Source organism: Schistocerca gregaria, chromosome 1 (assembly GCF_023897955.1).
Source record: "Schistocerca gregaria isolate iqSchGreg1 chromosome 1, iqSchGreg1.2, whole genome shotgun sequence".
Taxonomy (NCBI): Eukaryota; Metazoa; Arthropoda; class Insecta; order Orthoptera; family Acrididae; genus Schistocerca; species Schistocerca gregaria.
Genome location: NC_064920.1, coordinates 67692509 through 67836687, shown reverse-complemented (window position 1 = coordinate 67836687; position 144179 = coordinate 67692509). Strand labels below are relative to the sequence as shown.

General features: G+C 39.9%; 1 protein-coding gene across 5 annotated transcripts; it reads right to left on the bottom strand.

Annotated features, from left to right (window-relative positions):
- Nucleotides 1-83908: 83908 nt before the first annotated feature.
- LOC126330470 (serine-arginine protein 55-like) lies at nt 83909-120664 on the bottom strand. 5 transcript variants are annotated; one of them, XM_049996392.1, is made up of 11 exons: nt 120482-120664; nt 119672-119795; nt 108251-108321; nt 101465-101551; nt 99618-99644; nt 98044-98113; nt 95924-95997; nt 90936-91124; nt 84952-85068; nt 84648-84773; nt 83909-84542 (listed from the first exon to the last, which is right to left on the bottom strand). In XM_049996392.1, the coding sequence occupies exons 2-11, from the start codon at nt 119792-119794 to the stop codon at nt 84446-84448; spliced, it is 981 nt and encodes a 326-aa protein (XP_049852349.1). In that variant the 5' UTR covers nt 119795; nt 120482-120664; the 3' UTR covers nt 83909-84445. The 5 variants fall into 5 exon arrangements, with proteins under 5 accessions (XP_049852349.1, XP_049852337.1, XP_049852320.1 ...); XM_049996380.1 differs by lacking the exon at nt 119672-119795 and adding an exon at nt 119504-119630 and having other exon boundaries at nt 120482-120645; XM_049996363.1 differs by having other exon boundaries at nt 119504-119795; nt 120482-120637.
- Between the last annotated feature and the right edge of the window lie 23515 nt (nt 120665-144179).

The window sequence follows — 144179 nt, the reverse complement described above, 5'->3', positions numbered from 1 at the left end:
GTAGCTTCTGCTTTGCCTATACCAAGACCACCCAGCTTTCTCCATTGGACAGCTGGTCTATTTCTGCTGTCGGTTAATGTATCAGCGTACCTTGAAAAGTAACTGTCTTATTTGCCATGTCGATTTACAAGAAGCTTTGGCCATAAATGTGTACGAAGTTGTGAATTTGGTAAATTTACTCCACATCCGTAGTATCGATATACCCATATTAGTTAAAGAGGATTTTGTAATAATATAATCTGATGAACAATTTTGTGGAACTGAGATGATATGAATGCAAGAATGTCAGAAGGGATTTTTTTAAAAGGTAGTCTAGATTATTTTATATATCCGTAATTGTCTAGTTTCTTATTGTTAGAACATTGTGTATGATTAAAGTTTACTATAGTAATTTTATAGTGGAGCACGTGGATTTGTCTTATAATTGAAACAAGTGTCAAGGAAAGTAATTGCACACAAAAAAGTTATTAAGAAATTTTTTCCTAACATGTCTAGTTGTGAGAATTTTATGAAAGGGTATATTGTTGTTACGATTCAATGAAGCATAGTTATATTTGGAGTCTTTGGTCTCATCTTTCAGCCGTTAAGTTTAGTTCCTCATCTTTCATTCTTTACCTTTATGAATGTGTTTTTATAGTTGCATTGCACGTCGCGATTTGTGTGCTGCAGAAGTGTTTTTGCGAAAATTGATCAGTTACCGTCTTTCATTGCACATCACAAGTAAGCAAACGAAATTTTGCTTTGGATAGTTAGATCAATATTCCTGATTGTGACAGGTTGCGCAACAGACAAGCGTTCCGTGCGCACAGGTAGACCAACAAACTTAATTATTATGAAAATTCATGTCCACTGTAAACCATAGTGATTGTCGGAATGTGTCTTTAAATATATCATATCATTTCAGAGGTTTCAAACCTGTTAAACATTTCAGAAAAGTGGTATCTTGTGAGTTTTCAAGCAATTTTATCAAAAAGTCAGATGCATTAAATTTTATTTTCATCTGCTGTGTATTCGGAATAACAGTTCTGGAAAAGTGACTGTCTGATAGAAAAAAATAATGATTAGCAATATCCACGACCAACATTGTAATGTGTATCATTCTGTTATACAGTCAAATAGCATACGAAAATTTCATTGAAAACGGATTGTTTACTCGCAGAGAAATTGTTTCATGGACCGACTAGACAGGATTTAGCATCGTGTGGCGTGTGGTGCACGTCATTCCGCTCAAAAATTAATTTTAACACAGTTCTATTGCCCTGCACAGAAAATTTACGTATTTTGATATCAAAATACGTTTTATACACTTATCAGATAACAACCAGATACATATAAACGCGAGTTTAGCAATTTTACACATTACGTTTAACCAGAGTTTAGCATTTCTCACAACTTCACTGACTCTTTTTGCTTTCGCTTGTGGGAAAAACGATTATCAGGAGTAGGCCTCAGTTTGTATGTTCAATGACGAGTGTCTCTGAAATTCATGAGCTGTTTTATTTCATGTCAGACAAGGTACAGGTTTTTATGACCTTTAGGGGAGCTTGTTTGTCATACACTCGAATAAATTTCTTACTAACACCATGGTTTTGATTTTATTTTGGATATAAATATTTTCTGAATTGTATAAAGTCAAGAGTGAGATTTCCTACATGCTGTGATTGTTTATTCTTCGCAGTTTGTAACATTCCTGGGTTCCTCCTTCAGATACAAGGGAAGTTTTTAGCCCAAAGCAGTAAGAAATAGAATTATTTATGCTCCTACATACACAACGTTATAATACTTTTAGACCTACGAAGATGTGTTTGCATGAGAATTATGTTCTTTTTTTAACCCAACATTCTGGACTATACTCTTACTATAAGAATATAAATTAAAACTGAAATAAAAAAACTCGTTTAGGTTCCACAGCTGCACTGGTTTCCTTGGAAACATGGCGTATGTTAGACGCAGTTTCCGACTGTTTATTCCTTTATTGATGTCAACATGAGTTTACAACGCAGTAAAAGCTATCCATTTCATTATTTGTATACGTTTCGGTTCAAAATATGAAACAACGCATAGCTCGAAAAGAAGAGGTGCGCGGACTTTCATTGCAGATGGGGCAAAATATTTAACTTAGTAAATTTGAGGACGTTGTTATTTTCTCCTGTTGGCTAGTACCTGGTCAGTTTTATAAACAAAACCAAGCTAACAGTATAATAATAGTAAAACCTGTTTTTACGTTTCTTGATATTACCTTTTCCCACCATCCACGTTAATTTCATTTAGTCTTGTCTTAAGTGCTTTTCAAACACTGCCACTAACTTTAACATCAACTTTCAAATTGATTCACGTCGCAATTACGTCGTGTTCCCACTCACACGGAAGCTGCAGGTTAACCGATAACATATAATGAGGTGACAAAAGTCATAGGTTAGCGATACGTAGATATACAGATGGCGATAGTATTCAATATTCCGAGACCCATAGTGTCAAGAGCGTGCAGAGAATACTGAATTTCAGGCGTTACCTCTCACCACGGGTAACAAAGTGGCTGACGGCCTTCACTTAACAACAGAGAGCAGCGGCGTTTGTGAAGAGTTGTCAGTGCCAACAGAAACTGTAGGACGTTCGACGAACGTGTCCGTTACGACAGAGCGCCGAAATTTGGCGTCACTGGGCTATGGCAGCAGACCACCGAGGCGAGTACCTTTGATAACACCACGATATCGTCTGCGGTGCCTCTCCTGCCCTCGTGACCATGTCTCTTGGGTCCTAGACAACTGGGAATCCGTCGCCTGATCGCTTGAGTCCCGACTGCAATTGGTAAGAGCTGCCGTGGACCAAAGTTGTCAGAAGGCACTGTGCAAGCTGACTTTGGCTCCACGATCATGTGGGCTGCGTTAACACGGGATGGACTGGATCCTCCGGTCCAACTGCACCGATCATTCAGTACTTGGAGAACATTTGCAGGCATTCGTGGATTGAATGTTCCTAAACAACGACAGAATTTTTATGGACGACACTGCGCCATGTCACCGGGCACAACTCTTCACGACTGGTTTGGAGAATATTCTGAACAAGCCGAGCGAATGATTAGGCCACCCAGAGGGGCCGACATGAGTCCCATCGAACCTTTATGGGACATAACAGAGAGGTCAGTTCGTGCACAAAATCCTGGACCGGCAAGGCTTTCGCAATTATGGACGGCTATAGGGACAGCATGGCTCAATAGTTCTGCATTTGCTGCACTGTTTCGGGCAAAAGAAGGTCTAACAAGTTATTAGGAGGTATCCCGGTGATTTTGTCAGATGAGTGTAAGGCTGTAAGACTTGTTTTACAATCTTAAAAGTTTTGTGTTCTACGAGAAATATACGTGGCGGTTTTAGGGACACTTTGGAGTCGTTTCCAGAATGTTACGCCACCTGGCTGCAATAAATCATCAAAAGCAGAATTTGACTTTTTTTCTCTTAAAGGCAACTCATGTAACGCAAAAAACAATACGCAACAAACAATTTATTTGGTCTTAATACAGTTGGTTTGTATTAATTTTGCAAGATTCTCATTGACCAGTTCTTATATGCCAGTTACCTCCCTACACTTAATACTGCGGCTCCCGTCAGACCACCAACGTGGAGCAACGCTAGGCGCGGGGCTCACTTGGATGGGTAATTTGCCCAGGTAGACCACAACCCGTTCGTTGTTTTGTCTTTGCTTTACGGTGGAGGGGAGAAAGGATGATGGCGTAAAATTACTGACACCAGACGCTGTGCCAGTGTGCTGTATCAAATTCCATGTCCCCCTGCAGCGTCTCATAAAGTCATACGGCATGATTGGCCGGGTGAGCCCGAAGGGCAGGCTCAGCCGTCTAATTAGAAGGATTTTTGAGGCCTTTGCGAACACGGGCACATTGCCCCTATGAACCGCGATATTTGTGTGTGTGTGTGTGTGTGTGTGTGTGTGTGTGTGTGTGTGTGTGTGTGCGTGCATAGCGTGGTGAAGACCAGGCTGACACATGATATACTCCTCTCGAATAGCACCATGGGGGCCACGTGGTTAACGTCCACATCTGATGGACGAATCACTCCCAACAGTATACCATTCTCTCCTTCCGTAAGACACTGTGAAGAGGTTTGCAGTTTAACAGTGTCGTGTCCAGGAGCGTTGTGCTACCGCTCCACCGCCCCAGTCAACAGTGACTGGGCGGTTATCCATCCACGTGCTGGCCACAGCCAGAGTTGCTTAACTTTGGTGACCTTTTGCGAACCTGTGAATTCAACGAGCAAATCCCGCTGGCTGCTGTCTTTTGATGTGAGGGCATATGAGGCAAGTTTCGAGATGCCTCATACCTGTGTAGATTATTATACTGTTATAAACAATGATAGCAACAGTACTAATAGAAGCAAAAACATGATTTTAAGCTAGAATTGTATACGTTTAGTTAAATTTGGAATGACAGCACAGGCTAAGAATTAAAAGTAATACCACTCCTAACTTCGAACAAGGTGATAGCCGCCACTAAGACACTGTACTCACATTCCGTAGGACAGCAGTTCTGACCCGCGCCTGGCCATTCGACATTTTTTACTGTTTCCCTAAAACGTATTAAGGAAAACACCAGCAGTGTTCCTCTGATAAGGAGACGGCCGCGTTCCTTTTCAGCCCTTCACCAACCTGAACTTGTGTTCGTTTTCTAATGACCGCCCCACCGACGGGATGTGAAAACCCAGACTTTCTTCCTACATCTTCTTGAAGTTCTGCTACAAATCATCCAATTGCAGTTCCATGGTAAGCAAATTCGTCCTTATTTCAACTGATGCGACTACAAAAATAAAATGTAATACCAATGTAAGTACACGTTTAGCGAATGTAGTGGAACATTTGAACTGTTACGGTTCTGAATCACATACGTCTTTAAGTGTATTTGTAAAGCCTGTTTTAAACGATCGACTTTACGGTTTCGAATGACATCTCGAGGTAAGTGAGTCTACCGCAGCTTTCCAGGCGTTTTACTCCTGTACGGAGTCTCGTATGTTTCGAGTGGTCCTTTCTGTTTACATCTCAACGCCAAAACTGTGAGTGTTGTGAGAGCAGTATGTTGTGCAGTTTGACTTCTGAACAGTGGAAGTGAGGTTAAGAGGTGCTGTCCTGTATAGGGAAAAATCTAAATATTGTAACAAAATATAGCAACAAGCAATTACAATAGAGTTTATAAATGACCAAAATAGAATTAATAGTGGAATAACATCTCAAATGCGATCTTACAGTCCCTGTGTTATTCCGAATAGCGATGCAGTGTTCCTTCGTAGATGCATTCATGTCCGAAGGAACAAGGACTGCAGCGACTATAGCCATCGGCTGCTTAATGGATGACGACAATGAAAATTTGTACCGGATCGGGCTCGAACCCGGATTTCCGGCTCATCGCGAATGGTCGACTTACCATTTGGATATCCGAGGACGACTTCCTGCCAGACGCAATGCATGCATGTCCGAACGAACTTTGCGTCGTAATTCGGAATAACACAGGCACTGCAGTATCGTATTCACCCGTCGACTCCGGGCGAGCGACGTCTAAGCGAAGTGTCTCCCATGTACTGGAGTACACACAATGGATGCACAACAACAGGTCGTAGACGTATGGTTGACGAGATGTGGAAGTTTGGATGTGTCCGTGAGTCGCACTCGGATAGCTAAAGGTTAATGCGACAGCTAGCGATAAGCGGGAAATTAGTGTTCGAGATCGGTTCGGAATAAATTTTCAGTGTCATCATTACATTATGAAGCTATTGGTTGTCAATATTCACAACCGCGAATACATGTCATGCAGTTCCTCTCATATGTCGTTCGGTAATTTCGTTACACTGCTGAGAACTGTAAAATAGGGAAAGCATAATCCAAACATTTCAGAACACATACATTAACTCGTAATTCTTTGGAAAATTGTTTTATCTTGTGTGTACAGTTTTCTTGCTAAACGCCAAATAACATCTAACATTTTTTTCCCGTCAAATAATTCTGAGTTTTTCACTGTCAAAATAATTTTTGTTCAGCCACTTTTATCTATTTACGCTCTTATTTACGCACAGTCTAGGCTTTTTCACTATAGCACGTAGATATCTTTTTGTTCTCAAATGTTTCATGTTTCTTCAACAGGAAGAAATAGGAAAAAAGTACCAGGACGTTGTGTAACTTTACAATACGTCACGAAAACAAAGCTAAAAACATAATAAATACTAATAAGACACGAAACAACAAAAAATGTGCACCTGGAATGAACTCTGCCAAAATAGGTTAACTTCCGATGTTGCCAGACGCCGCCAGATTCCTCTGTATGTGCATATGCGCAGTGTGCGGCATACACGTTCATTTAAAACACACTCAGCCCGAACTATAGATCAGTGATACCATAGAAACACTCAAGACGTCGTTTTTTTGCTGATTTAAATGCAGGCATGAAAGGCGCACGCACTTTGAGCAGCCGATTTTGACCAGAAAGTCGCTCGTGTAAAACAGTCTTAAGGTTGCGAAAACTCTGATATCATACGCTGTGAATCCTATCACCATCATCATCATAAATATTATTACCACATATGTAACCGTAGGACAACAAAAATGGTTCAAATGGCTCTGAGCACTATGGGACTTAACTTCTGTGGTCATCAGTCCCCTAGAACTTAGAGCTACTTAAACCTAAGTAACCTAAAGACATCACACACATCCATGCCCGAGGCAGGATTCGAACCTGCGACCGTAGCGGTCACGCAGTTCCAGACTAAAGCGCCTAGAACCGCACGGCCACACCGGCCGGCGTAGGACAACAGATGTAATTCGTTTTTCGATGGTGCATTAAATGGAATACTGACGAACTCCGACATCCACGCCTTGTCTTCTAATTAGTACAATCAAGCTAAAAAGTTGCTGCATAAATAATGTTGGACATAAATTGAAAGTTACAACTCTTGATCACAATCATAAAAGGGAGTACTTCCGAACGTGCTGTATTATACAGGTGAATAGCCAAGCGCTGTATCATACAGGACCCATACAACAAAACGTTGTCAAGTAGTTATCATTGAGAAGGCTGCGTCATTAGAGAATGTGTGTAAGACTCATTCGTGCAGAAAATCTATGCTGTCTTGCTAAAATTCCTGTCATTCGAAGAGAAGTAAATTCTGGAATTCACCCTCAGTTTAGTTAACGACCTGCCAGGGTAGCAGAGAGGGCCAACACGCTGCTTTCTGGACTCGGGTAGGCGAGCCAGCCCCGGATCGAATCTGCTCGGAGGACTAACGACGAGGGCCGGTGTGCCTGCCAGCCAGGATGTATTTTTAGGCTGTTTTCCACATCCTGCCAGGTGAATACTGGGCTGGTCCCCACGTTTCCGCCTCAGTTACACAGCTCGAAGACATGTCAACACATTTGCACTATTGCATGGAATACATTATATGCAGACAGTTGGGGTACACTAATTCCTTCCTGGGGGGTACGGGGTGGCGACAGAAAGGGCATCCGGACACCCCTCCAAATTAACATGCCACATCCGATTAACCAGCAGACCCCGCAAGTCTGGATTAATGCTTAGGAAAGAGAGACTCTCAGTTTAGTTAACAGCAAACAAGTTCACGACCGAAACCGAGAATGAGTTTCTTTAAGGCAATCGAGGCATTCACAGCTATGACGCAGCAGAAGAGATCAAAGACATGGCTTTCTATAACAAAGTATCTCGGTTTACTGGTGACAGACGGAATGGACAAAAATTAGGAAACTCCAAAAACACAACACATTACCTAACACAAAACGGTGTAGGCAAATCGTTGGCATTCGGAACAGCTTCCAGTCTTCTCGAAATGGATAAGTACGGCCCTGTGTGCTCCTCTGGTGGACCTTATAACAGTCTTCTTGCAGAATACTTCAAGTTCAGGTATATATGATGGAGGTGAATGGCGTTGACGCAAACTTCTCTCCAAACACTCGATGATACTGTGATCTGGTTACTGTGGTGGTCAGCAGAGATGCGACGTTCTATCCTCGTGCTCACAAATCCACTCTTCGACAATGAGAGCTGTGTTAAGAGGAGCCGTGTCATCTCGTAACACAGTGTCACCATTGGAGAATAAACATTGTACCATGAAATAGACCTGATCAGCCCAAATGGTCATATAATTCTTGGCACTAATGGGGCCTCACACAGTAACAGCCCCTCCCCCCCCCCCCCCCCCAAACAGTATGATATGGCTGGCTAAATCATCACAGAACCCCCACAATGCTTCAGCCTTGTTACTTAAACGACTTGGGAAGTTGGAAGCAGCGCGAAACAAAAAGTATCCGACCAAATGGCTTTCTTCCATTGTTCCAAAGCCAAGTTTTTATGCTTTCAGCAACACTTTTCTTTGTTGTGGATACTTTCATTACTCGTGATTCTTTTTGGTATTGCAGTTCGCCTGTAATTCCATGCTTAAGGAGCTCCCTTTGGGTCTTTTTGGTGCCCACTGTGTTCATGAGTGCGACATTCTGTCCTGCAGTGACTTCTGCAGTTCTCATCTTCTATTCTTCGTCACAATTCTCTCCTATGATCATTTGTCAACATCACTCAACACACACTTCCGCCTCCATTATACTTCAGTGAATGATGGTTTTCCGCTTTTCCCTGTAAGTGGTATAAATCGTCGAGATGGTGCCTCTTGGAACACCAAACACTTCATCCACCTTAATTACAGAAGCACTCACCATACAAGCACCAACAGTTTTCGCGTATTTTAATTCACTTAACTCTGATAAAGTGCACTCGCAACTGCACAGTACACAGTTCTGACCACTTGCGAAGTATTAAGGACATTACACATGTGCCATTTGTCTCCAACCTAACAGCAAAATCTACAGGTTTAGCTTGTTATTAGCCGGCCGGTGTGGCCGTGCGGTTCTAGGCGCGTCAGTCTGGAACCGCGTGACCGCTACGATCGCAGGTTCGAATCCTGCCTCGGGCATGGGTGTGTGTGATGTCCTTAGGTTAGTTAGGTTTAAGTAGTTCTAAGTTCTAGGGGACTGATGAGCACAGATGTTGAGTACCATAGTGCTCAGAGCCATTTGAACCATTTAGCTTGTTAGTGAGTGAATTTGGGGGGGGGGGGGGACTAAACATTGAGGTCGTTGGTCTCATCGGATTAGGGAAGGGATGGAAAAGGAAGTCGGCCATGCCCTTTCAAAGGACCCATCCCAGCATTTGCCTGAAGCAATTTAGGGAAATCACAGAAAACCTAAATCAGTATGGCTGACATGGGTTTTAACCGTCGTCCTCCCGCCGATTGCGCACCAGTGCGCTGACCACTGTGCCACCTCGCTCGGTACAAGTTTGGCTGGCATCTGTTCAAGCATACATTCCTCATGGTGTTTCCATATTTTTGCCCAAATACTACACCACAAGATGACCTCGTGGCCATACAGAAGGAGAATGGACTACCTGCAAGTCACTGAGTTGTGTCCATTCTTGTGTGACAAGGACCAACAATTAAGAGATGGTTTGTCACGCCCCACCCTCAGATGAAATTATTTGCGAAAGACAATTAGAATCAGTGGCGCGTCGATAAGAGCATTATTTGGAAGCCGCTCTGACCCTTTCTCTCACCTGGCATCTAGAGTGAGTGTGGCTGCACTGGAACACCTGGGGCACAGTTGTGATGGGTGCTGATGACTGTGGCAGAAGTCGAACCCGCTACGCCAGCATGTGGCCGGGGAGCGTCCCCCAGCCTCGCCACCTCCAGCTGGCGGCCACCACAGGGCGCCGTCATCGCCGTCGGACGCAACTAGCGCTGTCTGCAGCTGTGCTCCAGACACCAGATTCTTCAGCGTGGATCCGCCATCGCCGTTTGACCAGCTGTACAGGCTCACGGTATGTCTGTGAATGTTTGAATGTGTTCATGTCATTTTCCTGTTGCCTGTCATGTCACCTAGTGCCGACTTTTACTCCATATCGTCAATTAAACTAGCATCTGATGTATTTGAAATGTTTTTCCTTGTGCACCTCTGATGTTCACCATTAGCGAAACTAGACACTGATCTAGAAATATCAACCATATTCCTGCTTAAACCGCACAACAGCCTTGCAAAGAATCTCTTCCGTTCTCAAGGAAAGGCGGTGGTTATCTTGAAAGACAATGGAAATAAATTTCAAAACATAATATTGATTCTCGCGTTCTTATTTTGTGAGAGTTAAAAATAATCCAGATCTACTGAAGAAATTTTACGTACATGAAGTGGGTGGAGGTACTCTGGATGGAACTAACGAAAATGGAATGATATCAGTCAAGCATCTCTCAAGTGATGTCATGAAAATTTGCGCCAGATTGGGAGCTGAACCCCACATCTTGTGCTTTCTGTGGTCTTAATAATGAAGAATTACCAGGAGATGGGACATCATATAGAGAAAACCAAGGAGAGATTCCTGTATTTTTTTTCGCGTATCAATGCAAAGAGCAAACATCGAAATACACAATGGGCACGAAGCCAAGTCTATGAAGGCATATTTTGGTGAACTCAAGGAAGTGCAAAAAGTGAGGAGGGAATCTGGGTTCGTATATCAGTTTGCCACTAATTTTTAAATAATCACTAAATATTCATTACATTCACTTTCATCATTTTCTGCACATATTTCTCTGTTAGTCTTTCATGTCATTGCATTTAATTCTATCAGTTTCAATCAACTCCGTTCATTTCGTGTCAGTGACATTAAATCAGCTGGTATAAATCTATTGTAAGCTACTCTATCAAAAGAAGTCTCGGAAGGGCCAGACTAACCGACCGACCGCCGTGTCATCCTTGGCCGATATGAGTCACTGGAAGCATATTTTGAGGGTCATATGGTCAGCACACCACCCTCCCAGTTGTCGTCAATTTTCTTGACCCACGCCAGAACTTTTGAATGAAGTAGCTCCTCAGCTGGTCTCACAAGGGCTAAATAAATCTCATTTGCCAACATCGCCCAATAGACGCGAATGGTCCCCCATCCAAGTGCTAGCCAAGGCAGACAGCGCTACACTTCCATGATCTGACGGTGACTGCTGTTACCACTGTAACAACGCTGTTGATGGTGTGATGAGCTATGGTCCTTCATCATTCCCATTCCTCTGGTTGTCCTATTCCAGAAATGGGGAACATCTGCGTCTGTGTGATACAAAAAAGATGTGACAATGAATGGTAATATCCGGCCACTGATTAGGCGACTGCTCTTGGAAATAAGGAAATCGGGTTTCGAATCCTGGCCTGTCATTAATATTCGAGTGTCATGTGATAATCAAGACTGAATATGCTGAAACCTACGATTCATGTCTGGAACAACGCTACAGCTGCCGTTCAGAATGACTAAGAAACAACTGCCCTCTTGCAGTGTTGAACAGCGTGCAGAGATTTGTGCAGAATCTGCTCATATACTTTTGTTGTGTTATCACTATAACGCAGCCCATATCTGCATTCAATGTAGTGTTAACACACTTTCCGAAATATAAACACCTCCCCTCACACCTTCTAGGAGCGTCTGCACACTGCATTGTCTGCGGTTCATAAGATTTGCTGTGGGAGGTTAGGTATAACTTTGTGGAATACCCTGGAGTGGCTCTTTGTGACATAGTGTGGTTGAAAGTGCAGGGAATAGCTTGCCCACTCCTCATTTCGCTGACCTACAAAGAAGGAAACTGCATAACCATAATCTGGAGGTCTGCCTTCCCTCGCACATGTACTTTCCACCCTACATCCAACCTGGCACATCCACAGGACACAATGCATCCCTTAATACTACTGCACTTAAATGCGGCACATACATTTAATACTTGTCCTTAAACTATTTCATTTAACAATAAATAACAGTTTAATACCTTAAAAATATATTTGTAACAATATGTGCTTTTTCCATGTCCTGCAATGTTAAAACTGCTAGTCCTGGAGAAAAAATGAATGGATTATTTTTTTAAGGAAATACAATGCACTTTAATTTTGTACTGGGAAACGTTTTCGTTAGAACCCGCGTTTTTTCAATATAAACTCCAAAAAGTGACCTTTAAAGGCCTCTCAACTCCTGCACCTTGCGGTGCCCCGTTGTATCTTCTCTAAAACTCCTTGGGCTATCAGTGTAAACGTACTTGAATGCCGGATACAGACTCAGCTTCCCCACAGCTCCGGCGTCTGCTGCTTGCATCAAACTCTTCTCCGAAGATTCTACATTTCGAAGAAGGCGAAAATTCATCTACTATTCCAAAATCCTATTATCTAGTCCAAGAAAAGACTCTCTCAAAATTCAGTTGCTGTTAACATATTATATATTCAAAATTCAATACACCATTACACTGCCACATTAAACAGTAAGCCCACGCTTTCTTAGGGCATTCGCACACGACTGAATTCCACCAAATTAAATAACGTTTTCCCTCGACGATACAGTACTAATGCTCGAGACCAAGCCACTGTTAATGATAATCCATTTTTTCTTCCGTTGTCTCTCCACAACACGCAACAATCACCAATGCTTTTCGTGCACGGAATTCGTCCACGGAATTCTGGGCCGGAAGTTTTTCTTTTCTCTTTGCTGCAACCGAGCGCGTCACTTGTCGGCCCGGTTTTGCTCTTCTTTCTCGGTTAGCCTGCACAAATAACGTTCTGCGGCAGTGTGAATCTCTTTATGCTACAACCCACTACAAAATAACGTGTGTTCGAAGCGGCTGGAACACAAGTGACTCCAGACTTTCGTAAAATTCTGGGGGGCATTACAACCTACACACTCACACACCATCTGTCAAAATTCCTAGTACGTTCTTTATAACACTCCCCTCTCACACTGTACAAAAATTTGCAGTTACATGAATTTTATGCACCCTGTCAATTTTTTTGATCTTGTCGACTGGGCTACATATGAATAACGTACCAACCTTCAAAGCCAAGTGCAGAATATAATTCCAAACTCTCAGGAAGTTTGAGCCCGTACTTTCATTTTCGAGAGACCTTATATGCCTACAAAGTAGAGTGTGACGGTTTCGAGACGAGTGCTGAGAGCCCCTGTACTACTGTGCTCCTCAGCTGCGCGTCTGCTCGGCCTGCGACCTGGACCTGCTGGAGGGCTGGAGGCGCGGCCGCCTGCACGCCCAGTACGAGCTGCCGGGCCTGCAGGCGCTGTCCATGGGCTGCCTGGAGCAGCCGCCACCACACGGCTCACCGGAGACGCCGGCCCCGCCACCGCCCCCTGTTTCGCCGCCAGCGCCGGCCTGGACGCAGGTCTCGCCACCTGCGTCTCCTCCTGTAGCCCCCTCCGCAACTGGGGACCATCACACCAGCCTCTGCCTCCGCGCCAGCCTGCTGTCCATCTGGCGCCTCACCTGCACCCAGCTGGTCCCCCTTCGACTGCTCGACCGCCGCGGGCGTTGCCTGGGGTGAGCGTCTCTGTGTCCCATACCTGCTTGCCACCAGACCTGCTAGAGTAACAGGCGTCACAGGCCCCTAGCATCACACATTTTCTGTACAAAACGACTGATACCGTACTTCAGCCAGACATAACTGGGCCATACGTAGACTCCCACCAGCAGCACATACAGTACTGGCCATTAAAATTGCTACACCACGAATATGACGTGCTACAGACGCGAAATTTAACCGACGGGAAGAAGATACTGTGATATGCAAATGATTAGCTTCTCAGAGCATTCACACAAGACTGGCGCCGGTGGCGACACCTACAACGTGCTCACATGAGGAAAGTTTCCAACCTATTTCTCGTACACGAACAGCAGTTGATCGGCGTTACCTAGTGAAACGTTGTTGAGATGCCTCGTCTCAGAAGGAGAAATGCGTACCATCACGTTTCCGACTTTGATAAAGGTCGTATTGTAGCCTATCGCGATTGCGGTTTATCGTATCGCGACATTGCTGCTCGCGTTGGTCGAGATCCAATGACTGTTAGCAGAATATGGACTCGGTGGGTTCACGAGGGTAATAGGGAACGCCGTGCTGGATCGCAACGGCCTCATATCACTAGCAGTCGAGATGACAGGCGTATCTTATCGGCATGGCTGTAACGGATCGTGCAGCCACGTCTCGATCCCTGAGTCAACACATGGAGACCTTTTCCAAGACAACATCCATCTGCACCAACAGTTCGACGACGTTTGCAGCAGCATGGACTATCAGCTCTGAGACCGTGGCTGCGGTTACCCTTGACGCTGCATCACAGACAGGATCGCCTGCGATAGTGTACTCAACGGCGAACCTGGGTGCACGAATGGCAAAACGTCATTTTTTCGGATGAATCCAGGATCTGTTTACAGCATCATGATGGTCGCATCCGTGTTTGGCGACATCGCGGTGAACGCACATTGGAAGCGTGTGTTCGTCGTCGCCATACTGGCGTATCGCCCCGCATGATGGTATGGGGTGCCATTGGTTACACGTCTCTGTCACCTCTTGTTCGCATTGACGGCACTATGAACAGTGGACGTTACATTTCAGATGTGTTACGACCCGTGGCTCTACCCTTCATTCGATCCCTGCGAAACCCTACATTTCAGTAGGATAATGCACGACCGCATGTTGCAGGTCCTGTACGGGCCTTTCTGGATACAGAAAATGTTCGACTGCTGCCCTGGCCAGCACATTCTCTAGATCTCTCACCAATTGAAAACGTCTGGTCAGTGGTGGCCGAGCAACTGGCTCGTCACAATACGCCAGTCACTACTCTTGATGCACTGTGGTATCGTGTTGAAGACGCATGGGCAGCTGTACCTGTACACGCCATCCAAGCTCTGTTTGTCTCAATGCCCAGGCGTATCAAGGCCGTTATTACGGCCAGAGGTGGTTGTTCTGGGTACTGATTTCTCAGGATCTATGCACCCAAATTGCGTGAAACTGTAATCACAAGTCAGCTCTAGTATAATATATTTGTCCAATGAATAGACGTTTATCATTTGCATTTCTTCTTGGTGTAGCAATTTTAATTGACAGTGGTGTAGTAATAGGTATCTCACATTGAGAATCAGCTGAAGGAGTTGAAAATAAATAAGATTGCAAGTCTGGATGGAGTCCAAGTTTGATTTCGCAGAGAGTACTCTGCGGCATTAGCCACTTACTTAACTCGAATTTATGGTGAATCTCTTGCCCAGCGCAAACTCAGAAGTGACCGGAAAGAAGAGCAGGTGACTCCTCTGTATAACATGGGTAAAGGAACAGACCCCGCAAAATTGAAGATCAGTGTCCTTATCATTAGTTTCTGCTTGAACATATTCTCGGGTGGAATAAACTAAATTTCCTTGTGATGGAAAATCTCCATCTCACATATCAGCACAGTTTAAAAAGCATCACTCATGTGAGATACAGCTTGCCCTTTTCTCACATGATATCCTACAAACGATGGATGGAGGGCAACATGCAGATACAATATTCCTAGATTTCTGGAAGGCATTCAACACGGTGACACACTGCAGATCGTTATCGAAGGTTTGAGCATGTGGAATAGGTTCCAACATATGTGAGTGGCTCCAAAACTGCTTGTGAAATAGAACCCGGTGGGTTGTGCTCAATGGCGAGTGTTTTAAATACAAGAAATAGATACACTGTCATTTCCCTAAGCTCACTGTCATTAAAGAAAACGCAAATTTTGAAGATTTCATTGTGGCTTTGAAAGGATTACAAGAATAGTTTTTTGGTGACACTCCCTGTTTTACACCTGAGATCATTTGCCATTTCAGTTGTTTTTGGCCCTCTTCATGTGCAGATGGAACTCGTAGACCTTCAATGTAATTCGCAATTAAAAGACAAATTCTTTTAGTTAAAACTGTCCAGAAGGCCTACATTGTATTGTTTTCGAAGCATATCCATATCTCCATAATGAGGTTGCAAATGTGATAAAACATTTCGATCAATGTATGTGTATGTTCGAAAGCCTTTTTTGCGTTGTGAAAGTAAATATTCCACGATTAAGGGGCAACCTGAATGCATGAATTCGTGAATTACTCAATATGTCTTCATGCCGAAGGTTTTACCAGGTGAAAATTATATCTTCGGCACCCCAAACATAATTAAATAATATTGACAATGTTTTATTTGCGATCTACGTTGTTGAAAAACATGGAATATGAGAAAAGGTAGTATGGAGAACGGCTGCATTGCCATCCAAATGCGGTACGTTCAGAGTTTCCCCCTCTCGCACCTCCTCAAACTCGGACAGCGTGGTGTGGTGGTGGTGGTGGTAGTGGCGGTGGAAGTGTAAAGTCAGATGAAGGAGCTGTGCTTGGGTTCTAAATTCCTGGCCGTCCCTGGCTTACAAGTAGGCCACACAGGAATCAGTCATTTGTAACTCTTTACATTTTTCGGAGCTCAAATAACAGTTCCCCAAAGGTGTTTGAAACAGTTCTCGAAAATGGACTTTGAAGTTTTCGAACTGCCTTTAACATCCCAAAGCTAGGCCTGCTTCTCGATGGGCTGTGTGATTGTGTGGTAGAGAATGCTCGCCTGCAATGAGAGTGTTCTGCGTTTGATTCCTGGCAGTGGCATATTTTTCAACGAAAGTGCATGTTCCATCAGCATTTCCGTGAAGAACAAACGTTTGTAATATATCGGTAGTTGAGAACTTAATTTTTCAATGAAAACTGCAATTTCGTGTATGATATGTAATTATATATAAGAATATGCGCATTTATTATAAAAATTACAATTATATATGCGTTAATTAGCAAATATTTAATGGTTCTTATGTTTAAATGACACAGTTATTCGAACTAAATGGAAAAAAGAATAAAATTTATGGCCAAAACAAGACTTGAACGAGTGACCTGGCGATTGCCAGTCTCGAACGCGAATCTTATTTTTAATATTTGTGTACTTTCCGCTTCACAACAATAATGCTCGTGGAACACGCAGATTTGTTTAAAAATTTCCGACAGCCTGCAGCAGAAAACACGACATTACGTGGCATGTGAGCTTTCCACCATAGAACCTCACTACTCGTCGAAAAAGGGATCTTACTTCGACGTATTTAAGACACTTAAGACAGTAGTTTCAAGTCGATTTTCTAGATAATTTTTGAAAGTTGCATTCAACAACTTTGGCTGATTGATATTGGTTCTGGACATCACTTACGATAAACACAGGGTGTCTGGTCAAACATGCCACAATATAAAATATAATAACTTTTGAGATGTAATTGAGATATTTGTCGGCGGTTTCCTTCTACAATTATGGTAAGTCAAAACGTTTTCTGTGCTTGCTTGCGGCAGTTGATACTGCCTGCACATGCATGTAGCTACTTTGTTCATGTAAACGCGCTTCAGTAGCGTGTCGACTGCACAGGAGAAACTGTTCTGTGTACTTTTCCCCGTGTACACTGGTGCAACCTCGTTTTCAGCGCGAGTACGGGCTGCGATGTTCTTACCTGCATTACAATCAGGAAGTTGAACAAGAGGCTTCAGGGAACTGAGCACTTGTTTTCAATGTCGGGCATCACCCAAAGCACAGAGTTCCAAAGGCTACTGCTTCCACATGTGCTTCCAGCAGAGCCCTCCTAAGTGAGTCCAACATGCAACAGTTACTGTTATCCCATTCCTCAGTACATGGTCAATAAAAGGTTACGCCTATGGGCGTACAAACCGCAGTTTCGTCATAAAATCAAGCGAGGACAGGCCATGACAGAAGGCATTCGTGGAGACAATTCTGGCAAAAATGGATGAAAGTGGGGCATTTTTATATTTCGGGTGTTCCTCAGACGAGGCTACATACCACAGTTCCGGCTCAATAAACACAGACAGTTGCCTCATATGGGTAATGAAGTCCCTCACGAGGCGACAGATTGCCAATGCCAACCTCTGAAAGAGCATGTGTGGTGTCGATTGTTGAAGGACGGGGGTGTACGTCCGTTCTTCTTCACGGACCCTACAGTTAACGCAACAATGTACGCAGAGATGTTGGCGCTCTATGCTATGCTACAACTTCCTTGTGTAAATGGTCTTTCAACAAGATGGCGCACCAACCCACTGTGAGGGATTTGCTGGAACATTAGTTCCCAGAACGTTGCAATGGGAGAGGCAGTCCATTCATTACCTGGCTTCCTAGTAGCCCAGACAGTACGCCACTTCAATCGTTTCTGTGGAGATTTATCGAGGATCAAGTGTAGCAGTCACCAATTCGTGATGTACCAGACCTGCGCCATCGCGTTCATGCAGCTTTTATAAATATTAACCTGCAGTGCTGCAAAGCACTTGGAGAGAAGTGAAATACATACAGAGGGGTCCAAAAAATGTATCCACTGTTTAAAAGTACATAACTTGCAAACTAATTGACGGAGTTGTGTCATTTTTGGTGAAAGTGTAGCTTAAAGTCCAACTTAAAGATACTACTGTAGGTGTCGAAATGGTCACCATTAACATCCAAACACAAACAATGCCGCCGAACTGCAGCACGAACTACTGATTGCAACGTGTTCAGTTGGATATTTGCACATGAATGTACGATGGAATCTCGAATGTGCGTGGCTTTTGTCGATAAACGACGTCCTTTAGTGTTCCCCACAGGTAAAAGTCCAGAGGAGTTAGGTCTGGAGAACGTGGTGGATACTCCACAGCACCTCTACGGGCTATCCATCTTCCTGGTAGATTTTCGTCGATATAGCCCTAACACGATTTTGGTAGTGGGCTGGAGCACCATCTTGTTGAAAGTAACTCTTCCGTCTCCATACAAGTCTGGGATGGCAGGTAAAATGGATGTCTCACGCTTTTGAAGGTACAGCTCAGCGATAACTGTGCCGTCCAAGAAGAATGGCCCAATCAAGCCCCGGTAAGAGAATCCCACATTACACATTTATCTCTGGCAAATTCACGACTTTGTCTACATGGACGTTCGGATTTTCGGCGGCCCAGTAGATGCAATTCTGGGGATTTACTGTACCATTGAGTTTGAACTGTGCTTCATCAGACCGCACAATCATCTCTGCAAACTCTTCATCGTTGCGTACCATGTTAGTAAACCACTCGCATTACTCCATTCTACGATCTGGGTCGTCCTCGTTCATTGCGTGTAGCAATCGTGGCATGTAGCACTTCCACTTCGCTGTCTTCACAATTCGCCGAACACTTGAGCGACTCACTCCAATTTCACGGGCACACTGTCTCACAGACTTCTGTGGTGAGGGAGTGAATTGTTATAACACACGACGGGAGTTAGCTGGACTTGTACACAAACAACGATCTGCACGACCTGTAACAGTAACACCTTTAACATAGCCTTCGGCTTCAAATTTGTCTCGAATGCGACGAATCGTTAAACGTGTCGGTGGCTCTGTTTGATACTCATTTCGCCATTGTCGTTGAACCTCATTAATGTTTTCGTACTTAAAATCTCACTTCAAAACTGACTTCCTTTCGCCGAATGTAAGCCTTGCGCCAGCCATGTTTACTCGAGCAACTAGGTGCAACTAAGAACAAAACACTGACTATCTGGCGACAGTCATCTGACAAAACAAAACAACGCAATACAACGCTTGTGTGGCGATTTCTGGAACTACAAACTATTACATTACCAAAGACGAGAGAACTCTGTGAATTAGTTTGCCAGTTATGGACTTTTAAACAGTGGATACATTTTTTTGGACTTCTCTGTGTTAGATGTCTATTGCACAAATAATGGTGGGAATGTCGAGGTGTACTTGGTGCATAAAATAATATTTGCAAGTGCCATAGTTGTAGAAGCTGTGATGTAACAAAAGAAAAGTGACGTTGTCATTCAATGGAAATTTTGGAATTTGGTATTTCGCTTACTGTTTTATCATTCACAATTGGCGTAATAATCATGGATTGACCACTGTCATAAAATATTGCATTATGAAATGTGAATAGTTTTTACTTGCAGTTTCGCGTGGCTTGAGACAGTCACAGCTAGCGTGCTATTAAGAAATTGCATTATCGTCTTTCTAATTACTTCATGATCGTAGGTACGATCATACCCGGTTGTGAAGTTATTGTTATGACAAAACAATTTCCTAAGGGACCAGAAAGTTCTTACGGGCGCAAAAACAACTGTAACATCACACAAAAGGGAAATTTAATATTAAAACTGATGCAAGAAGACGATAAAACAGTTTTGTTTTTATCAATGTAACACGCACATTGGATTGATGATCTTGGTGTCTGTAGTCTTAGCAAAATGCATAATTAAAATTAAAATAATACTGAGGATGTGATAGGAATGAGCACTGCTAAATGATTCAGTATTCCCAGAACAAATATTTATTATAACTAAAACATATATCGTACCTTAAGCTTAGTACTACAATGACGGTAGATTTTTATGTCCGTATCATGTCCATTAAGCGCTCTTTTATATAGCCATTGTCCTCTTGAGTCGCTCGTGCGTCGACAGGATAAGTTACAAAACAGTTCTTCTTTTTTACACTTCACTCAAACTTAGACGGAACACGTTTTTATTTATTTAGTAAAAAATTAGATCAGACTGCCACAAATCTGCGTCCGTCTTACTTAAGAAAAACAGTACAAGTCTCTTAGCGCTCAAGGCTTCATTTGTTCTCCAGCGAACAAAATAGTGAAGGATAGCATATCTATCCGTATTTTTCTGTTTATATTGCCGCCCAAAGACGACGAATTACATTATTTAGGAAATTCCACCGTCGCTATGCGACGCCTTATTATGCATTAATCATTCTTTATAAACATGTATTTGCCTTCTGTCTGGAAGTATTAACTATTTGCTGTTTTAATGAAGTCAAAAATAGCGAATATCACAAAGCATAATGTCAATAAACTTCTCAATTACTTCCCAAGTTATTTACGTTCTATGTGATCCTATGTTTAACTTGGTTACCCAGTATAAAAAACTACAAAGGTCTGCTTACCGCATGGTCTCCTTGTTAGATACTCGAAGGTTTGACTGCTGTTGGATATGAGTCGTGTAAGTCAAATGTGGTTCTGGCACACAGTTTTGATGTCTCAAGCGGAACAGCGTTTTGAAAAATGTGAGGGCGCCCACCACGCAAAAATGTGTGCTGGCGTTCGTCCCGCAGGCACGCGAACGTGAACCTGAACGCCGTGCTGCGCGGCCCAGAGTTCGAGGCTTTCTCGAGGCGCAGCGAGGGGGGCGACGGCTTCGAGGCGGAGGCGGTGGTGGCCCTCTGTGGCGGCGAGGTCACCGCCGACGACGGCCGGCGGCCCACCCTCACCTTCTGCGTGTCGCTGCGGCGCATCACGCACGGCGAATGGAGCCGCCGCGGCCGCGACGCCGTACTGCTCAGGTCGGGGTCGACTCTGGCCGGCATCAACAGCGAGGTCGTGGGTCGCCTTATCAGGGGTAAAAGACGTCGAGACAGCTTTTACAATGCTGCCGTCACGCAAAACACACTGGAATCGTCTAGCTGTGAGAGCCCCTTGTTTTGCATTTCCAAGAGAATGACAACAACTTCAAAGAAAAAGAGTCACGCGAAAACACCATCAAAAACCATAATGAAAGAACCAGAATCGTCCACCGTACGCAATAAAAGAACTGCTTTGAAGTTGCAAGAAAAAGCCTTAAGAAACGATGTGACCTCAAATGCTGACCCATTGGCTAAAGAGTCTGACATATATAAAAGACTCAGGTTATGTCTGAAGCAGCCACAACAGAATAGACAAGAAGTTTTAAGGACAGAGGTTGCTTCAAAACACCACGCAAATTTAGCAGAATCTGATAATATATACGATATTCTTAGGCTATCCGTAAGGAGCAAGAAAAGAAAAAAGGAAGAAAAAGTCGCGGATGCTGTAATAAGGACACCAGAAAGTAACGTGCATAACCGTTGCAGCCGATCTAACAAGCACGAGTCTAGTAACGCTTGTGCCCACACACAGAAATGTCCCACGGTTAAACGTCGGCGACTGCCTTTGAACGCTGTGGTAGAGTCCACCAAGCGCTACACTTGCGCTAAGGATGGATTAGTCTCACCAAAAGTAAATTCATCTTCTAAGGTTAATCGAGAAAAAATGTCCACCTCGAGAGAAATTAATGGTATTCCGGTAACTAATGAGCCAAAACCAACTAATCAGGATATGCGACGGAATTCGATAGTCATGTGGTTGAAAGAGACACAATGTATGGAAATCCCATCTAGAAATGTGACAAGTTCACTGAAATGTGATGGGGCTACGTCTCAGTCATCATCCACGAATAACACGGAACAAGTCCCGTCAAAATCACGTGCCTTCAAAAATGGCAGTCGGCCAACTCAGAAGCAGAATGATTTTACGAGGAGAAACGACACTGTCAGTTCATCTACAGACTCTGAAAGACAGTTACATTTTGAGCGACGATGGAAAACTTATAGAGGGGTGGGGGGATGGGCAAAATTCTGACCTCCATACCACCATCCTGCAACAGCAGGAATGATTTGTTGTCTTATCAGTGTAACATTGCAATATTTCTGTGGAAAACAATAACATCATTTCTTTTTTATAAACTTTGCGTTTCGTCAATCCCACACATCCAGTACTGTATGTTCTTACTAACTCGTAGTTGTTATTTGTAATAATTTAGATAAAAATAACATTAAATTCAAATTAATTACGCATTACAGGGTGCGTTCCGAAAGTAATGCAATTATTTTTTTTAAAGTAATTTATTGAACAGATTTGAACAAACACTTAAAATTCTTCAAAGTACTGTCCTTGGGCCTCTACACATTTTTTCCAGCGACTCTGCCATGACCGGTACGCGCCCTGGAAGGCGTCTTCTGGGACCTCTCGCAAGGTCTTCGTCACGGCGGATTGGATCTCGTCTATGGACGAAAAACGGGTTCCTTTCAGGGCTGACTTAATCCTAGGAAACAAAAAGAAGTCAGCTGGGGGGGGGGGGGGGTTGGGGCAGCGTTGGCACCTGGTGTTTGGCCAGGAACTCGTGGACTCGTAGCGCGTTGTGGCAAGGCGCGTTGTCGTGATGGAGTTGCCAGGTAGCGGAGATGTCCTTTCTCGTCCTGACGACCCTTTTGCAGAGTCTTTCCAGCACATCCACGTAGTAGGCAGCGTTAACTGTCTGTCCTTGAGGACATGTGGCCCGCTCCCACTCCGACTACTAGGAGCGGCGCGGGAAATTCAATTGCATTACTTTCGGGACGTACCCTGTACATCATTAAAATTACTATGATAAAATATAGTCGAATTAGAAGCGTACTGTTCGACACCCCTTAACAAATAATACTTTTAACTTCTAATTCTTGGTCCATCATCGAAACGGTTGTTGCTTTTTGGGTTTTTAATTGACAGTCACCAATTTTTCTACTAGCTTCATCATTCTCAAGAAGAAACAGCAACAATGCAAGTTCCCTCGACAAGTCTGTAATGAGGGTTTCACAAATCGACTATCATTTTTGTTCCGTCTGAAGTGTGTGCTATGCTGGCGTGTTTTACCTGCGCCCAAGAAACTTATGTATCCTTCTACAGTTCCCGCCAGCAACTAGTACATGTGTAGCTACAGTCACAGCTATAACCTGAAATTAACTGTGTAGTACATTGCACAGACTTCTTTTAATGGCACTATCCGATAATTTCTCTTTCTGGTGATTTTAAGCCTTTTCGCGAACTGTTACTGCTATAATTGTATTTTCAACATCTCTACACGTCAGTACATATTGTCACGTCGTAAACACATTCAAATCCAAATCCGAAAGCAAGGTCGTCAATGAAATGCAACACTTAGCACTGAAAGCATTTCTACACTACTGGCCATTAAAATTTCTACACCACGAAGATGACGTGCTACAGACGCGAAACTTAATCGACAGGAAGAAGATGCTGTGATATACAAATGATTCGCTTTTCAGAGGATTCACACAAGATTGGCGCCGGTGACGACACCTACAACGTGCTGACACGAGGAAAGTTTCCAGCCGATTTCTCATACACAAACAGCAGTTGAGCGGCGTTGCCTGATGAAACGTTGTTGTGATGCCTCGTGTAACCACGTCTGGATCCCTGAGTCAACATATGGGGACGTTTGCAAGACAACATCCATCTGCACGAACAGTTCGATGACGTTTGCAGCAGCATGAACTATCAGCTCGGAGGCCAGGGCTGCGGTTACCCTTGACGCTGCATCACAGACAGGAGCTCCTGCGATAGTGTACTCAACGGCGAACCTGGGTGCACGAATGGCAAAACGTCATTTTTTCGGATGAATCCAGGATCTGTTTACAGCATCATGATGGTCGCATCCGTGTTTGGCGACATAGCGGTGAACGCACATTGGAAGCGTGTATTCTTCGTCCCTATACTGGCGTATCACCCGGGGTGATGGTATAGGGTGCCATTGGTTACACGTCTCGGTCACCTCTTGTTCGCATTGACGGCACTTTGACCAGTGGACGCTAAATTTCAGATGTGTTACGTGTTACGATCCGTGGCTCTACCCTTCATTCGATCTTTGCGAAACCCTACATTTCAGTAGGATCATGCACGACCGCATGTTGCAGGTCCTGTACGGACCTTTCTGGATGCAGAAAATGTTCGACTGCTGCCCTGGCCAGCACATTCTCCAGATCTCTCACCAATTGAAAACGTCTGGTCAATCGTGGCCGAGCAGCTGACTCGTCACAATACGTCAGTCACTACTCTTAATGAACTGTGGTATCGTGTTGAAACTGCATGGGCAGCTGTACCTGTACACGCCATCCAAGTTCTGCTTGACTCAATGCCCAGAAGTGGTTGTTCTGGGTACTGATTTCTCAGGATCTATGCACCCAAATTGCGTGAAAATGTAATCGCATGTCAGTTCTAGTATAATATATTTCTCCAATTATAAAACCTGTATATCATATGTATTTCTCCTTGGTGTAGTAATTTTAATGGCCAGTAGTGTATTACAGACACCAACATCAGCCAGAACAGTACTGAACTGAGCTTCTGGATGGGCAGTGCAGCTCTTTATACAAACAAAGAACATTCCAGAATGCGGTATGCATATCACTATCGAATAAACGTGAATAAACAAACATCATGAACGGAAAATATTTCAAGTACTTTTAGTAATGACAAATACAAAATAAGTAATTGCCGACGATCGGGTTTGAACTAACATCCCATAATATGCCAGTCACCAACTCTAACAATTATCTGACGCTGCATGTTCCACATAATTTCTTATTCCGTCTTAACCTGTCATTTATCAGACGATAGGTCGAGTAAGTTTTGTAGTATTATCGTTACGAAATGATTTGAATTGAGATAGAGCGATAAAACTGACAGCGATAGCTGATATTCATAACAGTGTGTTAAGGGTAACAAAGTTACTTTATTTCTCAAGTTTGTCGAACGAATACCAATAATGGAGTTACACTGCCGTATGTGTGCCTACTGCACCCTCGAATAAACATTTTCACACCGAAACCTCAACTCGACCTAATTTCCTGTCGTAACTGATTAATACTGGTACCGATATTTAGATGTATAATGGGCAACGAACCGATATTTACCTGTGTAATGGGCAACGACACTCATGTCGACGCGCCCACATTTCACACGACTGAAACAAGCAATCAACCCCTTGCTACTGTTGACTCACAGGCAGTTCGAGAACGACGACGATAAATCCCAAAAATATGGCAGGCAGAGATAATCTTTTACTACCAGCTACAGCATACACAGACCATAGACATCATAGACCGCACATGACGCCATTTTACTGAAACCAACATCTAAGTCTCGTGACTCGGGGCACGATGCCGAGTATGCTATTATGCATTTATACAGCATAGTTTATGACGTATTTTTTACAATCATATGCTGTGCTGTTGTGCTTTTTATTAGATGCAGAAGCAAAGACCTTCACATATGCTCAAATAAGTGTTTTTTGTACCCTACAGATTAGGTAAAGTGACGAAAAGCTCAGTTGTGTAGATGAATTACTTTAAAATACTTGCAGAGGTATTTCCATAAGTTGAAAGTTAGGACGGATGTAGGTCCTTGGATGTAAACCTTGGTGAATGACTAAGCTTTCGAGACGACATATCATTAATATCTAGCTTAGTGCACCAGTATTATCAACATTTTGTAATGTATTACGCTTCCTTTCTTCATATTGTTTCGGTGTCTTTAATGGATTAAGCAAAAGTCAGAAACTATGTGCCCTTATTTTGTGTAAATGCCTGATATTAAGCACGGAAATGAACTTCCTTTCTTACAAAACGTACAAAAACATTTTACACGTATTCTTGTGGAATCGTTTGAAAACTAAAGCTGCGTGCGAAATTGTTATTTTGTCTTCTACATCTGTGGAAGCGGTAAACTATGATAGTTCGCAGTGCAAAAAAAATTAATAAATAAATAAAAAATCAAGTATTTACTAAGAACAGTGAACCCGTGACTCGTTAAAAAGAGCTGGCAATACTTTTCAACTTGACCGCATGTAGAAACGAATAAACGGTAACCACTGCTTTACTATCACAAATTTCAGATGAAATAGGTTAACTGTGTAAGAGTTGTACTACAGCCCGTTGAATTGTCAAAATCAATGCTTGATTTCTGCTATGAATAAGAGAAACTGTAACTGTCAGCTCCACTTCACACAGCACGTAATGACAGGAACTCCAGCTGCAAATAAATTTCACGTATCCCGTACGGAGGACAGGATAATAGGCATCAATGGAACAGAGATGTAACTGAAAGAATTTGAAAACAAATAAGTCGCCAAGTCTGGGCCTTGACCACTTTAATAGTTGTCCAGTGACTTCACGAAAGTCTTCTCGTAGTTAGCGATCTGTTTTTGTACGGTTTTTCGATACAAGGCTTCGAAGGTAGCGATCCTCAACGGCAGTTCTTTGTCTTCTACGACCCGAACCCCGCTGTGTAGCAACAGTGCCTCTTATTGCATCGTTTTCATAACTTTGATGATGCATTTTGAAGTGCATTAAGTTCACCTGCTACGTATCTCGGTGAATGATGCTCCTGCGGAAGAGTTATTCCACGAGTCGTTACCTCCACTGTTATTTCTCTATTCAGCGGTTACCCACTCTGCCATTTCCATCCATGCCTGTACGGTGTCGTATACTATGTTTACGGACTCGGACGTGGTGCACACTCACTTCGTTTGGAGCGCTACGTACTTCAGCTCCATCTGCTGGCATGATAAGTCTGCGAGGCTAACACTCGTGTAAATGTGAGGATAATGGAAGTGACAGTGCGCATTGTTTACTCGTCTGCACGAGACCTGAAACTAGTAACAAATTTCAGTTTTTGGTGGTGTATACAGGGTAGTCCATTTATAATGACCGGGCCACATATCTCACGAAATGAGCATCAAACGAAAAAACTACAAAGAACGAAACTCGTCTAGCTTGAAGAGGGAAACCAGATGGCGCTATGGTTGGCCCGCTAGGTGGCGCTGCCATAGGTCAAACAGATATCAACTGCGCTTTTTTTTAAAATAGGAACCCCCATTTTTATTACATAGTCGTGTATTACGTAAAGAAATATGAATGTTTTAGTTGGGCCACTTTTTTCGCTTTGTGATAGATGGCGCAATAATTGTCACAAACGTATAAGTACGTGGTATCACATAACATTCCGCCACTGCGGACGGTATTTGCTTCGCGATACATTACCCGTGTTGAAATGGACCGTTTAACAATTGCGGAAAAGGTCGATATCGTGTTGATGTATGGCTATTGTGATCTAAATACCCAACGAGCGTGTGCTATGTATGCAGCTCGTTATCCTGGACGACATCATCCAAGTGTCTGGACTGTTCGCCGGATAGTTACGTTATTTAAGGAAACATGAAGTGTTCAGCCACATGTGAAACGTCAACCACGACCTGCAACCAATGATCCCAACCGATTTACCTATTTATTTTAAGTGATTTCAATTTGAATCAAGTTTTCATTGTTTACAACAATAAACAATGCAGAAGGTCAGTGATAGGGGAGAGAGGAGATGGACAAGGAGGAGGGGGTAGAGTAAATGTACTTAGAGAGAGAGAGAAGGAAGAGATGGACCGATAGAGGAGGGAGGAGGAGGAGGTGTAGAGAGATAATGGGAGGAGGAAGTAGACAGAGAGAGGTCAAGGAAGTGATGAACAGTGAGGAAGGGGAAAGCTGGGGAGGGGGAGGGGGGCAGGAGAAGGAGATGAGGACATTCATCCAGTTCCATATATATTTAACAGTTGTGAAGGATTGCTGGGTTCACTGGTAACCTAAAAAAGCTAGGCACTTTGAGAAGCAGATTCCGTCAAATTCCTGGATTATGCATAGCAAAGAATTTTTCATTGTCTTCTAATGTAAGTTAATTGGCAAACAAGCTATAAACAGTCTTGGAGTCACAATGACAAAATAGTCCTGTGCAAGTGACATGGGTAGTTGTTTACTGCAGCTGTTTTGAATCTATTGTAAGATATGGATCAAACTTTTGGGGGAATGTGAGTACAGTAAATAGGATATTATTACTTCAGAAAACTATTAGTAGAAAAATGTATAACAAAAAACCTGGAGATTCATGCTGACCTTTATTCAGGATTCTAAAACTTATTATTGTTTCATATATTTACATTAATAGACTGTCCATACCAATCTAGAATTATTTATAGAAAGCCATTTTCAACATATGTATGACACACAAAACAAAAATAGTTTCATCTTACCCAGGTTCCCCAAGACAGGACTATTAAAATTTATAATAAATTAACAGTTATAAACTTCCACATTATGGGGACAGATTCACTGAAGATAAAATTACACACCATCATGGTGCGAAAATGTTATTCCTTACACTTGGAATTTGTAAATGATAATGAAGGATTCTTAAGATAAAAAGTAGACTTGTCATGATCTTTGTAAGTAAAGATTTTTATTTCCTTTTAAACATTGTATGTATCTCAGTTACATTATATATATATATATATATATATATATATATATATATATATATAAAGAAACTTCCACATGGGAAAAATATATTAAAAACAAAGATTCCAAGACTTACCAAGCGGGAAAGCTCCGGTAGATAGGCACAATAAATAAAACACACAAACACACACGCAGAATTTCGAGCGTTCGCAATCGGCGGCTGCTTCGTCAGGAAAGAGGGAAGGAAAAGGAAAGATGAAAGGATGTGGGTTTTAAGGGAGAGGGTAAGGAGTCATTCCAATCCCGGGAGCAGAAAGACTTCCCTTAGGGGGAAAAAAGGACAGGTGTACACTCGCACACACACACACACACACACACACACACACACACACACACACACACACACACATATCCATCTTTCCTTTCCCTTCCCTCTTTCCTGTGGAATCACTGTGTGTGTGTTTGTGTGTTTTATTTATTGTGCCTATCTACCGGCTCTTTCCCTATATATATTGACAAATCTCCTGTACTTTAAATCAATGATTTACGCATGTACATAATGATGCAATGAAACTTTGATTTTGATTACATCCTCTACTATACTGACTTCACAAACCTTTAGATATCTGACCTGCCCAAAACTGAACCTACTTCAACAGTATCTTAGAACTGAACCTTGTTAACTCTCTAGACAAGTTAATAGCAGTGTAGAAGAGACATATTAGTGCATAGCACATGCGGCAGTACTACAGTGAACACTGCCACAAATTCATAGTAATAAACATTTCAACTTTGGTATAATCTTTACTTTGAACCTCGCCCACCCTCCTGAATTCCCCATACACCAAGTGCCAACAGTGAGTGTCAGTTTTATGAATAATTGTTGGCAAATTATGCCAGGCATTGGGCATTATAATTTGGGCTGGGTTAGTATAAGGGAAATCTAAATGGAATGTATATAAATGTAAAAGTGTAAGATGTATTGTTAAGTAATTTTCTGAAGTACTGTCAGACTGCAATCTGGTGGATGTGGTTTTCCACAGATGGGAGACATGTTGAGCTACTGCCTTTCAACTTGCTGTCTGTAACGCACAGGCAAACGAACAGAAAACTGTCACCACGTTTTACTGCAAGAGGCTGTAGAGAGGACACGGTGAAGTCTCTGCCCTATTAGCAAGGCTTGTTACCACATTTCCTAACCAGATTGCTGCTGGCAGGTCTGGAACACTGCTGACACAGCATAGTATGGGGGCCAGACTGTAGCAGTGGCAATCTGGATTATACAACATCTGAACCTGGAACTGCACCATTTACGGAGCTTGCCTGATCAGAAATAATGTCCTGTCTCGACTGGGCAGAATCAATCAGCCATAAATACCACTCAGCTCAGCTATGCAATATCTGACACCTTCCACGACCAGCTCTGAGAGGTATTCCACAACAGTCATCTACTTGATACTAGTCGTATAGCCTACTGCAAATAAGAACTGTCTCCACTAGCTGCAGGGCTACATGCTGCACCCTGTCCTGATGCTACCAGGAGCTGAACTGATGCCTTTCAGCTGGGAGCCAAATGCTGGATGACTTAAAATGATTTCAGGGCAATTACATGAGGGTTCATGGTTTGCACTTGCAGTTGAATTGCTGTTGAGTTGCCACCTGCCCTGTGTGCGTGCACTCTGCTATCACAGAATTTTGTCTGTTGACCATCAACACTATCCTGTGCTAAAATTCTTAGTTTGTTTATGCACTCAGGTGATTCCTGTACTGCCTCCCTCCTCCCCCCCCCCCAACCCCCTCAGGCTATTAGCTGGTCATGCATCTGCATCTAACAGCATAACTGGTTTACTAGTGAATTAACTTTCAATGTGTACCTGTTTCCTGCCTGTGTTGATGCAAACCTAATCTCACAATTTGGTGGCATTGTTTCATCACCCCTGCCACCTGATTGTCTTGGTGACTCCATGAGCAAGCCACCTCCTGAGGCCACATGTATGTCTAGACACATACCATCACCCAGGCCAGTCCGTGCCACTGGGCACCAACAGCAGCAAGATGATATATCAACTGCTGTACTGAATAAATTGGCTATTGTTTTCTGACTGCTTCTAAGACTTTACAATGGCCATCAACCTGGCTCTACATACCTGCTGTCCTGGCAAACATCCTGCATCATCGTGATCTGCAATGAGCTAAATAAACAGTCATACCACCGTGACCCCATTGCAGCAGCTTTTTTCAGACAGTACTTCATTATAGATAAGTGCATCATATGCAGAAAGTCTGAGTTTAGTTTAATATTATTTCTAAGATCAATAATATACAAAATGAACATCAAGGGAGTCAGCACACTTCACTGGGGCATGCTGAAGTTACTTCTACATACGTCAATGACCCTTCATCCAAGATAACATGCTGTTCCTTCCTACCAAGAAATCCTCAATCCAGTCCCAATTTTTGCAGGATACACCTTAGGACCACACTTTAAGTAATAAGCATGAGTGTGGTGCTTAGTCAAATGCTTTTTGGAAGTCAATCAATGCTACATCCAATTGGCAGCTTTGATCCATGATTGATTCAATTAAAGTAGGATTCCAGAATGTCATGTGAGAAAAATACAAGTTGGTTTCACAGGCTTGATTTTTTAAATATATCCTGGTTGGCATGAAGGAGGTCATTTTATTTGAGCTCAGAATATCTTTTGTAATTCTACAAAACATGGATGTCAGTGAGATTGGGTGGTAGTTTTGTGGATATCTTCTGCTACTTTTCTTGTAGATGGGTGTGACGTGTTTTTTTTTTTTTTTTTTTTCAGTCACTGGGCAGAGATTTTTGTTGAAGGGATCTATGGTATATTATGGCTACCAAATGAAAGGGCTGGCAGGTTGACAGACACACAAACATACATGCAAAATTCAAGCTTTTGCAACCAATGGTTGCTTCATCAGAAAAGAGGGAAGGAGAGGGAAAGATGAAAGGATGTGGGTTTTAAGGGAGAGGGTGACGAGTCATTCCAATCCTGGGAGTGGAAAGACTTACCTTAGGGGGAAAAAGAGACAGGTAATCACTCGCACACAAACAAATATCCATCTGCACATATACAGTCACAGGCAGACATATTTAAATGCAAAGAGGTTGGGCAGAGATGTCAGTTGAGGTGGAAGTACAGAGGCAAAGATGTTGTTGAATGACAAGTGAGGTACGAGGGGCAGCAACTTGAAATTAGCGGAGGTTGAGGCCTGGTGGGTAACGGGAAGTAATATATTGTAAGTTGTGTCTCTGTGCATCATGTTTGAATAAAGTATATTTAGCTATAACTGCCTCATGTATGTAAGTGGGACTCATGCTGTTATTCACTTTGGAACAACATCCACAGTGGTGGCCCTGAAATGATTTGAACACACACCTGTCTCCATTTATTCAACGTGTTGCAGTTCCTGCACAATGACATGGACTGCTGCATCCCAGGACTCTTCAACCTGGTGCCTCCTCTCCAATCTGATAATCATCTGTTCAAGATAAACTACAAGAATACTAAATTTATTTAATGGTATCCAAGACTTCATTTAAGACTGTGAGCTTACATAATCAACATCACGTAACTCCACCTAAAAATAAATGTGTATAAATGTGCTACCATCTGGAAGAAGATATTAATGGACAACCAACTAGGAAGGAGGTTACAATGAATTTGTGGTCTCCCTTGGTAGAATTCAATTAAAGTAGGATTCTCAGTGTAATGCCTCCTTTATAAAAAAAAATTGAGTTCATGACTGGCCTCCTTAGCAGGTACAGGTTTAAGTAGTCAACAGACCATGCAGAAACTGTTCTAAGTATTTGTAGTTTTGTTAGAAAAGCTACAAGTTCTTTTTAATATTTTTAAAAAAATATTTCAGCAGGGAAACTATCAACCACATGTGTTGATGATTAGGCTATGCTTCTCAGAAGAATGTATAAATATCCATTGGATGTGTTGATGCTACAAGACCTAACAAATGAAGACTTGGCAGAACTTAACAAGGAAAATTATCCTGTTGGTATATTCAGTGGCCTTGTCAAAGACTTTGACTGTATCCCTATTGCATAAATGGAGTCTTAACTCCACTACCGAAATCAAAGGGTCACTATGACATGAAAGAAACTGACCTCAGCATACATGTTGGATACCACAATGATCAGTACTTGATCTGCTACATTTCTAACCTATATAAATGATATTCCACTGACTTTAAAGTATGGTTCAAACACTGCTGTGAACTGTTTGTAAGCGTGTTCAGTTATCATGAGGAGTTGTGTATGAGGAGGTATAGTTTAAACCATTGATTGTTGTTTCATCACCACACATGTCAAACACTTTAAATTTCAATCTCATGTTATGCTATTTCAAACAAGCCAAGGTAACCTGCCAGCATCAAAAATAGACATTTTCAGGCACTAAATGAATCAGTGAATGTAAAATTCCTTGTGTTATAACTGGATAATAAGTTGAAATACAGTCAACATGTAAGTAAACTAGTCAAGAAGTTCAAATGAGCATGCTTTTCCATTAGAAATAGCTCTTATTGTGTTGGCAAAGAGAAGAGTGTTGGCTTATTTTGCCATTTCAGTTACAACTGTTGTGTTTTGGAATTATCTTCTGGAGTTACATACCTAAAATAAATAATCTATTCATCACTAGTGAACAGTAAGAATATTGTGCACATAAATAACTACATATCTTGCAGAGACTTCTTTAAGAAGTTTAAATTTACTTCTTAATGGTCTTTGTTGTAGGTAATAAAAATCCATGTCAGGAGAATGAACTGTGATTTGTACAGTCACAATGCAAGACAAAAAAATGATTTCCATACAAACTTTGCCTTCTTGTTTAGTATTTTCAGTGGATTTATGTACTGTGGTATGAAAGTATCCAACAAGCTCAATATAAACAAACCAAGACTACAGGAGTCACTACCAAGTAACACCAATGTCAGTAACATGCCTCATTAGTAACTTCTACAAATTTTACAACCATCTAAATACAAAGACTCAAATTTTCTGCTAGCTAAACAACATGCTGAAGTGTTCATTGTAGAGCTGCACAACAGGGAGTAGCCTAATGTAAATAGGTTTCTGTATTTACTGTTTCAGGTAAACATTTTCTTAGAAAAATATCAGTGTGTCAAGTAAAGTAAGTGGATGATGTCCCTGTGTGAATAACAGGGAGAGTTCCACTAATGTACATGAGGCAGTTATAGCTAAATATGCTTTATTGAAACATGATATACAAAGACATAGTTTACACCAAACAAACCTAAGAACTAATGCAGTCCAGCCATGGGTATTGCACTTATAGTGCATCAGTGACATGTGTCACAATGAGTGTCCCCACAGAGGAGCTCCCACCCGCCACCCCCTCCGGTAGTGTGGAGCACTGAAAGGAAGATGAGATGATAGATGGCAACTGAAGAAGTGGTGGATACTGATGTGTATGATCAATTCAGTTGTGGCGGGCAGTTTAGTGAGACATGACTGAACCATTTCTCAAGCCAAGGTAACCTGCCAGCATCAAAATAGACATTTTCAGCACTAAATGAAGCACTGAATGTAAAATTCCTTGTGTTCTAATTGGATAATTGGACAACCCATGGCTGTCACTTTTGCAAGACATGACTAGACCATTTCTCAAAGTTATGGTGGATGTGGTATGAGTGCTGAATAGATTGCAGCTGATGTGGGAAACATTCATTGTGTCCACATGGGATGAGTGCTACAACCGAAGAGATGGGGGCAGGGTCAGAGGCAAGGATGTCGGCATGTGGAGGCCACGCATGCCAGATAGACTTTGATATGATCAAAAGAACAGCATATGTTGAGGAGGACTTGTGGTCAGCATGCGCCAGTAAGTAATTTGCCAGAGCAAACTTTGATGGTGTGGTCTGTGTAGAGGACATCCATGGAGGAATGAGAGCCTGGGGGAGGCAGAAATGTGTGGTACCAAAAATATTTCAGATTGTGGCAGAAGTCGAAGTAGACAGAGATGCAATCACAGAGTCTGGTGTTAATGTGGTGGACTCATTTGGTAAGAGATGTTGAAGTTATCAGTGATGATTGAAGCAAACTGCATGATTTAAAGTGGTTGAAAAGGTGTCATGTTGCATTCAGTTTCTCCAACATGTTCTGCGTGTAGTGTTGTAAAGCACCATCCACCCGTGGCAGGTGTGTGAAACATAGCTAGAAGAGGCGGTGTTGTCAAGCGTAGATTGTCAAAGTGAGGCAAGTGGATTTGTCATTTTCACATTGTGGGAGCAATGTATTCTTTGTACAAAAGATATCCAATGATGCACAGCAGTTATTGTAGCATAGATGAACCACCTAGAGCTCGTTAGCTGAGGAGGCACATTGTATAAGTGTGTAAACACATGTACAGTTGTCTTCTTGTAGTTTATCTTGAACAGATGATTATCAGATTGGAGAGGAGGCACCAGGGCCAAGAGTCCTGGGATGCAGCAGTCCATGTCATTGTGCAGGACTGCAACACTTTGAATAAACAGAGAGAGGTGTGTGTTCAAATCATTTCAGGGTCACCACTGTGGATGTTGTACCAAAGTGAATCACATCATGAGTCCCACTAACATACATGAGGCAGTTATAGCTAAATATACTTTATTCAAACATGGTGCACAGAGTCACAGCTTACACCAAACATGAGTTGGAACTCACAGCAGTCTTTGGTCTAGTGGCGTATAACGTAATTTAGAGTAAATCATCAATGTGTATTGCAGTGGATGTCCCCATACTAATTTACAAACAGAAGATAAACAGCAGCTATTTAATACACATGAGGAAGCAGCTTTCTTTCTACGTTACTGGGCTAAATTTAGATGGTATGATCACAAACAGTATTAAGATATGTATTGATGAGTTTCTTGTTGATACAGTGTATAGATTAAGTTATCCTTTGACTCTTGACGCGATATTGGAGGTCCTCCTCCTTGATGCGATTTATGGAACTCATGCCTGGGATATGGTTCATCAGCAGTTCATGCCTCACAGTCTTCCAGCAATGACCACTGATGATTTGTGGCCACTCAAACAAATCATGCAAAGGGCAACTCACCAGAAATGCACTCACACCACTTCTAAGTCATTTTATGACATTTAAGGGCTCTGATTCAAGTACATGAGGGTACTGTACTGAATTCAGAGATCATGTACATTTCCATAATCCTAATGTTATTTCTATATTTCTTGTGTTGCAATTTACACAAATAGTGTATATGTCACATTCAATACAAACAATGGATAAGCACATACTGGCATGCAGAAGAAGAAATGCCCAGTTTCTAGACACAAAAGATAGAAAAACATTACACATATCACTGGATAGAACGAAGTCCAAAGTATTATGTTTGCACAGACACTATACCATACACTCAACATGAACACCATGTGTTGTTCAAGAAACATCAAACTAGTAGTAAATTTCATTCCACAGAAGAATCAACAGGTCCCTCTTTATTGAATCAACAGCTTCAATAATTTGATTTCTCAGTTCTTGAAGAGTAGCTGCCATAAGTCTTACAAAGACTCTATCTTTTATGAATCCCCAAAGAAAAGAATCGCAAGGTGTGAGGTCTGATGACCTGGGAGGCCAAAAGCAATGTCCATCTCTTCCAGTCCAACATTTTGTGGGATAGTGTTGTTAAGATAAGGGCACACCTGAAGGTGAAAGTGTGGTGGGGTTCCACTATGCATAAAAATGAAATCGTCGGAATCTTCATGGATTTGAAGAAACAATCAGCTTTGCAACATGTCCAGCTATGACATTCCTGTCACAATTGCCTCCACAAAAAAGTTAAGTCCGTAAACCTTGTGAACAGAAATGGCACAAAACACTTTCAGTTTCAGTTAGACTCTTTCATGTTTGATGATGACATCAGTATTTAGTGACCCCAATTCTCACATTATGACAGTTTACTTTACCCATTAGACATAACATTGATTCCTCCAAAAAGAGGAGTTATTCGGAAAAAGTGCACTGTGCCATATCTTGGAAAACTGAAATGCAAAATTTGTGCCTTATGTTATGGTTTATGGGATGCAATTGCTGTAGTAATTGCAGCTTGTAAAGCTACATATGCAGGTGTCATTTCACAACAAGTCACACTATTGTTAGAGTATGTTGAAGTTACTGGCCTGCTCATCTTGTGGACTTACAAGGGCTTAATGTGAACCCATCTCAGAACTTTCAACATTTACATCAGACGTGCATGGCCAACCAGTCCCCTTATTCCAAGAATTTTGTGTGCCAGTCATAAATCTGCTTGTATAGAGGCAGGTTCTTGCTGAACTGATGGCAGAATGCATGTAGGACTTGAAAAATAGATTGACTTTGCACAAATTCCAACACAGAAAGCAATTTTTGTTGTGGTGTAGTTATCATGTTGCTACAAACAAACAGCATCATGGCTGTGTCAAAACTTTGAACCTTCCTCTATCCAGTGACAATTGCAGTATGTTTCTATCTTTTATTGTTTGATAATAAACAGCTGAAATCTGTTCTTTCTTTTTCAATCACTTGGTATTTTATATAAAATGATTCATTGTCTTTCCCCAAATCATTCTGTAACTTCTAAATAGGATACACTATTCCCATATCATTGGAAAAAAATTATTTGTATTGCCATCATTAATATGGCATATCATTTGTTATTCCCATGGAAGCAATTAGATTTAAAAAATGTCTCGTGTATAGCATCTTCAAGCCAGAAAGGTACCTAACACAAACAACGATACAGTATGGCTGTTTCTCTTGGTAAAAACTTAAGATGTGTTCTTACAATGTTATTGAGAAACTGATAGCCCATTATGAAGTAACATAACCTCAAGTCCATGCTCTGAATATATCACTATTATTGATTGTTAGTTAACACTTGCAGAGATTTGATCTGATGTTAAAAGTCATAAAGTTATGGGCTGCTCTGTCCAGCATACTGGTTTGTACACCTGTATCTTCATCTATACCTACATCTACACTCTGCAAACAAGTGTGAATAGCTTGGCAGAGGTTGCATCACATTGTATCAGTTATTAAGGTTTCTTCCCATTCTATTCATATATGGAACACAGAAAGAACGATTGTCGGAGTGCCTCTGTCATGCTGTAGTTATTCTAGTCTTGTCTCACGATCCCTATGTGAGCGATGCATAGAGGATTACAGTATATTCCTGGCACCATCATTTAAAGTCAGTTCTCAAAACTCTGATAGCAGACTTTTTCAGGATAGTTTATGTTTATTTTCAAGAGTCTTCCAGTTCAGTTTCTTCAGCATCACTGTAATACTCTTCCATGGGTTACACATACCTAGAACCATTTCTGCTGCCTTTCTCTGTTTATTTTCAATATCCCCTGTTAGTCCTATTTGGTACTGGTCCCACAGACTTCAGTAATATTCTTCAGTGGGTCACATGAGTGATTTGTAAGAAATATCCTTTGTATAGTGATTGCACTTCCCCCATAGTCTACCACCTACTTTACGCACAACTGAGCATATGTGATCATTCCATTTCATATCCCTAGAAAGTATTACATCCAGGTATTTGTATGAGCTGGCTGATTCTACCTGTGATTTGGTGATGATATAGTCTTAGGATACAACTTTTTTGTTTTGTTTTGTGAAGTGCATAATTTTACATTTCTCAATATTTAGAGCGAGTTGCCAATCTCTGTTGCAATCTTATCAAGATCTGACTCGATATTTACACAGCTTCTCTCAGATGGTACTTCACTATAGATAACTGCATCATCCACAAAAAACCCTGATTTTACTATTAACATTGTCTGCAAGGTCATTAATATACAACATGAACAGCAAGGGACCCAAGACACTTCCCTGGAGTTTGCCTGAAATTATCTGTACATCTGACAATGACTCTCCACCCAAGATAACATGCTGTGTTCTCCCTACCAAAAAGTCCTCAATCCAGTCACAAATTTCACTTGATTCCCCATATGACCAAACTTTTGATAATAAGTGTAGTTGTGGTACTGAGTCAAATGATTTTTGGAAATCAATAAATGCTGTGCATCACTCATACAGACAATTTCAGAACATGTATTTTATGCCATACTCACACTAATACCTAGTCACATAAGTCTCAAAATTGAAAAGGAAGTTAGGCATATGGATTACAAACAAAGGATTCTATAAGGTCCATGAATTTCAAAGCATTGTAACAGAGGACCTACTCATATGATTCAAACTATTTAAAATAATAAAGCATTTATTGTACAATCTGTTGTGTGGAACAAGTCAATGTGTAATGTGCAATAAATCTATTTTCACAATGTTGCTGGTAGAAGACATAAATGAAAAGTAGTCACCCAAACAGTAAGTTTCTGGGAACAAGTCCACACATAGATTTCCACTGTCATATCCAGACGTGCCCCCAATCCTTCCAAGAAAGCAGTTGCAGTGGAGCAGCCCCTTAATTGTCCAATATCACACCAGACTAAAATAACTTGGCCATGTCCTTCACCAGGGTTTTGACTGCTTATCATCTTCCCCAAGAATGACAAACATCTTACCCACAATACTTCCCATCCCTCCCAAAGTAGTATTGTGCCACTTCCTCAATCTACCTCATGCCTCTTCTGTACCACAACTACCTATGCCAGCCAAGATAGTCACTAACTGCAGTCGGGTCTTAGGGCACAGAGATGACAGTGACCATTGGTATGTATGACTTGTGCATGTAGGCTTCTTTCAATGTGCCATTTTGCTGGTCAATGCTTCGTATGTCTGGTGAGCAGCAGTTTCTCCTATTTCATATCGTTTTATTCTATCCTACATTTTCCATTGTAAGGCTGTACCATTACATAAGTAACAACAACACACACACCTTTTTAGCTATATGACTAGTCCTGTTTTAATAAGTTAACTGTATAAGCAAAGACGACTATGGGTTGCTATTGACTGCAGTTAAGTCAGTTACCTGTAGTGTAACTGCTACAATTGAGACATGAATACAGACAAACCACAACCTGAATGTGAATATATGGTGAAAGACCAGACTACCTGAGCTTCTTGCTGGAAATGAAGAGTGAGGATAAAAACGCAAGGTAAATCCAGTGATTACTGAAGTCAGAGGGGCCTTTTTTTACATTAAGAGATAGGTTACAAACAGGTAGTCTTGGAGGACACTGGAATGGAACAGTATCACACAATATTCTAAGTTTTCAGAGAAGAAAAGTCAGTTTTATTTAGAGGTAAATAGTTTGCTGTAGTGTACCCATCTGAGCACTGCCACAGTGAAGAGAAGATAAAAGTATGTGGTTATGAGCCACAATCATTTTCATGTAGAGTCAATGTGGAAAAAATTGGGTTATTACTTATATAAATAAAAGTTGAACACAAAATTGAAACATATTGAAGCAAACACTTTTGTGTTTAGATCAGAAACTTGATGCACATTCTTTTGTGCTTTTACTGAAGAGTATTTCTCTTAGAATTGTAAGTCTACACATACCCACTATGACACACCTAGTTATTTGTGAGAAATCTAGAGTAATTGTTGAGACATATTTCAGACAAAACAGTTTGTAAGTTCTGAAGATTGGAAATTATGTTTGCTAAACCATTTTGCATCAATTTTCTTGTCTGTAAACTCTTTTTACATTTACTAGGGATTTACACACCAAAACTGTTAAAATAGTGAGATTTCCATTTATATATACACATACATACTGTATGCAAGAAGATTGCATTTTGACCTTCCATTTGTCTGAAGAACAATGGACATCTCTAAAGAGGGCACTCACAATAACTTCAGAATTTGAAAGAAAGCATTCCAGTCAACATTGTCAAAAGCTTTCTCTAAGTCTACAAGTGCTAGAAACGTAGGTCTGCCTTTCCTTAATCTACTTTCTATGATAAGTCATAGGGTCAGTATTGTCTCACGTGTTCCAACATTTCTACAGAATCCAAACTGATCTTCCCCAAAGGGTACGGCCCCCTTATACTGTCTGAGTAGGCCCCATGGTTCACTACCCCAGTATACGTTCCTATGTATACTATAATTAAATATTTTCTGATAAAGTTACAAATCTACTGTACACTTCAGTTATACTTCTTAATACTTCATCTAATCCCTAGAGTCCTCCTCTACTTATCAACTTCTATACTTTTAGTAGATACCATGTCTGTATACACTATTCAATAGATAATATGCTTACTTAGTATATTCGAGTTCCACAACCCTATAATTCGTCACTTTATCAGAGTATTTATTATACTGACTTTTCTTAGATGACTACCATGACCAATTCCACTCTTGCTCATATTTTTTTCCTTCACCTCCACCTCCTTCTTTTGTATACTCAATGTAGAATCATCCTAGTTTTCAGATACTTATGTATATGTATTATAGTTTTATAAATATACATATGTATTGGTGATGACTGAAATCATCATAGTTTAGACAATGTAGAACTGTCATAATTTTCACATGTTTCCTCATGTACACACATCTTTTCCCCTACAACACCTGGCAGTTCTCTCATCATGGCAGGTCTCTAATCTGTAATTTTAATGTTTGTGTTTAAATGTCTTCTTGTACATATGCAGACATGTGTTCATGTAGTCTGATTCTTTGGCCTTCTTTTCAAAAGATAAGATGTAGGTTATTTGAAACCAGGAAGGACTTCTGCAATAGAAGTAGATGAATGTGAAAAGAGGGAAAAAATACATAGGTCCTCAAATGAGAAGTAAGAAATGAAATAAATAGAAATGGTTGCTCTAAGATTGAAGAAGAGAAAGAGGATAGCCCAAAAGACAGGAAACCTTTGCCTTCCCCCTTCCCCAGGATCCCTACCTCATAGGTATGTGAATGAGATGCTGGAGAAGGTTTGGTGTTAAATTGTCTCGTACAGAATGGACATTCCCACCTTCACCCTTGAGGTCCCAAACAGCAATCTTAGCAACCCTACGGAAACTGCTAATGGTGAAGAATCAGTCACACTTGTTTGTGAGGGCTGTTTGAAAGGTGTGGTGTGTGTTTCGTGTTAGTCATGATTTATGCGTTCTCATAAACCATGCTTTTATCCACAACACCCACCCCTTTCAAAACTGATACAAATGCTCCCATCTACATCACATCTCATAAAAGGTATAAAATATTCTATACAAAATATAAAATCTATATACTATGGTATAGTAGTTATTTAGCTCTTCATATTATATTTCATACACACATAAAATATTTATTCCGTTTTATGCCAATATCATTTTTCCTTTTTTATTCTGTGATTCTCTTGGATTGTTTTTTTTATTTTAATGTCATATCCAGTTTTCTAGGTAATAATATTATAGGGTAGTTTACGATTTTAGAGATAGATGACAGAATAGTTTAAGATTTTCAAGGAATTCCATGCAGGGAAACTATTTTTGGAAGAAACGCCGAAAACAACTTGGGATCCAACGGCCATCACTTTGCCCATTAACTCAGAATGTTAACATCCCTAGGGGTCAGATAACTCTGCCTGGATCCCATGCATCTGATTTAACTTCACTTGAGCAAGTACAGACCAGTACTTCTCGTTAAATTTTGTTTGAAAGTCTCCCCAGCACAAAACAATCACCACTTCACTAGGTCACACAACATTAGGTGATGACACATTTTTTTCTACTTTGTTTTGGCTAAGCTTGAATTCTTTCCACATGCCATATAACCTTGCAAGTCTGGAAGAAGCAATTGTCAAAATGTTTCTGGAGGTTATACTCTCAGTAACTTTTTGATCTATCTTTTCCTCTACCCATTCCTCCAAACTACTTACATTTATGATGTCTGAGTTCGCTAGTTTCTCTTTGAAATTTCTTTCAACATTATCTACTCACGTATTAAAGCCTGTAATTTGTGACTAAATGACAGGCATTAATTCACTATGCTTATCAACACTCTCTTTCAAAGTATGCCATCCCTGCTTTACAGCATTAAACTTAGCATTACATACATCCTCCAATGGTCCTAAATTTTCATTAATCTCTAATTCTACACTATTAAATTTCTCCTCAATATTCAATTCTAATCTTTTTATCAGATCCTGAAAATTATCCTTCTGTTTTTGATTGAAGTCAGTAAACATTTTATTTACATGAATGTTTAAAGAATCAGTCAATTCCTTCTTTAAATTTATCTTCAAATTTTCTACTTTACCATCAAAGGTGCCAAATTCAGTCTTTAAAACATCCATGCCATTGCATAGATTACTAAATTTGTTGCTCTGTGTGTCAACTTTTGCATTTAACAAACCTAGATTTCTTGTTTGACTATTCAAGATTTCACTCTGGTTATTTAGAACTTCACTCTGAGCATTTAAACTAGAATGTACCAAACATATTTCTTTACTTAGAGTTGCATTTAATTCCTTATTTAAAGTAGCATTTTGAGTTTTGATTAGATTTACTAATTCAACCCAGTCTGGTCCTTCTTTACTAATTTTCATAGTCATGCCTGGTTCTGAAGTTTCCCCACCACCCTGTTCCTGATCCATAATTTTACAAGCTTTAGACCTTATGAGCATCTAAAAATTAACTTTAAGTATAATAGGTACACTAATAAAGTTCATTCAACAGTTTATACAATATTGTATTGAAACAATAAAGTTCTGTTTTACACTCACCCGGTGTAGAATTTGGACAGTGTTGATGGGTGGATGTGTAATCAGCATCGGTGAATAGGAACTGGTGCCAGCAGTGTCAGATGTTGGCTTCTGCATCTGTGTACCCATGATGTGTGAGAGCTGTATACTCCCCAAGCCAGATCATCTTAGTTGTATCGTTCTAGGTGTATCTCTTGTTAGTCTAATACGTCAAGATCTCCCCTCCGGTTTTTCACATTGTGACCTTTCTCACATCTGCTCCCTTATTTGCATTTACAAATTATTTCCATCGGATATTTGGGCAGAATCCCATTCCGTGAAATGGTTCTCTTGTCTTGTTATACCTGGTTGCTTTGGCAAACACTTGATAGCTTTTTCTCTCAGTTTTGTCTCGAAATTCGTGTTTTCTTCGATCCTTCCTCACTGTTTGCCACATTCTAATGTTTTTGATGACTAGGAAAGTGTGAAGTCGTTTGTGCAAACTTCACAATTCTATTATATGAGTTGACTTACTTGGTGTATACAGCCAATCTTCTTTTCTAGATAGCTGCCTATGTCAGTCTCTAAAAAACTTCTTCTCTGAAGAATAATGCTCGTGAAAGGAACATTTAAGACACACTCTCTCTCTCTCTCTCTCTCTCTCTCTCTCTCTCTCTCTCTCTCTCTCTCTACTCATGAAATAAGTAGGTACTCGAAGAAGTCAGTATATTTCAACTTCCGTAAAGAACAAAATTATCATTTCACAGATAAATATTCAACTTCTTGTAAGTCACCCATGTTGTCTCACATTAGACACAATTAAGATATATTTACAACATAGTTGGTGTAACAACCACAGAAATTGTGAACATGTTTTGCCTCTAGCAAGTTAAAGTTAAAAGTTTTTTTCAGAATTCTGAATCTCAAATGTTCTTTTGTCACTAACAATAGTCACAATTGCAAACAGCACAGAATAACATAGAAGTTCCTCGGTTCTTCTGTGTGCTTTCCTTACGGCTTCCGTGTCTCACCTGATAAGTACTTGTCGGTGCCATTCAACTGCGATGTCAACCTTTTGCTCATGACTGATTTCACACCTGCATACACAGACAGGTGACATGCAGCAGATAGGGTTCCTTTCTCACACTCACATCTAAAATATTGCATGTTCGAGACAGTGGAATGCCGAGTGGTTCTAGAATTTGCATGGGTATTCTCAAAACACTACAATATGCATTTCTTCTTCAAATCTCAATTGGTCTGAGTTGAAAACAAATTCCTTACTCAACAATGGGAAAAGTTTGTTTACCTCAACTATAAATTTTCGGCCAATTCCACAGTTTGTTGTGCATCATCAAGTCGACACTTTGATTGAAATTTCATTATCTTACATCTTCCAATTCTGTTTCAATGTTTGAAGTTATGCAACTATCCACTGCTTCCCTTAAAATCAATGAAATCTGCATCAGATGCAGTTTTATGCACAAAATGTAGTAGGTCACTATCATGCACTTCCTGTAAATTGTGTTGAGCATCCTTGAAATGCACAAACAGCATTTTTTTTGTTAAAGTGCATCTTGTCCTCCATTGAATTTCCATAGTTTTTCTTATGCTGGGGACTTATTCAAAATCTGTTCATAATCGTTTTTTACTATTCTGCAGATGATCTTCCATGTATGTAATTTTGTTTAATACCTGCTCCATGGACAACAATTATTCTTCACTATGTTTCACTGGAGACAGGATTTGTGGCACCCAACAATGATGATGAACTAAATGGATCAACACCTGTTTCAGTATCACTTTCACTTGTTAAGCAAGAATTGTCATCATTGTACTCCTCACATACATCATCCACACAGTTGAGTGTATATGATGGCACACATTCCGCAGACACATCTAGCAGAAACATAAATATTTCATCTGCCACTCCTTCCTCACTCTGCAAAATTGCTTGGGTTCCTTTCTGATGAAATGTCAACTTCACCAACTGCTGTTGTAGATCAACCACAATGTTTGCTTTGTGTATTGTTGCCACTGCTCAGCTTTTTATCACAAGCACTAGCACTGCAGTACTGTTGTGAGTTACTTGTTGACAAAGCAGTTCAACTATGCTCTATAGTCTCATGCTGTGCACACCATTGGACACCTCCAGTCCTGCCCCTGGTTACCATTAACAGCAAATATTGTGGTAGCATGGTAGACACCGTGTGGGGCACTGAATGTCATAAACATCACTGGACTTTTGTGACCTCGCACTCAAGGAGCTCCTTGTCAGCCAAAGTGAGAAAGAATTACTGGATATACTGAATGGAAATCTTAGACTAATGAATAAAGAATATAAGTTGAGAGTAAGCAGAAGAAAGGTTGAAGTAAGATACAACAGAAGAAGTGAAATTAGTGACAAACATAGTATCAAAGTTAGTAGAAAAAGTGAAGGATTTCTGGTACCCTGGGACAAAATAATGTATGACAGATAAAGCAAGGACATAAAAATCAGGCTAACACAGGTAAAGGGGCATTATTGGCCAAAAGAAGTTCATTTGCATCAAAAATTGGCATTAATTTAAAGAAATAATTTCTGAGGATGTGCTCCTTGAGCACTGTACTGGATGGAAGTGAATTGTGGACCTTGATAAAACCAGAAAACTAAACAGTCAAATTGTTTGAAAGAAAGGACATTGCAATTAGGTGGACTGGTAAGATAAAAGATGAAACTGGAAAAATTTTAAGTAAGGTCTGAGAGAGGCATGTGATAGATGACATTGACACTTTGACAAAGTCCTCATCCCAGAACAGTAACATCAAGTGACCCAGTAGAGGTAAATGGAGAAAATTACTCTGATAACATAGATCTACCAAACCTAGAAGAAATAAGAACTGCCATTAAGAAACTGAAAAACAACAAGGCTGCAGGAACAGACTGTACCACAGCACAGCTGCTTGAGCAAGGAGATAGCAAATCGAAACAGATCATCCTAAAGATTGCTATTTTAGGTTGGGAAGAGCAGAAAATGCTACAGCACTGTAAGAAATTAATAATATGCCACATATACAAGAAGGAAGTTAAGTTAGACTGTGATAGTTATAGGGGGATCACAATACTTAGCTTGTGGTATAAAGTATGCTCCAACGTACTTTTTGACCCTCTCCTCCTAATAATTCAAAGAGAGATGGGGGCAAATCAATGTGTATTTTTCCCAGGAAAGTCTACTGTAGATCAGGTCTATACTCTCAAGGTGAAATCTAAAGAAGACAATCAAATTTGGGACTGGCCCAGATCACGTCTTTATAGACTTAAATGCAGCACATGATACTATAAATAGAGAACAGTTATATCATGTCCTGGCTGAGTTGGGAATCCCTAGAAAACTGATTATGCTAGTGATAATGATAATGAGTGAGACATATTGTTCACGACCCAATACAGCACTGACTTGTAATGTACCATGATATCAATAGGACATCTCCTGAGAATTGGCAGTAAACCCTCAAAACATCTAGTGCAAAAGGCACTGGTGAGCCTAAGAAGTACCCTCCAGTAGATTCATTGCAATATTTTTTTGCAGCTTCACAGCTGAAGATGACACATCCAGACACTGGAAGCAAAGCCTACAATGGTATTAATGATAGCTTTGCGATATGATTGCACCACATGCAACAATAATTTATAGTGTCACCACTGGCAGTCTAATGCATAATTTTCTGAGTAGCAGAAAGTTCCTTCTCTCATCTAGAAGAATACCTATATACCTACAAAAAGTGCTGCATTTTATAGGGATTCCACCCAACTGCAGTGAAGAATTTCTGGGAAGAGAAAGTCTTCCTTTTAGAAGTTTGAATGTAATTTTATGAACAGTTATAGTCACTTCATTGCCCTTGCAGCAATGCTGCATCTGAGCAAGTACATCATTTTTTCCCTCTAGTCTCTCCCTGGAGTCTGCAGACACAGCGACTAGGAGATCATCTGTATATGCAATACCATCTTCAACAGTATCTGCCCACTTCCAACAGATGTTATAGGGTTTCAGTACTCAGATCTCAGAACAGTGGACCACTCATACAGCGTTGACGACAGCCCTTGGCAATCTTTCTGATTAACTTGCTCTGCCCTGCAAGCCACTGGAAATTATGTTCACTACCATAATCACAAAATTCTTGTACAGACATTTCGTGGCACTGAGATCTCGGAGGCAGGCAAACATCACAGACCATGAAGGTTATTGATTGTGCCTGCAGTGCCAATCATGAGCATGATTACATACTTCATTGTTGAATTTTCTACAGTCTGAAGAGCTCTATTAACAGCATAACCTTTAGGCTTCCCTTTCATGAATCCATACTGACACTGGTTCAGACACAACCTGTCATAAAGTAGATGCTCCTGAACTTTGGCCAAGAGTTTTAATAAGCAAATGGGACTATGACCTTTCAGTGATGCCAGGTCTTTATCCTTTCCCTATTTTAATAACTACTACCCTAGACATCTTCCAACTTGTTGGGATACTAAGTATTCACAATGCCACACTTAGAAATGCTGTCAAATATGGCACTAACAGTGGACCTACAGTCTGCACAACATCAGGGTAGATGCCATCCAGACCAGGTGCCTTTCCAGTTTTAAGCTTGGAATTTGTGATAGCAGCTTCCATTTGAGCAAAAGGTAACACCAACATCTGACTGTCATATTCATTACCTAGTTATTTTCAAAGTTCTCTGAGTATTTCAGTACTGTTCTTTTTTATTTATGTCATCAGGAATTAGGACAGTTACCAGATATTCTGCCGACTCCTTCCAACCAGTCATTATTGAGCCATCCTCTTTACATGTTGTGAACATCACAGTACGTCCCTTTACCTTTTGAGTCAGTAGCTTATATGGTCTTCCCCACATGTCAAATTGCAGTTGCCTTTGTAGAAACTTCTCTGTGTCTTCTTTTAGTCTCCTGAAGCAATGTTTTGTACCACATTTTAATTACCCAGTGTTCACTGAGTCACACTATGCACTCAGTGCTTTGAAGCACACCCTACAGTGTCAATGATACTGCACAATATTTTGTGATATGTAATACTGTTGAATGGTGTAGGGGTGAGATTGGGAGACTGCACAGTAATACTGAGAACATCAGAAGCTTTTGAAGTAGATTGCACCAGCCAGAAATATTGTGCTGCATGTGGGCAATATGGAAAATATATTTGACTCTCTCTTGCTTGTTACACGGACCAAGGAGGTTAGGTTACATCTCTTCCTGTTATGTGGAAAATGAGGATGGTAAATGGATACAATTGGAGTAAAAAGTATTCAAACAGTTCCTGACTTCATCTGTTCAAATTGACATACTTGGTGATTCAGAAGCTACAGTGCCTATTCTGAACTTAATGTAACTACATAGCACAGATTGAGTCAGTAAAACAAAATCCATACACCTTCACCTAGTTGTTGTTGTTGTTGTTGTTGTTGTGGTCTTCAGTCCTGAGACTGGTTTGATGCAGCTCTCCATGCTACTCTATCCTGTGCAAGCTTCTTCATCTCCGAATACGTACTGCAGCCTACATCCTTCAGAACCTGTTTAGTGTATTCATCTCTTGGTCTCCCTCTACCATTTTTACCCTCCACACTGACCTCCAATACCAAATTGGTGATCCCTTGATGCCTCAGAACATGTCCTACCAACTGATCCCATCTTCTTGTCAAGTTGTGCCACAAACTCCTCTTCTCTCCAATCCTATTCAATACTTCCTCAGTAGTTATGTGATCTACCCATCTAATCTTCAGCATTCTTCTGTAGCACCACATTTCAAAGGCTTCTATTCTCTTCTTGTCCAAACTATTTATCGTCCATGTTTCACTTCCATACATGGCTACACTCCATACAAATACTTCCAGAAACTACTTCCTGATACTTAAATCTATACACGATGTTAACAAATTTATCTTCTTTCCTTGCCATTGCCAGTCTGCATTTTATATCCTCTCTACTTCAACCACCGTGTTATTTTGCTTCCCAAATAGCAAAACTCCTTTACTACTTTAAGTGCCTCACTTCCTAATCTAATTCCCTCAGCATCGCCCGACTTAATTCGACTACATTCCATTATCCTAGTTTTGCTTTTGTTGATGTTCATCTTATATCCTCCTTTCAAGACACCGTCCATTCCGTTCAACTGCTCTTCCAAGTCCTTTGCTGTCTCTGACAGAATTACAATGTCATCGGCGAACTTTAAAGTTTTTATTTCTTCTCCATGGATTTTAATACCTACTCTGAATTTTTCTTTTGTTTCCTTTACTGCTTGCTCAATATATAGATTGAATAACATCGGGGAGAGGCTACAACCCTATCTCACTTCTTCCCCAACCACTGCTTCCCTTTCATGTCCCTCGACTCTTATAACTGCCATCTGGTTTCTGTACAAATTGTAAATTGCCTTTCGCTCCCTGTATTTTACCCCTGCCGCCTTCAGAATTTGAAAGAGATTATTCCCGTCAACAGTGTCAAAAGCTTTCTCCAAGTCTACAAATGCTAGAAACGTAGGTTTGCCTTTTCTTAATCTAGCTTCTAAGATAAGTCATAGGGTCAGTATAGCCTCATGTGTTCCAACATTTGTATGGAATCCAAACTGATCTTCCCCGAGGTTGTCTTCTACCAGTTTTTTCATTCGTGTGTACAGAATTTGGGTTAGTATTTTGCAGCCGTGACTTATTGTTCGGTAATTTTCACATCTGTCAATGCCTGCTTTCTTTGGGATCGGAATTATTATATTCTTCTTGAAGTCTGAGGGTATTTCGCCTGTCTCAGACACCTTGCTCACCACATGGTAGAGTTTTGTCAGGACTGGCTCTCCCAAGGCTGTCAGTACTTCTAATGGAATGTTGTCTACTCTGGGGGCCTTTTTTGGCTTAGGTCTTTCAGTGCTCTATCAAATTCTTGACGCAGTATCATATCTCCCATTTCCTCTTCGTCTACATCCTCTTCCATTTCCATAATATTGTCCTCAAGAACATAGCCCTTGTATAGTCCCTCTATATACTCCTTCCACCTTTCTGCTTTCCCTTCTTTGCTTAGAACTGGGTTTCCATCTGAGCCTTTGATATTCATACATGTGGTTCTCTTTTCTCCAAAGGTCTCACCTACTTACAATATGCTAAAATTATTGCCATGTAATGTAGATAGTTATATTCAGGTATCCTGATTCCGTACAGCAAAATGTTTCCTATGGGCATTAAGTAGGAGTGAAAATACTCTATGCATTGAAACAGATATTCAAATTCTAAAAGATTGTAAGTTTGATGCACCTTTCCACATGATGAAATATGCTGGCAACAAACATAGTTTGTGTTTTACAATATCTATACTGTACGTGACACAAATAATACACAGGATTTGTTTTGCCAGTACAAAAAAAAAGTAAATATTTAACACTTCTCAGTGTCATCAACATGATGCAAATGATTTTTTTGGGGTACCCTGATTTTTGAGCAGTGAAAAACTGACTAAGGACATAAACAAGGATACGAGGATTAAAGTTACATCCTGAGTATTGTAAAAAACATATCCATTTTGTGGATGATGTACTTACAGAGCATACAGTGCACAAATAAAAAAACGTACATCGTCATCTTCTTATGATGCCAAAATTATTCCCAAGTAATGTAGAAAATTATATTTGTATATCATGATTTTTGGCCATGAACGTTGTCTACAGATGTGAAAATGATTGAAAATACATACTGCACAGTGTAAAAAGTATTCAAACACTAAGCAATTCTAAGATTGAAGCATCTCTCTAGAAGTAGTATGTTGGCAACAGATGGATCTGATGCGGCAATATCTGTTCCATGAATCAAGTAAATACACAGCCTACATATAAGGGGCAATCAAAAAGTTTCCATTTGAGGACATTTCTGCAGTGTATATGCAATTCAGTGTGACTCTGATGAAGATATTGAGCACCAATTTGTAGGCAGGGGATTAGTGTCGCATTTGTGTCTCTCTAACATGTGGGCGGCAAATATGGAAATGTTAACTAATGCAACATAATTACCAGATGTGTCCAAACAGGACCAACATGCTATTACTCTTTTTTTTTGGTTGCCAAAGGACAAATACCAGTAGACATCCATTGAAGAATGTGTATGAGGCAACACATCTGTTGGAAACCATTGTTGTAGAATGGTGTGCCAAGTCCTGTGCTGGTTGTAATTCATCAAAAAGCATCGATTGAACTAGGAGGCCAGCCTCATCCATTACAGCCAGATGACAGACACTTGAGCACCCATCCCCTAACCTTTTATCTTTCTCCATCCAATTACCAAGCCTTTGGACCCTTAAAGTAGGTTTTGAAGGACCAACGATTACTGTCAGATAAGGATCTGCAGCAGGCAGTTACGGACTTCTTCATGCAGCAGGACACGGTATTTTACCAAACTGGTGCATCGGTAGGATGATTTCCTCAGTGCTCACAATGACTTTGCCGGAGTGGCATATCAATCCTGGACTGTATGGCCTTTGAATCGAAACTCTGTTGCCCCCCTTATAGCATCAGTTCATAAAAATATATGACGATGTGACCAAATTATTATGATGTGAAGCAAGGATTTAAAAACATTGGTTTCTGTCTTTGAAGTTTGTCTTGGAACAAATAATTTTATTTACATAATCATAAGGTATTCCGGCACATCAGAAGTATGTCCCAGCAAGCACTTCACATTTCTTGTGAATTGTTTGTGAATGACTTATTGTGTTAGCATGCTCCAGGGGCACAGGCAAATTGGAGAGATTGAACGTGCAAACTGTACAGTGTGTAGCTCACAAACTACAGAAAAAAAAATTCAGAACAAGGCCAGGAGGCCAGTGCAGGTTATTCAGCAGGCAAGAAGCCTTTCCTTACCGAAGGGTCCAGGTTCAGATTGTCAGCTTAGGCCACAGTAACACTCCGCACAGCTTATGGAAGGAACATCAGTAGCAGTGAAAGGGTTAAACAGTAACTCTGTGGATACATTGATTGTTTAAGTTCGCATGTCAACATCAGATGCAAATGAAGAGGAAATGGATAAAGTATCTGAGCAGGCTAAGAAATTCTATGAACAAAATGAGAGAGGACAGTTTAGAACTGTACTGATGGGAGGCTGGATGAGTATAGTTGGAAAGGGAAGAAGAAACAATGCACCTGGAGACTACAGATTGGGAAACTGATAGCCTTCTGCCAACGTTTTGATCTCTGCTTTTCAAATACTTGGTTTAATGCTATCAACAATGATTATTGCATGAAAAGCTCCAGGTGATATTGCTCGATATCAAATACACTTTCTCATAATCAAACAGCGATTCAAAACCAGTACAGTAAAACCACAATAATCGGGCACTCAATACTCTGGCAGACCCAAGAGTCCAGAATGCATCAGAAGCAGAAATGGAAAGTGATGTAATGATGATGAGTTGACAACTGATTACTCTGAGTGATAAATTCTGCATCCACTAATGAAATGAGTACACTTTTAAACAAAAGAAGTTGACAAATGAATCAACTCTGACAGAAATTTAGCTATCAAAGAAGAGCTCACTAAAAATGCGAAATATACAGGGTGTTTGAAAATTGATAGTCAATATTCAGGGATATGACAGGAATGATCATTCAAAACAAAAAAGTCGAGTAAACCTGGGCTCTAAAACACATACCTTAAGAGCTATGAGATATTTTTGATCTCCAATATTGTGAAATAATTCTCTTCTGCTGCAAGTATTTTGCTTTTCCATATTTTGGGAAGTGGCAGTATGGATCAAAACAAGAAAAAATGTCCATTAAACATGTGCTCTAAAATACATACCTTAAAAGACAAGTTATGATCACTTGCTCATTAGAAGAGTTGTGTTTCAAAGTACCGAAGATGAACAGGTGCTCATAGCTGTTAAGGTATGCATTTTAGAGGACACGTTTACTGGTCATTTTTTGTTGTTTTTGTCCATACTACCACTTCCCAAAATATGGAAAGCAAAGAGCTTGCAGTAGAAGAGAATTGATTCACAGTATCAAAGATCAGGTACTGTTCATAGCTCTTAAGATATGCATTTTAGACCCCAGGTTTACTTGACTTTTTTTGTTTAGAATGATCATTCCTGTTATATCCCTGAATATTGACAATTGCTTCTGATACACCCTGTATATTACCAAGGTACCAGGAACAGAGTGACACAGAAGATAGGCTCATAACTCATCTCTTGAGCTGAGGCTTCAGAAGCCTTAAACAAACTCCCTGAGAATAGCTAACAGTACAACACTTCTGGAGGTTTAAATCTGCACATCATACAAAACAATATTTGTCAAAACAGACACGCTAGCATGTCTTTACAGTTCCAGAGGCCTCAGAAGAAAATTTCAGCTAAACCATTGGTGGCAGACGATAGCCCAACATATTCCACACTCTTGACAATATCAGATATTTGTGCTACTCCTAAAAGCTGCAAACTGCAGCAAATGTTTGATATCAGTTTTTATTAATTAGCTTGTTCTTGATCTTTTCAAATCAATGTTGCATATTTTATTTCATAACTGGCATATAAAATATTATTTACTTTGAACTTTTCCAAAACTTTGAGTGTTGAACTGATTTAACAGAACAGTACAGTATTTGACTAACAGTTCTATTTTGTTTTTACAGAAAGTAATGCTTTCATTACAGCATCAATTATCTGAATGTCAGTCAATCAAATGACCACTTAACTGAATTGTTACTTACTTGCACAAGCCTTCCACCCTGCACCAATGCTGAGTTGTTAACAATAATAACTGTTTACTCTGTGTTACAATCAAGAGTACCAAATTTGCCATATGCAGTAAACTTGCAATACAAATACCTAAAAAGAAATGTCTTGTCCTTTCTATGATAGATAAAATGAGATTAATAAAAGGTTAGAGTAGGGTGACTCCACAACCAAGTCATCTTCTGGGTACAAGATTTGTAAGTCAACAACTATGGATATTTTAAAAATGAAATAAAATAAAGGACGAGCACCACAAATTTAATACCTGAAATCGATTTGGCTGGTGGATTTGCAACTCATAAAACTATGAAGCTTGTCACAAATGCTGTTTACAAGTGGTTTACATAAGAATACACAAAATATATAAAAAAACATATATCTGGTTCTATTCTGTGTGAAAATGCATTTCATTTTAGTGAAAATCTTGAAGGGCCTTTGAATTTTAAAGCAAAAATGGGCTGGTTAAAATGCTTTAAACCAAGACACGATATCAGTGAGCTTAAAATAGGGGGAGAAAAATTGTCTTCTGATTCTTTCATAATCTCAGGATGTATGCCCCCTCAAAAATGGTAACAATGCTGAAGAAACTGGGCTAAACTGGAAAGATCTGCCACCAAAAACTCTGACTTCACATCGTGAATTAGCAGCACCTGGTCCTAAAACAAGCAAGGCTCATATTACTTCCTTAGCCTGTGCTTATGCTAGGGATAGTCACTGCATGCCAACACTCAGCACAGGTAAAAATATGAAACCACATTGTTTCCAACATGTTGATATGGCTGTGATGCCTGTTGATTGCACCTCACAAAAGAGCGCCTGCATGGATAGCATGATTTTCATGGAATGGTTTATGGAAGTTTTTGTATCCTCTGTAAAAGCTCATCAGTTAAAGAACGGCAAAAAGGAGAAAAACATTACTGCTTCATTGTGAAAAGGAGAAAACATTGCTGCTTCTTGACAATGGAACATGTCATCACCATGTGATATATTAAACAAAGAGGCTGAGTTCATGATAGTGACCTAAGATAGCTTTCTTATTACAGCCCATGGATCAAGGCATTATTGAAACTTTGAAACAGGTATTTCACAAAAGAATTGTTATGTAAGTTAATTCTTAGAAAGAGAATAGAAGGGAGAACAAGGACTAATAAGAAAACATAAATATATTGATTTCAAACATGTGTCTTGTATGACTAGAGCAGCTTTGGATAGTGTAAAGGAATTTGTAAAAGGGTGGGAATAAAATTTTAGGTGTGGAAGAAAGTTCTCAAAGCTTTATTTAAAAATATGAACAGAATGCTATGTCTGAAATGCTCAATTGCTAAAAGAACACAGTTTCCATGAATGTGATGCGAACATTCAAGAATGGATGAGTATTGAGGACACATCTTGGGCATCAAATCATGCACAATAGTGGCAATGTAAATCTGATAATGTGGATGAGGCCAGATCTCATCCACTAATGGCCTCTTCTGGAGCATTTATATGCTTAGATACCAACTTGCGACGGTTTGAAGCTCAAGATGAAAGTGACCAGTATCAGATACTTGAGGTATACACAAACAAAACCTTATAATGTTATAATGAAAGAACTCAACATTCTTCATTGTTGGCTAAGTACACAGTTCAGTAGAGGCATTCTCCAAGATATGATTCTCACCATTTCATGAACAGTGCTGAGTCGCATGGCACATGTGCGCCTGTCACAGGGCACACTTATCTTGACATATTGGTGAATTATGCAGTCCACATATGCCTCCCGACATTATTTTCCAGCAGGATGATGCTCCCTCCCCCCTCCCAGTATCATGAAAATAGATATGTTACATTTCTCAACATTTCTTGAGCATTGAATCTGAACGAGGGGAGGGGGGAGGGGGGGGAGGAGTCATTTCCTGGCCCACTCAACGTCCTGATGTGACTCTGCTGCATTTCAGTGGATAGGGGTTCATCAGGAACACAGTTTACAGAACAAGGTTTTGAGATCTGGTAGATTTGAGACAATGGATCTATGCTGCAGTAGACACCATAACACTTGTCATGCTTATGAACATGTGGTGAGGTGCAGAGAACCATGCTGATATCTGTCAAGCTACAAACAGCGCTCACACTGAAATCCTGTGAACAATGTTGGACAGATAAAATTATAAACCTTCACAAGTAATGATCAAACAATAGAAACTCAAGGTAGGAATATCAGCACTGTAGGAAAAGACAGATTGCTACTTACCAAAAAAAAGAAGAAATGTCAAGTTGCCGAGAGGCACAATTAAAAGACACTTACATTAAGCTTTTGGCCATAGCTTCGTCAGTAACAGAGCGAAGCTGTGACCAAAATCTTTGTGTAAGTGTCTTTTAATTGTGCTTGTCTGCAACTTGACATCTCTTCTTTACAGTAAGTAGCAATATGTTTTCTCCTACATTGTTAACAGGTTATTAAATATATACGAATATTTTTGTATAACACTCGCCCAGATACCTTGTACCTGTCCTGAGAAAAGTGCATGACTTTGCCACTCATAAGCAGGTAGGCTTGCTTAGACAGTCCAAAATAATGATTTTTTAAGTGTAACAATATAACAAAAAGAATAGTTGCCACTCACCTTATAGCAGAGATACTGAGTCGCAGAAAGGCACAACAAAAAGATTGTCAGAAGTTAGCTTTCAGCCAACAAGGCCTTTTTCAAAACTACAAAGGCAAATCACACACACACACAACCACTGGCTCTGGCAGCTGGAACCGAACTCATGTGGGTGTGAGTGTATTTTGTCTATTTTTAACAAAGACTTTGTTGTCCAAAAGCTAACTTTCCGACATTCTTTATGTTGTGCCTTTCTGCAACTGATCATCTCCACTATATTGTGAGTAGCAACTATCCTTCTCATTATATAGTTACATTCCATCACAGATTTTTCAATGTTGGATTTTTTAAGTGTTAATTCTATACATCTGTACTGTACATGCAAAATCCATATGAAGGATACAAGAGAAAAACAAACTGAGTCCACTTTGTAAAATTTTGTAATAATTTAATTTAAAGATTAAAAACACAGTACATTAAATGCATTAGACATGCAGAAACCTTTTTTTTCTGGAGCAATTCTCAAGATGTTAGTCTAACAGAACCTGCTTTTGAAATTAATGTCATGTGTTATGGTGTCCTATTTATTAGTGATAAAAGATCAAGGGACTTGTTTAGAGACAAAAAAAATTATTGTCCGCTTACTTTATACAATTATTACATTGTATATCACTGTTTGGCTTAGAATAATATAAACAACATTTGTGTGATATTAGTTAACAATATTTACAACAGGACCGATGAAATTAATGTTATGTCCACACTAAATTCTCACTGTTCACTACAGGTAATTTTGTAGAACAGAACTGTGGACGTTCAGAACAGAATTTCTCCAGGGATTGCAAGTCATCGTATTTTGTCTTGAAAAGTGGAATTAAACTTGAATACAAAGGTTTTTGGTGCTTTTCATTCTGTATATGTCACTTTTTATCAACAATAACTTAGAATTCCTGGAGCCATTGTAAATGGCGTGACTGTTGTTCTCAAAATAGTTCTGTCAACTGCTATTTCTCATATCTGTCTCATCTTCATTGGAATTTCCTTCTAAATTCTTGACTGAGAAATGAAGACTATGATTTGAAATTGTCTTGGGAACACTCGGTGACAAGGAAGGGGCATGATTTCACTCAGCATCTTTTGATGTGGTAACTCCAGCTACTAATAGTTTCAATATGGACTTTTTGATTTATTAAACCCATATCTTTGTCATAATCCATGTAACAGTGTCCCCTAATGGGAAAGATTACTTTGATTCAAATCTGTTGTATATATGAACCATGGAATAGATGTGATGAATAATGATATAATTTTTATTCTGGCTGGGTCAAGAATCACAAAAGCCACATATATGTCAGACTAAAGAGTTCAGATGATATAAACAGATATCACTGATGGAGTAACTTTTTGGCTATAGTCTCATTGTAGGTATAAAAGTACACATTTGTGGAAGCGAGAACATGTACATTAAACATGTAATAAGATAGCTGCTGCTTTTAGTATACATCATTAATGCTAATATTAGGCACTGAAACATTTTTTTTTTATAAAATATATGCATATGAAGAGTTTGACAAAGCACTGACAGACCTGAATCGAAAAAGGCCCCCGGAGTACACAACATTCCATTAGAACTACTGACAGCGTTGGGAGAGCCAGTCCTCACAAAACTCTACCATCTGGTGAGCAAGATAGATGAGACAGGCGAAATACCCTCAGACTTCAAGAAGAATATAATAATTCCAATCTCAAAGAAAGCAGGTGTTGACAGATGCAAAAATTACTGAACTATCAGTTTAATAAGTCACAGCTGCAAAATACTAACGTGAATTCTTTACAGACGAATGGAAAAACTAGTAGGAACCAACCTCGGGGAAGATCAGTTTGGATTCCATAGAAATGTTGGAACACGTGAAGCAATATTGACCCTACGACTTATCTTAGAAGCTAGATTAAGGAAAGGCAAACCTACATTTCTAGCATTTATAGACTTAGAGAAGGCTTTTCATAATGTTGACTGGAATACTCTCTTTCAAATTCTGAAGGTGGCAGGGGTAAAATACAGGGAGCGAAACGCAATTTACAATTTGTACAGAAACCAGATGGCAGTTATAAGAGTCGAGGAACATGAAAGGGAAGCAGTGGTTGGGAAGGGAGTGAGATAGGGTTGTAGCCTCTCTCCGATGTTATTCAATCCGTATATTGAGCAAGCAGTGAAGGAAAGAAAAGAAAAATTTGGAGTAGGTATTAAAATCCATGGAGAAGAAATAAAAACTTTGAGGTTCGTCGATGACATTGTAATTCTGTCAGAGACAGCAAAGGACTTGGAAGAGCAGTTGAAAGGAATGGACAGTGTCTTGAAAGGAGGATATAAGATGAACATCAACAAAAGCAAAACTAGGATAATGGAATGTAGTCGAATTAAGTCGAGCGACGCTGAGGGAATTAGATTAGGAAACGAGACACTTAAAGTAGTAAAGGAGTTTTGCTATTTGGGGAGCAAAATAACTGATGATGGTCGAAGTAGAGAGGATATAAAATGTAGACTGGTAATGGCAAGGAAAGCATTTCTGAAGAAGAGAAATTTGTTAACATTGAGTATAGATTTAAGTGTCAGGATGTTGTTTCTGAAAGTATTTGTATGGAGTGTAGCCATTTATGGAAGTGAAACATGGACGATAAATAGTTTGGACAAGAAGAGAATAGAAGCTTTTGAAATGTGGTACTACAGAAGAATGCTGGGTAGATCACATAACTAATGAGGAGGTATTGAATAGGATTGGGGAGAAGAAAAGTTTGTGGCACAACTTGACTAGAAGAAAGGATCGGTTGGTAGGACATGTTCTGAGGCATCAAGGGATCACCAATTTAGTATGGGAGGGCATCGTGGAGGGTAAAAATCATAGAAGGAGATCGAGAGATGAATACACTAAGCAGATTCAGAAGGATGTAAGTTGCAGTAGTTACTGGGAGATGAAGAAGATTGCACAGGATAGAGTAGCGTGGAGAGCTGCATCAAACTAGTTTCAGGACTGAAGACCACAACAACAACAACAACAACAACAACATATGCATATTGCCCCATGTTCATGACTTTCCTTAGCTTTAAAATCTGGCTCCACATTTTTGTTGATAGAAAACTTCAGCCTCTTTCTTATGCAATAAATTAAGTGTTACTAGACACTTAATTTCTTGATCTACATCTTCTGCACTCCTGCTATCATTAAGTTTCCTTGCAAGAAGAGATTCCTTTTTTGCTTTGAATTCATCACATTCAGAGAAAGTATCTGACCTGGGATAAACAAATTCAGTATTAAATTTTGTCTGAAATATGTCAATAGAATTCACAAGAAATGGGGAACTCCATAAATGTCTCTGTGTATATTTTATGCATATTTGAATGTTTAATTCTTCAGGCAGATAATGTTCCACTACATTTTCAAAAGTCTCAGCTGTCTTTTTCATGGATCTAGTAGAATGACTGCTTCATCAGTCAACAGGGGCACAACCACTAGCAGAAGGAGATTTATTGACTGTTCACATATTCCGGTTTTTTATAGCATGCCCACTCATAAGAGATTTGTAATAAACTGGAATTTCAACAACTTTTCCATCCTTCTGCACAAACACCTTGCAGGAGTCAGTGTTATATCTGACACTTCAATCTTCTTTTGGTGTTCATCATTATCCTCATTTCAAAGGCCAGACTGAAATTAGTGTACATTAATGTGAACTCTGCATATTGGTATTAACAGATTAACAGATTAATACATAACATTCATGTTTAAAAATTTTTGTGAAACACTGTTTCCTGCATTTGCAATCTTCAACAGGAACACAGCTCATCACTCTTATATGTTTACTTGCGTCATGAAGTCTACTACGTTTAGGTTAACATTTCCATCACTTCGTTCCATGTTGAAATGTAAACTGCCTCTCTACACATGGGTAAAAGAGACTTCATTAACAATGCAGTTTGCTACCAGTAAAAATAGGCATGTACAAATTTTAAAAACTCAAGCTGACTAACATTTAAAGCAAACACTTCTGAAGCAGTACAAAATTATTCACATTTAATATGTATATGGACTCTGTTTTTTTCCATTTTACAGAGTACTGTTTCCCCTTGACATTTTTTCTGTGCCACTTTCTTATGGACTATGTGTAATTTTTTTCCATATAAGATGATGTAGGAATAGTACTACATACACAGAATCAATTGGTAACAGATTTTTAATTTCATCAAAAGTGGCATTCCACTGTTGTTCTCCCATACCCTTAATTTGTATTACACACTTTTTGTTTATTAGGCTGTACCAAATACATCCTACTGAACTGGCCTCCGTAATAATAAAGAGACTCATTTTATTACAGATATATGTAGTTTTTGATGGCAAATAAACATACACAGTTCCATTGGCCGAATAAATCAGTTTTCCAAACACCCGGGTCTCCCAATTAGTTTGGATAAGTGATGCTCTACTTTACTTTTAATTTTTTTATGCTCTAATCTCTCCTGTTGTATTTAGTAAATAACAATTACTTGTATTTGTACATTAAAGCAACTGGTTTTGCTTACATACCTTTTTTAAACATAGTTTTTAAAAATGACCTTGATAATCAGGAACCAACAGATCCTCAAGCATGCTGTAATATCGAGATCCTAATGTATTAAAGTGGTAGAAACCTTTCCAGTGACAGACACCAATACAGATCATAATTTACTCGTAGCAGATATTAGCAGGAGATTAAAAGTGTATTCAGACAACAGATAAAGTAAAAGAATGATGGGAAATTGAAGAATGTAAGAGCACAGTCACTGTGTCGAAAATAATTTGGAACATGCAAGGCATAGTGCAGAAGTCACCATTAGAGATTCAATGCCAGAATGAGAAAACAATGTGATGAATTAAAAGAACTGGGAAAGAAAGGGAAGTCAGAAGACATGTACAGAATAGTGTAATCTTTAACACAAAGAGAAGTGAGGAAAATAAACCGATAAGGAATGTGAAATAAACATGACAAGGAGACAAGAAAGTTTGAACAGATTATGTCAAAGAGTTATGCAGTGCACAGGCAGGTAACACAAAACTGGTTTTAGAAGGCGAAGGGGAATGAAGAAGACAAAGGTCCTAAGACAATGAAATGGGAACTGGAGAAATCAATTCAGCATATCTAGGAAAAGAAAGCATTTGGCTGTGTCAGAATACCATCTGGGGCATTAAAACTCTTAGGTCCAAATTGAATAGCCAAATAGAGGTAGTAAACAGAGTTTATGTCACAGGAATCTGGCCCCAAGGTATTATTAAGACTATTCTAATACCTTTTTACTTAAAGTGCAATGCAAAAGAGTGGGATGACTATAGAACATATAATTTTGTCAGTAATGGTACAAAGGCTGCAACAAGTGTCACACTAAGGAGAACTGAAACAGCTGCGAAAAATACTGGGGAAGATTAGTTCGATTTCAGAAAAGGTAGCAAAGTGAGATACTATACGTTGTCTGAGGATGATTGGAGAAAGAGTGATAGAAATGAACCAGGAGGTGTATATTTGTTTTATTGACAGGGAGAAAGTGTTTGATAGAATTGACTGAAGTATACTTCTACGAATTTTAAAATGTTGGTATAGATTGTAAAAAAGAAAGGTTAAGAGATGTCCAAAACGCAACAACTGACACAGAAGAAAGACACGAGCATGGGAAGAGGTATAAGGCAAAGATGCTCATTGTCACCAAAGTTATTTAACTTTGTGGAGAAGAACAGATAGACACAGTCATAGAGGATGCAGAAGGCATTATAATTGGAGGAGAAAGGATGAAGGCTATAGAATACACAGACAATCAAGCAGATCTCATAAAATCAGAAGAAAAGTTACATCAGATGTAGAAGACTACTGCAGGAATGGATGACGAGTATAGAATGAAGATAAATACAGAAAAGGCGAAAGTCATGAGGGTAAGTAAGAAGGAACCACCAGTTATATTCCTAGATAGAAAGAAATCAGAACAAGTAAAATCCTTTTTGTACCTCAAAAGGTTAACAACACGGAATGGAAGTTGTGCAGAAAAATTAAGGACAAGGATATCTATGGGAAAGAGGTAAAGCAAGATGACAATGCAGTAACTAACAGCTAGAAGAATAATTCCACTGGAGTTGAGGAAAAGATTTGCTAACTATTGTGTCCGTGTTATATAGAAGTGACCATGAACATTAAAAGAAAAAAATAAAGATATTTCAAAAGTTTTGAAGTGTGGGTGTGGAGAAGAATGATCAAGGTGAATTGACAGACTTACGAATGAAGCAGTAATGAAGAAAATAGAGGAAGAAAGAAGATTATTGGATGTGATAAGAAACAAAAAATCTTGGCTGGCACCTATGCTGTGCAGTAATTGTCTGCAACAAAGAATTATAGAGGAAAACATGGAATAAATGAGAGGGAGAATAAGATAGGAAACTTAAGTGATGCAACTAATACATGTGATGTGTCACTAACACAGTGATTCTTAAATCACATTAGAGTATATCTTAAATGAGAGGTGAGTGCTAGTGAACTGCATTTGCTTTGCATTTATTTGTGTTCAGCTCATCGTTGATCTTTTAGTGAACCATCAGAGAAAGTTCACATCCTCTCCATTTCTGTGCTAACAATAGAGGAAGTTTTTGTCTGCTATCTTGTGTACTTTTGCTGTTGTTGACACGAGCTGCATGGAGTGGTCTGAAGATAATGCAATACTGCTGACAGAAGAATATACATACCATAAGTGCTTCTGGGATGCAATAGATCCACAGCATAAATGCTAAAGGAAAAGAAATATGATTGGTAGAAAATTGCGAAGTTCTCAATGGTCCTACTGTGGGTGTGAGAAAGATGATCAATTCATTAGATGCTTCCATCAGGTATGAACAGTGTGAATAAGTGCAAGCATTGCATTTCCTGTTATTAAAAAGGAAATGACAATAACTTTCTTGAAAGTATGTGGAAATATGTATCTATTACAGTTATAATTAAAATACATTAAAAAAGATGCTGTGACTTACCAAATTAGAAAGTGCTCGTAGATAAACACAATAAAAAACACACACACAAACTTCAACCCAAGGTTGCTTCATCAGGAAAGAGGGAAGGAGAGGGAAAGACGAAAGGATGTGGGTTTTAAGGGGGAGGGTAAGAAGTCATTCCAATCCCAGGAGCGGAAAGACTTGCCCAAATAGCTGACCTTATAAAGTAGCCTACGTGATGGTTTATACATACATTTCACATTTCACTAGCCATGTTTTATGCCATCTTCCTTATATGTACTTCAGTAAAATCCTTGCAGTGTGTTGCATGTCACTGCAGACATCAGAAACTATAAAAAAGTTACTGAAATGAGACAATCACTAGCATAAATGTCTCCAGCTACTAACAACCAGATTGTAAACGTCAGGCTTTCTTCAGGTTATGTAAATTGGTGGTAATTTAGTGTTCTATTTTTAAATTTTCTCCTCAGCTGCAATGATAAGCTAGCAAAAATCATCAGCCAAGTATGTGTAAGGTTTTGGATGTGTAAAGGGAATTACCTCCACACATTTTATGTTCATGTACAAATTTAGATGCCCAAATTCTTCCCTTTGTATGCCATTGTTTTCATCATAAAAAAGACAGTAGTTATCCTGTGCAAATTGTCTGTGATCCTCGTTCACTTGTGTCTGCTTCCATTTGCTCCACTGTGGACCGTGCTTGAAGCAAGATGTTAGGGAAAAATAGGAATAATCATACTTTGTTACTAAATGTTTTTTTGGTCATTTCCAATAATGTAATAGACTCAGAAGTACTGTACTAAAGTTGCAGTAATTCACTTAGTACTACACTTTGGAATCCAAATTTTTTTTTTAAAGAAACTGCAATTATTGCCTACATATATGAGGACATGCTGAAATGCAATGCCTACATGTTTATTCTGTTCTCAAAATCGGTTGAGGCATTACATGCCAAGCATATTACTTGCTGAACTTTCCCACTTCACTGACACAAGCTGCAATGCTCTGCCACTAGAGGCCTCCAAAATCTAGCACATAACAAGTTGATGTTCAACATAAATATGTCAGCACGTGGGAAACTCGAATTTGAATAGATTGTCGACACACAAAGCAACCTCTCCTTTAGCATAACAAGACCGATCATGCATCAGTGCTGTGAGATCTGCAACATTTGACACTTCAGGTTGACTGTCATGAATCATCTTCCATACAGTCTCAACTTGGCACCACTCGATTTTTCATCTGTCTCCAAAACTCAAAGAACACCTGCGATGGCTTCACTTTGATGGTGATATATGAGATAGTCGCTCTATCAATAAAGTTAAACATTTTAATGTGACAGTATCAACAAACTGGTCTCTCATTGGGAGAAATGTGTTCCTCACCAAGGTGACCATGTTCAGAAATAAATACGTAGATATGAAGAATAAAGATGTAGATTGTTAATAAAGTTTGTTTTATTTAAAAAGCTTTACGAGTTTTCACAAAACTCAGAGCCATTACTTTTCAGCATGCCTTTGTAGAACAGCAACAGCAATGTATCTCATGAGAAAACACACAGCAGACATTCACATTTTTTGAATGTGAAAATCGGTGGAAATTTGAACCGGTGGAAAAAGACACTAAGTTTCAGCAACTTTAGTTCCTCACATAACTATTAGTCTCAGAAAAAATTAACATGTCATGTAGGATTTCACAGCCGGCGTCTTCAGTAATTAAAACTTCTGGGCTAAGAGGCTGTGGTCCAGTAGTAGAAATACTTCTCCCTGACGTTTGAATCGGGTGAGCCTTCTACACGCTCTATATAAACAGGACCTCCACGGCCTAGCAGCCAGTTGTAGACTCACCTCAGATGATGTTGCCAGCAGCTGGCAACAAAATGTCAGAGAGAAGTATTTCTACTATTGGACCACAGCCTCTTAGCAGGGAAGTTTTAATTACTGAAAATCAACATGGTAATTTTTTCCAGTAGTACTTTAGTTACAAATAAAGTACTGATTGCATAAATCCGAGAAGTGAAAATAGTATGTGGTATAGCGCAAGCACACATGCACACACAGTGAACGTAAAATTCTGAAATGAAATTTGTCAGAAATGATCCATGACAATTTTAAAAGACTAGTAATGAACACAGCTGCATAACTACAGATAATTACTAAAGTTGTCAATAGCTAATAAAGGCATGCAATAAGGATCCACAAAATCTGTTGTAAATGGTGAGCACCTCAGCGCAACGGCAGTATCGGCAGCTGTGGGACAGGTCCAAGTAAGTAGGGCTCTGTCAAAATTGCTCCTCCTTTCCTAGGTGTCTTGAAACCATTTTGCTTGTCCACCATATTTTTCGATGAAAACATCTGCTGCAGATAACATGAAAATGTGCTAGCTGTACTCACAAACAAGAGAGAAAATGCTCAGGCTAAGCACTTGCTTGAATTGCTAAGGTGCACATAGAGCTTGGAACAAGGATTGCAAAGTTACTTAGGACAAAAATCAAAGAACAGAGAGTAACATGTTCTACAATCTAAGATTATTAAGACTGAATCAGAAGTACAAGATATTAACCTGTAGGTGCGCAGTTAAAAGTACACCTGGCTTTGCCTATCTCAAACCAACAAATATGGAAACAAAAACTGAAGCTATCAAAATAACATTGGCCTCATTCTTCAGCCAGAAGGATAAGAGCTCTAAGTAACAAAACCTCAAATAAATCAGGTTCAGAAACGTCACACAATGTGACAGTTTTGTCCAATTGTTACAATGGAAAATCCTTTTAAATGTGCTTATAGCCAAGCTGGTTGCATACTTGGAAGAAGCCTGGAGATACTGACAGGTTTAAGATAGATTATATAATGGTACAACAGAGATTTAGGAAACAGGTTTTAAATTGTAAGACATTTCCAGGGGCTGATGTGGACTCTTGACTACAATCTATTGGTTATGAACTGTAGATTAAAACTGAAGAAACTACAAAAAGGTGGTAATTTAAGGAGATGGGACCTGAATAAACTGACTAAAGCAGAGGTTGTACAGAGTTTCAGGGAGACCATAAGGAAACAATTGACAAGGAGGGGGGAAAGAAATACAGTAGAAGAAGAATGGGTAGCTTTGAGGGATGAAGTAGTGAAGGTAGCAGAGGATCAAGTAGGTAAAAAGACGAGGGCTAGTAGAAATCCTTGGATAACAGTAGAAATATTGAATTTAATTGACGAAAGGATAAAATATAAAAATGCAGTAAATGAAGCAGGCAAAAACGAATACAAACGTCTCAAAAATGAGATTGACAGGAAGTGCAAAATTGCTAAGCAGTGATGGCTAGAGGAGAAATGTAAGGATGTAGAGGCCTATATCACTAGGGGTAAGATAGATTCTGCCTACAGGAAAATTCAAGAGACCTTTGGAGAAAAGAGAACCACTTGTATGAATATCAAGAGCTCAGATAGAAAACCAGTTCTAAGCAAAGAAGAGAAAGCAGAAAGATGGAAGGAGTATATAGAGGGTCTATAAAAGGGCGATGTACTTGAGGACAATATTATGGAAATGGAAGAGGATGAATTGGGAGATACGATACTGCGTGAAAACTTTGTCAGAGCACTGAAAGACCTGAGTCGAAACAAGGCCCCGGGAGTACACAACATTCCATTAGAACTACTGACAGCGTTGGGAGAGCCAGTCCTCACAAAACTCTACCATCTGGTGAGCAAGATGTATGAAACAGGCGAAATACCCTCAGACTTCAAGAAGAATATAATAGTTCCAATCCCAAAGAAAGCAGGTTCTGACAGATGTGAAAATTACCGAACTATCAGTTTAATAAGTCACGGCTGCAAAATACTAATGCGAATTCTTTACAAACAAATGGAAAAACTAGTAGAAGCCAAGCTCGGGGAAGATCAGTTTGGATTCCGTGGAAATGTTGCAATACGTGAGACAATACTGGCCCTACAACTTATCTTAGAAGCTAGATTAAGGAAAGGCAAACATACATTTCTGCATTTATAGACTTAGAGAAAGCTTTTGACAATGTTAACTGGAATAATCTCTTTCAAATTCTGAAGGTGGCAGGGGTAAAATACAGGGAGCGAAAAGCTATTTACAATTTGTACAGAAACCAGAGGGCAGTTATAAGAGTCGAGAGACATGAAAGGGAAGCAATGGTTGGAAAGGGAGTGAGACAGGGTTGTAGCCTCTCCCCGATGTTATTCAATCTCTATATTGAGCAAGCAGTGAAGGAAACAAAAGAAAACTTGGAGTAGGTATTAAAATCCATGGAGAAGAAATAAAAACTATGAGGTTCGCCGACGACATTGTAATTCTGTCAGAGACAGCAAAGGACTTGGAAGAGCAGTTGAAAGGAATGGACAGTGTCTTGAAAGGACGATATAAGATGAACATCAACAAAAGGCAAAACTAGGATAATGGAATGTAGTCGAATTAAGTCGAGCGACGCTGAGGGAATTAGATTAGGAAACGAGACACTTAAAGTAGTAAAGGAGTTTTGCTATTTGGGGAGCAAAATAACTGATGATGGTCGAAGTAGAGAGGATATAAAATGTAGACTGGTAATGGCAAGGAAAGCATTTCTGAAGAAGAGAAATTTGTTAACATTGAGTATAGATTTAAGTGTCAGGATGTTGTTTCTGAAAGTATTTGTATGGAGTGTAGCCATGTATGGAAGTGAAACGTGGACAATAAATAGTTTGGACAAGAAGAGAATAGAAGCTTTTGAAATGTGGTGCTACAGAAGAATACTGAAGATTAAATGGGTAGATCACATAACTAATGAGGAAGTATTGAATAGGATTGGGGAGAAGAAAAGTTTGTGGCACAACTTGACTAGAAGAAGGGATCGGTTGGTAGGACATGTTCTGAGGCATCAAGGGATCACCAATTTAGTATTGGAGGGCAGCGTGGATGGTAAAAATCGTAGAGGAAGACCAAGAGATGAATACACTAAGAAGGATGTAGCAGGAGGAGGAGGAGATTAGTGTTTAACGTCCCGTCGACAACAAGGTCATTAGAGACGGAGTGCAAGCTCGGGTGAGGGAAGGATGGGGAAGGAAATCGGCCGTGCCCTTTCAAAGGAACCATCCCAGCATTTGCCTGAAGCGAAAGGATGTAGGTTGCAGTATGTACTGGGAGATGAAGAAGCTTGCACAGGATAGAGTAGCATGGAGGGCTGCATCAAACCAGTCTCAGGACTGAAGACCACAACAACAACAACAGCCAACCTGAATCTTTGAGATATATAACATTCCTCAACATAAAATTAAAAGAGCTCAACCCGAGATTGGAAAAGGAAATCAGTCACGTCCTTTCCCATGGAACCATCCCAGTATTTATTTGCTTTATGTGATTTTGTAGAAGGTGCCCCCGACCCCTAACACAAGTAACTTTTTTATGTAAATTTTACGAAGTGTCTGCCTCCTTTCAGTTGATTCAACATTCCGGTTCACATCAGAATAAGCTGAATCATCATCAGCAAAGCTACGTTGCCAATATCATTGCCAGATCAAGTGACTGATGAGACTGTGGGCTCTCAGAGCCATGACCAAAAAGTATCTCTCTCTCTCCTGTTCCGGGCCACCATCTAACACAGATGCTAAATGGTTTAGTTCCTTCATCTTTGAATTTTCCCTTCTCCTTCAACCTGGTCTGAGGTTACTGAAGCTACCTTTTCACACACTCCAGGCAAAGCTTACCATGTAATCCCCCCCCCCCCCCCCCCCCCTCCAAAGAGTGAATAAACTGTTACAGTTCTTTTTCTAAATCTTAGCACTGTGTATTGATTACAAGCTCTCATTTGCTTTCCAATCCTGATTACTCCTCCAAGGGAGAGTACAAACTGGGTCGGAATTGGAATGCCGAATTAGCATTTTCAGCTTTGAGCTGCTGCATACAAATTTCTAAGCCATGAGCAGATGCGTGGAACCATCGTTCAGATTCAGCTGGCTGCAAATGCGACAGATGAGCACTGAGTGTATGCTGTTCAGACGATCTGCCTCAGTGTACCCAGGGCTGCAGCCGCCACAGCTCCAGCTGTGCAAGGCCAACCAATTTCGCCCATTGCCTCTGCTGCCTTCACACCAGACCATGTCAAGCGTCCGATGACACTGGGTGATACCATCATGTTGCTGCCTGATGCTTTTAATGGATCAAGAAATATAAGATGCAAGCTTTGCTTTTAGGAAGAAGATGTTGCTGGGATCCAATGCTGCCCGACACGTTGCTGAGAGCTGGCACCGAACATTTGTTTTTGTTTTGACGTGTGTATATTAAAGCACAGCCCACCACCAGGTCACAGCAAGTTTTCAGCAATTCCAGGTGGAGGATGAAGTTCTACAAAGGCATATTAATGAAGCATTAGTAAATGCGGCCCCACAAAGCAGCACTGTGCCCACAGTCAGCCTTGTTTCCCCATTACCAGGTTTCCCAAAGCTGGTCCCAGACCAGCCTGACGTTCCAATTGGTTCGCTGACTCCCACCTTCGTGGGTAAACCAGGTGAAAATGTTCACTCTTTTCATACAAAATATGAAGGATGTAGGGAAACTGTCCACATGGAGTGAGAAAGTGTTGGTAGGAGTCACCAACCTCAACTTGCAAGGAGAGGCACATGCTTATGTACATTCTGTGGAAGGGCTCAGAAATGTCAAAGCATTTGGTGGGCCTTCAAAAGGGCTAGTGCACAGATATGAAGATAAGCACAGTGTTAGATGTTAAAATGACCAACTTTCCACCCTACACTAATATTTCACAGAGGACTTAATGCACTTTGCTGACAGAATAAGAGCTGTGTCATGTTGTACACATGTGCTAGGGAAAAGTAACTTAATAAATGAGGTACTACTCAGTGAAGCTGAAACTCCCTTTGTTGATGTATTTACTCGTGGGAATGACCCACAGGCAGTTGCTGAGGTAAAGTGTGCTTTGCCAAACACACTAGAGGGGCCATTCGACTCACATTTCTACGCAAGGAGTCTCAATAATTTGTCTAATCTTCCACCAGAGTAAATCCTGATAGATGCGCATTCATAACTGAAGTGTAGGTATGTGCCTACTGCAGAAAGATCAGATACACAAGACCAAATTGTCGGTCTCTACAGCAATGCTCAGCCAACTAAACAGATTACAGAGGCCTACAAATAAATGCTAATACAAGAAATGCATATAAGAGTGGTTCCATCACTGCCCCTGACTCCCTTTCCAAAAAGTGAATCCAGTAAGAGAGGTAAGACTCACCAAGATGGCAAACAAAACTTTGGAAGGTAAAATCAATAGTAAACAGTCTACCTTCATCACTGATAACAGGCTCGCAAGTAAGTGTTTTGTTCATTAAATCTACTCTCAGTTATGAATGAAAACCAGCGCACTGCACACTGAGTGGATTGGGGAAAAAAAATAATTTACCAAACAGATTCGAAATATGTGAAACGGGAAATAGAAGGAGTACCAGTTCATATTCAAAGTGATTTGGAAGCATGACCATGATCTTGATGCCATTTTAAACAACAACTTCCTGCGCCATATTCAAGGCACAGTTAACTTCCAAACACAAGATGTCCAAACTGGGAGAAATGTTCATCATTTTGGCAGTGTTCCCTCTATAAACACGCAGTGAGTCCAGAAAGAATGACCAGGTTCCAACAACCCACTAAACCATGAACCACAGAGAAAATATAGTGCAGGATCCAATAAAAAGAAATTAAGTTTTAGATGGAAAACAGACATATGCAAAGTTCAGTTAATCCCTGATGAATATGACATACATGGTTGCATTTTTGCGAGTGAGTGCAGATAATCTTGGAAGCATAAAAGTTAAATTCCTCCAGGGTACCATACCAGCCAAGATACATACTGGTAACAGCATACCAAGAACCCGAACAGATTACATAACCTCTACTTCAATTATGTCACCTTCACCTACGTTTTGCTAATTTACGTTGTTTAAAGCTGATGAAGTGTTTTAACAGTTCTAGATTTTCCAACAGTCTTTCCAAGTAGAATGATAGAACACAAAAAATGACTGAGTAATGTGCTAACTCATGTTAGTGATGCTAATCTAAATTTGAAATTGGAAATGTGCAGTTTCACACAGTCACAATTGCACTATCTAAGCCATATAATTGCAGCAGATGGTGTGCGTCCAGATCCGCAGTTAATGGGCCTACTGAATGACTTTCCAAGGCCAGGGAACATTACAAGAATTGCAATCATTTCTCAGAGTAACAAATTACTACTGTCATTTCATGGGAAACTACGCATTCACCACAAAACTGCTCACAAAATAACTAAAGAAAGGAACTCCATTTGTTAGAATAGTAGATTGTGAGAGTGCTATGTCAAAATTGAAAAAAGGTCTTACATCACCTGTCTTGGCTTATTTGGTGTGATGCAGCTGTTGGCTACACTTTGAGCAAAATAAAACAAAATAAAATAAAATAAAAAGTTAAAATAAATAAATAAAATAAAAAGAAAAAAAAGAAAAAGGAAAAAAAGCAATCCGTCTTCAGGCTGGCCTACCGGGACCATCCGACCACCACGTCATCCTCAGTGGAGGATGTGGATAGGAGGGGTGTGGGGTCAGCACACCGCTCTCCTGGTCATTGTGATGGTATTCTTGACCGAAGCCGCTATTATTTGGTCGAGTAGCTCCTCAATTGGCATCAAAAGGCTGAGTGCACCCCAAAAAATGGCAACAGCGCATGGCGGCCTGGATGGTCACTCATCTAAGTGCCGACCACGCCCGACAAAGCTTAAATTCAGTGAGCTCACGGGAACCAGTGTATCCACTGCAGCAAGGCCGTTGCCATACCACATCAGCTACATCAAGCTGAACAAAAGTGCAACATGACTAAAAATGAACTTCTGGCACCTACTACTTTCAGTATTATCTATATGGACAACAGTTCACAGTAATTACAGCTAATGTGACTTTACAATGACTTTTGAGTTCAAAAGATTCCAGCAGCAGACTTGTTACATGGACTTTAAAACTTATTGAATATGACTACATAGCCAAACACAAGCCTGGCAAGTTAAAACAAAAATGCAGATTGCTTGAGTAGAAAAATTAAAGATTCTGCAAGTGGAACAAGTGATAATTGAAGAATTAAAAAGGCCATAAGAATCCAATGCTGAGCGTAAGAAACTGGCTACCTCCCAGATTTTGTTACAAGAGAGATCTTTTATATAAGAAAAATCCTGTTTGAGACCAGATAGTAGTGCCAAAGGCTATCTATAAATATTTAATGCAACAATGTCACAATAGTCAATCATTTATTACTACCATATGGAAATCTAGAGACTCATATAACAGGAGCAAACTTTATGTCCAATCTTACCGTTTGGGTGTGTCAACTCCAAAGATAGGGCAAACTATGCCATTTCACCCAAAGAGTAATGGCAGGGTTGAACGCGTTCATGAAATAATTGTAAAAATACTGTATTATTACATGAACACCTCACACTCAGATTAGAATAGGCTATTTTCACTTGTAATTTCATCATACACCAAGCTACATGAAACAGTATACTCTTTTCAGCCTTGTTTCACTCTTTTAGTTTTTCCTCTGTTTTCTCATCTCCCTCTACTACTGAATGGTTTTGTCATATGTTTGCACAATTTTGTTATGTTGAGAGACTCACTACATACACATTTTTCGCTGTTGTCAGGTATGGCAAAGATATGTTCAGAATTCTTGCAATTTGTAAACTTGTTTTACAAAAACACACACCACAAACCATCAACATGAAGATGGCTGCCATGTCGTTTTGAAAGAAACTGCAGAAATGAAATCCCACTCTCCATCGATCCAAAGCACTTATCGTTCAACTGCCACTGAATTAGAAGTGCTCCACATGCCTCACCTCTGAATAGACATTGGTGACACAATTTACGACCCTTTGTGGACTCTGTTCTCTCTTGGAACATACTGAAGACAGTTTCTCATACATAACAAATTCAACTGGCCTCAGAATTAATTGGCGAAATTAACACAACCATTGTTCTACAGCATAAGAATCAGCTAGCTGTATGTCGTTCCATGTCCCGTTCAGGTTTCACCTTTGTGTTTCAACCATAATTTCATTCCAGAGGCTTATCAAACACTACATAACAGGGGACTTCTATTCAAAGCTTTCCATTGCTATACCATGGGACCTGAATTTTAATTCTCTGCACAGTTGAGACACATTTTGAATGCCACTAACCATTCCTGTAATTCTCCTGGGAATTCAATTTCTCTCTCAGTGTAAATTCACCCTTGTCAATTCCTCTGGATACTAGCAATGCTAAAGTGTTTATGTTCTTGGATTAGTTGATGAAATAGGAGCACCAATAAATTTCACAAGGTCAAGCTGCTGCCCATACTATATGTTACATGTTACTTAATACGCATAACTGTTCCAGCAGTGACTCCCACCCTCCTTGCTTTTCTAATACTCAGCATAACTACATAATGATTTTTCACATGCAATTTATGTAATGTAACACATACAGCCATTCTAGCTGACCACATCTTGGCTAAGTTGCACTGCAAAAGTTATGACAACTTTTTTTCCTTCTGTCACGAACTGCAATTTTGTAATCTCACTCAATGTTGTTTTCAACAATATTATTGAAAAGATAGATTGCTATTCACCATATAGCTGAGTCACTATATAGCTGAAATCTTGAGTCCCAGATATGCACAACAAAAGACTATCAAACAAGCAAGTTTCTGGCCGGAATGCTCCTATCCTAATTCTGACTGAGCCACAGCAGACAAAGAGTAGTCGAGGTATATGGAGTAGTACTTCAACTTCTCCCGGCGTATTTCTGGCTTGAACAGTCCACGGGTGTACTGCCGGTCCATAGTGTCCAACGGGCACAATATTTTGGCAATCAGGTATGTCGCCATTGTCAGGTGTGCTGACGAACTGAGCTCCTGAGGGTTGGTGGCTGTTTTAAATCCCCTCCCCCTGCGAGGCGTTCTCTCCGCGGTCCATCCCCGCGGCCGCGCATTGACAGTCACTGAGAGGCCGGCGTCGGCGTCTGTGGTGGCGTCAGTGTACTTGCCTTGTCCACCCTGGTCACTTGTTCGTTTTCTTTGCTGAGCCTCTATTTAATTAAGACTCGGTGCTCATTCCCATGCCTTGCTGAGGTTATAGCCGCAATCTCTGTTGATGACTCCGTCCCTGGTACGAATTTCGATAGCCTCTCTAACGACGCTGTCCCAGTATTTAGATGTCTGTGCAAAGACCCTGGTATGTTGGTAGTCAATTTCATGATTTTCAAACAGTACTCTGCGATTGCCGACTTGTTGGGGTACATAAATTGGGTGTGCCTCTGATGTTCTCGGCAACGAGATTCAATGGTGCGCACTGTCTGTCCTATGTAATTCTTCCCACACTTGCAGGGAACATGGTATATGCCAGCCTTCTGCAAACCGAGATCGTCTTTGACACTTCCCAGTAATGCTTGTTTTTTATTGAGCAGGCAAAAGACAGTTGCTACTCGGTGTTTCCTCAACATTTGTCCTATTTTCCCCGATAGAGCGCCAGTATACGGTATATAGGCGGTGGCTATCTCTTCCTCCGTGACTTCGTCCATCTCCACATGCTGTACTGTAGAGGTGGGCGGATAGCGCATCTGATCTGTCATTCCGGGTACCCGTTTTTCTGAAATACAGTTTTGACGTGTTACAGCTCATGGGACAGACTCTCTCAGTCTGAGATATTCGAATTGATCAGTTTAGTTCTTGTTAGAGTACCGCAGGATTCCCAGCGCACCTCTTCAGCTGCTTCAGGTTGTAGTCGCGCAGCAACCTGTTTAACTGCACTGATGATGTCCGCTACCGGCGTGAACCTAGGTGTGGGCACAAAATTAAGTCCCTTCTCCAGAACAGAGACTGCATCACAAGTCAGCTCAATGTCCGTGAGATTGATGACCGTCTTGCGTGGGGCCTCCAGCGATGGTTTGTCAGAGACGAGAAAATTCAGATATCTCACGTCCCGAGGCCTTCTTATGTGCAGCATTGACGGTCACCAGGTAATATCATCAATCCAGTGCCAGGTCCCGGAATTAAAATGATTGGCTAGTTGTAGATTTAGTTTAAGTAGTTCCTGGGAGTTGTACTCAAGGCTGCGGCAGGTAAAGTGCACCCTCTCACGAACCAAGGCGAGGCTAGCACACTTCTTAATTCTCTTAGCTGCTGTAGAGTCGATGTGATGCATGACCTTAGCAAAGTTTGGCACTACCTGATTGGCACGACATCTCTTCAGAAAGGCAAGAGCACTCAGCAAACGGCTCCTTCGGTGGCGCAGCATGTCGAAATTTTTCATGCTGCGATAAATCTCCTCCCCTTAGAGGTATATGATGTGATTCTTCAACTTCTCCTGAAAATCACAAAATGGACTACCGACATACCAGGGGTCTTGGCACAGACATCTAAACACTGGGACAGCATTGTCAGATAGGCTATCGAAATTCTTACCAGGAATGGACTCATCAACAGAGATTGCAGCTATAACCTCAGCAAGGCATGGGACGCAGACGACAGCCTCTCAGCGGCCGCCGACACGCGGCCGCGTGCGCAGACAGCGGAGAGAACGCCTCGTGGGGGAAGGGGATATAGGACGGCCGCCTGTCCTCAGCTCAGTTCGTCGGAGCACCTGACAATGGCGGCATGTCTGATCGCCGAAATATTGTGCCCGTTGGACAGTATGGACCGGCAGTATACCAGTGGACTGTTCAACAGGTACACGGTGATTAGCAACCTATTCTTTTCATTGGACTGTCAAATAATCCCAGATTTTCAATTATGACTTCTCTATATTTCTCTTATGAATTGCTTGATTTTGTGACTATCCAACAGTAGTCCTTGATCATCACATTTGTTTGTTCAGCTGATATTGTTTTGTCATGGGATATTTTTACAATCTGTCTATTCAGTTTAACTGGACATAACTTCCTTGCTTTTGTGATCATAAAAATTTGGATTGAAGGAATCACCTTTCAGGTGTTTGTTGTAAATGATTTATTATTTGTTTATAAGATGCATCAATATAATGAAAAGCTTCATTTTATAGTTTGATTAGTCACACCCATGTAATTTCATTTTCATTGACACTCAGAAAAATGTAATCAAATATTTGACATAGTGCCTTCTGCACATTACTGTATTTTCAGTATGACTTTTATCGGGTCATTCTAAAACAGACTGACCACCAGTATGATGAGGCCCTTCAGTGTTAACACAGCTGCTATTGTGAACTCTATCATGGCTGTTACCTCCTCTAATAACATTACAAAGCAATCATTCAAATGCTTTATTAATAAACCAAAAAGAATAACAACAAAAGACTTGTAAAATATACTTACTTTACATTATATTCTAATCCTTGCCATACAAGTGTTTTGGTTGCCTGTACTACTCAAAGCTCTTTCTGGAAGCAACAGCTACCTGGGTCAATCCAAATGATATGGTCCAATAAAAATTACGTTATCTGCTTGACCATTTTTAAATACTTTAATCTTTTTATATGTGATTAACCAGTAATTGAGAAGTTAAAATCAGTTTTTAAAAAATTTTTACCTTTCTCCTCTACTGAATGGCGGCCATTTTCGTTTGTAGGTGCGCAACGATGTTTCAGTTTGGAGACGTTAGCAAAAATATGACTATATCTGCACTGGGTCACGACTGCAATTGTCACGACTGTATTTAGAAAAGTGTCCTCTATGACATTGGCTATTACACAAAATACCCTAAATTCAAGAATATGCAGTCAAAATGATCTCCAAAATTTGGTATCCAAATTTTCAAAAATCCACTGTTTAGGCCCAAAAATAAACAAGGAGTGATTTATTTGAGTATTTTTTTCCTATAGTTAGATATAATACTCTACTAGCCACATATAGAGCAAGAACACTTTCCTTAATTTTTTATGAATTGTTAGAATTTGAAAATTTTCATTTTTTGTAAAGTTCGGGGTTAGTTATCTGAGTTGGGACTGAACATAAAAATATGATTTTTCCACAGTTTGTGGAGTGTCCCCCTGAGGATCCAGCCAAAATACACCACTTAGGGTGGTCGCAAAAGTTTGACCTTCCAATTTTACATTCAGGGTGAGAATTTTTGAAAGCTACTTAAGGTTCATTTAAATTTGATAGCAGTAGTCGTTTTTGCTTTGTTACTTTAACTCCATTTATAACAACTCTTTTCCTATCTTTGCAACCTGCGCACATTCTACTGTTTTCGTCATCTTCAAAAAAACTGCTGGATCTTTCTTATTGTTTCTTCACTTATACCAACACCTTTCTTCTTTCCTAAAACTGGAAGAATGCCTTGCTCTTTCACTAATTTTCGCATTAGTTTAACCAAATGATGAGAAATGTTGAATTCATGAACTGTTTTTTCACTTGATCATGAGTCAGGGAGCAAACTTAAAATAACTTTTTCCTCTTTAGATGTCACTGAACATTTAATTTTTAATTTCTCTATTAAGCTCAAAGATTCGGTGTCAGATGATGCTGGTGGTAGGTTTTCATCTTCTTAAAAAATAATGTTGATATCTGTATTATTAAAGCATGATACCAAGTCTTCTCTAATTTTGTCTGAAATTCGTTGTACCTTATTTTCAATGGCTGCTTTTCTTTTTCTGCTACTTAATTTTATTATTTTCAAAGCAGGCGAAACGTCTAACTTAGAACAAGCAAAATCCAATACGCTAACAGCTTCCTTATTAAGAACATAACTGTCATTAACAAGGTTACATGCTTTTGGTTGAGGATTCACAACAAATCTTTTTCAGTAACAATTTGGGCACAGGGAATTTCCAGGAATCACATTACGTTTTACATGGGAAGCTGTATCATTCTTACATAACAAGGACAAATATTCCAGTTTTATGTCCCTCAAACTTTTAGTAATAGGCTTTTCATGAACTTTAAGCGGATCACAGCACTTTCTTCCAAAAACGTGGGTGTACTTCAGAATATACTACTTCTCATGATACTCACACACTGATGTTACAGGAGAACTTACTCAAAATTTAAACAAAGTCTGTCCAACTTCAAAGTCATAGACTTCTCCAAGTTTTTTGAAACTGAACTGTAAACTGTTTTGCGACATTTCACTTGCTATCTGTTCAGAGCACTGTTCATCCATATTATTGCATTCCAGTTAATCTCTCAAAATTAATTACAAATTACACACAGAATAACATACATAATACATTCTACACTCTCGAAGTATCCACTAACAGAGGTTTCAGAACAGACTGACTACAAAAATGCCACATGCAGCAGTAATGTACTTCTAAAATACCACACCCAGCAATATTGTACTTCTTTACTGACAATAAACCTAAACATTAATGGGCATTTTATTACCATAGAACAAAAGCAAAAGCTATTGTTTAATATTGCATAATTAAAAATAAACTAAATGAATATTGGGTGATAGTGTTAACTAAATTGAGTGATAGTGTTAACTAAATATGTCATGAATTGTATTACACTGAAACAATTAACCATTTAAATAGGCAACAGCCATAAGATCACTTGTATAGTAATGTGAATTATTTCCTCATTTCCAAAAATTCATGTCTTTGTTCAGTCAGATATCAATGTTGAAATTTTTACATCACATTGCTATAATGTAGGTGTACAAACTGTGGAAAAATCATTTTTATTTCAGTCCCACCTGAGTTAACTAACCCCAAACTTTACAAAAATGAAAAATTTCAAAAATTCGTAAAAAATTAAGGAAACATCTGGAAGTGTTCTTGCTCCATATGAGGTTAGTGTTGTACAATATCTAACTATACAAAAAAAAAAAAAAGACTCCCACAATCACTCCTTGTTTTTTGGGCTTAAAAGTGGTTTTTTGAAAATTTGGATAGCAAACTTTGCACGTCATTTTAACCGCTTATTTTTGAGTTTAGGGTATTTTGTGTAATATGCAATGTTGTCAAGGACACTTCTCTAAAAACAATCATGTCCATTGCAATGTTGTTACTTAACCCAGAGCAGAGATATTCAAATTTTCGCTATCTGTTTTGAACTTCTCAAACATAGGACAATCACATACACAAAAATTAAAATATTTAAAAATGGCCAAGCAACCGTCACTGGACCACTTCATCTGGATTGACCCACCTTCGTAATGCAATCATCATCAGTCCTATGTCAACAACAGTTGTTACCACAGTGTGATGCAATAATTATGTACATAGGTATTACAGACACTGGCTACAAGTAGGCATTGATTCAACTCAATGGGGAAAAGTGAAAATTTGTGGAGGACCGGGATTTGAACTCTGTTCTCCTGCTCACTAGGCCAATGTACTGACCACAGAGAAAGAGGTCATCCCAAAATGCACAACTGCCTACCGTGGCAGGCCTCTTGTTGGATCCAAATTCTCAACTTATCGACACACTCCACATACTCACAATCCAAGAATTGAGTCATTAAATGAAATTAAAATATTGCATTGTTAAATGGAAATCAAAGTGTCTCCTATATTTACAGCCCCACTGACATTATAAAGTTCATCGATGGGGAACGTTTTCAAGGAGAGGTGTCCCCAGGCCTGGAACACAAGTAACATCATTCAAAATTTACAAAGAGTCCACCTACACTCCTGGAAATGGAAAAAAGAACACATTGACACCGGTGTGTCAGACCCACCATACTTGCTCCGGACACTGCGAGAGGGCTGTACAAGCAATGATCACACGCACGGCACAGGGGACACACCAGGGACCGCGGTGTTGGCCGTCGAATGGCGCTAGCTGCGCAGCATTTGTGCACCGCCGCCGTCAGTGTCAGCCAGTTTGCCGTGGCATACGGAGCTCCATCGCAGTCTTTAACACTGGTAACATGCCGCGACAGCGTGGACGTGAACCGTATGTGCAGTTGATGCACTTTGAGCGAGGGCGTATAGTGGGCATGCGGGAGGCCGGGTGGACGTACCGCCGAATTGTTCAACACGTGGGGCGTGAGGTCTCCACAGTACATCGATGTTGTCGCCAGTGGTCGGCGGAAGGTGCACGTGCCCGTCGACCTGGGACCGGACCGCAGCGACGCACGGATGCACGCCAAGACCGTAGGATCCTACGCAGTGCCGTAGGGGACCGCACCGCTACTTCCCAGCAAATTAGGGGCACTGTTGCTCCTGGGGTATCGGCGAGGACCATTCGCAACCGTCTCCATGAAGCTGGGCTACGGTCCCGCACACCGTTAGGCCGTCTTCCGCTCACGCCCCAAAATCGTGCAGCCCGCCTCCAGTGGTGTCGCGACAGGCGTGAATGGAGGGACGAATGGAGACGTGTCGTCTTCAGCGATGAGAGTCGCTTCTGCCTTGGTGCCAATGATGGTCGTATGCGTGTTTGGCGCCGTGCAGGTGAGCGCCACAATCAGGACTGCATACGACCGAGGCACACAGGGCCAACACCCGGCATCATGCTGTGGGGAACGATCTCCTACACTGGCCGTAAACCTCTGGTGATCGTCGAGGGGACACTGAATAGTGCACGGTACATCCAAATCGTCATCGAACCCATCGTTCTACCATTCCTAGACCGGCAAGGGAACTTGCTGTTCCAACAGGACAATGCACGTCCGCATGTATCCTGTCCCACCCAACGTGCTCTAGAAGGTGTAAGTCAACTACCCTGGCCAGCAAGATCTCCGGATCTGTCCCCCATTGAGCTTGTTTGGGACTGGATGAAGCGTCATCTCACGCGGTCTGCACGTCCAGCACGAACGCTTGTCCAACTGAGGCGCCAGGTGGAACTGGCATGGCAAGCCGTTCCACAGGACTACATCCAGCATCTCTACGATCGTCTCCCATGGGAGAATAGCAGCCTGCATTGCTGCGAAATGTGGATATACACTGTACTAGTGTCGACATTGTGCATGCTCTGTTGCCTGTGTCTATGTGCCTGTGGTTCTGTCAGTGTGATCATGTGATGTATCTGACCCCAGGAATGTGTCAATAAAGTTTCCCCTTCCTGGGACAATGAATTCACGGTGTTCTTATTTCAATTTCCAGGAGTGTATTTTGTCTGATACCTTTCAGCTGGTAAAACTACTACTGACCAGTTCATACAGAAACAGGCCAAAGTGTCAATAGCAAAGCTGGCTTGTCTGTCAAATCATGCCACCAAATCACATGACGGGTGAGCCACAGCAGAAAAATTCTCTTCTGTTCTGAGTTGCCCTCTACTACAGACACATGGCTAATTCCTTCAAATCTTCTCTTCTTATTTGAGAAGGGACTGGGGCTACTGGAGTTATCTTCTCCCATCCTGGCAATTCTTGACATGTAATTCCCAAGAGCAAACAAACAGATATTGTATTTTTCTAAACCTGAGTACCGTGTAGTAATTACAAGCCCACACCACTTTCCAATCTTGAGTACACCTCTGTGGTGGTGTACAATTTAAAGACCCTACACAACATGTAATTTCTATAGAAATTTTTGAACGTGTAACTTCTATAAAAATTTTCGAACGACCATCCCTCAAGAGTCTAGCATTCCGACACCATCCTACTGTGCTCGCACACATGCTGTATAGAATGACCATTCGCTCCCACACCTGTCCCCTACTTCAAGTTCTAGTCAACAATGCTTTCAATAATCTCACAACACTCCACTAATTTACCTCATTCATTTAATGTACACAGGACCCCTCCTGGGGTATGGTTGTCAAAATCAGCAAATAGTGAGAAAAATTAAGCTTTCTAAATGCACAGACAAGCATATACTGTGATGTGGCCGTGTTTGATCTCTTAATACGCTCTCCAGCTTTTGCAGATACCTTTCTATGACAAGCGAAAAGATTTCCACTCCTGTCACCACTGTGGGCCACACACATCACATGCATCAAGCAATGCCTATGAGGACACAGCTAAAATTGATGCTAAGGAAAGCCGACTCCACACTGTACAGATGGTTGGCTGTTTCAACAGTGTCCAGGAATGAATGGACCATTTAACAAAATTTAGTGTCTCAGCCTTATGAGTTGAAGTCACAATCTTTACAAAATTTCATATTAGAAGTAAAGTATATACCACTATGTAACTGAACTACCACAATTTTGAGTGGATGACATTTCCTTATTCAAATTAAGCTGACTGGTTTCAGAATACAGCAGTGCTCTTCATTTTGGACATTTGCCAAAATATACCTCTTTCTCCAGGTCACTATATGTGATACAACAAGCTGGTGATACCCTTCCAGAAGTTTTCAGGCAATCTTTGAAGTAACAATCCCATATCAGTACTAACATGAGACTTCACTATCAGGGCAGGCTACTCAGATTCCATATTATCACCACCTCTGGCACTTGGTACATTTCAGAGAAAGAGAAATTAACCCATTTCTTCCCAGTGCTGCATATAGGCACAGGGAGTTTTTGAAATGCTAGACTAATTGTGAATATAAGAGACAGCATTTTGAAACATGCATGAATGACTTGTGAGATCAGTTCATTTTGACAGAGTTCTGTGAAGTGTACGCAACACTGGGAAGAAATGGGCTAAGGTGGAAGTACCTTAATTTAATTAAATTTGCAAAGAATTTGATTTAGTACTGAATACCATCACTGTCACAAAAATCCATGCTGCAGTATCTTACAGGAAAATATTTCAACTTTCACACACTAAACAACCTAATGTTGGACAGGACACTCCACTGATGCAAAGAGAGGGAATTGCCACCCCCTTTCATGAAATAATGAAAACACTATATTGTCCCAAGGGTTATTCTGTTGCCCTCAGATTATCACAAATATAGTTGGTTGACTGGTTAATTTTAACCTTAACTGTTTTCTCAAATCTCAACAGCAAACACTCTTTCAGTGTAGTTTCAGGATTTGTCAGTCAACAGCCTTAACCTACTGGCTGCAACCTCAACAATTTCATCAACACACACACACACACACACACACACACACACACACACACACACACACACACACACACACACACACACACACACACAGTACTATCAGTTAGCCACAATGAAAACCTCTCTTGGCAGAACATTTTCAAATTTAGACCACTGACGGGACACACAAGAGTTCAATCAACTTCATATATTTTTAGGGAAATGGAAATTAAACAAATGTTTCCTTGAAAGTACAATATACTTTATTGATAGTATGACAATTACAAGTTTAGTTCAATGGTGACATGCAGTAGGAGCAGAAAACAAAACTGAACGGAGGAATCACTTTTCACGATCTCTTCCTTGTCTCATGTCAACATTCATTTTGTACTAACATTTAATCATATTTATTCTCGCAATAGTGGCATTCTTTAACCAGAATGCCCTTAGTCAGTATATGCACTGTAAGCTGCATCCTTATACCTTCTGCGAGCAGTCAAAACCATGTTCCACAGTGAAAATAATCTTAATTGGGTGAGTCATACTAAATGACAACAGGCTGAAAAAGCTGAAATAGTTCTCACATAGCTGTCACTTCCATGTACACTTAAGCTACACAAATTACATGTAAAATGTACCTATTTTACCTACAATAAACTTACACGAACTTAAAAAATGTTTTGATGAGAATGACAACATTCTTAGGCTAAACCTTAAATGAAGTGTGATAGTAACATTACAAACATGTTTTCATGGTGTAATATTACAAATATGTTTTCATGGTGTCTTTTCATCTTTTTTGGGTGACTTCGACATACTCCTCGATTTTGATTTATCATCACGGTTGCTTGCAGATCGAGATCGGGACCTATCCCTGTAACAACAAATCCTCAACAATTATGTGGTCTGAAGGAATAGCAAAATATATGAATATAGTGAATACAAATTATACTGGAAAAATGTATCCTTAAATCCTTACTTGGGTTCAGACTGTGCCTTTGATTCTGATCGTGAACGAGACTTCGATCTGTTCTTTGATTCAGATGGTGATCGAGAACGAGAGTGAGATCTGGACTTTGATTTCGATTTGGAGCGGCCTGGAGACCTGGAATCACCAAAATACAATAACTAGCTGGACTCACTGAAAATCATCAACAATGCGGAACTCCACACAGCCTCATAATTTTGGTGTAATATGGAGAAGACAAAGTGCCCTAAACCCAACATTAAGCCCCAAGATAAACATCTAATTAGCTATTAAACACAGAAGAATTCTAACTCACTTTGACTTTGATCGTGATCGTGACTTGGAGCGAGATGGAGTCTTTGAACGGCCACGTGATTTGGATTTAGATCGGCTGCTTCTGCGGCTTCTCGAACGTGTACTTCGGCTGCGAGACCTGTAAAGAGAATAAATCAGCTGCTTAAAAATGGTGCAAGTATGTTAGCCCAGAGCCCAAATCGTAGCTCCAAGTCTTTGAGGTAAGGAACCTGAGGAGATTGCAACTGGGCTACAACAGGAAATCACTTCATGCCTAATATTAGTTTTAACTGACGAAATTTAGTGAGATGTTTTTTCATTTCATAAAGCCAAAAATTATGTTGCTAATTTTCAATTAATAGATAACTAGAAAATGGCAAATATCTATCATTTCTCACATGTTTCCTTCATATGTGGCCACATAATTACCCAAAACTACAGGGTGTCCCACTCAGACCTCCCTGATTTCTGACCCAGGGAAAAAATATCACAGTAGAGACAATGAAAAACATTGTAAAGCATCTCAAAGAAATTATTTTATCATCAAATGTGAATCTTCTGAAGTACGAAGAATATTGAGTCTATATTCAATTTCTTGCCAAGTTCTTTGTAACATTTCCTCTGTTTCTGTTGCAATCGCATTACTGATACGGTGTCTCAACATAGGAATATCGTTTCACTTTGGTCTCACTCTCACAGTCCTTCACAAATCTCCCCCCCCCCCCCCCCCCCACATAAAGAAATCAAGCGGCGTAATGTTGGGTGAACGTGATAGCCAGGCAATGGGTCCTCCATGCCCGATCCAATGACTGGGAGATTTCCTATACATGAACTTGTGAACAGCCCTTAACCAATGCAGTGGAGTTCCATCTTGTTGAAAAATGATGTTGGGTTGTATCTGAGGGTACACAAACTGCTCCAAATTTTTAGATACACTGACCCAACCTATTAACCCTTTCCAATAGATGAGTGCCTCATCTGAAAATAAACATCTTTCCAGGAAGCTGGCATCTATATCAATACACTGCAGCATATCCACAGCAAAATGTCAGCGCGGTTTGTCATTCGGCGTCAGATGTTGCAGAAAGCGCACTTTGGAAGCATACATATGAGGACTATGGTGAAATACATGATGCAATGTTGATCGAGGTGTATCAAGTTGGCTAGCTAGACGCTTGATCAACTGACTTACGTGGGATTCTGAGAAACGTGTTCTCCACTGTCTCTTCTGAAACTCCGTAATGTGCCCCGCCAGAATCTTTCAGAACACTTCTTGTTCCCAGAAACTTCCTATACCATTCCTTAATTGTTTTCACATCAGGTGTATCACATTCATACACACGATTTCTTTGCACAGTGAATGGCTATTTTGTTTCTGCAAAACCACACCACTGCTTGCGTGTGCTGCTGTAGAGTCCATTTTCACTTCATGCTGCCATGCTGCACTCTGGTGACAATACTTGGCGCTTCTGGTGCAGGAATATAAATTCTTTGAGATGCTTTACAATTACAATGTGGTGCATTTTTCACGTCTTATCTACTGAGGTTTTTCCCACCTGGGTCCTTGAAATCAGGGTGGTATGAGTGGGGCCTGTCTATTAAGACCTGTATGAAAGTACCCAAAAACTAAATGTAGGATGTAATTTTTAACGACCACTGCACGGATATTTACCATCCAAATGTCAGTTGTGAAACTAAGTATAGATAATTAAACAAGGTTTTTAATGCACTAGAAACTGCAAATATCTTGCATAAAAACTAAAAAAGATGTCCAACTGCATTTATCATAACCGCTTTTCAAAAATACAATGAAGTATCTACAACCTTAAGTCCTGAAAAAAATGGAAACAAATGTATTTTTTCATAAAATTTCATCATTGTGGCAGTTTAACATTTTTCATGCACATCATCTGGACTCAAAATTACAATGTAAGGAGATGTCATTGTGTTTTAACTATCTTTTGCTTTAGTTATGAATTTGGCCTTTAAACCACTTTTTGGGGAGGGGGTGGGATGCCTTTAATTGTTTGTACACTGACCATCTATTTGGAAAGATTCCACATGATTTTGAAGCTGCAGCAGCTAATAGAAACTGATCTGTTAGTACCTGGCACTGCACACAGGTGAAGTTTAACTTCATTATCACAATATTTGAAGAGAGTACTTTATAACATTCTTGATATAATTTATAAGTTTTTATTTGTCTCAGCAAGTAGTTACAAACAGACTTTATCATTACACTTTATAAAAACACATTAAACTGATCAAAGAAATTCTCATTGCTATGAAAAGGTTTGTGTGTGATTTTAAGGAACAGACATATTCCTACAATATTGAGAAAACTTTGCACTCTAGTTCCAGAAAATTATATTTATTTTCTTAGTTCCAGAAAATTATATTAATTTTCTTTATTTACTTCTAATGCATGATAAATTCTTGCAGTGTTTTTCTTATGGGTGCACATGACAAGTAGAAAGTTATTACTTTCTTTTATTTTCAGGTTATCTGTTTGTCCTGATTTCTAGTATTTGTTGTGAGCAGCAAACTTTAGTCCTTTCGTAATTTTTCCCAACCATGTACCAGGGTGTCCACCGTAGAAAATACACTGAACCCGTGGCGAAAGAAAATTTTTTTCCACATTAAGTGACAATATACTCTCCCTTGGAGCTGTAAAACTTATCAAACCTTTGAATGGTGAAGGTTTCACACACTGAAATACCTTGGCTGCACTTTAGGAAACAAAAACCAGAAAAAAATAACACATTTGGAAAGATCTTACACACGTGGTAACATTTACACTGTATGTTTTCATATTACGTAAGTACAGGACAGCAGATATTCAGAGCTTAAAACACATCCTGTAGTCAGCCAATACCAACACTGAGTAGCATGCGCACACAAATACGAAAATTTAAATGGTTTAAATTAATATACATACCGTCTAGCTACAAGAAAACCTAAGCTTTCACCTATATTATTGGGCATCATTTTTGGCCACTTCTTTCAAAGGGTGTGGTTTGGCAGGATTCCAAGAGCACAGCTTAAATTAAAGCATCTGAATATTTCTGACAAGCAGAATCATAAATTTAACTGCACTGAACATATGTAGGGTTACCTGGCTGAATTTGTGTTCCATCGAACACTTCGACTTTTCATTAGAAAAGCCTATTGCATGTGAATTTGCTTGAGGACTTTGTTCGCACTTTAAAGATATACTTTTTGCCATTGTTACTGCAGAATTTGCAATCTATGAAAAAACAACCACATGTGGAAAACTACATTTGAAGATTGATCTTTTTTAGTGTGTTACTCTAAGGTATATCTAACACAAATATACCGGTAAAATTTTAAATAAGGGCATAAATGGTTGGTCTTGTGGGCTCAAAAATTTTCCAAGTAGTTGGTCCTCAGTGTTATGATTTGAATCAGAGTAACACCTTGTGATTTAAGAAATTGATCCCACATTCTCACATGTAACAGAATTCATCTTGCATAAAAGGGAGTTAATTCTGAGCAATGCTTTTCAAACCACCATTCACAATAATTTCCCATGACCTGTTAGAAATGTAAAAGTTGTGACATCACACAGAAATGAGGCCCAAAATCTCATTAGCCCCTCATCAAAAGCAGTCAGCTATTACAAAGTACTGCACAGTCTACAACATTTTACTGTCAGCAGACATTTGTGTGCACTGTGCTTTTTCATTGTAAATGGTGCATTTTCTTTGCAAATCTAGTTTTTTTTCCTGCAGTATTACTCTGCAGTACTGAGCTAAAGTAAAATTCTTTGTTAGAGTACAGGTACCTACTAGTGAAAATTACACAAATGTGACAAAACTAAAACAATGATGAATTCCCAGGTTTTTTTTACAGATTTCTCCTGGATGAAAATATTTCCAGGTTTTTTCCGAATTTCCCAGGAGTCCCAGACATAAACACTCTGGTATATAAGGGACACACTACCCTCGGCCTAATATGGCAGAAGACCAAGCGGGATTAAAAAAAGCCAGACATCTACATCTGTCCTCTGCAAACCACCGTGCAGTGCATGACAGGGAATATGTCCCATTGTACCAGTTTTTACAGTTTCATCCTGTTCCATGCACATAGAAAGAGCAGGAAGCACGATTGAATGCCTCTGTGCATGAAGTAATTATTCTAATGTTATCCTCACAATCCCTATTTGAGTGATACATAAGAAATTTTAGAACATTCCTGGAGTGACCATTTGAAGCTGGTTCTTGAAACTTTGTTAATAGACTTTCTCAAGATAGTTTACAACTATCTACAAGAGTCTTCCAGTAAGTTCCTTCAGTATCTCTGAGAATCTCACATAGATTAAACAAACCTGTGACCATTTGTGCTGCCCTTCTCTGTATACGCTCAATATCCCCAGTTAGTCCTATCTGGTACGGATCCTACACACTTCAGCAATATTCTAAAACTGGCCACATAAGTGATTTATTAGCAATCTCCTTTGTATTGCATCTATCCAGTATTCTACCAATAAATAAGTCTACTACCTGCTGTACCAACAACTGAACCTCTGATCATTCCATTTATGTGAAATTCAAATCTTCAATGTTTTGTTTATAAATGATTAGACACACAAATTGAAAAGTTTGTCACTATAAATGTGGGGACAAATGCCTTAGTTCTTTGAAATAACTTACAAAACTGGAACTTTTTGACTGATACTTTCTTTTGCAATAACAAACAGCTTTTTTCCAAATTGGCCTTTGTTTTCTTCGTTTCGCTGTATTTAAACTTTCAACAAATGAGGGTTCTGTTGAATATAGTAGCATCTTGCCACCAGTGAAATGAATGTGTGCGGATGTTTTAATACATTTGTTGATGTTCTTTGTTTTCCTGTACAATTCAATGATAAAACCTGCGGATTATTAACTTCTATCTTTCACAGGCTTTCATAGACATCCAACCCATGCTCAGCAACATTGCAGGTAGAATTGACAAGGCATTTAGCATAGAAGTAGAACCAGAAATAACATACTTCAAATGTAGGGGGAAGAATTTCGGCGCAGTCCAAAAATTTGACCTTTACTTTCCAATAACTATAGTGCTGAGTGTGGATGCTATACAGTGGCAGCAAGCTGCAAGCATAAACTTATCGGTATTTTCACCACACAAGCTTAGAGAAGTAGTGCGAAGAAACAAGCCCCGAATCCCACTCACAGGGCGGCAGCCTCCACCCGTATTCTGTGAAAACAAAACTGACACATTGACACAGGGATTGCAGGTCTCTTCTGGTATTGTGAGGATCATAATCTAAATCCATGATGGACTAGGAGTAGTCGCTTCACATATTTCAAAATAAGTAAACAAGCAATGTGCAACGAAAAGCAGAGTGGCTGCTGTGCAATTGCTTTTTGAGGTTGGCAGAGTATTGTCTGTTCGAGGTGATTCAGGCCCAATTGTAATATAAAGGAAACAGAGTAAAGAGGAAAATTTAACATTGTTTATACAGGCTTTTAGTCAGGACAGGGGAGGGGAGGAAAAAACCACCCCGTACGTAACAGAGGGAAAACATTATATGGAGGAATGTTAAAGAGGTTCCACTGTATTATGATAAGTAGGTCAGGTAATACATACGCCACATGGTAGAGGGCTTACTGTATTAACATTCATCACACACAATGCTAATATTGTATTGTTACTCAAGATAGAATTATGACACTGAATTTGATAATAGTTAAGCAAGATATTCTTTAAATTTTAACTACATGTCAATATTTACTGACTTTTTAGAGCAACAGTTACAATTTATTTCACATGACAAAAATGAAAGTTATTAATGGGATCAACTTCACGAAACAAAACCTCCAAATGAAAACACTTTTTTCATAACAGATTAAAATATAAATCCCTTTATTCATCTGAACCCAGTTCTCAACGAAACTGGGTGTGCACAATCCAAACTTGCAGAATACACACGCCTGCACGCACGCAGATGTCGAACAAGCTGAATAGTAAAGCATGCATAATTACCTTGATCGTGATCTGCTACGGCGGCGGGATCTGGAGTATGAGCGAGATCGGGATCTCGAACTGGATGAACGGGAACGTCGCCGACGACGTGTTGCTTCAATCAGCCGAATTCTTCGGCCATTTAACTCTGTATCATCCAGCTTTTCAATAGCATTCTTCATATCGGACCGTGTGGCAAATTCTACCACACTGCAAAGAATTAAGAAATTAGTACATAAACTTTCAGTCAGCTTCTCTACAGACATATTTCATTAATTTTGTTACCTAAATACAGATCAAATTTGATTTAATAGAACATGTTAACTGTATGCATAATACAACTGTCATAATTGATGTGTGCTTCTATACTGAAGTGCTTAGCTTTTGTGCAAGCATTTGTCTTCTTTCACTGAAAATTCACGGGCTGTGCCACTGACATATAAAACTATTCCTCCACATTTTGTCTCCCAGTCAGAGACAAAATTTTGGGGAATAGTTTGGTACATTGACCTAAACTTTACAATTTGCGTTCTTGTCAATTTTCAAAGGAAACAATGTGACATACAGAAGGTATGTTACCTTTTATAAACAGAAACTAACCATACCCTTTAACACAAAACACAATGGAAAAAATCCTACAATTGTAACCACGACCTTTTACATCTAACACTGAATCTACAATACTTTCATTGTTGAGTAAGGAAAACTAATGTATTTTGCAATGTGTGTATGAATTCTGTAGGCAACAATATTGATATACATAATCACACAAACCAAAGTATACAAAATATTTACTACTGGGCAATTCTAGCACTGTTTTGGACCCACAGTGAGACCATGAAATCTTTAAGCAGACTTCAGCAACATGATTTTCAGTCATATATATACAATTACGTTTGTAATTGTCACTGTTGCATTTCGAAATCTTTTCTGTTATCTTACTTTCTCTTTCTGTTTTTGCAAGTAGTTTCACTTCGTATTCACCTTCTCCTTTTTACCATAATCTACCATACAATTTTATTCCGCATATATATATATATACATATATATATATATATATATATACATATATATATATATATATATATATATATATATATATATATACTCAATAATACGTAACCCACTTCCAAACCATAACCAAAAAATTTTTTCCCGCTTTCAACACTACCGCTGCTATAAAATCCACCGTTTCCAGTTCACAAACAGTTCCTTTCACCTATTAAACAACCATTTCAGCTAGTTCTAACAACTTTCGCATTATTTCCATTTTCATTTTTCCCACATCACTGATCATTTTTAGCCGCCTCCCACAGGTTTTAACGTCATTATTTCTTTGCCAGACAATTGTTAGCCTCATTTTCATAATCTGCCACCACAAAACCACTCCTTTTAATACATTTACACACTGTCTTTTTCGAAATTTTCGCAAATTTCTCCACCCTTTAACGTGTTTTGGCGGCAACACAACCACCCAACCTTTGTGCACATTGTTTACCAACCCAAGTTCACCCCAGGATAAACAAAGCTCAGCTTTAACCAACACTTTTTCGACTTTTTTCACACCAGATCTACAGTTGCTTTCTAGTTCATCTTTATCTCTCCCCATATATTTTCATTTCAGCCTCATGTTACACTTTCCACCTAATACCATGTCACCCTCACAACATCCCCCACAACGACCCCATTAAGTTTATTTACATTCCCTCCACAAACATGCCTTCAACCCCTAGCCAGATTACGCTCCCATATTTTATTTACTCAGGCTTGTCTGACATTTGACATTACCCCCAGAGGCATCACACTTAAAAGTTCCCATCTCTGACTGTAACCCTTCTTTCCATCAGTCCCTATACCTGTTCCAAACAGAACAATCCATAGCCCTCACCCGCCTAATCTTCCACCTACACATCAACTCAGCCAATGAACACACCCGTCAACTCCTATCCTTAATAAAAGTCCCCAATCTTTCCTCCCCCATATCCAAACAGGCTGTTCAGAGCTCCTCCAACAGGCCAACCGCAAATTAGAACAGCATGCCACCCTCCACCTCAAAAAACTATCCAATCTCCTGGTTTCCCACCTCTGGAAAGGCAACTCACCCTCCACAACCTTTCCAGCAAACCTCAACCTTCTCTCATTGCACATAGACCCAGTATCTCCCATTTACTTAATCTCCCACTCCACCTCCACTACGCCCAAAACATCAAAATTCTAATCAACGCAATCTGCAACCACAACACCCTAATTCAGTAGTTAACCTTTCCTCCAAACCTCTCGCCCAATCCGAAACCTCTGTCCTATCCAAAGGCCTCACCTTCAGCCCTACTCTCAGGTTCAACCATACAGCCCTTGTCAAAGATTTACTATCCTACACTCATACACCCTGCTGGAAATATCACTGCCACAAAGAGAAATAATCCTAATCCTACTCCTAATTATCCAACTACTCAAGACACTATCCTTCTGCCTGGAACAGTTCCGTCCTCTGTCACAGTGAGACCCACCTCTTCCTCAAAATCACCCTCTCCAAACCTTCCAGGAATCTCTCACTTCCAGCCTTGCCTCTCAATCCTTCTTAAAAACCTTAATCCTACTCCCAACATCACAACTGCTGAAGCCCAGGCTATCCGTGATCTGAAGGCTGACCGATCCATCGTCATTCTTCCGGCGAACAAGGGTTCCACGACCATGGTACTTTATCGTCGGGAGTGTGTAGCTGAGGGACTGTGTCAGCTTTCAGACAACGCTACATACAAAGTTTGCCAAGGTAATCCCATTCCTGATGAACAGGCGGAGCTTCAAGGAATCCTCAGAACCTTAGGCCCCCTACAAAACCTTTCACTCGACTATCAACCTCCTGACCCCAGCGACGCCTCCACACCCCTACCTTCTACCTACTTCCTAAAATTCACAAACCCAATCATCACGGCCGCCCAATTGTAGCTGGTTACCAAGCCCCCACAGAACGTATCTCTGCCTAAGTAGATCAACACCTTCAACCTATTACATGCAGTCTCCCATCCTTCATCAAAGACACCAACAACTTTCTCGAACGTCTGGAGTCCTTACCCAATCTGTTACCCCGGAAACCATCCTTGTAACCACTGATGCCACTTCCTTATACACAAATATTCCACACGTCCAGGGCCTCGCTGCGATGGAGCACTTCCTTTCACGCCTATCACCTGCCACCCTACCTAAAACCTCTTTCCTAATTACCTTAGCCAGCTTCATCCTGACTTCTTCACTTTCAAAGGACAGACATACCAACAAATGGAACAGCCATGGGTACCAGGATGGGCCCCCCTCGTACGCCAACCTATTTATGGGTCACTTAGAGGAAACCTTCTTGGTTACCCAGGCCTGCCAACCCAAAGTTTGGTACAGATTTATTGATGACATCTTCATGATCTGGACTCACAGTCAAGAACTCCAGAATTTCCTCTCCAACCTCAACTCCTTTGGCTCCATCAGATTCACCTGGTCCTACTCCAAATCCCATGCCACTTTCCTTGATGTTGACCTCCATCTGTCCAATGGCCAGCTTCACACATCCGTCCACATCAAACCCACCAACAGCAACAGTACCTCCATTATGACAGCTGCCACCCATTCCATATCAAGCGGTCCCTTCCCTACAGCCTAGGTCTTTGTGGCAAACAAATCTGCTCTGCTCCAGTCCTGAATCCATGGACCATTACACCAACAACCTGAAAACAGCTTTCGCATCCTGCAACTATCCTCCTGAGCTCGAACAGAAACAAATTACCAGAGCCACTTCCTCATCCCCTCAAACCCAGAACCTCCCACAGAAGAACCCCAAAAGTGCCCCACTTGTGACAGGATACTTTCCAAGACTGGATCAGACTGAATGTGGCTCTCCAGCAGGGATATGACTTCCTCAAATCCTGCCCTGAAATGAGATCCATCCTTCATGAAATCCTCCCCACTCCACCAAGAGTGACTTTCCAACGTCCACCTAACCTTCGTAACCTCATGGTTCATCCCTATGATATCCCCAAGCTCCTACCCTTTTAACCGCCCCCAGTGTAAAGCCTGTCCTGTCCCGTACACTCTCGCCCCACTACCTACTCCACTCCTGTAACCCAGAAGGTTTACACAATCAAAGGCAAAGCCACATGTGAAAGCACCCACGTGATTTACCAACTGACATGCCTACACTGTGAAGCTTTCTATGTGGGAATGACCAGCAAACTGTCCATTTGCATGAATGGACACAGGCAGACAGTGTTTGTTGGTAATGAGGATCACCCTGTGGCTAAACATGCCTTGGTGCACGGCCAGCACATCTTGGCACAGTGTTACACTGTCCTGGTTATCTGGATACTTCCCACTAACACCAACCTGTCAGAACTCAAGATATGGGAACTTTACCTTTAGTATATCCTCTCTTCCCGTTACCCACCAGGCCTCAACCTCTGTTAAATTAAAGTTGCCAACACTCATACCTCACTTGTCATTCAACAACATCTTTGCCTCTGTACTTCCGCCTCAACTGAAATCTCTGCCCAAACTCTTTGCCTTTACAAGTGTGAGTGTGTGTGTGTGTGTGTGTGTGTGTGTGTGTGTGTGTGTGTGTGTGTGTGTGTGTGTGTGTGTGTCAACATGCCAACACTTTCGTTTGGAAAGTTACATCACCTTTGTTTATATATATCGAAACCGACAAGATGCTTGGTGAAGGGAAGTTAGGAAGTACCCAATTATTTGAGTTCCTAACTGAGTACTTGAAACAAAATAGTATCCATAACATGGAATAAACAAAAGGGGGAAGTGAAGAGAAAGGAGCTCCAACTTCCCTCTTTCTTGTCCTATCATAAATGGTATCAAATTTAAATAACCATTTCCCTCTGGTTTTAATATTTAGTTACAAGTCATCTGAGAAGTTATTTGTAATATTTGACATCAATATAAATCTCCATGTGGTCAAGTTTTGAAACAAATATTTATGTGCACTAAGAACTGAAGTGAATCTGAAATTAACTCACCCTTCATTCCTGCGTTGTTTATGAGCATCAGCATATGTAACTTCACCAGCTTGGCGCATGAAATCCTTCAAATCCTACGACAGATACACAGCATTAAAAATAAAATAATTTATGTTTGTATGTATTGTCATACATTCACTAAACAATTAAACTCATTAATTAAGTGAACTGTTCAACAACACAAATACACATCTAGCAAAAAATTTATACATAACCACAATAGCTGTGCTTGAAATTAGTTACCAGCCCTATGCCTACACTTAATCCTTGTAATATTTTTTATCATTAGAAATACTCAAACACAATCTTATCTTCAGGAGTCATCTTGCCACCAATACAATTAAATGACATGAAATTTCTGTCCAAGCATCTTCATCACATAGTAAAATCAGTTTTCAAGGCATCTCTTCGGATCCACTGTACTTTTAACTCTTGGAAGTACCAAACTGATGTCCTCAAGCAGCCAACATTTAACAGGATAAACCATGAGACAGTCAATACATCGATGTTCATATTTGTTATTTCTCATATTCATATGTTATAAATCGCACTGAAGATCTATCAACTCTTCATTATGTTTCTGCATCATGCCCACTTCGCGCACAGTTGGTAGTTTGCTCAAATCTAATTCCAAGACTTCGACTAGAATGCTTCCAGCATTGTATATCATACTTTTTGCTGACAACACCAAAACTCCCAGGTGGATAGATCCTGACAATTACACGATTTAATTTCCAGGTCTTTTGCAGCCTTCTGGAGGGCTGTGTGTGTGAGGTCTTCATGCTTCCGTCTTGTCTAGCAACTCTTGAAAACTGTGTGCTAATTTCAACTTGTTCATGTGAAATGTATTAATTTCTTGATGATCTATATGAACAATACAAGCTGCAGGTCATGTTCTATACAGCTGTTAGTTATCTTCTATAGACTGCAGTCTACAACTTGGTGATACTTTTATATTTCAGTCACAGTGAAGACTTGCGGAAAACTTCATTTCATTTTTATACAAAGTAACATTTGCGAGTAAGTCATCTTTATTGTTAAACAGTACTTTAACTAAAAACAACAAAACTACTTTATTAATTACAATGTAAGCTAATTTCAAGCACATAACACCTTTCCCTCATAGTACCTGCAGCTTCAACAAAAAAAGCAGGAACTGTCCTTAGCTTAACTTTTAACACATTCTCGTCTTCTATAAATATTTTACTTTTTCATAGAGAGCATCAGCTGTAGGAAGCTGTAAATGCATGTACCAGAGTACAATATTTTGTCAGTCCATTTACCTTAAGCCCTTGTGAGCTCTTTAGGATTTGCCATGTGGGTGACCCATCATCTGATCAAGGCACCTCACGCATTACGGACCACGGAGTCAGAGAGGGAAGAGATGCCCATTTGCCAGAACGGAGCGGGCGGGAGGTTGGCAGTAATCATTTGAATCTCAATGTCCAGCCTTGGCCCCCAAGCGAAATGTTCAAGCGACGCCTTGCCTGCCCTAGATCTCATCGGTTGGCCATCATAAAGCACAAGGGTGCTCAAACACCCTCAACTATCAGTCACATCAGTCAATAGGACCTATGGCTCGAGCACGGACAGTCCCTCCATGGCGAAGAGGGCATGACTCTTTGGAAAAAACAGCGATCATTTTTAGACATTTTAAAACATTGAAATTACAATTAATAAAGTAATCCCCTACAAGAATTTAACTAATAACCAGAGCAAGTTCACATTTCTGCTTTTCAAGTATCAAGCATTAAAAAGACTTCTAATATTTTCAACATATGATCAACTCTCTATAAACATTTACATAGTGAAAAATTTCTACAAGTTTATCTTCTACAGCAATAAAAACTAGCACAGGCAAAAGTTGTAATTCAGGAACAATGACAACTTTAAAGTTAGCAATTTCAACATGCATTTCTTTCTCTTTTTCAACTTGCTCTGTCATTAGATACCAAAATATTAACAACAAAATGGACAAACATTAGGCGTGAACAGTCACATTTTTAAAAAAGATTACATGAAATTCCAATGAAAACATACATCTGAGTAGTGTTTCCAAATGAAATTATCCTAAATATCACAATCTTAAACCATGAAACGGCAAATTAACTCAGTCTCACCTGCCAGCTGACACGACTGGAGAGATTTTCTACTATTACTCGATATTCCGTTCTTGTTGGTGGTCCATACCTAAAACATCAAAACAGCACAATAGCACTTACCCAGAAACTATGGTTGAGTACTATTTCCAGAAATGGGAAAGGCAAAAGTCATCTGCAGCTGAGGGCTTTTAGTCGTAATAACCATGTTGTTCATGGACAAAATGCTATTCTGACTGAACAGCAGTTAATCTTGCTTTATAATTGCTCCAAGATATATGTAGAAAAGCTATACAGACAAAATGCAATGTTAATGTCCCAACAAATAGTATTTCTGCCAACCACACATGATTCCACCATTTTAATGTAATTTGGCTTTTCAGTGTTAACAATAGTTCTAATTTGGAGATTTTTTACAGTAAAATTTATGAACTTTCTATACAACAGCACCGACTGATTTAGTACTACACATGTACATCACACACAAATTTCTCTTACTGTACCTGTGCAATTTACTCTCAATCTAATCATTATAATAAGGAGCGAAGTAGGAGAGAAAAACAATTTCTTGACTTATCTGCCTCTTAAAACAAAATACTTTCTTCAGGGGCATAAATTTATGAACTACCACTCTTTCATAGATGTAATTATTTTACATTACACAGGAGACATTGAAAAATTATGCTAACCCACACACCCTATGGTTATGTGTGTGCAGCAATCCATAACTCAAGCAAGTCTTGAGGTTTTTATGTTTTATTGCTAAACTTCCTACACAAATTACAAGAGTTCAGACTAGATCTACCGCAAAGCAATTTGAAAAACCACTACAAATTCTTATGTTCTATAAAAGAATTTGTATGTGCATGCTGTTGAGAATGCACACAAGTTCCAAATTTATAACAATCCGAGATTGAATGTAATGTATGCACATATTCACAGCACAAATTATTTAATTCAAACTAAAGAAAATTTAATTTATCTTTCCAGTTAGTTACGTGATGGTACCAGTACATCAGTTTGTGCACACCACCCAATGCAATGTTTGCGCCAATATTATATAATTCAAGTCTCTTTCAGCAAGAGTTTTGAATATTGTGAACATTCCTACTGGGCAGTACAAAATATCTGGTAATGCAGACGTTAAAGTCAAGAACCCTTTCTCCCTGCTAAAACTTTGCGCTAGTTAATATCCAGAACTACTCCTATACTAGTGTCAAAACGAGAGAGAGAGAGAGAGAGAGAGAGAGAGAGAGAGAGAGAGAGAGAGAGAGAGAGAGATATTTTCATACAAACTGGAAATCCTCTTACTCATAATGGAACAATTTCAATGAATGTGGGTGCACATTTAAAAACATCCCACTTGGAATTTAATTTTAAGAATTTATAATCAAGAGCAGCCCAGTGATGTGAATTCTGAGTCTGCATCACAGAAAGAACATCCATTACGAAGTAATATGACCTACATTATGACTATCACCTGAAACACCTCTCTACACCCACTAACAGAAAACCTACACCAGTACCCAATGGCAGTTACACAAAGATGCCCATTTGTTAGCACTATATCTACAATAAACTGCATCAAAACATACCTGTCATACATTCGGACATCCATATCCCTGAAACAAATGAAGTTGTCAGGTTCGTCATTTCACAAACAAAAAATTTTATGCATCTTTTAAGTTTACTGCACTTTTTATTTATATAACAATGTGCACTTCCATTCAGAAACAAAATGAATGATCACATCACTCATTCACCAAATGACATTTTAGTAGATAGTAAAAAATGGCAGTGAAACGTGTGTGAAAGACTCCAAAATGCCTTCTACCAATTATACATAGCAATCAAGTTGCAGACATATGGCTTATTTGCTCTGAATGACTTCACCATGTATCTGAAAGACAAGGTGACAAGGTGCACTGGAAAGCAGTTACACATTGAAAGATGCTGAAGTACCTATGAGCAATGTATACTATATGTTTTTATTAACACACTTAAATGCAATTTTTGCTATTTGATCAAAAGATACACTAAAATACTATGGCCATTTGAATGCAAGTATTTATTTTACAATACTGAGCTATAAGGCTCACACAGCAAGCAAAGTTAGCAAATTACATTACATACACACCTGAGTCAAGGTTTTTCCTTTTTATTATGTAGTTACACTCCCAACAATTCCCAGCCCCACGAGAGCAAACATCTAATATTGGACCATAAACACAGGGACAAATTACCTTCCCTATATTTCTTTATGTATAAACAACAGAAATGCATATGAAGTGTTCTAAATTTATAACACACTTAAAAGTCACAGCTTGTGTACAAGTTGCCTCCAGCACAAAATATGAGCTGTGTGTAAAATGTGCATACATACATTCACACAGGCTTTATAATACACTGAAATGCATGCACATACAAATTTACAGAGGCAAAGGAGGAAAGCGACTTTCTGTACTAATTTGTGTGATTTGTAGTTCAAGAATTAGAATTTATTCTAAATTTTATTTTCAAAATGGCTTTTGCTTCCTGTTTATCAAATTTTAAAAGTTAAGAAATGTTATTGTACCTGCTGTTCACTTTATATCGTCAAATCATGACATTTGAAAGACCCCATATAAACAACAAACAATGTGGACATTTTAATTTTAAAAATAATAATCTCATCATTTTCACAGAGTGACACTGTAACATGCTTGTAAGGTTACATACTAGACTAACAATTACAAGACAAAACAACACAACATACCTGACATTCCACAGCATTGGGTATCAATCATGGAATGAATATAAACATTTACATAACTTACTAAAATGCCAAGAAACACACATGGAATTATTTTTTCACAAACACCGCGCACATCATTTCCATAGATTTCATAAATGAAATGCCACATTCATTGCAAAATTTATTTAACTGTCGCAAAACTCATTTTGTCTACAATCCACTACACAAGACATTTTTCTGCCAGATTGGAAACTCATTCCATAAACTTCACTGCCACTTTTTCCTTCAGAAACTAGAAACATATAAAATACTTTAATATCAATGATGTGTGTGAATTATGATAGAAAAATCTGTTTTACACAAACATTGAATTAAAATTGCGTCATTGGACCAGTTATTCTGGCACAGACACAATATAAGCACTGCACATGACACACCAATGCCGTGACAATCTATGCACTGTCCCATTTACTGTCCCCTGCATAAAAAAAACAATATTATACATAAATTCTCAAACTGCCTAGAATAATCCATTGAAGAATATAATCTTCTTTCAATACTACAAATGTGTCATCCAGTTTCTCACCTCCAAAAGCAAACTAATTTCTTTGCAACCTGTTATGCCTAGTGTACTCCAAATGATGAATATTTAGAAAGTTACACATGTTATATACATTATGTAACAAAATTTCAAATAAAACTACTCACCTATCCATCCACGATGATCTTCTAGGCCCAACTCCCATATAGCTGCGTTCTCGTCGTGCAATACCCCTTGCATGTTCAACAATAACCCTGATAAAAGGAAACAAAGTCATAAGTAGAAGCAAGATCCAGAAGTGCTAACACACAAAAGTGCACAGTTTGGAGGAAGACAAATCAAGCAATTTTCCAAGTATCTTACATACAATTTGAATAAATAGAGATTCAAGTAATGTGTGAACTGTGAAATGCAAGGAAGCAAGCCTGGCTACCACAAACAGCCACTGGGTGAGGACTGAGGGAGGGGGAGGATTCAAGCCCCACCTTCCCTGCCTCCCACAGTGCAGACACCCTAATCTGTGCTTCACGAATCAGCAAAAGCACTAGTCCTTCAATACACAGGTAGTAATCATTTAAAATATTTGCAATAAAACTGAAAATTCACGTATTGACTAGAAGTATGAAAACCACAATGGCCTAAACAGAAACTTCTCTGGTAGTTAATTCACAATTTCTTACAATCATGGTTGGAAAACTTTCTTCCTAACATGATCTTGTTAATATCATTTTCTCAGCATTTCATGCATACAATGGTAGTTTATTTTTCTGATATGAATGATTTGCATCACATATTGCAGATGAATTTCAAGCTAGCTATTATGATGCAAACAATAGTTGCAAGTATTCTCTTCATGGCGACATTCTGTGTAAGGTACCAGACTGACAAGTGACAGTACATCACAGTCAACATCATTCTGATCCCTTTGGCATTATTTGGCTTTATGACAGTCTAGTGTTTTACAGTTATTAGTATTCAAAGTTATTAAGATCCAATTCTGGCTTCCCTTTAAAAAAAATATGCTGGGCATAATGCATGAGCACACCCAATTTAAAAGAGCACACCAACCACTTTGGAGCATTTTAAATTGACCCAAATGATCTTGTGACCTCCACTGCAGACATAATTCCTTGCAACGTAGTATAGGGTAGCCTGAGATGAGGAAATGACAATGGCAGAAAAGAGCCATCAGGTGTCAGATGAGTGACACGATTTGTCAATGACAATAAGTTTCAAACCCAACAAGAACTGCTGGCCCATTTCAAGTGGTTTCCAATATAGCACTGCAAAAGGAACTACGTACAATGAACATCTGGAGCCAGGTATCTCTAAAACACCACTGTTTACAGCAGCACACAACTGACCATTTTTAATAGTGCAAAAACAAACTGGATTGTAGCTGACTGGAAGCTTGTTGTGTGATCAGAGTTTTGATTTTGCCTCTTTTGAAATGATCCAAGTGTAGAATGCCCAATAAAGTGTTTCAATCTCATTTTGTGGAGGGTGTAGTTAGACTAGAGTTGGCATTGTGGCATTTTGGAAATGTTTTTGTACCTTGTGTTTGGAATTATTCAGGTGACCACAAACATGAACCAACATCTTTAATTCAAAAGCTTAGGTCACCTAGTGCTGCCCTACTCCTACTATTCATGATAAGTATACTGGCTTTGAACTTTTTGTCTGGCACCACCTGACTATTTTTCCTGGTCCACTACTCTATTACAAACAAACTGCCTCATCCACCCTGGTCGCTTGTTCGATTTCGTTTTCACCTTCTCATAAAGAAATAGTGAAAATAATCAAACATTAAAAAATAACCGAGCACCTGGCGAAGATGGAATTATTGCAGAATTATGACAAAAACATAACACCAAAGTGCCGCATAATAATACCAGACACTTGGAAAACAGAAAAACCCAAAAGAATGGAAGATCTCAATACAGCCACTCCCCAAGAATGAATACAAAATATGCCCGAACAATTACAGTGTGCTATCACTTCTTCCAGTAACTCCTCTCTAATGTTTCATGCTCAACAGAGAGCCAACCTACAGACTGGCCAGTACCAGGGACAATTCAGGAGAGAAGATCCTGTATTGAACAGATCTGGAACCAAAAACCATGCTACCCATCAGACAATGCCAGAACACTACCGTCACATTTATGGAAGACAAAAAAGGTTATTTTAATAGTCTAGAAGAATTAGGAGTTGACAGAAAGAACAACACGATCACCCATGGAACTTTCAACTGAAATCATCTCAAGAATGACATTAATGGGATAAATCTCAAACTCATTCAAAATTCACACTGGAGTGACAAGGGGACGGTTTATCAGCACTGAAGTTCAACACTGTACCCGAAAAATAATCAGTGAATGAGAAAATTATGTCAAACGTATCTAGATTGAAAAAGAAAAAGTCACTGAAATGCATATGAAATCTCTAAAACTGGGTTCCAAATATCCTATGAAAATAACTCAGTATATGGAAACCAAATCAACTGGAAAACATCACTGAAAACAGTACGGAAAATCTCAAAAGGCCACACATTTTCAGTACTTAGGAGAAGCCATTCAACTCTCAGGAATGAAAATCTCCAACACAAAAAGAATATTCAAACTGCAAAAGCTGCATGAACTGACATGGAATTACAATCCTGTAATGCAAAACTGCAGCACTACAACACTATTGTTTTACCTGTTGCGCAGCAGAAACCACAGTTTTTTGATGGACAACAAATTCTCATAAGAATGCAAAATTTTCAGAAAAATCTATGGCACTGTTGTCCATGATGGAACATGGGCCATACAACCCACAAAGCAGCAATACCAACACACAAACAACATCGCCGGTAAATTTAAGAAAAGATGCCTATAGTATGTAGCTATGTAGGAATGATGAGAACTCTCCAACACAATTTTTAACATCATTAATGCAAGCAAATTAAACTGGCTAAAAGAAACAACAACAACTGCAACAGAAAATTTCTAAGAGAACAGTTAAAAAAACATGTTTAACATATCTCAATGAAAGAAACAATACGGGAAAAAAGGACAGATGAAAGGAAGATAAAACACACAGCATTTTGAGGTGAAAAGGAAGGAAAGAAAAGTGAAATGGTGACTGGGTTTCCACTCTCCTACAGGGGAATAATCAAGATTATTATAATTATTGTGATCAATTATTAGTATTCCCTGACAAACGTCTGCTGCTTGAGGATGAAAGCAGCATGTGTATGTAGTCTTCAGATCTTCATCGCAGCAATTTATCAACTTCTAAAAAAAGATGGATACCTCTGGGACACACCATTGTAGATTATCAAACAGCTCCCTGTCAAACACCTTTAAAACAGTTTTTGTGCACCAAGGTGTATGTGGACGAACGCTAGCATCAATCAGCACAACACCTGCACCAAGCATCCCACACCTCTTGCTATAAACAGCCCATCACAATTTATTCAGTGTTTCACAGTAATCATCAGTGTTTGTAGTTTCATCTCTTGCCAGGTCTATGAGCAAAATGTCATTTCCGGCCCACAACATTGATACAAGTCATTTTCTGCAGTGACAGTGTTTGAAATTTGTCTTTACCAGAGATCCGCTGTGATGCCAATGCACTGACTGCTGCTTGGTTATTTAATAAAGTGAGCAACTCGTATCACCCATGACAATCCTGTTGGATGTTTTGCAGAAATGTCTATGTGGCTTTTAAGCAGTCCATTTCGTGTTCCAGTGAGGTACCCATTACTGTCATAGTGATACTGTTGCAGAAATGTCAATGTTGCTTCTAAGCAATTCATTGTCATGGTTTTCAGCACCCACATGGCACACACTTTCTTGAACAGCACATGCTTCGTGAATTATTTTATCGAAGGACCATGAAATCTACAGGAAATGGCTGCCGAGATCCGCGACTGTGGACTAATCCGAAATGCATTGCTGCACGCTTTCCACGAGGTCCCAATTGATGAGAGACAGTGTATGAGCACTTTTATGAGCTTTGAAAAATTGCCTACACCAGCATCACACCATCTGCTCAGTACACTACACTTGACAGGAGAAATTTCAATTGACACTATGCTTCGAGCATTAAGAAATATCACATTGAATCCAGCAGCCTGCAGCAGCAAGAATAATCATTTTCAACCCCTGCTGCAACTCTACTGACAACAGTACAGACTTGTCGAACCATTTTACAACTGTTACATAATAGCTCTGTTGCACATGTGTATATTTCCAAGTGAATCAATGTACTTTATAAAGACAAAAAGGAAGAGAAGAAAAATAAACAACAGCTTCTGTATTCATACATTTGAGGATCCATTTCTCTTTGTAGTAATATAAGAAATTTTTGTTACAAGAGATGAGTGTAAACTTATACTATGGTACTTTTGAAATTATCTGAATCCATTGTGCACTACCTTTTGTAACTGAATAGTTCCCATATTGTGAATAAATCATTCATGTATGAAACTGTATTGGTCGAACTTAATAATTTTGAAACATGTTAAAAGCAAAGTCAAAATGAACACAACACAGTTTACTGCAAACGCAAAGAAATTTATTTTATGTAGAAATTTATGACAAAGGCCCAATTTCTGGGAGGGACTAGGAAGTACTATTGTATTTCTGAACACGGTGCAAAAATAAATAAAAATGAAGATGGAAAAGAAAAATTGAGAGTTTGGACTAATATTAATTTCACTGGCAACAAGCGGACAAAGCTCTCAACGATAAGGGTAGCAAAGACTTATGCTGAACAAAATCAATGGGAAAAAAAGCTGGGAGATTTTCCATGTAAGTCACTTAAATGACTTCAAATTAAGTGACTACAGTAAAATGCCATATTAATGTACCCACTTTTACCAAATTCCCATTTTAAATGAATATTGTCACTGGTCATAATGAAACCACCACAGGATCCACATTACTGAAATTCAGTTTTGACAAACCCTTTTAGAAAATGTGTGCTTTTAAGGAATAAATATTAAAACTGAAACCCAGTTATGACCGAAGTCATAACACTTTCAAATGAGCTAAATGAAACTTAATTCACAATCAGTTCTTTTTTGCTGAAAGGTACCTCATAGTTACTGATCAGTAAGTTGAACAAGCATATTTATGTGCATGGGTCACAATTTGATATCACAAAAAAATTTGCCTTCAGGTCTTAGCACACAAACTGATCATATTGTTTTTATTCACTGTGAAAGTTCATGAAGTTGTTACAATCATATACAGAAAGCCTAAACTTCAACATAAGCTCAAAATTATTTGCTACATTGAAGACAATCTTAACGTTAAGCGCTTTGACATGGCAAATACGACTGTGTACCATCACCTGCACACAATACGGTGTGTTTGCGCGCATTTTTAACATGGAACAATTAAATATTTTAAAAAATACACATCAGATCATAAAGTTTCCAGATGATGACTTAATATTTGCTAACTTTGTTAAAACTGACGGTCTAACCCTCTCACAGGGGTCAACCATTTATTTTTAAATCTGAATTGACTTCTTTATTGCAGATTCTGATTCCACACCTAAAAATACCTCGCATTTAACATTTTTCTTCCATTCAGGGTAGATGGGACTGTGATAACAATTCAATTTTTCCAGTTAAGAACAGACTTATTTGCTTCTATATCACCATTTTCAATAAACCTTTTTGTTCTAATCATTCTTGTTAAAAATTTATTTTTCTAAATTTAATTGCACAATAATAAAACTTTTTACATTACATATTTAAAAATATGGTTCCCTTTGGCGTCGATTTCAGTGGGTCCCCACACCATCCAAATGCTCTATTTTGGTGACTCCCTTAAACCTCACCATCATGGTGACAAATTTCGGAGTGTTCTGTCCAACCAACGTAACTCTCACATTTGTTACTGCAGCATGAAACACAAATGGAAAAAAATGCTTTAAATAAACCCAGGCACTTTTTGGAAAAGAATCTGAATATGCAATCAGAAATGGGTTCCCATTTGAAAATGGGGAGTTAGGACATTAACAAGTTTAGCACAGACAGATGTCCCTTTGAAAGTAACTTTTCATATGAAACTTTTTTTCGTACAATGTGTTTTCAAGATATTTAACTCTCCCCTACTCTTTCAGCCTTCACATCAGGCCACAGAAAATTTCAGTTTTCATGTCAATCATGCATGGCCACTTTTTTCCTGCCTTGGAATAAAAAAAAATCAATACCCCAAAGCCTATGAAGATTCCAGCTTTCAATAAAATCCACAAAAGCATCTTTTTCCCATGGAGGTAATGGCACTAACAGGTTGAGGTTCAGGTGAATGATGACTTCAAGAGTGGCAACTACAATTACCGGACCAAACTCAGCAGTTTTATTACTACCAAGACTAGGCTAATGCAGGTGGACAGCTGCCTGAAATGTACAATTAGCTCATGTACTCGCCCAGTTTATTCCTCAGTTATGAAATAACATGGAAACTGTGCAGCTAAACTGAATGTGTAGCTTTCTTAAGGACTTAGAAAATTATCCACTTACTAACAGAGGGGAAAAAAAAGAAAAGTAGCTGCTGTAAACTCTCTTACCAAAATTTATGTGGAGAAAAAATTACTTTTCCACATATCGAATATGAGCCCAGAAATTTTTCAATGTTTATGGAACGGTCATATTCTATTACTGGGGGAGGGGAGTGGGAATGTCACAGAAGCAAATCATCACAGTTCATATCTAGTTCACCAGCATTTCTTCACTTCAAAATTTGTGTGCACCATGCATCCAAAACAGTCCAGCAAACCTATCATTTATTTCTGTTTACATTCTGCAAGTATTAAGTATGGATAGTACAGTTATTCAATGAACTTTGCCGAACCAAAATATGTTCCGTAACAGTATTAAGCCATTCATTTCATGGATGGTGTATTAAGTAAAAATAAAAATGGATGAGTCCTAGGTAATTTTTGGGAATATTTACCTCTCTCCAAGTAGCTCTTTTCCATTGAGTTCATACACAGCATCATCTGCATCTCTATAATCATCAAATTCCTAGAAACAAACAAACAAGACTTATGAGTTGTTACATTCATTAAAAGGGCTTTATCAACAATAGATATGCAACAAATTCTTTTAATGCTGTACTGCGTGACATTTTGCATATTATATCCTGGAGGTTCAGCATCTACCTCTCATTCTCACATGAATGGAAGTAGATCACTAAGACAGACTCAAAACAACAAGCACTTTTCTTTCTTAAAATCAGTGAACACAAGCAGTAACAACGACTTGATTGGGATATGCTATTCAGCAACCAATTTCTTTTATCAATCTTCCGAAGATTAAAATTGTAGTGATTTCATACACAGTATTTCACAAGAGCAAGTCTATAAAGTAAATACTAAAAGCCACACTTCATTCTAGAAATTACACAAAAATGCAGAATATAAATGCAACAAATAATGTGTCAGCATTTGGAAAATGTTAACTAATTGCAAGACCTGTCATTGCAAGCCCTGTCTTACTTCTGGAATTGCACATAATTTGGTCAGAGAGAAAAATGTTACGTACTATCAAAATTACACTAATCACCAGCAACATCACACTGATTAGCTAGAACATAATCACCACCAACATGATCCATCCAGGTGGTAACGTCACCTAGTGAGACACATGCATGGTGCACATAGTATCACTGAGCGTACTGTCTGTTGAATAAGAAAGGCGGACGAACTGAATCTCACCGCAGACTGCAGAACATTTCGGAAACTGCAAGACCCGTATGGTGTTCAAGAAGTGCTGTGGTATCTTGAACACAAGGTGAAATTAGTCCAGATGGAGGGTTGGGCAGCCACCCTTCATTACATGCCTGATGTCATAGGCTGGGCAGGCTAGTAAAACATGACAGGTGGCGAATTTTGGTGGAACTAACCTCAGACTTTGATGCTTGGCAGAGTGCAAGTGTATGAACACAGTGCACTGAACATCCTAATGAAGGGCCTTTACAGCCAATGACCTATACATACCACATCTGCAACTATGACAAATGGGCATGATCATCAGTACTGGATGTTTGGCACACATGGTCTAGGGCATGAATCAGTTGTCTTAAGGGAAACAGCTCCTTGACACCTGTGCTGCAGGATGGAGACAAGTTGGTAGCTCGAGCAACACACCATGACAATCATGGAGTATCTCACACTGGTTGCAAACCACATACACCCCTTCATGACTATTATGTTTCCTAATGGCAGTACCATTTTTCAAGAAGATAATGCACTATGTCACGGTCAGGAGTGGTTTGATAAACACAGTGTTGACTTCCAATTAATGTGCTAGCCCTCCCAATTTGCTAGATTGGAACCCAATCAAACATATCTGGGATGCAATTGAATGTGGCGTCAGAGCTCATGGAATTATATGGTTTGTGTGTGCCAACTCCCTCCAGCGACCTACCATGGCCTCACTGCTTCCATGCCTCAACGACCACTGCTGTTATCTGTGCAAAAGGTGGATATACCAGCTACTATGCAGGTGGTCAATGTTCTGACTGATCAGTCTACAAGTAGCTACACCTTTATCATGCAACAGGGTTAAGCAGTCCATCAGCATATCCTACTCTACTTGATTTACAAGTTCACAGAATGCAATTTTCTTTTAAAAAATTAATGTTAAATCTGCATTTTTTTAGCTTTCAGTGGGCTTACATTGGTCACAGACCATGCTATGCTGTTTTAGTTTCATGTCATGTTGGACCACAAAATTTCTAGTGCGCATGCACGCACTTTCCAAGGGACTTTAAAAATTTGTCGAAAATGCATGAAAGATAATTTTTAAGCAGTAAATATTACTGACACGGTGCTTAAACCAAAAACATCTGGGCAACACAGCAAAGTGAGTACTCAAATGCGCTAAGTAATGCTAGAGGAGGCCAAGCACATGCACAGTAGGGTTTGCCACCATGGCAAGTAGAACTTGGCAGGGGCAGGAGATGAAGCACAAATTGTTTGGACTTAAGAAGAAACTTAACCATGCAACTACGTGACAGTGAACAATGTGCCAGCATCATTTTGTGTTAAGTACGTCAGCTTTTTTCTCCACAAACATTTTTTATTCATTAAAGCATGCACTTAGAAAAATTATAAATTGGGTGCAAATTAACATTGTGAACATAGGAAATTTGATGAGAGCAAGGAAAAATGTTTTAAACAGAGGGAAAACTAACTCTGGTAATGAAAATGTGAGGTTGTACTGTGGATCTGTGGGCATGACAGCCTCGGGAATTTCAACACGGATGCAAAACAGGGTCCAAGCATCTTGCTAAACTACAGTACTCTCTGCTAGCAGGTAAGTGAATGGACATACTACTAGCGTGTAGCAAGTTGAAAATTTGGATTGGACATGAAGCATGCCCTGATGGCCAAGGCAGTTCAGACAACTACTCATGTTAAGTGAGAGATCCAGGTTTGAGTACTCGCATGGCACAAATTTCCAACTGTCGCCACTGAATTCTTTTGACACCCGATTGCTGCTGATTTTGTCTTTCCTTCAAACTATATGTGAACACTACTTTTCACTTCTGAAGTAAACACTACCACAATGGACAGTTTTAGCAACAATAGACTTTCAGCATTCTTCTATAATCATTTCAGTTTATTTCATCAGTGAAGTGAAATGTTTCTCTTTGCAGTCTGCAAGAGAAATAACTTTCTCAGTAGAAGAATTTAAACTGTGGATGCATATGTGAAAATAGGTTTGATTAAGGGAACCCGAGAAATTTTCCCTGTAGAAGACTACCAGCAAAGAGAACAACACAGCCTGTACAAAAATTTGAACACCCATGGATCTGCGCAAAATGTGAAACAAGGAATTCCTTCAGTTTGCATCCCAGAACTTATTGCAGACATTGGCCAAACAAATTCAGAGCCCACAGAAGTCTAAAGAGCACAAAGGAGTCTCCATATAAGCTGGCTCAAAAGCAGCATCTAAGTAGGAGTAGTTGCAAGCAAATATTTAAAAGTTTTTTTTAATATCATGTCAGGGTAGTGCCGGCAATTACGGGATGACGACAGAAACATGTAGATTACTGCACATAGCTTCTGAATAACATCAACAATGGTTCGTTAGACCCATCCCATTACATCACAAGTGAAAGTCATCTTTTCAGTCAAGTGAATTCGCAAAACATTAGGCACTGTGTAATGGAGAATCCTAACAATGGATGTCAGATACAATTCCATAATGAAAACAGCAGCATTTGGTGCAGTGTACCACGAACGTGGATCGTTGGACCGATATTTTCTTTTACACTACCCCAACACAATTCCGTGCATGGAAATTTTTGATACAGTGTGCTCAACTCACTGAATATGAAAGACAACACGGCTTCTTTCACCAAGACAACATGCCACATCAATGAAGTATCCCTGGAACGAGTCCACAAAGTCTTCACCATGTTCATTAGATCTAACATATTTTTTTTTTTTTTGTAGGCACATTTAAGAGCAAATGTCTGTGAAACAAATACACATGCAATACTGAAACTGATTCCTTTTGTAATTTCACTTCATTTCCTTCATACTTAAACCGGCTACTTTTATCTGTGCCATATTGTACAGTCATTTGTGCTGACAAGCCCCACTCAAACTTTTTAATAGGAACAATGACAAAAATCTACAAAAGGTCTCTTCTGGTGATAGTCTGAAAAGCATTTTCCTCATATTCATAACTTAAATCATCTCTTCACAAAATTGATTCACTACATTGTGTAAAAATAGTGACTGTGTAATCATGGACTTAAGAAGTATTTTTAAAAATGTTGTGCCAATGAAGATCACAAATATCTATATTCAAGGCCACACAAACACCTGCAAAATGTCCACAGCATCCCTTAATCCTATCTCGTGGCTTCCCACACACAAGTAAGAACTCTAGTTTATGACCCACAACAACAAAGGTATTGAAAAAACTATATCACTATATCCTTCACCACTGCTTTGAATATTTTATTACACTGTGAAATGAAGGAGACACCACCTGAAGTCCTGTCTTCATCCCTAAAAGTAAAATTCTGTCAATCTGCATAGTATCTTAGTCCATCCTTATGCAACACATTCCGAATCTGAACACCCTAACACTGAAATGTTAGGTATCTTCGATCACCAACACAAACTGCATGTCAGTATATCCCTCTGTTTCAAATAATTAAACCGTTTTCTTGATCCGTAAGTACAATTTGGCAACAAGAGATAGTTTGTTCAACAATTTAAGAAAATAAAAAATTAATAGGACCAAATGGGAGTATTCTATAAACCCACAAGGAAGTGCCTGGTATAGAATTGGTAGAGAGAGAGAGAGAGAGAGAGAGAGAGAGAGAGAGAGAGAGAGATGAGCTTCACTTGCTATAGCTGCTGCCCTCTGGTCAAAGTATAAATGCACTCTATTACAATGTAGCTTATGGCAGTAGTTTGCATCAGGCATCATGGACTGGGACATCTACCTGTCTGACAAAAGCTGTGCATTAATGGACAGTGACATTCAAAGGTTGGTCAGGGTGATTCATCCTGAGCAAGCCAACACTATGACGTACAATAGCTAGATGGTTGGGAAGTTTCTGCCAATCTTCTTCACTGACCTCAAGAAAAATGGATTAAGGGCTAATGTGCACTTATTAGCACATGCAATACTTTGAACAAATCAACAAGCACAGAGTTTTGCAAGAAAAGTGGACTGTGCCACGTCAAGAGCTTTGATATGTCACAAAAAACAACTTAAGAAGAGTGAATTGAGACCATCAAGTAAGGAGTAAATTTGGGCGGAAATAGTTGGAAACACCATTCACCGAAAAATATCTGATTTAATTCCACATCCTGAATATATTTGAGTGTATGACTAAACAAATGGAGACAGTAAATAAAGCTAATACATGAAGAAACAGCAGTTTTCTGACTGAGTTACTTTAGTTACTGTATACCAAAGATGTCAAATTAAAGTAAGACAATTTGTATTGCTGTCACAGGTAGTACTTACCCAGGACAAAATGTGTCCTGGAGCATAATAGTTCTGATTTTTATTTCCATTTTTTAAAATTTTTATCATGTAAATGTACAGTATAGTACTTTATAATGTGAAAGACAAATAGAAAAATGCCCATAAATGTAGGATATTTCAGGTTATGATTTCTCTTTCACTATACAACATTTCAGTGTGCAAGTTAAGAGCCACACAAAGGTCCAAATAGTACTGGCTATGAACATTATGTACAAGGTGACATTTGTATCCAAAAAAGTCAAGCCTGAAAATTTAACTCTATGGTTAAAAATTAAGTCAAGTCACATAGCAATAACATTAAAGCACAACTGCATTGTGTTACGTTTAAGAGCTATACAGCATAATGAAAATTCATGTAACTGTCATTCACTAATCACCACTGAAATATTACCAACTCAAGTGTTACACTAAACATAATGAAACAACATACAATTAGGACTCAATTTTACTTTCACAAAGGCTACAAATTGCATAACATATTACAACTGAAAAAATTAAAATAAAGTAAAACACACACACACACACACACACTTACTCAAAAGTACTTGAAAAGGCTTTGACTAGTAAAGTAACATTAATTTCTCAAATACATATCTGACTCACTGGTCATTATATTTCAAACTTAGGATGTTAAGCTTATACACAGGCTTGCCACCCTCCCCCTTGTTGGCCAATATGAAACAGTCTTCCTGTTAAACTACGGTACTACTACTGTACACCAGCTTCGAATGGAGGCTTGATACCTTTATTTACTACAAGCACTATGTTCACTTATATTTTAGTAGCTTTTGCAGAAATTGTGACCATTCACTTCATATCTATCTTTTTACCACGGGGAAATGGAAATAAGATCTACATTCCAGGGACAAAACTGTGATGATGGCCATGTGTACAGTTATTAACAGAGTACCCTCTGCCCCACACTATACAGTGGCTTGCAGAATGTCAATGTGCATGGAAGGATCTATCATTGTACTATTCTTTGATGCCCTTCTCCAAGCTGCTTAAAAATGTTTGGTGGGTGCACTATTCTGGAGGGCTGCAGTTTCATACTGAATATTATTCTGAACAAACACACTTCAATTCTTGGTCAGCTTTCCATATGGTGAGGACAGCTGATTAATAATCCCCTAGCAGGCAATATAGACTTAATACCACACCATCAACACTTAAATAAACCCGATGTCATGTAACAATATTATACTCACACACTTAATGTGCTGATTTATATCAAGTGGAAATGCGAGATTTTTCATTACACTGGTATTTGAACACTGAAGTGAAATTAAATACATTGTAGCTATAAAACACAATGGTATTTTAGTAGAACACTTTAAATGCTTTCAACTGAACCCTGTGGTGGAACTCCACTGTTAACAGTATACCTGGATCAGAATAACAACCTGATTGACATCTAGCTGTTTACAGCACTGCTACCACAGCAACAGACAATCAGAAAACACACACTGTTGCGCCTTCTGTCCCACTGTCAAATCCCTCTCTACTAGCACTACTATGTCCAATTGCAGACAGCAACATAAACAGTAGTTACACATTTCACTGGGTGCTTTGTTTCACAGTCCAACGTGTTTCTCTCGCACTACAGAATGGCAGCAGCTTGCAGCTAAAGCGTGTAGTGAAGTGTGGTTGCAGAACAGAAATTCAGTGATCATCTGTTGTTTTGCATAGTCAGATACATGAGTTTGTGCACTTGGTACACATGTATTTTGAGAGGAAGAGGCAACAATGCGACTGCTACCTCTAATGGAGGTACTCTGAAGGACTGCAGACACTTTTGAAGATATTGAAGACCACTGCCTTCTAAGTTTACAAGCAAAAAATACTGTGGAGAAAATTATAGTGAATAGATTATACATTGTCCTGAACACACAAGCTTTACCTGGTTTCATGTCTATCTGCCTCCTCTATAAATCAAGGAAAGTGACCACAGTGGAATGATGACCCATGATAGTTTTCTGACATGGTTTATGGTGCAACTGCTGGGAAACATACTGGCTATCTGTCATTATAATGGATGTACTCCATAGCAATTAATTACTGAAGATTGAAACTCCAGCCATAGTAATGAAAGAGCCGAAATTGTTAAATGGTTAAAACACCGCAATGTAAAAGTTCTGAACAATTTATGAAACACTGAGCTCACGGAAACAGAGGAAAAAATAAGCCACAGTTTAGAAGTGTTGTGGACAAGGTGGATAAAGAACATGATCATAGGTTTCATAAGCTTCCACCATGTGACTGCTACTTCAACACCATCTACATTATTTTCGTGCAAATCTAACATTAAATGGCAACAAATACCAAAATCTTCACTGTGGCAGGAATTCAAGAACTGTTAGAGGAAGCATTTATACAGATGTCAGAAACGGCACAACCTGTAACCATATAGGAACAGTTGTTAAAGGTGCATTGTAAAGTGAGTGCATAAAGTAATATCGAAAATATAATTATACCCCTGTGCAATTCTAGTCACCCTTCCACAGAACAGAGCACACGTAACAAGTGTCAAAGAAGAAAATGACTTAACTACATAGCATTAACTCTTTGCCATAATTCATATTATTTTTGTGTTTATGTTTGAATGATGTCTCCCTCATTTTCACAATAAATCTCATCTTCTCATTAAGGAATAGCCCTCTGAACAAGTATGACATACTACATGCATGCTGGAGTTACTGGTAAGACTTAAGCAATTGAACGTGCTGTAAATTTGTGCACTGCTGTATTTACACGAAACATTCACATATATCTCAGCACCCTTTTAGTAAGGAATTTCACCTAAATGTCAATCATTCTGATTTTGTAAGAGTGTGTGACCTGTCATTTTTGTTGGTATATACAGTAACATGAACAGTGTATCCTTTTATATACAAAGAGCATATACCTTAAGCGACAAATGTTATAATCCTTAAAAGCAAAATCAATAACACATGTTAAATGACAGCATAAGAAGGTAGGTAGTACGGAACTGCACAGCTATTACTACTGCAACTGTCCCACAGAATATTCTGTGGTCATACTGCACTGGTGCACATGCGCGAATTGACATCTGCCCTTTCAACACTCAACTGCTCTTTGCTCTCAATCACTTTCTTATTCTGGCCCCCTTATACCAATCAGTTCATTGTTAAGTATCAATGCTTTCTGTTTCACCTTTGGAAATTTTATCAGATAAAAAGCTAAATTCCGTAACACCTGCTGTCTCACCTACTCACTGCTTTCAAACAAGCTATCCAAAATGGTGAGTTTCTTCACAAGATTTTCCCAAAATTTTGTGGTTTGAGCAAGTTTCACTTTCTACTGTCATGACAAACTCTGCAAGGGAAAAAAACGGACACACCTTTCACTGAATTACTAAATGAAGGCCTGAAATTTCAATGTCAATCTAGAAACACGAATTCGTACTCTTTCTTTCAAACCTTTCACCTTTGCTTTTGAGAAAATTACAATTTCTCACATGTTACATTCCTTCACACTCTCAATAATTCAATGAATATATTTAGACCCCAAGAACCCTAAAGACACCAATGAACATTCACAAGGTCTGAATGTGCTGGGTGTTGCTGTTAAGGTGCACCCACATGATGCCGTGTTTGCCATTTAACTCTGCAGAAACATTTCCGACAGTGCAGTTACTAATGTGCATATGTGCAAATGTAATTTTCCCAAAGTGTATGCCATGTTAACTGCGCATTGCTTCCTGTGGTAAGTGGCAAGGTCTTACATTGTTCAAATTATAAGCAACTGGCAGCCACATGCATTTTGTTGAGCTTATGCTTGAAGATAATTATGTGCAAGAATGTCTGCTGATGTCAAGGAAAGCCTGTTGAAATTGATAGAAGATTATAGACAATTAGAAGTCATATGGAATGCAACTCCTGAAGATTAAGATTTGTGTGATCATGTTCGTTTGAAGAGTAAGTCTAAGCAGGAAAACAGAAAAGGGACCAACAAGTTTATGAAAAGCGTATGTGAAACCTGTAGACAAACATGCACACTATTAACTTTCATAGCAAAATAAATGAGGAGCCTGACACTTGAAAAAGGAAAGACATTGTATTAATAGCTCCTCAACTGACTACTACAAACTGAAATGACATTGCTGCTGCAACAAATACAAAATTGGAAAATGCAACCTTCATTCTAGTGGAATCTGGAGCCCATAACATTCTTAAATTTGTCAAGTTCAAGGATGCTAATTGCATATAATCTATGACTTAAGTTGCACAAAGCATAAAATACAAATGATGTATTGGAAGCCGATTAATTTGCACATAAAGAATAAGTATCTGTTAAATATTTGTTTTGAGAACAGTTACTGAAATGTGAAATAAATATTTCAAACTGGCATGTAAGTTGCCGGTTACTAGCTAACAAAATGTTACTCCAACCTTACCACTGCTGCTTTCCCAAGCTGAAATTCCAAATTATCATTGTCACCTTAAACCTGCAAACAAATTTTCTATCACTACATATTGCTTATAGACCAGTTAATTACATACTTTATCCAGTCACCTTGTTTCTTTCTTTTTTGTCACCTTTCCATCACGATCTCCCAAGGGATAGGTACACAGCGGACTGCTTGCACAATGAGGCAACGTGTGAACACGAGAAAGCACATGCATACATTCATTCTTTCCAATAATTTTTGTGTATAAGCTTTTAATCCTGTGCATCAGTGATTGTGCACATGGAGAGAGGCAGTAAATGGACATACATTTTCTGAGTAACATACACAGCAATTCAATTAACTTACTTCCCTTTCCCTATGCAACACCACGGCTAACACTAATTCAGGCCCCCTCCCCAGAGAGGTTTATAATCCCGAACACTTCCAGTAAATTCCACTAAATTGAGACTCCTGATATTTTAAAACATCTATTGGGACCAATCTGCATTTCCATCATGCTTCATACCCCCAGAAGATGCATGTAACAGGAAGGATCATTTTAAATAGGATTACTGACATTCCTTCCAAAGCTAGAACTCTAGTTAAATTACAAATCAGTCTGCAGCATCAGGCCAAACACACCCTAAAATATGTGAGCCAATACACTATCCTTAAGATTGCACAGATTTTGATTGTGTTTATACACCTTTTCACAACTCAGTGTATCAACTACTCACCGACTGCATATCTTTACACCTTCCATGACATGAATAATTTGTAACGTCTGTATTAAACCATAAGAATCTATGCAAATTTATACATAAAAGTCTTTCACATAAAGGAAAATCCATCATGGAATGCAACAATATTGAGTAAAGGAAAGTTGCTACTCACCATATAGCGCAGATGCTGAGTCATAGATAGGCACCACTAAAAGACTGCCACAGTGCGTGTGCAGATAGGTATAGGTTGTGTGTGTGTGTGTGTGTGTGTGTGTGTGTGTGTGTGTTTTGGCCTTACTGGCCAAAAGCTTTATTTTTGACAGTCTCTTTGTTGTGCCTGTCTGTGTCACATCTCCACTATAAGGTGAGTAAAAAATTTCTTCATCATAATATTGATAGAATCTTTCACAAACTTCGCACTGCACAGTTATGATTTGTGAGTGCAGTACTAGTTTGAGATCTTGAAAGATGTTTCATTGCAATGATTTTCTTTTCTATTTAGTCCTATTTATGCAACTACATTGTTCCACAGAATTCTGAATACTTGCTACTAAGCTATGTGATGCAATTATTATTCAATTATATGTGAACATTATCAATATAATCACTATTTATATATGAAATTTTTGCTTGAACTTCAACTGGAAAGAAAACTCTTGCATGTGATACATACAACTGGAATCTATTTTAAAAACATATACACAGCAAGATTTAATGTTTCCAAGGCTGCTGAAAAACTCAGGCAAATGTTTCAACCACTGCATAATACACAGTTTTGATCACGACAAGGACTAACTTTGCACCAATTTTTAATCACAATGTTGCTCTTTAGTTTTTCCTTGGTGCAAAGGGTTTGTGTAAACATAGGCATCAATCCTATCAGTGTTAGTAGGATAATTTTAAAAAGTCTCCAGATAACTAGTAAATTTTCACAGCAACATACAAGCAGCTTATGGCAGGATACTGGATGTTGACAATATTCAGTCAGTACCCACGAAAACAACTTTAATGCACTCGAAATTAATAATGTAAAATGGGAAACAATACTTACACAAAAGCCATACCCATTCTTGAGAAGTATATCACGTATTCGACCATAACCTCTGAAAAAGCGCTCAAGGTCTCTCTCTCTTACGCCATGCGGCAGGCATCCAACATACACCCTTGTGCCTACCATGCTGCAATAGACAAGAGGAAGTCATATTCAAATTATACTTACGACAAAGGCAAATCCATTCTTCATAGCGACTTCCTTGATTCTACCATATTTCCTGAAGAACTTCTCAAGGTCGCGTTCTCGAACCCGGTAAGTTAGGCCACCAATGAAAACTCTGGTGCCCATTCTTAAAGGAAATAAAAGCAGTCAATTACATCATAAGCCTCAAATCATCCCTACATCAGCCACTTAATTTGATTACAATCTTATTTAAAACTGCTACAAGGTGGCAGGAACGATAGGAAGTGGGGAAACAATAAATAAAATACGTCACTCAAAAAACCCGCGAATGTAATTAATGATAACCACATTAATACCGAATATCGAAATTTATGATTTCCATTACTGACTGCTTGTAATTCCATACACAGCTTGTAAAAAATAGGCATCAAGTTTAGTTACCTAAATTATACTAAAAGCTAAACATGTGCAAACAATTCCGAAAAGTATCTCAGAAAATGAAAACTTTTTCCGTTTTTAATTTCAAAACCATATCATAAACAATGGAACATCCCGGTCAAAATTTTGCATGACGTAGGGTATTTACGCACAACCCACCGCGCAAGCCCGGTGTTTACCAATGCTAACAGTATATGATAAAATCTTTTGCTATAATATTGAATATAACTGATGGTCTGAGGTAAGAAACTACATGAATTAACTTGGTACAAAGTAAGGAAGGTACACAATAGGTAAAACATTATTTTTACAAATTGGTCAGTGTAATGGCCACCAGGAGCCATGAGAGTTCTACACAGAGATAACACTTGCACACACAAATTGAAATAATACTCTACAAGCGACCTTACTTACATTAACTGATCTCTTCCAGACTTCAAATACTTGGTAAAGAAATCAACAAACGTATAGTGTGTAAGCTTCTGAAACTACTACAACGCTTAAACATTTATTTCCAACACACCACACAAACCAACGCTTCCTCTACCAGGAGCCGGAAAGCAAGGAATTTTCTTGCATCCTTCTAAAGATATTCGACTAATATCATGGCAGGTAGTGTGGATTATCTTTGCCTGGAAGAGAGTACGAAGGTTGCCCAATCTGACCATTACTTTTTATTTCTACAGGTTAGACAGATGTTAATTTAGTCCAAGTAGTTAAGATAACTGATACTATGAAGAAACACATGCTGACCTAATATTTTTACGTTATCTAAGAATTTAAGTCGATTTAAGAAAATAAAGGCTGATTCACACTTAACGTCAACGGAACGGTACGTAGTTTCAGGCGACTCACCGTCATCTTTCGTTCATACATTGGTGCCAATGCTGGTGTCATCATTGGCGAATAGTTCGAGGACAACCCCCACATATTGCAGCGGATGTTCAGTTGAATTTGTATTGAGCCAACCTAATCATGTCTGACGGCTGATGCATTTGCGGTTTTGAAAGTGAATGACTATATTTTGTCACTGCAAAAGAAAAAAAAGAAAACACGTAAAAGAAGATGTTGGGCAGTGAATGTAACACATACAAAAAATAGTCCCCTCTCACACGATCAGTTACTTGACATTCAGAACAGGAAGACATCGTTTGAAAAATTCAGTTTAGGATCGGCCTTTGTGTGGTTTTATACAACGTTTACTATACATGACATACATTCAATGCGGGAAATTCAAAAATCAGTTGAAAATAAATGTAACCCACTGCTCCAAAAAAGAGAATCATAAGAAAAACTTTCTAAAAAAAAGTTTATATAAGTAGGTGTATCAGATGGAGAGATTTGTATTTGAATTTGGAATAATCTGTGTTTTATATAGATCAAATACAGAAACTCTTATTCACAGATCAGATACATACGACCTAACACAGCACAGCCAGACCAATATACAACTTAGATGTTGGGCAATCGTAAGTTTCTGAAATTAATACTGATGACATTACTTAGCTTTCTCCTGAATTAGTTTATCATTCACTCATTATTCCGATTCAAACTTCCCATAATGACTACTTATATACAAAAGAATGCCGAGTTGTGTTTCATAGAGTAATTTGTACGTTTTACTTTGCAAACAAAGGGGTATTATTACAATTTGAAACTATAACTTAAAACAAATAACTGCATGCTCGCATGAATTGTCTGCAGCTCGTGGCCTCCCGGTAGTGTTCTCGCTTCCCGAGCACGGGGTCTCGGGTTCGATTCACGGCGGGATCAGGGATTTTCACCTGCCTCGAGATGACTGGGTATTATTGTGCCGTCTTCATCATCAACATCATTCATCCCCATTACGGCAATGACAACCCACCTCCACTAGGACCTGGCCTAGTATGGCGGTGTGAGTCTCCTGCATCATCCTGTATGCTCTGTTATGGAGAATGGGACTTCATCATCGTCCTCATCATAGGAATTACAGATTTTTCTGTTTGTAACCCATAGTTTCTAATGTGAAAACATTCTTCATTCAAATTTCTACAAACCCAAAAAAATATTTAGAAGAGTGATGCCTATAGCCACTTTTCGAAAACAGGATCACTTATTTTATAATACTCACACAAAAAAGTTATTCACAATACTTCCCTCCAGCAACAAAGTTTTCAATCAAAACAAAAACTAACAACCTTATGCACCAGACATTTCGAAAACGTCGAAGCATAAATCCATCATCACTATCACAAAATTCTTGGGATACAGTATGGCTTAACGTATGGGAAGAAAGTGGATAAAGTAGGCTTTATTGCACAAGTAAACAATTACTGTATGTCAATGTATGCAAAACACAGAACTGTTACAGAAGATGTATGAATATGTACCAATACTGGTAATCCATATTTTATATGTACGTGCCTTCTTATACTTTAAGCAAGTACAGTTGCAAAAATAGATTCAGTAGTTGTGTGGCATCTCCATTGACACTGTGATTTTTGTGATTCCTCATAGCAGGATTCCACAAATGCATTTATTACTGGTAAAGTTCCAAAAACTAAACGACTTACATGTTACTCCGCTGTTCATGAGACTCTGTGTTTTCAACTATCTGACCTGGAAGCAAAATCAACAACTTGGATTTCCAAACGGAAACCAAGACAAACAGCATTAGCGCCATTGGTTGTTTGACATATCGGTATTGACACCAATGCCCTTTTGCATAGGGGTCAATGTTGTCTGCTGTGCGTGGACCTGACCTCAAATGTGGGTTTTTCGCACTGGATTGAACATAAAATTCGTCAATTTCCTTAGCTCAGTACCAAGGGGTGAAAGTGGGGTTATAAGATACCACCCATGTTACAAAGAGTACGAATATACTACCGGAATTAAGGAAGTAGAAATAATAAAGTTTATTAATGGCCAAAGAAAAACTTCATAACAAACGTTGATTTTAAACATTGACGTCTATTTGTCTTACAGATTTGAGTACTTGTAACAGGGACCAATGTAGTTTAGCTTAGCATAGAAACTCACATCAGGAAATGTACCATTCTCCTGCTACAAGCAAAATATCACAACACACGTTCAAATCTCCCACGTTTTCGGCGGCACTGATCACAGTGCTATGTACATCTTTTACCCATCACCTGATGTTCCATGCCCACTACAGGTTTGTTTATATGCAATTCTGATAAGTTTCTGAACTGTCCATAGAGGTTTGTACCCGCTGTTGTGCTTGTGGTCATTGTTCACACTGTACTATTGTACAGAAGTCATTATTCACTACAGCACACAATGGAAGCTGTATGTACATCTCATTTTTAGTGTGTGGCCATTGACCACAGTGAACTACATGTTTGCAAAATACGCAGACATGATGTTATTGTTCAGCTGCTTGGTGAAGTTATATGTAAGGGATTTTCCACACTGCCAGACACATTTGCACAAACTCTTTGTTACGGGGTACCACTGCACCTCAGAGATGGGTACATTCACCACCAGTGGAGCTCCACAGTGGAGTCACACAATGCAGTTTGAAGAGGCTGTACTCTATGCAGTGGAAGAGGGCACAACGATGAGTACCAGCAAGGTAGCAGGCAGACTGAATGTAGATCACCAAACTGTCTAGCATGTCCTCCATGAGCAGCAGCTATTCACGTACCGTCCCTAGAAAGTACAGGCAATGCAGCTACAGGATTTTTCGTCGCAAGCTCACTTCTGCATTTGGTTCTTGCAGCATTGTGTGGACGATCTCAACTTCCAATGGTCGATCCATTTCACGGATGAAGCCAAGTTAGGTGGGGAAGATGTCGTAAATTCCTACAACAGTCTTGTCTGCACTGACGACACCCCACATGCTTGGATGCAGCACAATGGAACACCACCTCATTTTTCACCTACAGTCTGAGATCATCTGGACCAACGATTTGGGCAACAGTGGATAGGTTGTGCTGATCCAGTTGCTTGTCCTGCATGTTTCCCAACTTAAATCCTCTAGACTGCTGCCTGTGGCCGTGTGAAATCCTTGATTTAGGAGGTACCCTGTGGCACTCAAGGAAGATCTACTCCCGCGTCTTGCAGTTGCTGTGGATGTTTCAGGACCAGGGATTGATGACTGAGCGTAACAGAACATGGTACAGAGGAACTGCGTTTTTGTCGATGTCGGTGATTGTCACATTGAGCTATACTTGTAAGTGGACCCATGCGACAAGCAGCAGCAGCCAGAGAGCAACGTGTTTTGTGGTATTTTGGGTGTAACAAAAAATGGTATGTTCCAAAGCATGAGTAGCTGCACTAAACAGAACTTTCGTGGTCCCCACCTCAAGTCCTCAAAGTCCTTAAAGGGAATTTGGTTACAATCTGTAGATATGCAGACATTTCCAATTCTTGTAAAAACAAAATCATTTTCGCTGTCAATATCTGGTCTCTCTAGTGCAAGAACACTCATTGCAAAATATATCGGAGTCGTCATGAAACATTTGCAATGAGTCATGAAACAAAGTGGAATAATAAAATAAAGGCTAGGAAGACACAAAAGTACAAGTGTCGCTACTACAACATGAGTGAGTGCAGCGATTACTAGTTAACTTTAATGAATTCGTGGCCTCTCATAGGCAAGATGAAGAAGGTATTAGGATTCATCAGATTATGCAATCCTCTACCACTTCACCAGCGTCCACTGCCAATGGTCATGTGCCCTTAGCAAGTGTCGTCAGCTGTGGAAGCCCACCACAAGGAATGTTCAGTGCACTGTGTGTTCAGACACACTTGCACTCTGCCCAGCATTAGTCTGATGTTAATTCTGTCATAGTTAGCGGCCTGTCTCGTTTTATCGGTCCGCCTGGCCTACAACATACGACATCTGTAATGAGGGGCGACTGTCCAACCCCCATGAAATCTAGAAATTGTTTCACCTTGGGTTCTCCATGTGTTGAAACACTCACAACAGCACTGCTTGAACACCTGACAAGTAGTGCAGTTTCTGATATGCTCATACCAACCCTCAGGACCATCACAATCTGCCCTCAGTCAAACTCAAAGTGCATGCCTTCTCCATTCTACACACAAATGGACAGCACGCTTACTGATACTACATGCGCCGTGCGTGTTTCTGCCTAGCAGTCATTCCTCGCCAGGTCATGCTGCTCTCACATAGATGGGCTTATATCTACAGTTGTTGTTGTTGTTGTTGTTGTTGTGGTCTTCAGTCCTGAGACTGGTTGATGCAGCTCTCCATGCTACTCTATCCTGTGCAAGCTTCTTCATCTCCCAGTACTAACTGCAACATACATACTTCTGAATCTGCTTAGTGTATTCATTTCTTGGTCTCCCTCTATGATTTTTACCCTCCACATTGTCCTCCAATGCTAAATTTGTAATCCCTTGATGCCTCAGAACATGTCCTACCAACCGGTCCCTTCTTCTTGTCAAGTTGTGCCACAAACTCCTCTTCACCTCAATTCTATTCAATACATCCTCATTAGTTGTGTGATCTATCCATCTAATCTTCAGCATTCTTCTGTAGCACCACATTTCGGAAGCTCCTATTTTCTTCTTGTCCAAACTATTTACCGTCCACATTTCACTTCCATACATGGCTACACTCCATATAAATACTTTCAGAAACGACTTCCTGACACTTAAATCTATACTCGATGTTAACAAATTTCTCTTCTTCAGAAACGCTTTCCTTGCCATTGCCAGTCTACATTTTATATCCTCTCTACTTCGACCATCATCAGTTATTTTGCTCCCCAAATAGCAAAACTCCTTTACTACTTTAAGTGTCTCATTTCCTAATCTAATTCCCTCAGCATCATCCGACTTACTTCGACTACATTCCATTATACTCTATAGTAGGTTGGCGATAATAATGTTCTGGCTGATCAGTGTAGATGCTATCATTGTCAGCAAAGCCAGACTGCCACTAGTTTAGTCGGCCAGTGTTCTCCGGACTCAGAAACTACAGCAGTGTTCAAAGCTGTACCTGTGATAGGGCTGTTTAACAATCTTGCCACACCTCGTCTTCGTACAGGGGTTGGAACTTCAATAGTGGCAATTGTTTATTTACAGCTTGTATAAAATAGATACGTGTTTCAAAATTTTAGTGACCTTCAAAGCAGTCACCAGCATTGTGTATAGCCCATTGCCAACGATATGGAAGTCGTAAGATACTCTTAGCAGTGCCAGTTGTGCTGACAGTTCGAACTGCGTGGTCTATTGCTCGACGAATTTGTGTCAGTTCTGAAGCGAAAGCTATGACGTGTTTCCTTCAGTGTAGAAATCGAGTTGAGAGCATTATTATGGCTTCATACATACCCTGTGATTGTTTCATCAGGCTCAGAGTCACTGCTGACTTTCTGTAAATTTCTTTCTACAATAGTTAAGTGAGTAGTGGCATATTTCAATAAATTGGACATACTGCTACTTTATAGCTTTAAAATGTTGTCTGCACTGTGTCATGGTGTCGTACATTTTATTAAAATATGTCCATATTTTAGATTTTGATGGTTCAATGACACAATAAAAGCTAACAAACTTCTGACAAACCACAAAAAATAATATGGCTGATGAACAGATGAGCAGCGGAAGTGAATGAAGGCCAACATGAGGAATGGAAGACAGTACCATAGACACAAGGAAACACTCACTCCCTACTCGACTATGTGCATAACACCTATTCGGTACAAGTACTTCTCTTTTGATACTGAGCAAGAATCAAAAGAACTAGTCTATTCTAAAAGCACTTGTTATCAAATATTTACTTGTATGTATTTCTAGTGGAATATCTGTGACTTCTTCGAAACAATGGTCTATCGTTGCCATATGTATCGAAAGTGATACAATCGACTGTAGTACACAGAAGACTTCATGGGTATCATATATGTGTGACATGATCTCTAAACACACACAGAAGTAAACTGCTGAACTCGTATTCAGGAAGACGGCAGTTCAGATTGCTATTTGACCATTCGATTTAGGTCGAATTGCCTTGGTGGTTACTTTAAAAAAGAACACAGTCGATTTCTTTCCCCATCTTTCCTCATCCAAAGGTCGTGTGAAGTCTCTGATGACCTCAACACTGATGGGATGTTAAACTCTAATCTTCATTCCCTTTTATGTAAGCCGATCAGCACTCATCACACAACGGAGCCTTATGTGGGCACACCAAATGCCAAAGTCTACAATGGCCTTTACATCTTCAGGGACAAGTCTTGATTTAGCTTTCAAAACGACAGTTGGTGTGTCCTAATCTGGTGATACTGCCAGAACACGTTATTGTCCATCAAGTGATCATGGTAGAGATGTGTTGGAACTAGGCAGTACTGGTATCTGAATGCCTGTTGATACACGTTTCGATAGGCCTAGATATGCATATATTCCTTTGTAGGACAGTGCAGGTGACATCTTTAATGGTTGTACACATCCAAAAGCCACTTAAATGGGCTATGATTTCACCTTTTATCCAACCATTTATTTATTTATTTATTGTTCTGTGGGACAAAATTAAGGAGAAGTCTCCATGGTCATGGAATGAATCAATATATGGAATTATAGCACGATAGTAGAAACAGATAAAATGAAATATCAGAAACATATTCAGGCGATAAGTCTTACGTTTAAATAAAGAAAATCAACAATGTAACACTGGAATTTGCTTAATTTTTTAGCTCTTCCAGGAGCTCCTTGACAGAATAGAAGGAGTGAGCCATGAGGAAACTCTTCAGTTTAGACTTAAAAGAGTTTGGGCTACTGCTAAGATTTTTGAGTTCTTGTGGTAGCTTATTGAAAATGGATGCAGCTGAATACTGCACTCCTTTCCACACAAGAGTCAAGGAAGTGCATTCCACATTCAGATTTGATTTCTGTCTAGTATTAACTGAGTGAAAGCTGCTAACTCTTGGGGATAGGCTAATATTGCTAATAACAAACGACATTAAAGAAAATATATACTGTGAGGGCAATGTCAGAATTCCCAGACTATTGAATAGGGGTCTACAAGAGGATCTCGAACACCAAAAACACTGGTTGAGGACTACTAAAGTTCCTAAATAAAACCACTATACACACACAATTAATTAGTACTTAGCTTTTGATGCACCACTACAGCTGCAACTGGTCAGTACAGAATGTAAACACAGGTAAGAGGTTAAGTTGCTCGATACAAAACACTCACAAATATCAGGTCACAACACAAGAAAGGCAGAGTTGTATGAAGAAACCACTAATAAGTCACTTATATAGTAAATAATATCACAAAAACGGTTAAAATACGTATCTGAAACCTAAAAATATATAAAAACTAAGAGAGCGATGTCACACGCAGTCACTCGCTTATGATGTCACACCAATGACCATTTCTCGAGGCTAAAAACATTAATGACAAACAATTCAGTGCATGGAGAAGACTTCAATTTTATAGAACAACTTAGTGTTGTGGGAGCAATGCCTTTTAAATGTTTACAAATGACCACCTGATTGCACCACTAAGAGGTGTGATATTCTAATTGTTTGACATTTGTTACTATTAGAACAATGGCAGCTCAGAAGATAGCACAGATTTGTTGACTGTGAGTGTTTAAGAAAAGTTGTTGAGAAAGAATGGAAATTTCACTTGAAAGTTTTCGTTGCATGACTTTTTACAATTTTCTCGAAATTTCAACAGCATAACAATGTCTCGAATAGGTTCGTTCAACTACCAATATCAGTCAACTTCAGACAAGACTTTTCGCTATTGGTTTACAGAATTTTGTTGCAGACATGCCTTTGTCAGCAATTAGTTTCGTGAATCGCCCGTTCCTCTCATAAACATTGATGCCATGCACAACAATTGCGTGTACCGAAGACAGTGAAGTACTCAGTATTGCAGTTTACCTGAAAACGTTTCCCTGTAAACTCCACAGAATTCGATCAAAGCTTAAAAGCAGGCTCATGCTTATAGGATGTCGATAGGAGGATCCATAAATGCCTCATGTCGATTTGGGTAAGGAAATGCTCCAAAAATGTCAGCCGAGAAAATACATCTGTGTGTTCTATCGTAAAAAGAAACACAAATTGAATATATTTGCATGAGAAACTAATCAAGATTCAGCTATTAAAATGTCTAACACATGCAGCGGCTTACAACTCGTACAAAAAACTGGAACTTCAGTTCTGAAGACTGAAAGTGACAATCTGCTGCATAAAATTTATTTTTAAAATTTCATTATGTCCGATAGGTATTGTGCTACACGCTCATCATAGGCAACAGGCTACATTATGTTACATGAATAGCGCCAGAGGCCCATGACGTGGCGATAGCCGGACCCTATGCAGCGAGCACTCGAGATACAGACATTGGAGTCATTCTGGAACCACGCAGAGGTAGATGAGGGATGCCCTTACCTCGCCTAAGAAAGGCCACCTCGTGAAGAGCCTGGCGGACAATGAGAAGCGTGTCGAAAGCGGATGGACCTCTTCAGCCACTGGGACGGAGCATAGACACAAAAGCGTCAAGAACGCGCATGTGAATGCGTGTGAATCTTCTGGTTCGCAGCAGCCGTTTCTACCCGCCTTAGAAAGCGAAAACATGTCGACAGTTCCAGCACCCCACCGGCGTTGGGACGGAGCATAAACAAAGCGCCAATAATTTTCACAGAAGACATGTGAGACTACAGAAATACGGAAGAAGTTCCTTGACCTCCGGAAAGTGTTTGATTCGGTGCCCCACTGTACACTCCTAACTAAGGTACGAGCATATGGGATTGGTTTCCAAATATGTGAGTGGTTCGAAGACTTCTTAAGTAATAGAACCCAGTACGTTGTCCTCGATGATGAGTGTTCATCGGAGTTGAGGGTATCATCTGGAGTGCCCCAAGGAAGTGTGGTAGGTCCGCTGTTGTTTTCTATCCACATAAATTATCTTTTGGATAAGATGGATAGCAATGTGCGGCTTTTTGCTGATGATGCTATGGTGTACGGGAGGATGTCGTCGTTGAGTGACTGTAGGAGGATACAAGATGACTTGGACAGGATTTGTGATTGGTGTAAAGAATGGCAGCTAACTCTAAATGTGGATAAATGTAAATTAATGCAGATGTATAGGAAACAGAGTCCTGTAATGTTTGAATACTCCATTAGTAGTGTAGCGCTTGACACAGTCACGTCGATTAAATATTTAGGCGTAACATTGCAGAGCGCTATGAAGTGGGGCAAGCATGTCATGGCAGTTGTGGGGAAGACAGAGAGTCGTCTTCGGTTCATTGATAGAATTTTGGGTCAGATGTGGTTCATCTGTAAGGGAGACCGCTCATAAAACACTAATATCACCTATTCTTGAGTACTGCTCGAACGTTTGGGATCCCTATCAGGTCGGACTGAGGAAGGACATAGAAGCAATTCAGAGGCGGGCTGCTAGATTTGTTACTGGTAGGTCTGATCATCACGCGAGTGTTACGGAAATGCGTCAGGAACTCGGGTGGGAGTCTCTAGAGGAAAGGAGGCATTCTTTTCGTGAATCGCTACTGAGGAAATTTAGAGAACCAGCATTTGGGGCTGACTGCAGTACAATTTTACTGCCGCCAACTTACATTTCGTGGAAAGACCACAAGGATAAGATAAGAGAGATTAGGGCTCATACAGAGGCATATAGGCAATTTTTCACTCGTTCTGTTTGGGAGTGGAACAGGGAGAGCAGATGCTACGCACCGTATGGTGGATTACGGAGTATGTATGTAAATGTAGATGTAGGAGAAGTCCGTCTTCTTAAAAAAAATGTTTGCTGGACTGTAAGGAGATAGTTTCAATATTGCGAATGCCAGCAGATTCATAGATGTAGCACGAACATGAGACTGTCCAGGACTTACGCAGAGAGGTGTTGTTTGGGTGCTATCACAACTCAGGAATGGTGAAAAACATCGAAACTGCGTGTGACCAACGCTGGGAACAGCCTTGACGGTGAAAACGTGAGACAGACGCCAATTCTCGAGTCACACACCAATCCACACAACGTATAAAATTAACTCCACGCTGCACTAGGAGGCGTGGTCATGAAATGGTGATCAATCATTGGGCGGCGTTGCGAACTTAGTCGGCAAATGACAACGCGGGGAGGAGGAAAATTTCGAGCAGTCGTTAAGCTTAGGAAGGTGAGGAGAAGTGAAGAGGGGAAGTCAGTGAGACAGCACGGAATGAAGAGGACACGGGGGCTCTGCCATCCGAGGCCTACATCCGTCTCTTATATCCGCCTCCTGACACCGGGACATCGCAGCTTCGGCTACGCAACTCGCGACGAGCAGGCAAAATGGAGGCCAGTTGGGGCCTTCCAGCAAAGCCGGGACACCAAGGACAGCAGCCGACTCGCCACGACGCATTTCCGAAGCGAAGTGCCGGACCAAACCAACGCCTGCAGCCATCATCACTACGGGACAAATGCCTGAAGAACGGTAACACGATTCATTCACCTTTCGTCCCCCTTCACATTTGATCCGTGTCTCGCTCTGAGATTTGTGGGGCGATATCGTTACTCATCTACATATCAGTTCATGTCAGGGAAAGGAATTCACAATACGCAACAGCATCTGTGACATACACCACAAATGATCGTTTGTACATGCATGACAGTACATGCTTCACGTATTTAAAAGCAAAATGTGTTGCGGCGATACAGTTATGAGACAGACGTGTTTACAAGGAGCCACACTATTGTCACAAAATGGGATGAACATGAACTAGTGGAAGTCGATGTTTTTCTCCTGCTTTTAGGCGTATGTTTTTCTCCTGCTTTTAGGCGTACATTACACAAGGAATCAAATTACAAAGAGAGGGTGAAATTAGACTTTGCGGATGCATTCTTTTTTTTAAGTAAGTGGAATCGTTCAGAAAATTTATCTAATGAACTGTTGCTACATACATACTATTTCCAGAATTTTTTTGCCAGATTGTCGAAACACGATTTTGAATACGTCGTACAAGAAATTGGTCCTAGAAGTGCTAAAACTAAAGCTGTTATTAGATGGTGCATGCCAGTACAACCTGAGTGGCGCTCTCTCTGTGATTTTTAGGTGCTAGTGATTTGTACAGAAGTTCAGTGTACTTCTGTAACAATTCTCTCGGTAACAGAAGTATGCAAAGCTTCCGTGGAAGTATTAAAGACTTCCTCATAAATGAAAGTTTAAAAAAAAAAATACAATTTTTATTTATATTATCTTTCTGTACACCAGCACACGGAAACGCTCACAACAGAATCGAACATGAATTCGACCTCATAGGTAACTGCCTGCCAACTGTCATCCTTCAGGCTGGGGCTCTATATGCATAATATACGACATCCCATAGCTCTGGTCGTAGAGGAATAGCATCTATGAAATTCATAGTTCTGTCGTTGTCCACTTCTTAATTAGTGTACACAAGTTCTCAACAACAAAACAATTAACAAAACAGGTGCCTACAAGATTTCGATAAAAAAAGTGAAACGGTACTATGGATGCAGTGTGCTATCAGTGAGCGAAGCAGGAAACAAAGGTGAGAGCGAGAGGGAAGCATTTACACACAAGGACAGACCCAAATATTGACCCACATAATGAAATATTCTCCACCCATGGTTGACAACATCGGCAGATGCTCAGCATGAAGTCAGCACCTATCTGCAACTGCCTGCAGTATCAGCAATATTGCTCATCAATACCTCGAAATTCTCTCGTTTTGCGCTTATATTGACGTCAACGCTATTGTGACCAAATATTGCTGTAAAATATGGTCCGTGTAAATGCAACTTTATCCGCGTGCTGCTGAGGTGGGTATGAGGCCCGATATCAGTCCAGGGTGATACAATTTTTAAAAGCAAATCCTCTGTAACCATTTTCGACTTTTGGTAGCCAAAAATGAAGTTCCTGACTTAACTGTTTGAGTGTTCCAAGGCGAACCAAATCGAACACAAATCTTTAGTTCGCAAAGCACCTCCGAGAAAGTGATTGCTTCGTTTTTAACTTGCAATGGACAAGTTTGTGGTCATTGCGATATAGGATCGAAGAACAGGTAATGCCCAATGGTATACAACAATTTGTATAACCCAACTTATGGATGGAATCATTATAAACAACCGAATACATCGCGTCTTCTTCATTTTGACAATGCCTGCTGTCACGCAAGCGTCAAACAATCGTTTGACCCAACATACGTTGAATTAATCTCTCGTTGTTGGTATTCATCACAAAATGACTCCAATTTTCCCGTTATGTCAAACAAAAGAACAGTGCGCAACGATTTTATCACCTCAGCAAGCTGTTGCGAGCTTGCGAATCCATATTTTTGAGATACAGTATTCAAACCAAAGTAGTAAATACTCCAGTCTTAGTCCAAACAAATGCAAGAGTGTATAAATTTTAAAGGCTTATAATATCAGAAACGATTTGGACGGGGTATGTGGTCTCGATCATTGCCTTTGCGATATGGTTCAAATGGTTCTGAGCACTATGGGACAACATCTGTGGTCACCAGTCCCCTTGAACTTAGAACTACTTAAGCCTAACTAACCCAAGGACAACACACACATCCATGCCCGAGGCAGGATTCGAACCTGAGACTGTAGCAGTCGCGCGGTTCAGGACTGAAGCGCCTGGAACCGCTCGGCCACTGCGGCCGGCGCCTTTGCGATAGCTTTAAACAATCCCGATCTTACTTCTCATCCCTTCAGAGACAAAGGTATCATCAGGAGTGCCGCAGGTGAGACAGTAACGCTCCTGTTCGCCATGAACATAAACGATCTTACGGGCAGGGTGAGCAGCAGTCCACGACTGTTTGGTGACAAAGCTGTGCGGTACGGGAAAGGTTTGTCGTTCAATCACTAGGATGATACACGATGATTTAGACAGAATTTCTATTTTGTACTGGCGTGGGATCGCTCTAGGGTCCGATACCGAAATCTAGGTACTTGCTGATATCGGCTGGCCCAAGCATTAAGCCATGCCAACGGCTCTGCAATTACGACCCGCGTGCTGAGGCAATAATCGACGTTTCGAGACGTTTCGGCGGCGTTTGGGAGGCCGCGTGTATGACCTCAGCCACATCAAAACCTGCCATGTTGTGTATAAAAGCTGGCCGTCCAGCTGCGTTGGGCGTGAGAACGTCAACTTTCGTGAAGGCACTGTTGTGCGAAGGTATTCCGGAAAGTAAAGATACACTGTACGCCAGAGGAACAGAAGAGTTTTGGCGAGCAAGTTGGGAACACTGGTGTTAACCTTGAACCGTTAGCTTTCTCCTAACGGTCGTTCGGCAGTTGAACGTTGCTTCTGGTTGGAGTAGGTCGTGTTTAAAATGGCTGCAACGATTCAGAATCCCGATTATGCGAAGTGCGCTCCGTCATACGGTTTCTTCATGCAAAAGGTCAGCGACCAGCGGATATTCACAAAGAAATTGTTTCTGTCTATGGTAACATTGTGAATCGACAAAATGTAACGAAATGGTGTCGTCATTTCTCTGAAGGTAGGACCGATGTTCATGACGAACAAAGAACAGGTCGGCCATCTGTTATCTCTGATGCCCTACTTCAGAAAAAGGAGAAAGCAATTCGTGCGAATAGACGTCTCACATTGAAAGAATTACTTCAGATCATACCGGTCGTGTCAATGACAACTCTTTATAACGTTGTGACTGTCAAGTTAGGGCACAGGAAATTGTGTGCGCGCTGGATTCCAAAACTGTTAACGGAAGAACACAAAAAGAAAAGGATGTGCTTTGCACTCGACTTCCTCAGATGCTATGCTGAAGCAGGTGATGAGTTCCTTGATCACATTGTGACAGGTGACCACACGTGGGTTTATCACCAAACACCTGAATCCAAGCAACAATCAATGCAATGGTGCCATTCGAATTCACCAAAAGCCAAGAAATGCAAAACGTAGATTTCAGCGAAGAAAATCATGGCTTCTGTTTTTTGGGACAGACAAGGGATTCTTCTGTTGGAATTTATGCCTCCTGGAACGACAATTAATGCTGCTGCATATTGCCTGACTGAAATGTCGGTGAAGGGCAATTCAAAACAAACGCAGGGGAATGCTGACAAATGGAGTCCGCTTGCTTCGTAACAACGCTCGGCCTCACACTGCGCTCGTAACCGAAGCACTACTCAAACAATTCAAATGGGACAGATGGAACATCTCCCATACAGCCCGGACCTTGCGCCCACCGACTTCCATGTCTTCCGTTACCTGACGTCACATCTTGGTGGAAAATCATTTCACAACGACGAAGAGATCAAAGATGAAGTTGAAATGTGGTTCCGACAACAGGCGGCAACCTTCTATGACTGTGGGATACAAAAGCTTGTGCACTGACTTAACAAATCTTTGGATAATAATGGTTATTATGTCGAAAAATAACAAATAATCCAGTTAATAAGATGTAAATGACGTTTTCTAAGTAAATGTTCTACTTAAGGACTGCGAGCCATTGTATCTATACTTTTCGAAATGCCCTCATATAACATTCTCGGACTTGTTACAGCGTCAATTCAGGATGAAAACTTGAACTTTGACGAGTAGCCACATCGTCTTCGTCAGAAGCAACTGAATGTCTAAACTGCTGCTGTGGTGGCCTTATACACTGTGGTATCGATACCTACGAAGTGCGAGGCACCCTGAATACAAAAATAGATTAAGAAGATTGGAGACCTGACCTGACCTAACCTGACATGACTTATCCTAACCTAACCTAACTCTCTCCTGTAGCAAGGAATCGGAGTTTTACAGTGAGTCTTCTTCTGCAGGTGTAGCAGTTCTTAAGTGAATACTGTGCTTTGTGATATGAGGATACACTTCACTGAGCACATACAGAAATGTATGCTCGTCCATTCTTAAGTAACTGACGTACGACTTGACGTTCTGCACTATAAGCTCACGTAACAAATTTTATTGAAAACTTTTATCGTGTCGTCGTGAAACCCACGGCTTCACCCAGGTTTTTTTTTGGTCATCAGTCTACTGACTGGTTTGATGTGGCCCATAACGAATTCCTTTCCTGTGCTAACCTCTTCATCTCAGAGTAGCACTTGCAACCTACATCCTCAATTATTTGCTTGACGTATTCCAATCTCTGTCTTCCTCTACAGTTTTTGCCCTCTACAGCTCCCTCTAGTACCATGGAAGTCATTCCCTCATGTCTTAGCAGATGTCCTATCATCCTGCCCCTTCTCCTTATCAGTGTTTTCCACATATTCCTTTCCTCTCTGATTCTGCGTAGAACCTCCTTACTCCTTATCTTATCAGTCCATCTAATTTTCAACATTCGTCTATAGCACCACATCTCAAATGCTTCGATTCTCTTCTGTTCCGGTTTTCCCACAGTCCATATTTCACTACCATACAATGCTGTACTCCAGATGTACATCCTCAGAAATGTCTTCCTCAAATTAAGGCCGGTATTTGATATTAGTAGACTTCTCTTGGCCAGAAATGCCTTTTTTTGCCATAGCGAGTCTGCTTTTGATGTCCTCCTTGCTCCGTCCGTCATTGGTTATTTTACTGCCTAGGTAGCAGAATTCCTTAACTTCATTGACTTCGTGACCATCAATCCTGATGTTAAGTTTCTCGCTGTTCTCATTTCTACTACTTCTCATTACCTTCGTCTTTCTCCGACTTAGTCTCAAACCATACTGTGTACTCATTAGACTGTTCATTCCGTTCAGCAGATCATTTAATTCTTCTTCACTTTCACTCAGGATAGCAATGTCATCAGCGAATCGTATCATTGATATCCTTTCACCTTGTATTTCAATTCCACTCCTGAACCTTTCTTTTATTTCCATCATTGCTTCCTCGATGTACAGATTGAAGAGTAGGGGCGAAAGGCTACAGCCTTGTCTTACTCCCTTCTTAATACGAGCACTTCGTTCTTGATCGTCCACTCTTATTATTCCCTCTTGGTTGTTGTACATATTGTATATGACCCGTCTCTCCCTATAGCTTACCCCTACTTTTTCAGAATCTCGAACAGCTTGCACCATTTTATATTGTCTAACGCTTTTTCCAGGTCGACAAATCCTATGAACATGTCTTGATTTTTCTTTAGCCTTGCTTCCATTATTAGCCGTAACGTCAGAATTGCCTCTCTCGTGCCTTTACTTTTCCTAAAGCCAAACTGATCGTCACGTAGCGCATTCTCAATTTTCTTTTCCATTCTTCTGTATATTATTCTTGTAAGCAGCTTCGATGCATCATGAGCTGTTAAGCTGATTGTGCGATAATTCTCGCACTTGTCAGCTCCTGCCGTCTTCGGAATTGTGTGGATGATGCTTTTCCGAAAGTCAGATGGTATGTCGCCAGACTCATATATTCTACACACCAACGTGAATAGTCGTTTTGTTGCCACTTCCCCTAATGATTTTAGAAATTCTGATGGAATGTTATCTATCCCTTCTGCCTTATTTGACAGTAAGTCTTCTAAAGTTCTTTTAAATTCCGATTCTAATACTGGATCCCCAATCTCTTCTAAATCGACTCCTGTTTCTTCTTCTATCACATCAGACAAATCATCACCCTCATAGAGGCTTTCAATGTATTCTTTCCACCTATCTGCTCTCTCCTCTGCATTTAACAGTGGAATTCCCGTTGCACTCTTAATGTTACCACCGTTGCTTTTAATATCACCAAAAGTTGTTTTGACTTTCCTGTATGCTGAGTCTGTCCTTCCGACAATCATATCTTTTTCGATGTCTTCACATTTTTCCTGCAGCCATTTCGTCTTAGCTTCCCTGCACTTCCTATTTATTTCATTCCTCAGCGACTTGTATTTCTGTATTCCTGTTTTTCCCGGAACATGTTTGTACTTCCTCCTTTCATCAATCAACTGAAGTATTTCTTCTGTTACCCATGATTTCTTCGCAGCTACCTTCTTTGTACCTATGTTATCCTTCCCAACTTCTGTGATGACCCTTTTTAGAGACGTCCATTCCTCTTCAACTGTGCTGCCTACTGCGCTATTCCTTATTGCTGTATCTATAGCGTTAGAGAACTTCAAACGTATCTCGGCATTCCTTAGAACTTCCGTATCCCACTTCTTATCGTATTGATTCTTCCTGACTGATGCCTTGAACTTCAGCCTACTCTTCATCACTACTATATTGTGATCTGAGTCTATATCTGCTCCTGGGTACGCCTTACAATCCAGTATCTGATTTCGGAATCTCTGTCTGACCATGATGTAATCTAATTGAAATCGTCCCGTATCTCCCGGCCTTTTCCAAGTATACCTCCTCCTCTTGTGATTCTTGAACAGGGTATTCGCTATTACTAGTTGAAACTTGTTACAGAACTCAATTAGTCTTTCTCCACTTTCATTCCTTGTCCCAAGCCCATATTCTCCTGTAACCTTTTCTTCTACTCCTTCCCCTACAACTGCCCATGACTATTAGATTTTCGTCCCCCTTTACATACTGCATTACCCTTTCAATATCCTCATACACTTTCTCTATCTGTTCATCTTCAGCTTGCGACGTCGGCATGTATACCTGAACTATCGTTGTCGGTGTTGGAGTGCTGTCGATTCTGATTAGAACGACCCAGTCACTGAACTGTTCACAGTAACAGACCCTCTGCCCTACCTTCCTATTCATCACGAATCCTACACCTGTTATACCATTTTCTGCTGCTGTTGATATTACCCGATACTCATCTGACCAGAAATCCTTGTCTTCCTTCCACTTCACTTCACTGACCCCTACTATATCTAGATTGAGCCTTTGCATTTCCCTTTTCAGATTTTCTAGTTTTCCTACCACGTTCAAGCTTCTGACATTCCACGCTCCGACTCGTAGAGCATTATCCTTTCGTTGATTATTCAATCTTTTTCTCATGGTAACCTCCCCCTTGGCAGTCCCCTCCCGGAGATCCGAATGGGGGACTATTTCGGAATCTTTTGCCAATGGAGAGATCATCATGGCACTTCTTCAACTACAGGCCACATGTCCTGTGGATACACGTTACGTGTCTTTAATGCAGTGGTTTCCATTGCCTTCTGCATCCTCATGTCGTTGATCATTGCTGATTCTTCCGCCTTTAGGGGCAATTTCCCACCCCTAGGACAAGAGAGTGCCCTGAACCTCTATCCGCTCCTCCGCCCTCTTTTACAAGGCCGTTGGCAGAATGAGGCTGACTTCTTATGCCGGAAGTCTTCGGCCGCCAATGCTGATTATTCATCAAAATTTAGGCAGTGGCGGGGATCGAACCCGGGACCGAAGACGTTTTGATTATGAATCAAAGTCCCTACCCTTTTTTTTTTATATCTCATTTTGGTCGCTTTTGTTCGTTGCATCTGCTCGGGGCGGACGTCGTAAGATATCCATTTATGTTCGTTGTTGATCGATTGACTCAGTTTTTTTTATTACAGAGGGCACGTAATCCTCTGACCGAACACGCTGAGGTACCGTGCTGGCGTAAAGGTTAACTGGGGCGAGATTCGATCCGGCGACCTTCGGATTACGGACCCGAGCGCTTACCGCTGCGCCACGACGCTGAGCCCCTAGACCACGGGTACATTTCACCTAGGTATGTTTCCTTTTTTTCCCCTTCTCTTCCGTATGTGCACACAGTGCAATTGTGGTACATGCAACTCCTGCGGTTAATAACAAGTTGTTCTTGAACTTCGACGAAAAATATGATGACAGTGTAATACCCCTTCTAGTGCTACGTCAGAGAGCTTTGTCAAATATATTTGACGGAGTATTTGACCACAACTTTGATAAAAAATCTTTGACAAAGAAATTTGATAGTGTAATAGCGGCCTAAGGTCAAACTGGTATAGTCAGGAGAGGCACTGCAGACGATATCGTGGTGTTAACAAAGGCACTCGCGTCGGTCGTCTGCTGCCATAGGCCGTTAACGCCGCACTACCCAAACACATATGCTCGTCGTGCGTTGCGTCCCACATTGATTCCTGCGGTTATTTCACGCATTGTTGCTTGTGTGTTACCACTGAGGACTTTACGCAAACGCCACTGCTCTGGGTCGCTAAGTGAAGTCCGTCTGTGGTAAGAGGTAATGTCTGAATTGTGGGATTCTCAACATATTCTTGACGCTGTGGATCACGGAATACTGAATTCCCTAACGATTTCCGAAATGGAATGTCCCATGCGTCTAGTATCAACTACAGTTCCGCGTCCGACGTCCGGCTGTAATCCCATCGGAAACTTTTTCACATGGATCACCTGAGTATAAACTGAGTTCAGGCAGTTCACTGCCCTTTTATAATCTGTGTGTTCGATACTACTGCTATCTTTATGTGTTCATATCGCTATCCCACGACTTTTGTCACCACAGTGTGTAGCCCACAGACGGCTTCTGATTGGTCGGTAGTTACGTAATGCTGTCACAGATAGTATCAACGTCTGCGCTGTTGGCACCACGACTCTACTAGAAGCATAAACATCGCAACTAATATGTCTGCCTCTTCGCTGCATCGAGAGCTCCGTTCCACGCACCGCTTAGCACATTCTTACTCCTGCTGACGAAACAAAAGATTTGTCTCAGGGTACTACGTACTAGGATTCTGCAAAAAGGAGGCTGTAGAAATAAGAATCACAGAGAAGAACTTCTACTCTGGCAGCGGATATAATCTTAGCGGTGTATAGAAGCCAGCTCTCAATGCAGAGGAAGCAGAGATATTCGTCGCAATGTTTACTCCGCTACTGGAACGGTGGCGTAAACAAAGCAGAAGTTGACTACATCTGCGACAGCATTTCGTAATCATTAAACAATCCGAAACCGTCTATGGGCTGTATAAGGCTACCACAGCAGCAGTTTAGACAGTCACTTGCTCCTGACGAAGACGATGGAGGTAACGTGGGAAGCTCGCAGTTTTATCCTGAACTGACGCAGCAGGAAGTCTGAGATCGTTTTATAGACCCAAAGGAATTATGTCATGTAGCTTCCGTCAGATCCAATTTCTCAACTTATCAGCACTCTATTGATGTAGTGCCCTTGCTCAATATCCTCATTACTAGCGGCGTTTCGCAAGAGTTCTGGGTGGAAGGCCGGCACAGGTGTTGGTCCAGCTCCACAAAGGAAGCGACAAGAAGGACAGTCTGGCACCTGAGCGCAAAGACACATTACAGGGGCGGCCGCTTGCTGTCGGCCGCTATTGTAGTAGGACCGGAAGGATCACCAGATAATACTTCCGAACTGTAAATCTGGGACGCAGGTGAGAGGGAAGAAGAAGCGGCACCTCGGAAACCACTCAGGCTTGGTTACTTCCAAGGATTTTTACTCAGAAGCGTACCATTGTACGAGTATAGGTTTTTCCTCGCAAACTTCCCGTGCTGGACGACAAAAGACTAAAATATGGTTGGTCGGCGTTCGGAAGAATCTGTAGAGAGGGAGAATAATCCGTGGTTTCGGGAATATGATTCGTTTTCGGAATTACGAGGGTGGGGAACCGAGCCTTGTTGGGAAGCCAACGGTGGAGAGACGAGGTCTTCCGTTGTGAGCACCGATGTGTGCCGGTAACTTGGTATCAGCTTTGTTGGTACAGACAGACTTCCTGTCTTTTCTCACAGGAGAGTTTATAGTTAAAGCAGTTAGACACAGTACTGTTGTCAACCTATACGATTCTGGACTTCACCTCTGGGTTGGAAGTCGTCGTTGAGTACGCAGCGTTCAGTAATTGAGAGCACTTCTCTTGCCTATACTTACGTTGAGACGTTATCTGAACTCCGTCCTTGTGGCTGGGAGTTCGCGTTTCTCGTCTGTAGAATACAGAGAGGAGAAGACAGTATTAGAGTATACAGTATGTTAGTCAGAGGACCGCCTTCTGCCGTCCTATTGTTTGAAAGAGTGTATTTGTGGCTGGAGTTCTTCCAGCATCGCAGACGAGTATGAGAACCATCACTGCGACGCACTGGACGCAGTACATATGGTGATGTCGTAAATTGCTTCGGCTTATTAGAGCGATAAAAGCTAATCAGCTGTGATCACGTTAGTTTATTTCCACTGAGGTTCCACACCACCGTAGATCATCTTTGAAAGTAGTGTCTACTAGCGTTGGTACGTAGATGAGATCAGTCATTTCTCGGTATTGATATTAGATCGAGCAGTCATAATAAGGAGCAGAGTTGGGCAATTGATTAATAATTTTAGTTAGGAAATATAGACAATTGTACTTAAAAGGTTGATTTTCATCAATAATAAATAAATATATTCAACAACAACGTTTATCATTTAGTAGTATTAGTTGCCTTCATCATTCATTTATGTTTAGATTGTAATTTATAGAATTAAGAGATCCTATGATCTGCTTCTGGGGGTAGTCAGGCAGGGCCAAATCATTATTTTAATGTTTATTATTTTCGTTGTGCACATACATTTTACACCCTCCTGGAGCATCTTGGAACATTAACGTGACAATACCGTGTAGTAGTCTGTACTAGTGTATACGATATGTCTGTACGAAGAAGAGTGCAATATGTATATGAATTTTTATATACATTCTGTCTTATTAATTACTATGGACAGATGTGCATGTACCAGGTGAACCGGAACTGCAACAACAAACTTTCAAAGTGTAGCACACGATACCTTCTCCTGTGTCTTATTACAAAGTAGTAACTAATAGTGTGATAATGATTGATTCGATTTGTTATCGCGGCTACCCTTGATTCTGTAAAAATGCCTTTACTACAATGAAGACGCCTGAAACATGCAAAAACCAAAACATGCAGCGCACTTGACAGAGTGATTCCACAACCCTCAGACAGATGTGACAGAACTGTGATGTCGCTGCCGTTGGTGCGGCAACAGCTCATCGTAGGTTGTTGTGCAGCTCATCCATTGCCTCCAGTGAAACCACACACAAGGCAGATGTCGGCCGACTTATCAGTCAATCGATCCATAGTAATACCATCGACACCAGCAGTGTTGTGTACTATTTTCAGTTCGATACAGATACAAAGCTAATTCTGGCGAGAAACCAAACGAGATGCAACAACTCCTTGACAAGCCACCGGAGATTGTGTGTCCCTTATACTAAAATGTTCAGAAGGTATCCCTGGACAGTCGTTGAAAGTTTGTCACTAGAGTTCTGGTTCACCTTGTATGTTATTGTTTAAGTCTGTGCTGCATTTATGGGAGTGAACTGAAAAAAAAAAGTTCAAATGGCTCTAAGCACTGTGGGACTTAACATCTTATTCGAGGTTTTTATATATATTAGGTGCAAGTGTAGGACAGTGGTTCTAAAGCTTTCTTAGACCATTATCCCTGAGTGCAATCAGACATTAGCTAGTACCCCCGGCCTCCCTCTCTCCCGCGCATTATCGTCAACTTGAGCTCCTAACTAAACTGTAGATGAAAGTCTTTCATTTTTAAAACGATGAACGATGAATGATATTTAGTTTGTATGTGTTGGGGAGTTGGAGGGAGGGGGGGGGGGGGTGTTAGAATGAATGACGACGGAATTCGTGATGCATCGCAAGTGCTACCCACAACCCCTCGGATAAGGCAGACTGTCCACAGTGAGGACGGACACTTGTTACAAAACACACTTCCTCTGCATTACTCCTCTCCGTTGCGACACTTGCTTGACGTGCTCACAGAAACCCAATTTAAAATCAACAATGTTAAAATGTGTGCACTATACTTACTGTTCGGTAAATCATTTGACTGTCGCACTCCTTACTTGTGAACCGGTATAAATTCGATGACTTGAGGCTTTTGACATTTTGTGTGTGACAACAGCCTCTAATAGTAATGGTAATAATAATACTGTGTACAGCACTCTAGTAGCCCTTACGTAGTTACTTCTGTGTCGTGCTGTCAATTAATTTATTTATCTGATTCTAAGCGAGTAATGAAGCAATTTCTGGACTACTGCAGGTACTAACTACAACTTGGAGAAGACATTTTCTTGAGATATTTAGCATTTGTTACGTATAAGTTTCACCCTCAGCGATGTGCGGGACAAAGCACAACATATGTGTGTAGTGGGTGGGTGGACTATGTGAGGAAACTGTAGCCTTCAATGCATTAATGCTATTAGTTGAGATAAAGTTATTATTGATAACCTATATAATCAGTATTACAGAGTTGTGGTAACAGTAATGATATGTTCAAAATAGTTTAGTTTCGTGGCTGAATCAGAATCGAATCGTTTGGTATTTCATTTTACC

What these genes read in the sequence shown, in the direction of transcription:
- LOC126330470 (XM_049996380.1), bottom strand. Translation starts at nt 119,629, where the DNA reads ATGGTAGGCACAAGGGTGTATGTTGGATGCCTGCCGCATGGCGTAAGA. An exon ending in AAACAACGCAGGAATGAAGG is followed by an intron (nt 91,125 to 95,923) that starts GTGAGTTAATTT and finishes AATTCTTTGCAG; the next exon opens with TGTGGTAGAATTTGCCACAC. An exon ending in CGATCACGATCAAAGTCAAA is followed by an intron (nt 84,774 to 84,951) that starts GTGAGTTAGAAT and finishes TGGTGATTCCAG; the next exon opens with GTCTCCAGGCCGCTCCAAAT.